This window comes from Emys orbicularis, chromosome 13 (genome assembly GCF_028017835.1).
Source record: "Emys orbicularis isolate rEmyOrb1 chromosome 13, rEmyOrb1.hap1, whole genome shotgun sequence".
NCBI lineage: Eukaryota > Metazoa > Chordata > Testudines > Emydidae > Emys > Emys orbicularis.
In genome coordinates, this window is record NC_088695.1 from 50,087,118 (window position 1) to 50,222,382 (window position 135,265).

The window sequence follows — 135,265 nt, forward strand, 5'->3', positions numbered from 1 at the left end:
CGCGGCGCTTCCTGATGCCGATGCCGGCAGAGCAGGGGGCCGCCCGGGGTCTGGCGGGCTGAAAATAGGGCGACCAGACAGCAAGTGTGAAAAATCGGGACAGGGGGTGGGGGGTAATAGGAGCCTATATAAGAAAAAGACCCAGAAATCGAGACTGTCCCTATAAAATCAGGACATCTGGTCACCCTAGGAGAAAACGGGGGGAGTTTCAGTCCCAGCCCTGACCAGGAGTCGGGGTGGGGGCAGGCTGCTCTATCAGGAGCACTCCTGGAGCGTCACTGATTTTTCTTTTTCCAGAGCATGAGGGAGGGAGTTGATGTTCCCATCCTGCAGGGTGTGTGGCCCCCAGCCCTGTGCCTTCCCCATAGCCCTCCGCACACACCTGTAGTGAAGAACAGCCTCACCCGACACATAGGTGAACAGGACAAGATGGGGAAGAGTCAACATGGCTCTTGTAAAGGGAAATCTGCCTCCCCAAGCTATTACAATTCTTTGAGGGGGGGTCAACAAATGGGGACAAGGATGATCCAGTGGATATAGGGCACTTGGACTTCAGAAAGCCTTTGACAAGGTCCCTCACTGAAGGTGCTTAAGCAAAGTGAGCAGTCATGGGATAAGAGGGAAGAGCCTCTCAGGGATCAGTAACTGGGTACAAGCTAGGAAACAAAGGCTAGGAATAAATGGGCAGTTTTCACAGAGGAGAGAGGTGAATAGCGGGATCTCCCACGGAGCCGTATTGGGACCAGTGTTGTTAATTTATTCATAAATAATCTAGAAAATGGGTAAACAGTGAGGTGGCAAAGTTTGGTGATGATACAAAATTACACAAGATAGTTAAGTCCAAAGCTGACTGTGAAGAGTTACCAAGGGATCTCACATAAGTGGGTGACTGGGTAACAACTTGGCAGATGAAATTCAATGTTGATAAATGTAAAGTAATGAGCATTGGAAATCATAATTCCAACTATGCATACAAAATGATGGGCTCAATATTAGCTGTTACCACTCAAGAAAGCAATCTTGGAGTCATCATAGGTATTCTCTGCAAACATCCGCTCAATGTGCAGTGGCAGTCAAAAAAGCAAACAATGTTGGGAATCATTAGAAAAGGGATAGCTAATACACCTGAAAACATCATAATCCCACTTTATAAATCCCTGGTACACTCACATCTTGAATACTGCATACAGTTCTGATCACCCCATCTCAAAACAGATACATTGGAATTGGAAAAGGTGTGACGAGGGGTATGGAACAGCTTCTATGTGAGGCAAGAGTAACAAGACTGGGACTGTACAGTTTAGAAAAGACGACCAAGGGGGATACAATAGAGTCTGTACAATCATGAGTGGTGAGGAGAAAGTGAGTAAGGACCTGTTATTTATCCCTTCACATAACACAAGAACCAGGTGTCACCCAATACAATTAATAGGCAGCAGGTTTTATACAAACAAAAGGAAGTTCTCCATACAAGGCAGTGTTGCCAGAGGATGCTGTGAAGGCCAAAAGTGTAACTGGGTTAAAAAAATAACTAGTTAAATTCCTGGGGGCTAGGTCAGAGGTGGGCAAACTTTTCGGCATGAGGGCCACATCTGGGAATAGAAATTGTATAGTGGGCCATGAATGCTCCATCTGGGGGTGCGGGCTCTGGGGTGGGCCTGGGGATGAGGAGTTTGGGGTGTAGGAGGGTGCTCTGGGCTGGGCCCGAGGGGTTCGGAGGGTAGATCAGGGTTGAGGCAGGGGTGTGGGGCAGGGATGTCCTTTCTGGACAACTGAAAGCACACCAGCTTCCAGAGCTAAGGGACAACAGGAGCCTACATGTCCCCAGAGGGGTCCCCACCCACCAATACAGGCCTGGTCTGCTGGTCCCTGAGCGACTGCTGTATCCACGCCACTCCCAGCAGAGCAGCGAGCATGGACTGTGACTGTCATGGGGCCGAGCAGCACTGGATGTCCTGCCCACAGAGGCCATGGCTGACGGAGCCTAGCGCGTGCCTTGACTGGCCCAGGCGTGCGATTTAAGGGCTAGAGGAAACACCTGGAGGCTGTCTGTGCAACTAGGCAGATCGCCACGTGCTGCTGCTGCTAACAGACCCTGCTGCACACTCCCGACACCTGGCCTTGCTCCCAGCTCCACGCCTGACGCCCTGCTTCTCTTCCACGAACCCTACTTCAGCGGCTCCTGGCCTCCAAACTGGTGCGGCTCATCGACCTCGACTGCGACCTGATCCTACAGCAAGACCCTGCTGCGGATGCTATTCCTGCCCTTGACCCTAGACTGCACTTGGGCCATGTCGCCTCCAACCCAGGCCCTGACCTCAACCCGACCCTGTAGCCTGGGTCCTTATGGCCCCAAACTGGGCCTGTACCTGAGCATGATGAGACGTGGGAAGCAGAAGGCATCGGACCTGGCATATTGTAGGCCGAGCTGGGCTGAGGGGGGCAGGTGGGTTGACACAGCCTCTGCCACCACCTGCCAGGCAGCTGTGTAGTTGGCAAAGAGGCTGCAGGCCCTGGAGGAAGGGACCCGTCAGTGGTGTCTGAGAGCAGAGCTGCAGGGGTGGTGATGGGCAAGGGGTGGGCGCTGCCTGCTCCCCATTGATGTCCCCGGAGCAGTGCCCTGCCCAGGGGCTGCCCTCGCGCACCTTGCGATGACGTAGCCCAAGGAGGCCGACAACACGATCAGGCCCAACAGCAGCATCCGCTGGAAGAGTCAGTGGAACTGGATGCACGAGAGTCTCGGGGAGGGTCTGCAATCCCTGTACAGAGTGTGCTGGGGGGAGAGAGGGTCACAGGAGCCCTGCACTCCCCGCCTACCCCCACGCCCGGTGCTGGGCCAGCCCCCATCCCCCCCTTCCCAGGCACTGGGGTCTGTCCCTACCGCCCTGACTCCCAGCCCCTGGCCTCTAGGAGGCTAATGGCCACAGGCTCGGCTGTATTTTGGTTCCCTTCCTGGAGCTGGAGCTGGCTGGGACTCAGGAGCAGCAGGGCAGACAGAAGGCTCAGCAGAGATGGGGTCTGTCTTGGGGTTACACTGCAGGATTAGCTCCCCTGCTCACCCCACAGTCTGAGACACACACCGGCTCCAAGCACTCTCTGATCACAAGGGAGACGGGGGTGGGGCCCCGTGGGGTACATGCCAGAACTGCCACCTGGACAGCCCCAGAGGTGTGGACTGGGGGCTGGAGAAGGCCACCGTACCCTCAACCTCATCCAGAGACTTCCAGAGCTGGCAGGTCCCTGCCAGGTTCTGTGCTCCCTCCCAGAACCGCTGCTCTCGCCTCCAGGACCCCAGCAGGACCGGTCTCCCTCCTGGGATGCTCTCAGCTGCCTGCTGGAAGGAGATGGAATTCAGTTCCTGTAGCAAAACCCACGGGGGTTTCACGGGTGCTGCTGGGAGATCTGCCCACGAAGCATTTCTATCCACAGCCATCCCTGCTCTGTCACTACCACGGCCCCATGCCCGCTGTGTCCCAGGCTGGCGAGACCCTTGTCCAGCCGTGGCCGGAGGTGGGGGGCTCTCACATCCTAGGGCCCCTTGCCCAGGGGTGGACAGGATGATGAGACGCGCAGCTTTAGCCCCATTTGACGAGCAGGAGGCTAAACCCTGCTGTCCTGCCCATGTGATGCTGTTGCAGTCAGGCCCTGACCTAAGCAGGCGCTTCTCCTGTATAGAGCAGCAGTCTGTCGTGGCCCCGTCAGGACCCCAGCTTGGGCCTCCCAAGGGCCCCTTTCACCCCCAAATCAGCCAGAACTAGCCTGGCTGTTGCCGCACCTGCCCCTTGGGCTCCTCTCCCCGGTTGTTTTCGGCCGTGGCTGAGGAGGAGCCGCGAGCTCAAGTCCCAGCCCGTCCAGACACGTCACTGCGGCCGCTAGGACGGTCGCTTGCTGCTCTCCTTCTGAGAGAGAAAGTGACTCACTGCTCACCCTGCCCACGCCCCGACACTGATGCCTCTCAGCCAGCTCTGGCTCTGGCTTCTCCAGGGACAAGGGAGGTGCCCGAACCACAAGCCCCGGCCCTGGCCCCTGGCCCAGGTCCTGCACTTACTTGTGCTGTGATAACAGCCCTCAGCTGGGCTGATGAGTTACTGATAGCGCCTCAGGGCCATGTGACAGGAACTATGGCCCCCCACCATTTCCTTTGCCGCCTGCAAGGCAAGATACCAGGGTGATGCATGAAACCAAACTGCAGCCAAGGGCTTGTGGTGCTGAGGGCAGAGCCCGGGCGGCCCTAGGGGCTTGTGCAGTCTGCTGAGGGGGAGGGATGAGTGGCATCAGCTGGAGGGGGCAGGGCCAGGTTTACCTTTAAATCCTTCTCTCCTCTTGAACTGGGGAGAATGGTGATTAGTTTTCCCCAGGGGATTACACCCTTCCCGAGCCCTGTTTTGGGTATGGGCATCCGCAATCTCTGCAGCCTGTAGGACTGACTCAGGGTCCCTATCACACACAGCTGCTCTCACATGGTCAGGCACAATGTCTAAGAACTGTTCCAAAGTTATTAAATCCAGCAGTTTTTCAAAACTCCCATGCACCTTTTCTCCCATAACCCACTTTTTAACAAAACCTCTCATGAGCACATTCTACAAAAGTACAATCATTAGACATCTTAAACTTTCTAAACTTAACTCTGTAAGAATCAGGAGTAACCTTGAACCGCCTTAACACAGAATCTTTAAACCGCCCATAATCCAAGGCTTCTTGTTCCCCCAATTCATTAAATACCTCCCTGGCTTTTCCAGTCAGTCTGGTCAGCAGGACAGGCATCTGCTGATCATCAGGGATCTGGTACAGATTGCAGAGGTGTTCAAAGGTAGACAAAAACTCCTCTATATCCTCAGTATCGTTGTCAATGGGACACATCCTTTCCCAGTTTTTCTCATGGTGGTGGGGAAGTGGAGTACCAGGTGGTGATGACTTTCTCTGCTCTTCCACTACTTGGAGCTGAAGTTTGGCCGTCTCCTGTTCAGCAGCTAGCAGCTCCAGATGCCCCTTACGAGCTTTTTCTTCTAATTCAGCTATTTTTTGCTTTTCCAGCAATCGAAGATCTGCTAGTTTCTGTTCATGCTCCAGTTGCAGTTTATTTGCTGCCTTTTTCATTCGAATGGCTTCTGCAGTTTCTGTAGTATCAGGTAAGGGCTGTGCTCCTGCCTCCTGATCACTGGCCATTAACAGCTCTTTCAGTTCTTGATTTGTAGCTTTCTTTCTAAAGCTTATCCCCTTTTCTGAACACAAATCTTCCAGGGCTTTTTTGCCAAGGCCTCATATGCTCTTTGCTCATCCATTGCAACTGCTCTTTAACCAACCAAACTCTCAATACCAAAATTCAAATTTGGATAGCGTGGGGTTCTGACCCAAAGCTTAATTGACCTGGTTTTGTGGATCCTGCCGACTACGCCACTGTGACGGTGCTGCCCGTTGGACCCAGCTGAGGTCACTCAATCAGGGTGAACTGCAAACAAAACGGGGCAGACAAACCCCAAAAGCTGGTGGTTATTCCCAATACTTAGATTTACCAAGCCAGCACAAAACAGCTTCTATAGTACCTCACTGGTTATTTAGAAGTTCAAACAACGCAGTTCCCTTAAAGTACCCAGCCTCAGGCCTCCATCCAGACACACACGTCAGATATGATGATGATTACTGAAAATCTTACTTCATCATATAAAAGAAAAGGTTCTTCCAATCCCAAAGGATCAGCCACATACCCAGGTTTAATTATAACTTAGGTCTTACCCAAAATACACGCTAATAGCCAATTCTTATTAACTAAGCTAAAATTTATTAAAAAAGAAAAGAGAGAGAGTGTTGGTTAAAAGATCAATATACATACAGACTTGAATTCAATTCTTGAGGTTCAGATACATAGCAGAGGTGATCTTGTAGTTGCCAAAAGTCCTTTTAGAAATAGTCCATAGGTTATAGTCCAATGTCCATATTCAGGGTGACTCCAGTCAGTTACTGGGGATCTCAATCCTTGTGGCTTAAGGTTTCCCCCTCTTGAAACCCAAAGCAGATCTGAGATGCAGCAGGATTGTGTCCCAGGGTTCTTATACATTTCCAGCAGCCTTTCGGCCTGAGAAAACAATAGGCTTAATTCTCCTTCCAAACATCCTGGCAATTAGCATAGGGTAATTTATACATTAAACAGTTTAGATACAGGTTACCACAACCTTCAAAGAGACATACAGACAATAATACTATTTCACTCAAGTATTATTATAAATGTTAATATTCCTTTTTGATCTTTGAATTAAAGTGATAGCAATAGACAAGACTTGTTTGCTTACATCACAAGCCCTGAGCAAACATCTTTTACCTCTAACAATGCAGACTTGCATTTCAAAGCTCTATTCATTTACATATCTTCCTAACCTGTTTCTACAGTTCACCCATGGGTCAGGTCAGTTGGTGAGTTAATTAACTCTTCCTGGCCCTGTCATCTTCCAATGAAATATTATATTACACTCCTAACATCACAGTCCCCAACAGATGAGACCTGCTGGGAACGCTCCCAGTGTGCTGACGTGAGTGACGTGCAGGAAACGGGTTCTCATGATGCCTGGGAAATGCTGTGCTCTGAGCAGGAAGCATGCACATTGCACTGGGGCCGGGCTCTGAGCTCGGGAAGGCGCGTGGGAGAACAGGCTCTGAGCTCACCTCTGCCCGTGGCTGCTGGGGGGAAGAGGTGCTGAGCTCGCCCATACCCATGGCACACCATGGACAGGCACTGCCCTGGCAGAAGGGAGGGAAGGCAGAGGAGAGACATGCTGGCCACACATCTCCCCGCCTGCAGTGGCCAGGCGCAGCTGATCACGGATGCAGCACCGGGGCGGGGTGGGAATGCTCCAGAGCATGGGGGCCTGCTGGGGGAAGCAGCGCTCGCTCCCAGGGCCCATGCTGTGTCTTTGGGGAGAGGGATCCTGGGAAGGGGCTTTCACAGCTGAGCCGACTTTCAGTGAGTGTCCCTCGAGGGGAACCACACAAGGGGCACCAGAGGCCCCAAGGGGAGAGTCCTGCCCCCAGACAGCCAGGGCCGATGGCCAGCCTCCATTTTGAGCCTTCATCCTGACCCCTATTTTGATGGCTACACTACAGCTTGCCTGCCCGAATCTGGGAAATCCCTGGGACCGCTGGGCCCCGGCCCCCACTGAGGCTGGGTGAGGCAGGCCTGGAACACACCCGGGGAACTGCCGAGTCCTTTGCTGCATGCGGAGCTAAGACTAAAATCATATTGTGCCCTCCAGGTGGACGCCACAGGCAAAAGACTACGACTCCCAGCATCCTCTGCGTTCCAGGTGAGGGGAGGAATGTGGGCTGGCTCCTGTCCAGCTGGATGGTTCTCTCTGTGCTTCGCCCCTTGCAGAGCAGCGGGCTCCCCACCCAGGGCTGCCCCTGAGGGACGCTGCGGGCAGGTGAGTGAAGCTGAGAAGGGGGATTTGCAGCTGACATGGGCTCTGCAGAAACAGCTGGTCTGAGGCCAGGCTCCTTGAAATGCCTCCAGCCCGGGGCGGTAGCACCACACTGCCAGCGTGCCCCAGCTCCACCCCGAGCGCGCGGGGCTGGGTGCCACGGGCAGCCAGCGCTCACTCAGCCCTGGGGTGACTCGGGAAGAAGCTATGGGGTGGGGTGGGAGGTGTGCATGGACTTTGGAACAGCAAAGAGAGCTGGGCTGAGCCCTGAGAGTGGAGTAGGGGCTGCCCTCCTCCCTCCCTTATTGATGCACACAGACCCTGGCAGGCTTAGCTGCCCCCAGCCCAGCGTGTGCCCGCCCCACAGGCAGCAGGGGGATATGGGCAGGGAAGGGAGCCAACGGGACACACCCAGGGACTCTGGTAGGGTGACCAGATGTCCCGATTTTATAGGGACAGTCCCGATTTTGGGGTCTTTTTCTTATATAGGCTCCTATTACCCCCCACCCCCTGTCCCGATTTTTCACACTTGCTGTCTGGTCACCCTAGACTTTGGTCAGTAAGACGAGCTGGTGGGAAGGAGACACCTGCAGGGAGAGCTCCAGGGGCTGGAGTCTCCAGCCAGCGCCGCCTGGGACCACCAGACCAGAGCGGAGAGACAAAGCCAGGAGGTTCCTGAGGTTCCCTTTGGTGCAGTGTGCCTCTGTCCCTGCAGGCACTGCTCTTCGGGGGGGTGTCTGTGCTGGCTGTGGGGCCAAAGGCGGGGAGGGCCCCACGGGAGCCACCCATGGGACCCGGGTGCTCCAGAAATCACCCCCAGAGCAGGACTGAGCCCTCCACACAGGGTGCACAGAGCAGGGAGAGCCAGGGTGAGTTTTGTGCCCAGCCGCCTGCACTGGCAGTGGTGGCTCATGAAGCGGGGAGCGCAGGTAGGCGCAGTCTGCGTCTACTGGGACCATCCTGTCTTCTGCTCTCTGAGCAAGCCCCCGTGGGGCCGGTCTGCCTCGGTGTCCAGCTCCCTGGTGCCCCACCACGCCTGTTCCAGGCAGGCACCAGGGCCTGCAGTTACCTGGGGGCCCAGCGCTTTCCTAAGAGGCAGGGCCGTAGCAACAAAGAACGTGGCCCCCTCGGAACGGTGGCCCCCTCCGAACATATGTCCGGGCGGGGCCCCTTACAATGCAGAAACTGGAATGCGGTATTTATTTTGCCACTTTTAGGGGCCCCCTTCCTTGCGGGGCCCCCTCCGGTCGGAGGGTACGGAGGGCGCTCCCTACGCCTCTGCTAAGAGGGAGTGTCTGTCTCTGATAGGGGAAATGGAGCCAAGCCACTGTCTGCTTGGACTTGCTGCAGGGAGTGGTTTGAATATGCAGGGCTGAGTGAAGTGAGACTCCTGCTCCTCCAGGACTGGAAGGAAGGGGCTGACTCCGCTCCAGTTAACTCCTTAGTGCCTGAAGACACTCAGTGCGCGCTGTCCAGCGTTGGGTGCGGGAAGCAAGTGGCAGGGGAGAGAGGGGGCTGAGGAGGAGGGAGCTTGCAGAGGACCAGGCCTGCTCCCCTGAGGGCAGCTCTAAAGCCAGTCCAGTGGGTCCTGCGGAGGGTGGAGCACGTGGCATTTCCCAAGGGCTGTGCTGCCCAGCCCTGGGCTCCAGCCTGCAAAGGTGTCCAGGGAGAACCTCCTTGTGCAACGCAGAACTGTGCTGAGCTGCTTCTTGCACAATTCTTGTGTGCTGCTTGAATCATCTCTGCGTAGGGCGGGGGAGGTGGCCTGGCATGTCGTGGGGATGACAGTTCTCAGTGTGCTGGGTGCAGGGGAGGATTAGGGCTTTGTGGGGCCCTGGGACAGAGAAAGTGAGGGCCCCTCCCCAACCCCTTCCGCCTGCAGTCCCCTTGCTCCCCCTGTGCTCCTGCTGGGGAAATGGGGTGAGGGTGCGGGGGCTTACCCTGCTCTGCCCGCCCGGCGCTCCTTCCGCGGAGCGGGATAAGCCCACGTGCCCTGACCCCACTCCCCGGCAGGAACGCTGGGCGGAGTGGGGCATGGGGGACCCATTTTTGGGGGGCCACCCAATTGGCCAGGGCCCCTGGGCACAGGTCCCGTTGGCCCAGTGGCTAATCCACCACTGGCTGGGTGCTGGAATTATCAATATGGGAAACCACGAAACACAAACTGAACCATAAATTCCTTTATTAAATCCAAGGGCCACTTGGTATTTATACAATTGCTCTGAACATGCCTGAAAAGCCAAACTCAGTAAGCAATGTCCTACATCCCCTACAGAACAAAACATTCCTGAGCATTTGATCAAGACACCCACAAAGGGGCTAAGCCGGGGCACTCAGACTCAGGCTGGTCGGCTCCAGCGTGGCCAGGTCACCCACCACTGATGTCAGCTAGAACCCATTGGAGACAGGTCACCCCGAGTTCCATTCTCAGTCCAGACAAGATTTACACTCTCCTTTCTCCCTGAGGCCTTTCCTCCCCTCCTTGGCGCCCAGCGGTTTTTCCATTGTGCCTGGGCTCACTCAGGCGTTAACACTGGGGAAGGGCCGTGTTGGCTCATTTTAAGATGGATTCTTTTTGTCATATTTTTAACCATCTGCAGTCACCCCTATTGGTCAGAGGCCTTGTTTTTAGAAACTTCCCCTTATCACATTAGTGATTGGTGGAACCCCACTCCATTCCTGCTGGTTTTCAAGGCCTTCCTTCCACCTGCCAGTCAGGGCCTTTCTTTACAACACTGAGATTTCCTTAACCAAGCCTAAGCTAACCCCAATTCTTTCATTTTCTATTTATCCGGTGCTGGGGAGAGCTGCCAAAGACATGCCCAGCTCCACACTCCACCGATCCCGAGAGTCAGACAGCCGTGGGCAAGGAGGACCAGCCCAGCATGACCTGGGGCTCCCTCCCATCCACTGGGAGAACAATCCCACTTTTGACCCTTCTCCATTGTGCTGCCCCTGGGACTCTGGGGCCCTGCAGACACTGGGGCCCCAGGTGTCCAGGGCAGCCCTGGTTCTCAGCAGAGAGGTGCATAGGCCATCAGAGGTGTTCACAGCCAGCCAGGGGGTCTGATTAGTGCAGGAACTTGCCCAGGCCACCGCTCGTTCTGCCAGTGCCATGCACAGACTTTCCAGCTCACTCAGGGTGCAAAATGCATCTTGGTATGTGACCTTCTGGGAGCTGGGCTGGGTGAGACGGGGACGCCCCTCCCCTGGCCTTGGGCTGCACGGGACATTGTGTGGGGAGAGGACAAAGAGTTTGCATTTACATGCTGCCCAGGCAGGGACACACAGGCTGTTTGTTCTGGTGCCCGCTGAGGAATCAGAACTGAGAGTGGGGAGGAGAGAGTGGCTCCTTTCTCCTGCCAGTTCCAGTTGGGGGAGCAGCCCCGACACTCAGGGTAAGGCCCGGCTTTTCCCTCTCTCTGACCCACCTACGGCAGGCTTGTCACTGTGGTGTCTGAGCACTGACCCTAGGTGCTGCAGGGCTCCTGGCCAGTGCCCAGCGTTGACCATCTGGTCTCTCGGCTGGCCGGCCGGAGGGTGGATCACTGCCTGGGAGCTGCTCGCACTGCATGACATATGGTGCCCGGGGCTTTGCACAGAGCGAGTGGTCGGCTGGGAACAGACAGAGCCTCTAGCTGGAAACCTGCAACGATGCCTAGGTAGGACTCGAGGAGGGGGTCCCTACCGGGGCAGAGGGAGCCAGGGGGTTAGTGTCTGTCTGGACACGTCATGGCAGCGCCGAGGAAAGGAGGTTGAGGTTGCCGTAGTGCAGAGGATGTGGGAGAGATCTCTCCTCATCGCTGTTTTCTGTGCAGTTTCTTTTCACAAGTCAGTGCGTTTCCGCTTCCTTGGCTGTAAGCTGCAATGAAAGATCAGGGCCGTTGTGTGAAAAAGGAAGCAAATGCCCTAGGTCAGTGGTTTTCAAACTTTTTTTCTAGGAACCCAGTTGAAGAAAATTGTTGATGCCCGCGACCCAACGGAGCTGGGGATGAGGGGTTTGGGTGTGGGAGGGGCTCAGGGCTGGGGCAGAAGGTTGGAGGGTGGGGGGGTGGGCTGTGGGGTGGGGCTGGGAATGAGGGGTTCAGGGTGTGGAAGGAGGCTCTGGGCTGGGGCAGGGGATTGGGGCACGGGTTTGGGGTGCTTCCCGCCTGTCCTGGCACCGCGGACCGCGCTGCGCCTGAAGCGGACAGCAGCAGGTCTGGCTCCTAGGGAGAGGCGCGCAAGCAGCTCCGCGTGGCTCTCGCCCGAAGGCACCACCCCCTCAGCTCCTGAGCCGGTGCTCGGGGCGGGGGCAGCGTGCAGAGCCCCGTGGCCCCCCTGCCTAGAAGCCAGACCCGCTGCTGGCCACTTCCAGGGCGCAGCGCGGTGTCGGAGCAGGTAGGCACTAGCCTGCCTTAGCCGGGCAGCACCGCCGGTGGGACTTTTAACGGCCCGGTCAGCAGTGCTGACCAGAACGACCCAGTGCCGAACTTTGGAAAACGCTGCCCTAGGTGAGCGGCTGTGCTGAGCCTGAGCTCAGGGCCTGGCCACGGAGCAGCCTTTGCTGGTGGACATGGGGCTGGGGTTAATCCCTGTGGCTAGTGACCCTGGGCCCCCTCGTGACTTTCATCCTCCCCATGGGGGACGCCGGCTCCTCCCGGTGTAACCCTGGAATTGTACTGGGATGTAGCAGCGTTGATGGACGGGGCCGGGGAGTCTGAGCAGCCGCTGCCTTGCTGAGCTGTGAGCCTGGGGCCACCCCAGTGTGCACCTGGCTGCATTAATAATCCAAACCCAGAGCAAAGCCGCCCTTGGCCCAGGCACAGCTTATCCTGTGCCCAGCACTTGGAGCTCCCCAGCAGCTCCCGGGGTCAGAGCCTGCCTCAGCAGTTCCACTTGCACCCAGGCGCTGCTGATGGCCTTGTCCCAGGGCCCTGCTGACTGCCTTACAGGCAGTGCCACTGGGGCTGTGGGGCTTCCCAAGTGAGTAGGACTCTCCGAGAGAAGCATCTTGTGGGCAGAGGGAGCCTCAGCCCCGCTGATCTCTCCGGAGCTTGACTGGCCTCATCCTGTTGAACCCGGCAATCCCTGGGCATCGGCTGGAACCCATTTGCCTGCAGCCCTGAGCCTGTGGGTTGGCTCACCCAGCAAGCGAGTCACAGAGCACGGCAGCCCCAGTCACTGCTCGACCTAACTTTGTGGGTGCCCAGGTACCACAGTGATGGGCACGTTAGAAACACCTGAAAATAACCCCCCTAGGGCAGGATGTGCTGGCTCTGGGCCTGCAGCCCCTGAGCTTGCTGCGTCTGCACTATCTGCACAGCAGGGTTGGTGTGTGACGGAATCGCAGCTTTTGTCCCCTCCTCTCTTCCTTCCTCTTCTCTGTGTTTTGCGCCGTGCTGCCTGGCTCAGCACAGCCCGCGTGGGACTCGCCTGGGAGGTGGCAGAGCCTAGCACACCCTTCTCCAGCAGCGGGACCCGACTGCAGCCAGCCCCTGCTTACTGGGCCGAATGGGATGGGGAATCGCCCGGCCAGAGCCACTGGCTGTACTCTGCCCCGGCGTCCCATGTCTCACGCTCTGGGGTGGGGCCTGGTTTAGAAATGACAAGTGGGAGATGAAGATAAGAGGGCGCTGCTGAGAGAGCGTGTTGTTTGGAGAACTCCAGGCCCCAGTGCTGTCCGGATCTGGGCGACGAGCCGCTGGAGGGCTGAGAACCCGAGATGACCCAGCCATTCTCCATCACCCTTGGTGTTCCGGAGAGCAGGGACGGTGCTAGGTGAGTTGCATGGCCATTTGCCCCCCTGCTGCCTGGGAGGGGAGCACTCCGTCTGTCCAGACCTGCACCTCCAACGTGCCCATCACCGAGGTGTCTAGGGTCCATTTATGTAACTCAGGGCCACAGCAGTAGTCCCTGCTGCCCCACTCTGCTGCCTGCCAGGGGCGTGGCCCTGGACTCTGCCCACTCCACTGGGGAACCTGTCCAGACACAGCCATCGCAGCGTGTCCTTAACACGGCAGCACTCAGGCTTCTCCCAGTCTGGGTGGGAGGGAGCCTCTCAGCCCGAGCCATCCACCCTGGCCCTTGAGACGCTCCCGCTGGCCCTGCCAGGAGAGTGTCCTGGTGGAGCGAGGCTGCTGCAGCAGCAGCCTCTGTTGTGGGGCACTTGTCTGCCCACCCCATGGGACGGGGGCCGTGCCGCCCTGGGGATACCGAGGGGAAACGGGAAGCTTGTTGCAGCACGTCCCTGTGCAGACAGAATTGTCCTGGGGTGGCAGTGAGTGGGACCCCCCTTGGGAGTTGCTCTGGGGCAGTGGCCCCATGGGCTCTGTGACCCTGCGCGGTAGCAGCTCCGCAGGCCTTGGAACCCAGTCACATCCAAGGCCAGGGCCCTTGGGTACTTCTGGGATGCAGCCAGGGGTGCTGTGTCCCAGCGCCGCCCCCGCCGAGTTGACAAGAGGATGCTGCTAGAATCTGGCATCTTTACAAACCTGTGACCTGGCCACTTCCTGTCCTGAGCCCAAGGGCAGCGGGTTACAGTCATGGTGAGTATCTTGGCTTCCGTGTTTCCCACAGCCTGGATCTGAGCCCGTGCGATGAGGGCGCTGTGCACAGTTCCTTCCAGCAGCTCCTCCGGGAGCAGAGCATGGAGGAGCGGGAGCTGGAGCAGGAGCTGGAGCTGCAGGAGCTGACCCTGGGGGGCAGAGGTAAAGCAGGGACCTGCTGCATGGTGCACGGGTGTATCTGGGGGCGCTTGGCAGCCCAAGAAGTTGTGTGTGCTACAGAAGGGGACAGGTTATAGCTCAGATACGAAGCCTAGTTTGTGCTCCCGAGACTCTTTCTGACATTTACTTGTACAACGTTCCATCTTCCAAGCGCTCGCCAAGTAGGGTGACCAGGTGTCCGGTTTTCGACCGGAACACCCAGTCGAAAAGGGACCCTGACGGCTCCGGTCAGCTGACCGGGCCATTAAAAGTCTGGTCTGCGGTGCTGCCCGGCTAAGGCAGGCTAGTCCCTACCTGCCCTCGCTCTGCGCTGTGCCCCGGAAGCAGGTCCGGCTCCTAGACGGAGGGGGGCCACGGGGCTCCATGCGCTGCCCCCGCCCCGAGCACTGGCTCCGCACTCCCATTGGCCATTGGAGACGGTGTCTGCGGGTAAGAGCAGCGTGCAGAGCCTCCTGGCCCCTCCCCCGTCTAGGAGCCGGACCTGCTGGCCGCTTCCAGGGCCCAGCGTGGAGTTAGGACAGGCAGGAATTTGCCACCCCACCCCCCCGTGCCGCTGATCAGGAGCCGCCGGAGGTAACCCCACGCCACAACCCCAGCCCTGAGCCCCCTCCTGTACCCCAAACCCCTCATCCTGTACCCCAAACCCCAGCCCTGAGCCCACACCCCTAGTCAGAGCCCTCACCCCCTCCCGCACCCCAACCCCCTGCCCCAGCCCCGTGAAAGTGAGTGAGGGCTGGGGAGACTGAGCCACCGAGGGAGGGGGAATGTAGTGAGTGGGGGGCAGGGCCGCGGCAGGGGGCGGGGCCGTGGGGAAGGGGTGGGGTAGGGTGTTTGTTTTTGTGCGATTAGAAAGTTGGCAGCCCTGTCGCCAAGCCGTCGGGAGGGGCCCAGGGAGCTCGGGCCAGGTGCTGGAACAGACAGACCCTGTGGGGGCCTCTGGCCAATGCCACTGCAGATGCCCCACAGGGGCCAGCAGCTCATCTCGGGGCCAGGCCTCTGCTCTGAACGGGTGCAGCCTGAGCGCGGCCTACGGGGAGCCCAGGCACGGAGCTGAGGGCTCGTCCCCGGGAGCCTGCGGGGAATTCCCTCTCTGATCCCGACAGGCAGTGCATTTCCTCCCCTTCTCCCAGAGAACCTGGCAGCCGGCCGCACCGAGGCCTGGGAGGAGCCAGAGCCGAGGGGAGAGCACCCGGATTTCTCTTCAGCCACGCTGCTGATCCTTGCCAACATGCCCAGCCGCACCATCGGTGAGCGTGAGCCCCGGGAAGCCAGCCATGCAGCCCCAGCCCCGGCTCCGGGCCTGCTGCCCGCCCCCAGCCTGGCCTGATCCCCGTACAGAGAGTGGGCTGAGGGGGCCATGCTCATGGCTGCATGGCCCAGGCACCGGCTGGTCGTACCTCCCGACCCAGCTGGAGCGGCCCCGGGGAAGATCAGTGGTTCTCCAAGGGCCAAACCTGCCCCCACCTGCTCGCCCCAAGCTCGCCTCAATACCAGTCCACCCCAAACCGTGCCCCTGACCCTGCCCCACCAATACGACCCAGCCCCACCTCAACACCACCCTGCCCTCACCCCAATACCATCCCACCATCACCTGCCTGTCCGCCCCAGGCTGCAGCCCCCCGACCTCCACCAACACCACCCTGCACCCGCCTGCGCCAAGCTATGCCCCCCACCCCAACACTACCAACCCCACCCAGCCCCAACCCCCACTGTAGGAAACGGAGCAGCCCAACCCCCCCAGCTGGGATCCGCATTTCATGAGGCAGATGGAAGCAAAGCTGTGGGGAGGGGGACCCGATGCCTCTGCCTGGGGCTCTGCCCGGGGCAGCCCGTGAGGAGACCTGTCACTGGGGAGCTGGCGGTTCCAGAGGCTGCCCTGAGCTCGGCCAGCTGCCGATCGCCCGGCCCCGCTAGCTCCCTGCGCCAGAGAGCGCGCGTTCGCTCGCACCCAGCGTGCTGGCCGTGTGTTCCAGGGCGCAGCCGAGGAGCCATCATCTCGCAGTTCTACAGCCGCACAGCCAAGCTTCGCCGCCGGAGCAGCCGGCCGCCGCTGCACCAGATGTCCCGCTCTGCACGGCCCAGCCTGCGGCAGTACGACCTGGAGCTGGACTCCGGCCACGCAGAGCAGAAAGGTGAGTCGCTATTGCTGGAGCTGGTGCTGGGAGTGCCATGCACTGCGCAGGCTGCAGGGCCAGGCATCCCAGTGCCCCCCCTTGGGATTGGGGGGGCAATGTGTCCAGCGCCCCCGCTCGGGATGGCAGCCACGCTGAGCTGGGGCGATGGTCTGGAGCGGAATTCCTGCCCCGTCTCATTCCCTGCTCCCCCCCCTTGGCTGAGAACGGGCCGGTCCCTGCAGCCCATGGGCATGGAGGCTCCCTGTCTTCTGCCAAGGGCGCCCCACTTTGCCCAGCGTGATCCTTGCTGCGATTCTCCTCCCCACACAGACACACAGAGCCTGCTGGTGAAGGAGCTGCAGAGCCTCTCGGGCAGCCAGAGGAGCCACATGCTGCAGGCGATGCCCGTGAGCCTGGCAGAGAAACGCAGCATCAGGTCCGTCCCCCGCCAGGGGAAGCAGCAGGTGCCAGCTCTGCCCCTCACCTAAGTGGAGTCTCTTTGGCCTGAGGAGCCTGGGTGGGGTGGGGGCTCAGAGCGTGGGGGTGAATAGAGCAGGCCGGTGTCCTGCGGGCGGCATGGGGCCCCCCGAGAGCAGAACTGTCCCCTCCCGCGTGGTGTCTGAGCCGTGGTGTGACGGGACTGTGTGTTGCAGGCAGGAGTTGGGTGGATACAGAAGCACCCTGAAGAAACCTGACAGGACCAGGAGGCCTTTGTCCTGCTGTGGCCAACTCAAACACGGCTTCCTCATAGTAAGTCTGCCCCCCCTTCCCTCCCCCCCCACAGGTGCCAGCACCGGCCAGGAGGGGCGGAGGAGATTTTTGTCTGGAGAAACCTGTTACCTCTCACGGAGTCAAAGGCCCCATGCTACAGGACAGGAGCCCCCGATCGCCTCTCCCTCCCCGCACTGCCCACGCCCAGGCTGTGGCCCCTGACAGAGTCCTGCGGTTCGCGCCAGGCCCTGCTGCACTCCTGTCTCTCACTGGGAATCGAGACAGTGGCTGATTTCCCCCCAGTTGTTTATGAAGCAGCTCAGATAAATTCAGAGCTGGGTGGAGCCGCCCAGGGAGGGGGGCCCTGGGGACTCTCCAGTGTCCGTGGGAACAGTTGCCTTGCCTGGCCCCCTGTGTGTCCCGGGAAGCTGAAGGCTGGGGATTTCTGCTGGGAAGGGTCTAGCCCAGCGCTCACTGGCCGGGGAGGTTCTGTTAATGCCACTGGGGGTTCTCTCCTTGTGACGCTGAGTCCTCACTGCCTGGAGCTGTCGCTGGCATTGGGCAAGGACCTGCCCGGGCTGAGCCCTGGCGCTGGTGGTGAATGGTGGGGGGCCCCCGGTTCTGGTAGATGCACAGAGGCCCCCAGCTGGTGACAGCCCTTCCCCCGGTGACTCCAGCAGGGCAGCCTGAACAGCTCTAGATGCTCACGGGACACCTGCTCCCAGTCCTGAGACGTGATGCTGAAAGGACACACACCTCTTCCAGTCACAGCCGCCAGGCGTGGTACATCTCTGTCCGTCCCGTCTGCGCCTCTGGGCCTCTCAGCAAAGCCCTGGCTGGAGTAGACGAGCGGAAGGAAGGCGAAGGGGCCGGAGCAGCAGAGGGGAGCACGGCAGAGTTGGGCCTTGCGAGATGGTGGCAGCATGCGCACTGCAGTGATTCCCACAACTGAGAGGGGAGGTTGGAGGGGCTGCAGGGCTGGCTCAGACGGGTGGCCCTGGCCCCTTTTCTGACCTGGGTTCTGTTCCCCTCCAGGGGTTCCGGAGTCTCTGGGATGGGTTCCTCTCCCTCCTCCACTCCCTCCAGCCCTGGCATCATTCCCTGAAGCAGATCAGCGGCCGCTTCGGCTCCAGTGTCTTGTCCTACTTCCTCTTCCTCAAGACGCTTCTCGCGTTCAACGTCTTCTTGTTCCTGACTCTCTTGATCTTCGTGGTAGCCACGCAGGCTGCGTACCCCCCGGCTGCCGAGAACAGCAGGCTCTTCACGGGGCTCGAGCTCCTCACTGGGGCGGTGAGTACTGTGCTGGAGGGCGAGACCTCAGAGACCCTCCTCCCAGCTCCCTCCGTCTGCGTCCCCCAGCCCCATGCCCTGCCTGCTCAGTGTTCAGGCATAGACTGGATCTGCACCCCCTCCTCAGCAGGAGCTGTGCTTCCAGCCCAGAGCGAGGTGCCTCTGGCAATGGCCTGTGCCAGGCGCTTCAGAGAAAGGCGCCCCCCTCCCTGCAATGGGGCATGGGGCCCGCACCCTGCACAGGATTTCTTTAGCCCGGACGGGGGCTGGATCCCAGAGATCGGCGGGGCGGGAGAGGGGAGTGGCACTGCCAGTGCTGAACAGCACGGTGCCTGGAGCCCAGAGATCATAGAAACGTCGGGCTGGAAGGGACCTCGAGAGGCAGGACCAAGAAACCCGAGACCCACCTGGGTTTGTCCAGCCTGTTCCTAAAACCCTCCAGTGACGGGGATCTACACCTCCCTTGGGAGCCCATGCAGGGTCCCCCTGCTCTGCAGCTGCCCATTCCTGTCCTCTCCCTGCAGGGCTACTTCACTCAGACTCTGATGTACTACGGCTACTACAGTAACTTCACCCTGAACGACCCCTGCACCCCCAGCAGCAGGAGCTGCCAGCCTGGCAAAGGCCATCTCCCATACAACATGCCGCTGGCCTATGTGTTCACCATTGGGGTCTCCTTCTTCATTACATGCATCCTGCTGGTGTACAGGTAAGGAGCCCTCCCTGCTCGCTGGCTGTGCCTTGCATTATTCCCCCAGCCGCCCTCATCTGCACACCTTACCCCCACCCCCGCCTGACCTCTGGGCACAAGGCCCACCCTGTCTGGGCTATTGTATGACCTCTGCCCTTTGACTTACCCCAGCCCCACACTCCCCACGGCACCCACTGATGGCTTGGAAATGCCCCCCGTTCCTTCCCTTCTCTCTGCAATCTCCATTCCCTGGCTGCTCCTCCTTCCAGCATGTCCCGATCCTTTGGTGAGAGTTACCGCGTGGGCAGCACGTCGGGGGACTTTGCCATCAAAGTGTTCTGCGCCTGGGACTACAAGGTGATCCAGAGACGCTTCGTCCGGCTGCAGAACGAAAACATCCGGACACAGCTGAAGGCGAGTGCTGCGCAGAGGAGTTCCACCCGGCTCCAGGCTCATTGAGACAGGGCCTGGGTTGGCCACAGGGTTCAGGCAATGGCCTGAGACTTGGCAGATGTGGGTTCGGCTCCTGGCTCTGCCACATTCTCCCTGTGGGACCTTGGCCAAGTCCCTTAATCTTTGTGCCTCGGTGCCCATCTGTTAAAACCAGGGGGCAACACTGCCTGTTCTGGCTTGTCTAGGGAGCGGGGAAGCACTTGGAGTTAGGAACTCTTTTTCCTGGTGTACAGGTAGCACTTAGCCCCAGGGACCCCTGGGCTCAGTGGGACCTGGTGCATTGGGACCTGTGGGCACTACCCCAATTATAACAATATCACTGATCATATTATAGATTCGGTTCCTCTGTTAGGGACCAAACTGTGCCGACTTTACCCTCACAGCTCTGCCGGTGCCCTGCAGCCCAGACTCACAGCCGCCCCTGCCCCTCACTATTGCGCTGCACTCTCTGCCCTGCTGGTTTACTCCTGGGCTGCTCCTGGGCCAGGAATGACCACCGTGATGGCTTGTGACTGGGCAAGCTGGGGATTAAATTGAAGCCACAAAAGTCACTTTCACTTGTGACCCAAGGTGGGATTTGAGCCTGAATCCCCACAGCTGAAAGACGGGTGTGTTACACCAGGGCCTGGCCCATTCCCCAAGGATCGACCCCTGCCCTAGTGTTGGAAAATCCCCTCTTCCGCCCCTTGGGACAACAGCTCCCTCGGTGCATCCAAAGGCCCTGGGTCCTTCCCCTCTGCAGAACCGTTTGGCTGCTTCCCGGATCCATTCCACCACTCCCTCCTTCCCGGGGAGGCGTTCGCCGCTCCGGACCTGCAGCCCGTTCCCAGCGAACGCTGGGCCTCCCTGTCAGAACAGAACCACTGGAGGCTGCCTGGCAACATCGGTACCAGTCAGGATAGTCTGTAACGTCGGTGTTTTGCAGGAGCTGCTAGGAGAGCGGCAGTCTAAGTCCCGCCCAATGAGCCTGTGGAGGAAGCTGGGCAGGATGGTGGTTCTCAGTCTGGCCTGGGCAGTGTCCGTGGGCACCGTCCTAGGCTGTGTCGTCGCAGTGTATTACTTCGCCGAACACATGCTCAAGGTGAGTGCTGGCCCTGTGCTGGGCCCTCTCTCAGAAGGGGCTGTCATCTCTGCCTGGAGGGGCATCCCAGGCTAGCGGGGTGGGGACTGAGTCGCTGGGCTGGGCTCTGCTGAGACATGGGCAGTAGCACTGTTCCCGAGAGGCTAGGGATGTTCTGGTGCAGTCAGAGTCCAGTGTCAGGTGATTCAGGAGCCTGTGTGTGGTCTGCAGGCCAGTAATCCCCTTGGTACCTGCTCTCCAGGTGCACCGGGACAGCCAAGACAGGGGGAGCAGCGAGGCCTGGCAGGAAGCCCTCCTGCTGGTTCTGCCTATGGTGGTGTCTCTGATCAACCTGGTGATGCCGTACCTGTATAACCTGCTGGCAGCCTGGGAGAAGCAGGAGTCTCCAGCGCTGGAGGTGTACGTGGCCATCTGCAGGTAGGGCGGTGGGGGTGGGGCGTACTCCCCTCCCTCCAGGTTTTTCTTTTGCTCTTGGCTGCTGTGCTACAGCTAAAAATCCAGCACTGGGAGCCCGGGACTCCCTGAAGGACCTGGGCTTGAGCACCCCTCTCAGCGAGCCATAGGCCTTCCGTCTTCCTCCTTCTCCTTAGCACCTGTGGGTTCCGGGGCAGGCCTGGGCTGCCCTCAGGGCTGGCCAGGGACTGCCCCAGAGGGACAATGGAGATGAATGCAGCTGGTGCCTTCCACCGCCAGGCACTCTGCACTGGGATCTCGGAGCAACTGAATGGAGCAGGCGAGCTCACATGCTTTTGCCCACTGGAGCTCTCTGTCCATCCCTGCCCTGCTCTTGCTGGCATGGGATCGCTCGCTCTCTGATGTCCCTCTCTCCCTTTCTCTTTCATCTTGAGGAATTTGATTCTGAAGATGGTCGTCCTGGGCCTGCTGTGTTACCACTGGCTGAGTCGGAAGATGGGATACTCCTCGGAGGACAAGGTCAGTCTGAATTGGTTGCAACCTCTGCTTGTTGAGAGCTGGGCCCTTGCAGCTCTGGGCCTCAGCACCCAGCCCACGCTCATGGGCTGTGCAGAAATGAGGGTTAAATGGGTTTTGTGAATGCTGAGGGAACAAGAGCTACTCGGAGCTCCTGAATGGCCCGACTGCACACTTCAGAGAGAGGAGCGCTCATTTCAGCTCTCCAGTGGCCCAGGGATGTTGGGACAATCTCCCACCCCTGCTGTGCTGGGTTCGGATTATCAGAGCAGATCCCAAGCTAAATATGAGTCAGCAGTGTAACACTGTGCCAAAAAAGCAAACATCCTTCTGGGCTGTATTAGCAGGAGTGTTGTAAGCAAGACACGAGCAGTAATTCTTCCGCTCTACTCTGCGCTGATTTGGCCTCAGCTGGAGTATTGTGTCCAGTTCTGGGTGCTACATTTCAGGAGAGATGTGGACAAATTGGAGAAAGTCCAGAGAAGAGCAACAAAAATGATTAAAGGTCTAGAAAATATGAGCTATGAAGGGAAATTGAAAAACCTGGGTTTGTTTAGTCTGGAGAAGAGAAGACTGAGGGGGACATAACTATTTTCAAGTACATAAAAGGTTGTTAAAAGAACGAGGGAGAAAAATTGTTCTCTTTAACCTCTGAGGATAGGACAAGAAGCAATAGGCTTAAATTGCAGCAAGGGAGGTTTAGGTTGGACATTAGGAAAAACTTCCTAACTGTCGGGGTGGTTAAGCACTGGACTAAATTGCCCAGGAAGGTTGTGAAATCTCCATCATTGGAGATTTTTAAGAGCAGGTTGGACAAATGCCTCTCAGGGATGGTTTAGGTCAGTGGTCACCAACCGGTCGATAGTGATCGACTGGTCGATCCTGGGGACTCTCCCAGTTGATTGTGATCTCTGGTGGTGTAGCAGGGCTGCCGCTAAGGCAAGCTCCCTGCATGCCCTGGCCCCACGCCTCTCCCGGAAGCAGCCAGCGTGGCCCCGGGAGGGAGGGGGGCAGGGGTCTCCGTGCACTGCTCCTGCCTGAAAGCACCCCCTCCCCGCAGCTCCCATTGGCCGGGAACAGGGAACTGTGGCCAATGGGAGCTTTGGGGTTGGTGCCTGCAGAGAGGGACAGCATGCAGAGCCATGTGCCTCCCGCTTCCCCCAGGGGCAGCTGGGGCATGTTGGCCCCTTCCAGGAGCAGCCTGGGGCCAGGGCAGGCAGGGAGCCTCACTTGCTGCCGACCGAGGTAAGTGCCGCCCAGTGGGAGGCTGCACCCCAACCCCCCCAGGCCTGAGCCCCCTCCCAGAGCCAGCACCCCATACCCCCTCCTGCACCCCAAACCCCCTCCTGCACCCCAAGCCTCTGCCCCAGCCCTGAGCCCCCTCCCAGAGCCAGCACCCCATACCCACTCCTGCACCCCAACCCCCTGCCCCAGGTTCAGCCCGGAGCCCCCTCCCACACTGCAAACCCCTCGGCCCTAGCCCAGAGCCCGCACACACACACCCCGAACCCCGGGGAAGGGGCGGGGTAGATCCTGGGTTGCCCTTAAATTTAAAAAGTGATCTTGGGCGTAAAAAGGTTGGAGACCCCTGGGCTAGATAATACTTAGTCCTGCCACGAGTGCCGGGGACTGGACTAGAGACCTCTCGAGGTCCCTGCCAGTCCTGCGATTCTGTGACCGTTGCTGCCCTTGCCGTGGGAGGGGATGGCACAATGCAGCGTAGCAAAGGTCCCGAGTTCCCCTTTCGAAGAGGCAGAGTGCCGTGGTCTGAATGCTCAGTGGCTAGGTTTGGCTAGCGAGTGAGAATGTTGCCAGCCCACCAGTTGCCATGGGAAGAGTGCCTTAGCGGGCCGGGCGCCAAGAGGGAGTGCCCCACTGTTGAGGGAGCCACAGGTCGAGCAGATCCCAGGGCAGGTGTTCGCAGACCTTGCTTGGAGGCCACAGGAGAGCTGGTGGGAGGAGGGAGCCATCTCTACCTCCTTCCCTGATGCCATCTGTGCCTGTGTTTTCCCAGTGCTGGGAGACGTCGGTGGGGCAGGAGCTGTACCGCTTTGTGGTGATGGATTTCGTGTTCACGCTCCTGGACACTTTCCTCGGGGAGCTGCTCTGGAGGTAACGGTCATGCGGTGCCCATCCCTGGTGGTGGGGCCATCCCAGCTCCACCGTGCAGAGGCAGCTCTGGCTTGCTGGGACATTGGCACATCTTGCTTGCAAGGTGGATCTCTGCTAGAGTGAAAGTTCAGGGCCTGAGTGTCCTGCGGCTGAGAGTCTCTCTCTGTCTTCTAGGCTCATCTTGGAGAAGAAGCTGATGAGGAAGCAGAGGCCTGAGTTTGACATTGCCCGGAACGTGCTGGAGCTGATCTATGGGCAGACCCTGACTTGGTGAGGCATCTCCTGCTGCCGGTGGTTCAGCAGCTTCCCCCCACCCCCATTACCCCGTGTAGCTAGAGCCTCTTCCCAGAGCCAGGAGAGGCAGATCAGCTTTACAAACCGATTGGCTGCTGCTAAATCACACGGGTGCTTCTGGCTGCATCAGACAGGGGCTCAGACACAGAGCAGCGTGCACCCGCAGCTCCCCCAGGAGCGAGAACGCCCCACGCGGGACGGTGCCCGACTGCAGGGCTGCGGGCGGGACAGGAACCTGTGCAGAACAGAACGTGCGTGGAAGGAGGGCGAGTGCATGAATGGCCACGCGCTGGGGGCCAGGATTACGATTCCCTCGCAATCCGCAGCAGGACTCGTGTCAATGGCGGAACAAGGCATCGTGTAGCAACAAGGCCTTATTTGTGATTCGTTCCGTGCTTGTCACGTCCAGCCCCACTCCAGCCATCCCGGTTTCTCTTCTCTCGCCGTCCTCCTTTCTCTCCGAGTCGCCTCTGTTCCTCCTGCATCTCCTTCCTGCAGCGATTCCCCGTTCCCAGCCTCCGGCTGCACACCCGCCCCCTTCCTGCTCCAGCTGCTCAACCAGCCCATGTGGGCACTGGGTGTCCGAGCCGACGCTCCAGCCAGACTCGTAGTGGAGTTCCCCCGTCTGAGCCACACAGGCACCATGCACCGGTCGCACTCCGCTCACATGTAGCCGATTTTCTCTGTAGACACAAGGGCTAGAAACTCACTGTGTGGAAAAGGAACCTGGAAAGGCCGCGCTGTCTGGGTACGGCGTGGGGGGGTCACGTCTTCGGGCAGGCTGGATCGGGACCCTGGGCCGTGCCATGTGGGTGCAGCGGGGGTCACGTTGTCGGGCAGGCCAGATTGGGACCCTGGGCCATGCCATGTGGGTGCGGCGGGGAGGTCATGTCGTCGGGCAGGCCGGATCGGGCCCCTGGGCCATGCCGTCTGGGTACGGCTTGGGGGGGTCGCGTTGTTGGGCAGGCCGGATCGGGCCCCTGGGCCATGCCATCTGGGTGCGGCGGGGGGGGGGTGCGTCGTCGGGCAGGCCAGATCGGGCCCCTGGGCCATGCCATCTGGGTGCAGCGTGGGGGGGGGGGGGCGCGTTGTCGGGCAGGCCCCTGGGCCGTGCAGTCTGGGTGTGGTGTGGGGGGAGGGGCGGGGGGGCCGCGTTGTCGGGCAGACCGGATCAGGCCCCTGGGCCGTGCCATGTGGGTGCGGCGTGGAGGTCGCGTCGTCGGGCAGGCCGGATCAGCCTGTGGCTTTGTGGGCTTCCACTGCCGTTGGACGAGAGCGCATCTCCTGCCCCACTGAGCTCCCGGAGGTTCCCCTGCAGCTGCCCATTGTCCACTTGGGAAGCCCCGCAGCGGGAGGGAACAAAGCAATGACCATGCTGCCCCATGGCTGGGCCACTGGCTCTGGGGCGGCGGGGGGAAGCCGAGCTCTCACAACTTTACTGTATCTTTCCGTCTTCCTTTCAGGCTGGGGGTTCTCTTTTGCCCCCTCCTCCCAGCCGTCCAGATCCTCAAGCTGCTGCTCCTGTTCTACATCAAGAAGGTAACGGTTGTCCGCGCCCACTGGCCTTTGGCTCCCAGCTGCTGTTCCCAGCAGCAATCACGCTGTCCAGAGCCGGAGATCTAGAGGCTGGAATGCGGGAAGGTCCCCGCCCGGTTCTATATTCAGCTCTGCCCAGAAAGGGGGGAGAGCTCCCTGGGAAGGGAGGGGAGGGGTCAGGCGGGTGTTCTGCACCTGCACCAGTTCTCGCCCTCTCCATTTCTAGTAGCAGCGGTGGCCTGGGACTCCCCGGGCCCAGAGAGCATCTGTCCTGTGTGCCGGCCGATGGGGGGTTGTTACACTCCGGTTAGAAGTACGTAGCTGGTTTAACTCTGTATCCCCAGACCAGCCTGATGAAGAACTGCCAGTCTCCCAGCAAGCTGTGGCGCGCATCTCACATGAGCACAGTCTTCATCACCCTCCTGTGCTTCCCCTCATTCCTGGGCGCCGCCATCTTCCTCTCCTACACCATCTGGGCGTGAGTAGATGGTTTGTGTAATGAGACCCGCCCAAGCCTACCGAGAGAATGGAGCCAGCCAGCCATGGGGTCTGACTGCTCTTCCCTCCTCCTCCCCTCTCCCCCCCCCCAGCTTCCCAGTGCTTTGGTCCCAGTCGGCCTTTGTGTCCCGTCCGCTCTTCGGGGATGGGCCTGTCTCGGAGCTGCCTGTAAGTCCTTGCGTGCTTCAGCACTGAACGAATAAAGGCAGCCTGGGAATATTTCCACAGAGAGGATTCACCTGCCTCCGACTCAGCCCTGCGGTTTCTAAACACCTGTGCACTGCTGGGGGCGGGGCAGGGAGGCGGGGGTGCCTGGGATCAAATCCCTGCTCGAGGACGTCTTTCCTGGGACATGGCTGCCCATCCCAGGTGGCATGGAAATCGGGTCTGTGTTGTTTCTTCAGGTAGCATCTAGAATCCACCCCGAAGGCTCAAAGCCCAGGTCAGGCGGTGATTCTGGTAGCAAGTGAATTGCAGCTGGAAGTAGCCATTTGACTTTCACCTGCTCTTTGTCTGCCCAGAATGAGACCATCCAGAGCATGTGGCCCGTTCCAGACGCAGGAGACCATCTACGAGTCAGGGAAGACTTGGATTCAAGAGCTGGAGAAATCCAGCCCAAACATCACCTGGTTCACCTGGATACACCAGCACCTGGTGGAAAACACCTTCTTCCTGTTCTTTGTGTCTGGAGTCCTGCTGTGAGTATGACTGAATTCAGAATCCAAGCCTGAAAACTACAGGCAAACGCACAAGGCTGGACTCCCCGTAGCTGAGAATAGCCGCTCCGTCACTTCCCCAGGGGTTCAGTCTTGTACTTCGAGCTGCCTGGTCAGCCAGGACAGTGTCACCCAGGAGCATTCCTGCTTCGGCCCAGAGAGCAGCACTGGTCCTGCACTGGGTTTGGCATGGCCCTTTGAACCTAGCCGTTATTTCTCCTTACCACGGTCTCACTGTCCCACGGGTGGAAGCCTGGCAGAAGGTGTGGGTGCTGCTGCTCCGGCAGCTAATGGAGCAGCTCCCCTGAACCAAGCAGTGGAGCTGCCTCTTCTGCATTAGAGGGGTCCTGATCTGAGTCTCAGGGGGGCCAGACATGTCACCCCACTGAAGTAGTGAAGTACAGTCTGACATCACCACCACGCGCATTGCATCGCCACTGGGTGGAGCTGGAGGGCTGCTCGGGGAGTGCGTGTCCCACTCCTGATGCCCTGTGCGCCTGAGGCAGTGAACCAAGTGGCTGAGCACAGAGAAACTCCTTGGAAGGGGAGGTTGGGTGTGTGAGAAAGGAGGTCTCTGACTGGCTGCTGGGGCCAGCCTAGTCCGTGTGTCCCCCCGTCCCCCCCCCCCCCGGGCTTGGAGAGAATAGCAGGTGAACTAGCCCATGCATCTGGCATGCGTCAGACCCTGAGTCCTGCAATTCATGTCCTTCCATTGCAGAGCTGTGATCTACCTCCACATCCAGGTGGTGAAAGGCCATCGGAGAATCATCCGCCTGCTGAAGGAACAGATTGCCCATGTGAGTTCATGGGGCCTCTGCATGCTGCTTGCTTCTTACTGCCTTATGTGCGGGACCTGGGGACCCAGGGACTAGAACAGCTGAACTGGGCCGGCTTCTGTGCCAGTACCTTAAAGAAGGCCCTACCGTGGCACAGAGAAGTGCCTTTTACATGCAAAGGTTTAAGCCGAAGGTGTGAGGAGAGAGGATGTTGGGGAGGCCAAGACTATAACTGTGTTAAAAAAGAACTAGGTAAGTTCATGGAGGATAGGTCCATCAATGGCTATTAGCCAGGATGGGCAGGGATGGTGTCCCTAGCCTCTGTTTGCCAGAAGCTGGGAATGAGCGACAGGGGATGGATCACTTGGTGATTCCCTGTTCTGTTCATTCCCTCTGGGGCACCTGGCACTGGCCACTGTCGGCAGACAGGACACTGGGCTAGATGGACCTTTGGTCTGACCCAGTGTGCCCATCCTTATGAGGAGAGAGGATTTGTGGTACTTATTGGTAATCTGCTGTGGAGCCATAAGGAAAACTGGGGACATAGATTTCACAGGAGCCAATGGCTCGGCACTGGCTCCTTGTACCCCATGCTTACAGCTCAGGGAGGTGATGGGAGGGGCAAGATGTAGTCTAGTGGACAGAGCATGGGTCTGGGATCCAGGAACGCCGGGTTCTAATGGGTGCCTAACGTTAGACACCTACACACACATTTAGGCACCCGAATGAGTGGCCTGTTCTCAGGAGCACTGAGCACCTGCAGCTCCCGCTGGATTTTGGCCATAACAGCTGAGCGTTAGTTGCTCCATCTCTCCTACTGCAGCGTCTTGTTTTGCCCGGGGCCATGGCCCTGTTCTGCCCCCTTTGCTCACTGTGGTGTCTCTTCTGTTCTAGGAAGGGGAGGATAAGGTATTTCTCATTCAGAAGCTGCAGTGCATTTATGGGAAGCAAGAGACCCGCCCCTGAGCGCCAGGTGAGGCTCAGAGCGTGGATGGGGGTGGGCTGGGGAAGGAGTCGGACTGAAGCGCCTGGAAGTTGATGCTCCAAGGAGACGAGGGAAATGCTGGGGGGATTCATCCAATGCCTTGTTCTGTGAGTGACAGGGTGTCCTTTCCGCTGCCCCCGCCCAGCTGAGCTCAGGACAGCTCTGGGCTGTGCCGGTAGCAGCGAGAGCTGCAAAGCAAAGGGCGTGGGGGGGGGGGACGGGGGGGGGGGACGACAGAAACTGCAGGGAATTGCCTGAGCTAGTCAGCATTGCCTGAGCGTCTCCGGATACACTCCACTGCAGAGGAGCAAAATCTCTACCACAGCTGCTGGGCCGCAACAGGGACTTAGATGGGCATCGCACGCCAGCCTCAGCTTCCTATGGCAGAGGCAAATAGGTACAATGTTCCCGGCTGACTTCGTACCAAGGCAGACCGGGCCCCACACCCACCACAGGGAATGGCTGCTCACGCCTCGTTCACTGGGAAACCCTTTTCCCCCCGGGCCATTCAATCCCCGGCCCTGCTGTTCCACGGCGAGGACACCAGAGGGCGCAAGTTGCCCCATCCAATCCCGGGGCAAGGGGGGCGTGCAGGAACCAGAGTCTGCAGAGAGGCTGGATTGTGAGCTCTGGGAGCGAGGGACCATTTCCCTGTGTGTCTGGGCAGCACCCACACCTGGAGCCAGGACCCGAGGAGCCTTTGGCGCTATAGGAGCATAGAGATTTGATGATGATAATGACTGAAGCACTCCCTTTGTGCTGTAGGAGCCCCTTGGAAGAGCTGAATGTGTGACCAGGACTTTCTCTCTGGCCGCAGTCTCCCGGAGAGACCGGAGCTGGGAATGGATCCTGGCCTCTCCGAGCCCCTTCTGAACGGCCAGAGAAGATTTGCCGGACTTTACAGGGCTGCGCTGAGAGATGCAGATGTGTCACTGAAAAAAACAGTCTCCTGTTGGTGCTGGCACCCGGGCCCTGCCCAACAGCTGCACTGGCGCGTTATCCGTGGGCAAAAACCTCTGCTCCTACCATGTACTGGTGCTTGTAACTCTGTCTCTCCGGGGAAGGCTGCCGAGACCTTGCCTTCCATTGGGGCACAGGGTCCAGAAGCCACGCAGGCTGCCAGGCACTGCTGGAGCCAAGCACACCTGGTGCCAACGGGTTCTAAAAGTGAGGGCCCAAACCTGCCTCTCGTCTGACAGTGTGATGTTTAATGCTGCTGGGCCTTCCGCTGGTGTCTGCGGAGCCACCGAACCCCAACCTCGCTGTCCCAGCGGCTGGGTGGTTTTCAGGAAGCCCCTCCCCTGGGGACATGTTAGCTTTGTTACTATTAAAACCACGCTCCCTCTTTCTAAGCTCCCCGTTGAGTTAGGAGTGTGAATGGCACAGCCATTTCTTTTGTTGTTTTCAAGTTCTTCAGGAACTGGCCCAGCTGGTTGCTGGTGAGTGTTTGCTGCCACATGGCTGTGAAAAGCGGGAGCTCATGTGGCAGCTCATTCTAACATTCACTGATATGCAGGCGTGGGGGAGGAGCCCTCTCCTCTGAACTGACCAGGGCTTCTCCTTCCCCTGCAATCCTTTGCCCAGAAAGTCTGCCCTAAGGAGCTGGATGTTCCAAAATCTGCTTTCACAGTTACGAGCTGTGAGGCAGCAGCCCGTCCCAACAGCTTGGTGGTCACCCATGGCACCGCTCGTGGGCATCTGGCAATTACTAACTACCTCCGGCCTTTGTTTCTCGCTGGATGAGCACGGCTCCTTGGAGAGGCAGGCAAGGCAGAAAAGGATGGACTCAGCAAACTCCACAGCTATTACTGCATGCTAGGGCTGAGCAGTCAAGTAAGGTTTTGTTTCCTGGGGCCTGGCAAGAGCATGAGTGCCAGCTTCAGGGCAGACTGTTAGGAACCAGGGCTTAACCCCACATTGTCTGGGAGTTCTAGACTTAGATTTCACCAGCCAAGTATCAAGTGTGAACTCCTCAGGCACTAAAATAGCCTTAACATGGAGTCACAGATAGTCCCCTTGGGCACGCCAATCTATCTTGTCGCCTAGGCAAGCTTGCCTTAGTGATAGATGGTCCCTTACACCAAAAATCATCATAGTCAGGTTACTCCCAGTCCCAAAGGACCAGTCACTTATCCCAGATCAATTGCACTTTAGATCTTACACCAAAGACAACACTTATAGCCAATCCTATAATAAACTATCTACAGATTTATTAACTAGGAAAAGGAAATAGTTATTTACCAGGTTAAAGCAGGAACACACACACACACACACACACACACACACACGTTACAGTTTTAAGTTTCAAAAAGTCATAGCAGCTTCTATACTAAGTAAGTTCTGTATGTTCTTTATGGCTAACCCAGCCAAGCACTGGGGATCTTTTGCTTATGCTTAGTAATCCTTGCGCCTCAAAGTCCAAGCAACATAAAGATCCAGCTTCTCCTTCTTAGGGCTTGGAGTTCCAAGTTCAGCGGTTGGGAGGAATTCAGTGGCACATCTCCTCTTCATTGCGTGTGGTGCGGGGAGCAATCAACGAAGTCTTTTGTCCTCTGATGTCCCACAATGGTTCATCTGGTGTTGATGGACCTTCTTTCCTTGGGGAGGAGAGAACACCTCCTGGGCAATGGGTATTTCATGTTTGTTAATGCTTCTCTCCTGCCTGGTGATTTACAGTTACAGAGCAAACCCGTAAGTATTCACTTATAACATGGGATAAGTGAGATTAATGCAGGCAGCAAGTTACAAGCGTTTAATAAAGTCTGAACCCTAAGCACATTTATAACTCTAATACCTGCATTGACAATCCTAACACACAGGGCAGCCAGCCTGGTTCCAGCTCTGCATTTGTCAGTGTTCACTTGGGACCCAGGGGCCTTGGCATTAGCTGGCACCTGGTCTGCCAGTGTCACAAGGCCAATGCCCTAGCCAGTGGGAGAGGAACCATGTCACCCTCTCTGTAGGCTTCAAGTACCTTTTAAAATGCATCATCTCCCCAGGGAAGGCTCCAGGCCTCCACTGCCTCTGATTTCAAATGTGTTCAAAGCAGAGAAAGGACGAGGGTCACATTGTGCCTGAGGATTGGTAGGACGCATTCTGGGAACTCCTCACCTCGCTGGCCTTACACAACCACTTTCCATGGTAGCTTACCTGGCTGCATGATGTCCTCCTCCCCCAGCAAACACATTGCCTGGTGGGCCCTACGCACAGGCCACAGCCCACACCGACATCAAGCCTCACTCATGGGAAGAGTGCCAGGATGTTACACAAGAAGAAGGGGGTGAGTCAGGGCCACGCACAGGCAGCTGGGAGGAGTTTTACCCCACCCGTGGGAATTTCCTGGCTTTGTCTGTTGCTGTTTACTGTACTTGCCCCCTCCCCCATCCTTGTGAAATGGCAGAGAGGCATGTGAGTAAACCCTGTGTGACTTGGCTCCTGCCCAGCCAGCTCTTTCCCCACAGACAGGTAGTGTCTTGTCTTCTTGGAAGTTGTGTCAGGTCCGTGTGCAAGCCATGGGGCCGTGTGCACAGAGCATGGGCTATGCCTGTCAACACAACTGCAAGCTTCCCTGTTTTGCAAACTTCACACAAACATAACAGGAGTACTTGTGGCACCTTAGAGACTAACAAATTTATTAGAGCATAAGCTTTCGTGGGCTACAACCCACTTCTTCGGCTCTATATGCATCCGAAGAAGTGGGTTGTAGCCCACGAAAGCTTATGCTCTAATAAATTTGTTAGTCTCTAAGGTGCCACAAGTACTCCTGTTATTTTTGCGGATACAGACTAACACGGCTGCTACTCTGAAACCTGTCTCTTCACACAAACAGCCGCCATTGTGCTGACGCTGCACATTGTCTTGGGGCGACAGGGGCAAGGGACCGTTCGAATCAGCTGAGTAAAACGCAGCGTCCTGTTAGTGCATTAACTCACTGGTGTGGAGAACATGAAGAGGGATGTGGAATTTACCCCTTCACAAAACACACGAACCAGGGGTCACCCAATGCAATTCATAGAGAGCGGCGCAGCAGGTTTCAAACAAACAAAGGAAGCACTACTTCACAAAATACAGTCAGCCTGTGGAACTCTGCCAGAGGATGCTGTGAAGGCCAAAACTATAACTGGGTTCAAAAAAAATAACACAAGTTCCTGGAGGATAGATCCATAAATTGCAATTAGCAAAGATGGTCAGGGACACAGCCCCATGCGGTGGGTATCCCATAGCCTCCATCAGAAGCTGGGACTGGATGACAGGGGATGGCTCACTTGATAATTGCCCTGTTCTGTTCATTCCCTCTGGGGCACCTGGCCCTGGCCACTGGTGGAAGTCAGAGTATTAGTCTAGATGGACATTGGTCTGACCCAGTGTGGCCAGTCTTTTGTTCTTAGCTTATGCCAAGACTTTTCTGACTCAGGGTATGGGAGAGACAGACCCTGGCAGGACTCAGCACTAGCTGCGAGAAGTTAAATGGATTCACCTTCTGTGCAACACCCAGAGTTCCCAGAACAGCTGTGGCCCAAATCGAGCGACCCAGTAAAAGGCCAGGGCTGTGGGGCAGGTCAGGGTCCTAGCGAGATGCTGCCAGAAAGAACATGAATGCTGAGGCTAGTGCCTGCTCCGGCCAGGGACGTGTGCTTCTGGCAAGTCAGGGCTGGTCTACACTACCAAGTTTTGTTGACAAAACTTATGTCAACACCCAAGAGTCGACAAAACAAAAATCGCCAAAGGGCATTCACGCTTGCTCCCTCTGTCGACAGATCATGTCCACTTTGGGGACACCCTCATGGACAGGGTGAGCAATGCACTGTGGGGTCTGTATCCCACAGTGCAGTGTTGTGGGAAGGAAGAGCTGAGCGCTGCCCATCTTGGGATTCTCTCCGAGTTCTCCCACAGCCTCCTCCGCTGCCGGGAGCAGCATCATGAGCAGCTCTGTGAGCTCTCGGAATGGCAAAGCAGCCCAGCAGTCTGCCAGCCACTGTGTTCCTAGGGCCGGGCAGAACAGGAGCAGGCCAATGATTTGCTCTTTGTCTGTTCCCAAAGGGAGCAGCACACAGATACTTCCCGGAGCTCTGAAAGGGGAGGGCGCCTGCTTGCAGGGCAGCAGAGATCAAAACAGTGAGCAGAGCGATCAGGGCAGTCATTGTGGGATACTGGTGGAAGCAGCAGCAGGGCTGCCCAGGGGGGGGGGCAAGTGAGGCAATTTGCCCTAGGCCCCGGCCCCCGCAGGGTCCCCACGAGCCCTGGCCCAGCGGCAGTCCGGGTCTTCGATGGCATTTCAGTGGCGGGGGGGCCCTTCAGTTGCGCCGGATCTTTGGCGGCATTTTGGCGGTGGGTCCTTCAGTGCTGCCGAAGACACGGAGCAACTGCCCCGCCGCCAAAATGCCGCCGAAGACCCGGGTGAGTACAAGCGCCACAGCTACCCCGCTTTGCCCCAGGCCCCCTGAATCCTCTGGGCGGCCCTGAGCAGCAGTGTCTACACTGGCTCCTTGTCGACAATAAAGGGAGGGGAAAAGACAAAAGTCTCTCGTGGGGGTGGAAGTTTTTTGTTGCCAAAACTGGGTGTTTTTCGCAACAAAAGTCCCAGTGCAGTGTGCACGCTCTTGCTGTTTTGTCCCCCAAAGGCCATTTCTGGCGACAAAACTTGCCAGTGTAGACAAGCTCTCATCCCGGGCTGGGTCACCCACCCATATGCTCAGGCTCTGCGTCACTCTGCAGGTAGAGGGGCAGGTCCCTGGATACAGATGGGGGGAAGGGGGCAGACTCCCCTGGCGGGGGGGGGGCAGGTTTGTCACAGGTGACCCTGGCTGGAGGGGGGCTGGCAGTGGGAGAGGAGCGGGGGGGGGAAGGGGGCAGACTCCCCTGGTGGGGGGGAGAAGGGTTGGCACAGGTGACCCTGGTGGGGGGGGCTGGCAGTGGGAGAGGAGCGGGGGGGGAAGGGTTGGCACAGGTGACCCTGGCGGGGGGGGTTGGCAGTGGGAGAGGAGCGGGGGGCGGAAGGGGGCAGACTCCCCTGGCGGGGGGGGGAGAAGGGTTGGCACAGGTGACCCTGGCGGGGGGGGAGAAGGGTTGGCACAGGACAGGTGACCCTGGTGGGGGGGGTTGGCAGTGGGAGAGGAGCGGGGGGGGGGAGAAGGGTTGTCACAGGTGACCCTGGCTGGAGAGGAGCAGAGGGAGAAGGGGGCAGACTCCCCTGGCGGGGGGGGAGAGGGGCACAGGTGAGGTGACCCTGGCGGGGGGGTTGGCAGTGGGAGAGGAGCGGGCGGAGAAGGGGCAGATTCCCCTGGCGGGGGGGGGGGGAGGGTTGGCACAGGTGACCCTGGCTGGGGGTGGGGGGGTGGCGCTGCTGCTCTGGAAGCCCCCCCGGGGGGTTCCTGATCCGGGGGGGCGAGACGCCCAGGGAAGGGGGCGGGGCTCCACCCGGAAGGGGCCGGACCCGGGCCGGGCGCGGTCCCTCCTGTCTGGGCGCCCCGCCCGCCTCCGCACAGACCGTCACCTGCGCCTGAGTCGCGGGCCGCTACCGAGCGCTCGGAATCGGTGAGTTCCCGGCTCCCCGGGGGGCTGGATGCGGGGCGGCTGGGAGGGGTCCCCGGGGGGGTGGATGCGGGGCGGGAGGGGTTGCGGGGGGGCTGGATGCGGGGCGGGGCGGCTGGGAGGGGTCCCCGGGGGGCTGGATGCGGGGCGGGAGGGGTTGCGGGGGGGCTGGATGCGGGGCGGGGAGGGGTCCCCGGGGGGGGTGGATGCGGGGCGGGAGGGGTGGCGGGAGGGGGGGCTGGAATGGGTCGCGGGGGGCTGGATGCGGGGCTGGGAGGGGTCCCCGGGGGGCTGGATGCGGGGCGGGGAGGCTGGGAGAGGTCCCCGGGGGGCTGGAGGCGGGGCGGGAGGGGTTGCGGGGGGGCTGGGAGGGGTCCCCGGGGGGGTGGATGCGGGGCGGGAGGGGTTGCGGGGGGCTGGATGCGGGGCTGGGAGGGGTCCCCGAGGGGTGGTGGATGCGGGGTGGGGGGGCTGGACGGGGTCCAGGGGAGTTTGCGGGGGGGGGGGGGCTGGAAGGAGAACCCCTAACAGCTCAGGAGTGCGTTCCGGAGCAGGTCACCCCTGGTGTGGCGTGGCCGGGGCAGGCGGGGAGCCCGGGGAATGGGTTGTGGGGGGAGCCCGGTGCGGGCCCCCAACGGGGTAGGGGAGCTCGATGGGCCTCATGGGGCTCTGCCCCACTGCCGCTCCCCGGGGCTGGCCCGAACAGGCGCCATCACGTGTCTCCTCCCTCCCTCGCCAGGTGCACCGGGCTTCGCTTCGCTCTGCTCCAGCCAGGCGGGGCCGACAACCCAGCCATGGACCGGGCCGGCTGCGCCCTTGAGGCTGTTCCGCCGTAACGAAATCTGCTCAAAACTGAGCTTCAGCTGGTTTGAGCTTTGGCTAAATCAGTTCAGCGCGTGCCAGTGACAGACAAGCTGAGCCAGGGTTAAATTGGTGCAAACCCCTAATAAAGCTGCATTTAACCAGTTGAACTAGATTCACTAGATCAACTGAAGGTGCAGCTCTTCCGGGCTAGCCCAGGCCGCAGTGTCACAGGTTTTGTTGCTTTAAAAAACCCACGAAGTTGTATTTGAAGCGTTCTGAACCTTGCCATGGCAGCTGTGTGTGTGCGGAGATTTCCTGAGACTGGACTCAAAAGGTAAAGTACAGACAAGTGCCCCTCACCTAATGATGCTGATTTATGTGAGACCCTTTAAAAGAGCTACAGGAAAGCTTTAGAATAAAACAGGTTCTTCCATCACAGTCTAAGGACGGACAGACGGGTGGAGAGGTTAGGCGAAGGGGAAAAACAAATAGGGATTTAAAAAAAACATACAAGTCAACTAGATTCCCTGTAGGCAGCACAGCAGAAGTTCCTGTATAAGAGGAAACAAAATGTCGCCAGGGTAGGGGGCTAGATCTCTCCTTAGACAATTCTACACAGACAGGATAACGTTTTCAAAAACACTTCAGTGACTTAGGAGACTAAATCCCAGAGACGAGGCTCTGAAGTGCCCACATCATTTTTGAAAATGGGACTTAGGCTCCTAAGTCACTTCAGCATTTTTGAAAATTTTCCCCCTGCGCTTTTTGTGCTAAAGAAGGTTTCCCAAAGAGCCAATGACAGCAATCCCTAAGAGCCTGACTTCCAGACCTCAGTCACTTCCTCTGCTAGGGAGGGGCATGCTGGGGCCACGACAGGCAGGAGGGAAAAGAAATGGGTCACCGTGGTCATTTGATAGTACCACAGGGCAGCTTCTGTTGTGAAGTGGCAGCTCTGGGCTGCTGATTGTCCACGAACAGGCAATATGCACGGAGGGCACTGGTATGTGAGGGAGGCTTCTTTCTGCTGTCACCGTTGCTTCACACAGCACCTGTATGAGCTCGGTACCCAGATAAGTAGTGTTCTGCCTGTTTTGCAAATCGAGAAACTTAGGCAGAAAGTTGACATGAATTGCAGAGTTGGGAGTAGATTTAGGGCTTCCTCACTGAACTCTGTGCATTCGTCCCTCAGAAAGCCCTGAGGACTCTGTGCCTTACTCTGTTGTGTTCAGAACGCCTTGAGCCTCTGTTCTTCTGGCCTGAGCCAATGCCCGTTGGAGCTGACAGGAGTCTGCTGGGGTGGGTGGATCAAAACAGGTTCTGGGTTCCAAAGACCAATTTGAACTCCCACCTTCAAATATATCCCTGAGCTCTCCCCCATTCATAGAGGTCTCTCAAAATGTCACTGGGGCAAGATGGGAAGGAACTATCTGGTGACCTGACTCTCCATCCTGGGTTCTTGCCCTGCTTTGAGTGAAATTCATCATTTGAGCTTTAATGTTTCTGGATTTAGAATATTTATACAGATCCTTCTTTTGTTAAGGAAAGTGGAATCTGAGCACAACTTCGGGGAGTCTAGTGCTGAAAAGAAACTCATGAGGAGTTTACAGGACAATCGTGAGTATCTTTTCCAACCTCCTAGCTGACTCTGCAGGGTTGTAGGAGCTGGGGGTTGGGCTTGTCCCATGTCAGTGCTTTCGGAAAGTTTTACCCACTGCCAGCAGCGCACTCCGAAGTGACTTGAAAACAGGATGTAGCTTCTCCAAGTCACTCAGGTGATTTTGAAAATGTTCCACTCATCCCAGGCAACGTCCCTTTTTGTTCTGTTTTGGTTTTTTTCCCCTCCTAAGCAAAATATTTTTTCACTCTCTTCCATCTGGAAGGCTCTCCTAGTCCAATGGGCCTTTATTGTCCTCTCCAAACCAGTTACCGCTTTCAAATGTTGGCTGGTGTTATGCGACCACGCACACGGTTGTTTTCATGTGTATAAGCAGAGCAAATTTTGCAATTACTTTCAAACGTTTCTAGATCTACATTTATTTTCATATGCTTATAAATACAAATAACACTGATCCACGCATGGTTGTGAATGTGCAGGGCCAGGAATCTGGGAGGGGGCCAGGGTCGACTCATTTAAATCACCAGTTTTATTTGGCAGGCTGGAAACCTTGATTTAAATCACCAATTTTAACTGTGTTTTGCATTTGAGCTTAACTTTTCTTTAGAAAAATAACTAATTCTTACTGGTTGGTAACCATTAAAACATGTTACTTTACAACTAAACATAACCTTTCCACTCAGTTTTTCTTTTTAGTAGCGCGGAGGTTATGTCATATCCATACACATTTATTTAAGCAACTATATTGTTTAATTTACATTTTTTCAGATTCTTAATTTTTGTATTTTTTATTATGTTATAAAATGGTAACTGCATTTCATATTTACTAGTTGATGATTATTAAGTTTTTACTTATGATCTCTTTCAATCTCTATTTGGATGAAAATTCAATTTTGCACAAAAATAGCATTTTAAAGTGTGTTTTATTAAACAAAATTATCATAAATGTGCTGGATACGCCAGAAGGAAGTTTATCAAAACATACTTTGCATTTAAAACTAACTGGTATATTAAACAAAGGAAATATCGTCTGTAACTAGTGAATTGAACGGATTGTTTCTGGTCCCCATGCCCTTCACGATTTTAGAACTAGTAGATCTCATCTCTCAAACCTAGTTTTTATTTATAGTCTGGAAGAGGAGAACAAGCCTTCCTGCTTTTTCAACTCCCAGATGGTTTCTTTACTATGAAAAAGCTAGTCACTGAAGTGAATTAGATGAATAAAGTGAAATGAAGAAAATATTCTCCCTACACCTGCAAAAGAGGCTACTGCTGTTAAAAGCTGGTTTAACAGTTTAGCAAACTCAGGTTCCAGGTGCTTAGCCAGTGGCTTCCACCAGCTTAGTGGGTTGACTTTCATTGAAACTTGTCAGCAAATGTTATATTTTGTATTTAATTTAAATTATTTTAATAATGATCATATGTTTAGGTCTTAATATAGGTTGTCAATTTCAATTTTAAATAGGTTTATTTAAAATAAAAGCCTGTGTGACGGGTTGGATCACAGAAACCCCCTTGGGAACTGCTAACTGATGTGCCAAGACTACTTCTGCTCCTGCTTTCCTGCCCTGGCAGCTTAGGACTCCAGCACCCTGTCTTGGAGCAGACTGGCATGTCTGGCTCAACAACACAGACCCAGGGTCTGAACCACATGCCCTGAAGCTGCAGAGTTAACTGAAAGCAGGTTACAGAAATGTTCCTGTCTATAACACTCAGATGCCCAACTCCCAATGGGGTCTAAACCCCAAATAAATCCATTTTACCCTGTATAAAGCTTATACAGGGTAAACGCATAAATTGTTCGCTCTCTATAACACTGATAGAGAGGTATGCACTGCTGTTTGCCCCCCCAGGTATTAATACATACTCTGAGTTAATTAACAAGTAAAAAGTGATTTTATTAAATACAGAAAGTAGGATTAAAGTGGTTCCAAGTAGTAGCAGACAGAACAATGTGAATTACCAAGTGAAATAAAATAAAACAAAACACACAAATCTAAGCCTAATACAGTAATACAACTGAGTACAGATAAAATCTCACCCTGAGAGATGTTTCAATAAGTTTCTTTCACAGACTGGATGCCTTTCTAGTCTGGGCACAATCCTTTCCTCTGGTACAGCCTTTGTTCCAGCTCAGCTGGTAGGTAGGGGATTTCTCATGATGGCTCCCCACTTTGTTCTGTTCCACCCATTTATATATCTTTTGCATAAGGCGGGAACCCTTTGTCCCTCTCTGGGTTCCTACCCCCTCCTCAATGGAAAAGCACCAGGTTAAAGATGGATTCCAGTTCAGGTGACATGATCACATGTCACTGTAAGACTTGCCGGCACACAGGGAGACTTACAAGTAAAACAGCCATCTGCAGACTATTGTCCTGATTAATGGGAGTCATCACCATTCATGGCCCACACTTTGCATAATTACAATAGGCCCTCAAAGTAATACTTCATATTTCTAGTTTCAGATACAAGAGTGGTACATTTATACAAATAGGATGACCACACTCAGTAGATTACAAGCTTTGTAATGATACCTTACAAGAGACCTTTTGCATGAAGGATATTCCAGTTACATTATATTTAAACTCATTAGCATATTTTCATAAAATCATATAGAGTGCAACGTCACAGCCTGTATTTAATTTAAATTAAAAAATCTGATTTAGCTGATGAATTTTTTAAAGAGAATCCCTGATTTGTATCGACTCCTGGAGGAGGCTGTGACCGGGGAGGGACATGCATGGGGGCAGGTGGCTGGGGGGCATGGAGCTGTGCTGCCCTGCATTGGAAGGGTGGGGGTAGTTAGGGGAGGCTGGAGGAGGAGGGGAGTGGGCAGGAGAATGACACGGGTGAGAAGCAGGGTACTGTGGGAGAGCTATAAGGCCATTGAGGGAGGCTGGGAAAGACTATTCATCTCCCTTTCCCCTCGACCATCCGCTCCCCTATATCCGCCCAGGTATAAGAACACACCAACACATGCACACGTTTCCTGTGGACTTGCAAAAGTCTGCTGGACGAGAGCCCTGCATTCGGTGAGCTCTATACGTCTCAGCAAGGCTCCCCTTCCCTTATCTTCCAGCCCGATTGTCACTTTGGTGCTCATTCAAAACACTAGTAAACTGCAACAAAAAGACGTGTTTAAAAAGGAATGAAGGTGGGAGGTGTTCCACTGGAGTCAAGCTCCCCCAAAACAAGATTACATTTTCGTTAGGAAGCCCAAATGTAAGGATGTCTGTGGTAGTAGATCCATAATTATTCATTTCCAGAGTTCTCCCTCATCCTTATTCCCTTGCCACGCTTATACCACCCACTCGGACTTAGCGCTTTCTCCTCGCATTGTCGGAAATACACACAAGCCAATATAACAAATTTGTAGCAGATTACAAATTCCATGTCGTATTCAAGGGATCCACATCATGAAGATGAGGCTGAGTGGGGAGTGGTGGGGGGGATGGGCACTTCTGGGTACTAATTTCTTATTCTCTTATAGCTCAATGCCTGGACCCGGTCTCGGGGTATGTGAAAGAAAACAAGGGCAAAATCATTCCATTTGAGAAGCAGCAAGACTTTCAGCTGCGCATTTGTGACCTGGGCGAGACGTTCTATGCAGGGCAGTTGGACGTGCTGGAAGACTGGGAAGTGCTTTGCCTGTGAAGATGGAGGTTCTTGGCATCGTGGATGACGTGCCATGTCTGGCCACTGGACAACAGCTGGTTATCCTTGTTGCAGACAACGGCAGCATTTATGCATACGAAGAGGAGTTGTTGCACAGAGTTGGCCAGACCTTACAGGAGTTTTTAAGAGAAGGGCTATGGCTCTTCGGACAGAAAGTCTATGCATGTGCAAAGGACCTGGAGCCTGAAGTAAGTCATCAGCACAGCTGTCTCTGGGAGATGCTGGCAGGTCCACGTGCCTTTGAGGGAGAGATGTGGTCGGAGCACAGGAGTGGGAGCCAGAAACGTTTCACGCTGGCTCCTGCTCTGGCCTTGCACGACTCACCCAACCTTTCTGCTTCAGGTGCTTACCTGTTGACTGGGGATAGCAAGCCCTGCTCACCTGCTTCCTGAGGGGTTGTGACCATTACTTAGTTAATGTTTGTAACCAGAAAGGGCTAAGAACACTTCTACAGGGGATTCTGGAGGACTGGGAGGGGATGCCCCCAGCGGAGGAATCCCTAAGAGAAGAGATGTTGAAATCCTCTCCTTTCAGCTCTCTAACAGCCATTCTTGTTCTTCTTGCAGAGTGAAGAGGAGTGGGTGAAGGACCCAGAGATCAAGCAAATCAGGCAGAGCACCAGAGACTTCATCAAGAGTAAAGAAGAGGCGTTTGGGAAGCACCTGGATTTCCTTAGCAGTCTGTGATATTTCTAGTCTTGTAGACCATTCTTGGGGCGAGGTGTGGAGCCCACCTGAGATACGGCCCAGCAGCAGCAGAGAGAGGAGAGAACCTGAGGGAACCGTTTTTTGCAGGGAGAATATCTTGGGTCTCCTGCTCATGGCAAATTTATGTCTTATTACAGAAACAATGTTGCTGGTTTTCCTGGGCCTGCCATGGTTTGGCTGGCTGTGATTTGCAGAACTTAGCTTTTCCATCATCAGCCCTGAGCCTCCACTTCTTGTCTGTCTCCCTCCAGTCCCCTTGTTTCAGAGTCATCATTGGCTTAGAAAACTTCCTTTTCTGAGCACCATTGCCATTCGAGATTTACTAGCGTGCCACAGTGGAAAGTGGCCGAGCTCAGTTGGTGTGCGATGTTTGTGTACTGCAAACGAATAAATGTGTGGAGTATTGTATACTCATGGACTCTAGAGCTGTGCACATTATTGCGATGGGGATAGGCATACCACCCTGTGCCAACAGACCCCCTAACACGATCTGGACTTGTATTGACACCGTGGGGGACCTCTGTATTGCTATCAACCTTTTGTTCTGATTATTGTTGTGAACCCCAGGGCCTGATTGACTGCCAGATCTACCCCTTGGCCTAAGCTGGGAGAGCTCATCTCCCTACTCACTCTCTCTATGCGGGGATGGGGAAGAAGGGGTCTGTAAACTCCACAGTCAGTACAGGTCACTTGAGCTGAATTCTCTCGACTTGCATTCTGAGATGCTGCTCCCGCTTGACAAGTGGTAAATATTCTGAACCAGCAGAGGTTGAAGGTTCCAAAGATGGTCCTAGAAGGTAGAGATAAAAATCCCCACTGCTGCAGGTGTTCCCCATGTTCTCTGTGATGCCCATGTCGCAGACACGTAAATTATCATCATTCTTTGTATTTGTTTCCGATAGCACCCTTAAACTGTGAGGTGCCTTTCAGCAGTACGAGAAGGGCCTTTTCTGTCCCAAGCCCACAGTCGAAGGACTAACAGGCAAGTTACGGGGGGGTGGGGGTGGAAATGGACAAAAAAAGAATTCTCTATACAAATCAACAAGATCTGCTATAGGCAGCACAGCAGAAGTGGACTCTGAAGAGAAACTTATAAATGGAGGGCGAGGGGTCTCAGAGCTTGTTTCTGACACAGGCACTAAGGGTGTGACATGCCCCAGTTCTGCTGAGAAACGCAGTGCAGGCAAATGGAACAAAAGTAGCTTGTTTAGCTAGTGAGACTCTTCTGCTGAGATCTGCTCTGTCACTGTAACTCTCAATTTTGCTTTGAGAAGTAGAGTCAATGGCTGGGAACCAGAGTCCTGAGAAGGATCAGACGCTGAAGAACCTGCAGGAAGATGCCTGGGGATGGACTTGAGCAAATGGTATGGCGTGTCTGTTTCTCTTACCCCCGCATGGGGTAGCTGAGTAGCTGTATTTCCCCAGCCCTAACACCTGGCGGGACTTGCCACACAAACTGCTAGAAGCATATTCTCGAGTCACAGAGAACTCTGAAATCTCTTCGGCCGTTTGGCTTCTGTTCTCATCACTCGGTATGTGGTGGCCAGACTTTTTGCTAGGCCTTTATTGCCAGCGGTACAGGGCTGCCTCTTCCAGCAGCTGAGAGAGGACTTTGTGGTGTTGTTTCCCACTGAGCGTCTTTTCCTGCCTCAGGGCTGTCGGGTTCCATCCCTATCTGCCGGGGGGGTGGGAGGTGGGGTGGGAATGGTCAGGGTTTCATGATGCTTTGCCTGGCTTAATACTTGGAGCTGCTTATTTATATCACGTGCTTTTTTCACTGGATTTCCACATTTACTGAAACCTTGTTTTCCCAGCTGACATGGGGACATTAAGTCAATGCAAGTAACTGGGGTTGGATAAGCAGGCGACTGTCCTGTGTGTTTAGTACGAATCGGGACAAGTCCTTGTTTCAGAGGTGGAAGCTCTCAGGTAATAGAGGTTCCCCTGGTTTCCATCAGTACATGTGTTGTGCCCCTGATTCCACCCATTAGTAACATTCACTACATCTCTCCCCCACTTGCGTGCACACGCTGTAGGTACAGGTCTGCCACTGAGGTGCCTGTCATTGTGTGGCGCTGGCAAACCCATGTCCCTCCCCAGCTACCAGGTGATGCGTTCGCTGTATGTGGGATCTCTGGCCGTTAGGCTTCCTGCGGCAGGTGGGCCCAGCTCTGAAATGGGGGATGATGCAGCAGGTGCAGTGAATAAAGACGCTGTGAGAACTTGATAAACTAATGCCTAGTTTCCGTGTCACGCTGCGTGGAGGGAAGGATGAGCAGTGCTAGTGTGAATAATGCCGCTGTAAATAAAATGTATTCAAGTTTTTCATATGTTTTATTTTTTAATTGTTTTAAACAGTTTTAAATCTGCCCCAGTTTTCATACAAAACTGTCATTCAAGCCCCGGTAGTTCCTATGAGAAACGTGCAGGGTGAACTAGTGGGAAGGTTCCCTTTAGTGGCAGCAGGACAGGGCTGCTTTGGCTTTTGTTAGGTGGTTTTACACACAAGTGTACGTAACAAATTATAAAAGAAACAATACAAAATAAAACAGCATCTTTTTGCGCTAGTGACAGCCACTGCCTTCTGCAACTTAAAATCTGTGTGCTGTGTTAGACAACTCCTGTGTCAATCTCCTGTCTTTTACCCTCATTCCCCATAAGCCTGCTGTATTGGAAATGCAGGTGGTGGGCATGAAGGTGGCTTTACATTAGACTGTAAACGCTTCTGCTGAGGGACCTGTTCTTCCTAGCCGTTGGTACAGCCCCCAGCACAGGGGGGGCCCTTAGGTGCTAATGCAATGCAAACAGTACAAGTTTGGTCTATTGGATATGGGTTTGGAGTCCTGGGCAGATTGACTGTTTTTGCTGTATGTAAATAAACTCACCTGGTTTTACTTGAAGTTTTGGGGCAGGGACCTGTGCATCTGTGAAGCCCCTCACACGCCTTCTGGGGCATTATAATAACAGTTTTGTATATGGCTAAGAAGCCTAAAGTGGCCTGCCCTCAGAAGACATGGCATTAAATCAGAGGGAGAAGGGAACTACGCTCTGCTCTTTAATAAACTGATAGCAATGTTTAATCACTAACAAACCCCTCCACAGAGCTCCTGCCTGCAGATGGGCTCCAGTGGGCAGGCCCATTACCTCCTAGCCTAGGAGCAGCAGAGGGCCAGCAATCAAAGCAGGAAAGGGTGGGGTGGGGCACTCCATCAGCAAGGCTGCCAAGGACAGGGGAGTCATGGGGCAAAGGTACCCTAGTAAACACGAGGCTGTGGTCTCTGCACATCCCAGCCCCCCAGCAGTAAGTTCCTCCTGCCCCAGGGGCAAGCAGGCTGACTGACAGTCTGGAACGAATGGGAGAAAGTCCTGAGTTCACAGTTTACTTTGCAATTCAAGGTACCAAAAGTCTGAGGCAGCTCCACTGCTACCACCAACCTGCTGGGGGGGCACACTCAGTCTTGTTGCTGCCCCCCCCCCGCTCTCATTCCCAGGTGGAGGGCTGATGAGACTGCTGCTCAGCTACCTCTACTGCTCCTGGATCCTAGTCTTGGTGACAGAGTAGGTGTGAGCTGCCTGGAGTCAGTCAGCCCCCGTCAGCTGGCAGGAAACACCAAAGCTGGACACAGCAAATTCAACTGGGATCCTTGAGGGTGGAGCGAAGCCATTGCAGCACATCGGGCAGCCCCGTGCCATCACGGGCGCTGGTCTCCACCACAGTGATGGGCTGGTTAGCACAGGAAATGATATCTTGAATCCGGAACAGCGATTTCATCTCCACCAGGGACATGTAGCAGGGCAGGTCGCTGGAGCCACATTTGGGGATAGGAAGAAAGGGAGAGAGAGAGATTGTGCTAAACCATCAGTGACCCAACTTAGAGCAACTGGAATTTGCCATTTCTGTTGAGTGATCCCTGCGAGGGGCTGCACAGGGTGACTGGCCTTTTAGAAAGAATTAGGGCCAATTTACCCACAACTAAGGCTGGTCAGCCAGCCTTGGGGTTAACTGATTGCCCATGTGGTTGATTAGTCCTCAATTAGGGATGCACCTGACTGTAATAAAATAGCCAGAACTCAGTAAGGAAGGGAACCCAGCAAGGTGATCGGGGGGCCTCCTGGACAGAGGAGACCCCAGGCAAGAAACAAGGGGAGCATTCCCGATACAATCATGGGAAAATGGATGAGAGCTGAATCCCAGCTCTGGGGAGTAGAACTGGGTGAGATCTTTGCTATGTTAGCCAAGGGACTGGTGAGAGTACTGCCCAGCTCTGGGAAGGCCGTGAGGTGGTATTTTATGTTAAGGGCAGAAGGACTGGTGAGAACAGTATTCCAGATCTGGGGAGGAGAGCTGGGGGGAGGGGTGTTGTGAACAAGGAAGATACAGAGACCATGTAAGAGGAATCTCCAACTCTGGAGCTAGGAGTGGGACCCAGGACCCGAGTGGAAGCTCTTTCCTTGTTTGGGATTTGTCCTGTTAATTAAAGGAATATTCTTCAATGCAAGCTTGTTTGGACTTGGTTACAAAGACAGGTTGGGGAAACTGAAGCAGCACCTCTAGTGCTGCAGCTGGTTGCTATGGGATGACGGAGGGCCCTCAGTGGGACCAGATGAAATGGATAATCTGAAACGGGTAGAGTATTCCCCCCAGCCTACCTGCCTCTCAGGGACTTATCTGGCTGCAGATGATGATATAGGCAAAAAGTGACTGCACCAGGAGTCCCAGATTTCCTCCCTTTGCCCTCCCCCATGGAGACTGATCACTTTCAGCCTGGAGGAATCCTTGCCTTACATCTTATTGAACAGGATCAGGACGGATGCCGAGGCAAGCTGCTCTGCGGAGAGGAGTGACAGGAGCTGGACGCAGGATGAAGAGATCTGGGTGGGGTTAGCCGCATCAATCATGAACTGGGAAGAAGCAGAGTGAAAGATCCAGGTGGGGAATTAATTAAAATGTAAGGCAGTCGCTTGGGAGATGCGGGTTACCCCACAGACCAGCTCCAGAACGGGGAGTGGGAGGAGATTAAAACACGACGGAAATGAAGTGAGAGGCCCTGGTGTAGAGTTCTGGGGGCCCTTCCCTGGATTTGGAGCCTCACTCCACAGGCCACTTGATGATGTGCCCCCCCAGCCATGCCTATAAACACACAGGGTCCCAGTTGCTCAGGAGTAGCACAGATCGAGATGATGGAGTCATCCTGCTGTAAAATGGGTGAGTGAGATTAGAATCAAGCCCACAAGGTGATCCAGAGGGATCTCATGAGCCCTAAGTGATAAGTTGCAGGGAGAAGCTGAGGCATGAAAAATGGAAGGCCAGCGAAGAGTCTGGCCCTGAGGTAAGGCGTTCCCTCACTCCATGGCCAGTTCCACTCATTCGAGGGCTTTGGGCAGGGACAGTAGGACCTGTGCTACTGTGGAAGGGTTAGAGTTTTCAATAAGTGTCAGTAAATGTTGATTTCACTGTACACACAAATGGGTGAAAAATTATTTCCATTGACAAGTCAAATTTACAGATAGGCAAAGTAAGAAAAATGTTGCTTGAGAATGTGAGACTCAGAGAATTGTCTGAGCGCCCCTCCCCCCCCCCCCATTTTCTGCAACTGTGAAAATTTAAATCAATAATTTGAAAAAATGCTTAAAAATAAACAGTGACATTATTTGCTGAAATGATTTAAATCTATTTCTGCCAGGCCTAATTCTGTCTAAACACCCGTGATTTCCCCTTGAGTGAGCATTACAATGCAAACAACTTTACACAGTGACAAGAGGCAGCGTGGTCTGAGCATGGCCAGGACTCCTGGGTTCTATTTCATTCTGCCATTGACTTGCTGCGGGGTCTTGGGAAATTCACTTCCTCTCTCTCTCTCTGTGCCTCTGCCTGCCCAGCTGTACAATGGGATGTATCTCCCTCTCCCAGAGGGAGCTGTTACCATTACTCAGATGTGGTGGGTCAATCGGCCCTCCACATGCAGTGCAAGGCAGTTCCAATGTAGCCTGAGCCAATGGACTGTTGGGTTAGATGTTGGTGATGGGCCAGGAAAAGGTCACATTCAGAATCTAGACCCAAGGGATGTGCACTCACCAGGACAGAGCTGCAGTCTCCATAGTAACTAGGCCAGATAGGGCCCATGCAGCCCCCCAGCTCCCGAATCGTGATCTTCTTCTGGATCAGAAGGTCAGTTAGATTTGTGCCCACCTGCAAGGTTAGAAGACAACACCAGCCAGAGTCAGTCTCTGTAGAGACGTTTGTGTTCCTCACAACCGAGTCCATCTCCTGTTAGTACATCACGGAGCTGCTGGTTAAAAAAGTGACCCTTTGGGGCCTGTCTACGCTGTGAAAGAGCACCACTGCGTGGGGGTAGCTGTGCTGCAAATGACACTGTTCTAGTCATAAGGGAGAACCCGCAAAAGCAAGAGGATTGGATTGGATTACTAAGGCTGCAGTAAATGAAAGAGGGGCAGCTATGGGAAGAAACTTCCCAGCAGCAGTTCAGTCAGCAGTCACCTGCAGGGGCCCCACCCACCATTCAGGGTTTAAGCAGGTGTCACATAGGGATGGGATTCCCTGGGATTGACCAAGTGGAGCAACATTGGCTGAACTGGTATCAGAAGGTTTCTGCTGATGTCTTCTGACACGTGCAGGTTCCTCAGGGGCGGCCTTTTGTTCTGTGTAGCCGCTAGCCAGGCTGAGTCTCCCTGGCTCTGTTAACACCTTACTAACACAAATGCAACAGAATCCTGGCCCCACTGCCTCACACTGACCCACCCACCCAGAGCGCAGCAGCCTGGCCCCTCGCAAGGTTGATGTACAACTAGCTGAGTGATGGTGGACAGAAGTCTTGGTCTCGACTGAGCACTCAGACATGGCCGCATCGGGCCAGCAAATGGCACCGAACACGCTGACGCTGTGAAATGCAGACAGGCCCAGCGAGCCAGAGCGCCGCCCCGGCCATACCGTGGGCAGTGTGGGGGGAGGCTCCCCAAGCTCCCGGGACCCATCCTTGGAGCACAGCTGTGCAGGAAGCTGTCAAGGAGCATGGGGGGAAGGAAGATCATCACCAGACACGGCTTCACCCAGGGGCTGGAGCTTGGAGCGCTGCCCCCCCCCCCCGGCTTGTGGGGGTTTCCACGTATACGGGATTACAGTCTGGTTCAATGGCTCTCAGCCCCCCATTGCTCCAGCACCTACCCGGGGGACCCCACAGCGCCGGCCAGAGACTAGAGCCGGGCATCACCGCCCCGTCCAGGGAACGGGCACCCCCCGGGAACAGGCTGCCTCTGCCCCCTCCGGGCACCCCATTCCCCCTCCCCGGGCACCCCCCGCCCAGCCCCCTCCCGCGCTCCGGGCACATCCTCCCTCACTCCGCCCCCCCCCGGGAACACGCTGCCTCCGCCCCCCCGGGCACCCCATTCCCCCTCCCCGGGCACCCCCCGCCCAGCCCCCTCCCGCGCTCCGGGCACATACTCCCTCACTCCGCCCCCCCCCCGGGAACAGGCTGCCTCCGCCCCCCCGGGCACCCCATTCCCCCTCCCCGGGCACCCCCCGCCCAGCCCCCTCCCGCGCTCCGGGCACATCCTCCCTCACTCCGCCCCCCCCCCGGGAACACGCTGCCTCCGCCTCCCCGGGCACCCCCCGCTCCGCCCCCCCCCCCCGGGAACACGCTGCCTCCGCCCCCCCGGGCACCCCATTCCCCCTCCCCGGGCACCCCCCGCCCAGCCCCCTCCCCCACTCCGCCCCCACCCCCGGGCACACGCCGCCCCCCCGGGGCAGCCCCCCCCGCGCCCCAGACTCCTGTGGCCGAGGCGCGGCCTCGCCGGGCGGGGCCAGGATATTCTGCAGCCGCTTCACCAGCAGGGTCTTGCCCACGCCCGAGGCCCCGAGCAGCAGGTACATGGGGCAGCGGGGCCCAGGCCCTCAGCGCCAGCCCATTGCCATGGAGACGCGCTGCCCCGCTTCCATTGGCGGATGCCGCAGAGGAGCTGAGCGCTCACTGGTTGGTTGTCCTGTCTCTCTGATCTCCCGGTATCCAACCACGACCCGTTCAGAGGAAGCCCCGCCCTAGCGGAAGGCGGAAGCGGAAGCGCGGCCTGTGGCGAGCTGAAGCCGAGCGGAGCCGGGTCGGCGGGTTTCGGGGGCACCATGGGCAGAGGCGGCGGCACCTTCGAGCGGCTCCTAGGTACCGGGGGGTCCCGGGGTGCGCGCGAGTCGGGCGCTGGGCACTTCACCTTTGACCCTCGACCCCGGGGGATTCGCCCCCCCCGTCGCCAGCCCCCCCGGCCCCGGCAGGGTCTGTGCGGCCCGGGGGGCTGGGTCCGGAGCCTGGGGCCCAGGGCCAGCGAGTCCGCCTGGGCGGGGCCGCGATGGAGTCGGGCCTGGGTCACTCAGAGCCTCCGGCGGGCGGGGCTTAGCTGGGGGTGACTGACAATAGCCCGGCCTGAGGAACCCCTCCCCCATCTCCCTGGGAGAGGGGCCCAGGACCTACCCCGAGGGCCCTGCTCTCTAGCCTGAGCCTGACCAAGGTGGGGTTCGCTCTGTACCAGCTTCTTCTCCCCACCCCATCGTCCTCCAGCACTCGGGAGAGCCCTCTGCACAGGGATCGTTAGACCAAAGCAGACTGTGAAGAACTTCAAAAAGATCTCACAGAACTCAGTGACTGGGCAACAAAATGGCAAATGAAATTTAATGTGGATAAATGTAAAGTAATGCACATTGGGAAAAAATAACCCCAACTATACATACAATATGATGGGGGCTAATTTAGCTACAACGAATCCAGATCTTGGAGTCATCGTGGATAGTTCTCTGAAGACGTCCAGGCAGTGTGCAGAGGCAGTCAAAAAAGCAAACAGGATGTTAGGAATCATTAAAAAGGGGATAGAGAATAAGACAGAGAATATCTTATTGCCCTTATATAAATCCATGGGATGCCCACATCTTGAATACTGCGTACAGATGTGGTCTCCTCATCTCAAAAAAGATATACTGGCATTAGAAAAGGTTCAGAGAAGGGCAACTAAAAATGATTAAGGGTTTGGAACGGGTCCCATATGAGGAGAGATTAAAGAGGCTAGGACTTTTCAGCTTGGAAAAGAGGAGACTAAGGGGGGATATGATAGAGGTATATAAAATCATGAGTGATGTGGAGAAAGTGAATAAGGAAAAGTTATTTACTTGTTCCCATAATATAAGAACTAGGGGTCACCAAATGAAATTAATGGGCAGCAGGTTTAAAACAAATAAAAGGAAATTCTTCTTCACACAGTGCACAGACAACCTGTGGAACTCCTTGCCTGAGGAGGTTGTGAAGGCTAGGACTATAACAGGGTTTAAAAGAGAACCTCCATGAATTTATCCAGTTAAATTCATAAATGGCTATTAGCCAGGATGGGTAAGGAAGGGTGTCCCTAGCCTCTGTTTGTCAGAGGGTGGAGATGGATGGCAGGAGAGAGATCACTCGATCATTACCTGTTAGGTTCACTCCCTCTGGGGCACCTGGCATTGGCCACTGTCGGTAGACAGGACACTGGGCTGGATGGACCTTTGGTCTGACCCAGTACGGCCGTTCTTATGGAATCACTTTTTCACTTGAAGCCCCGTGACAGTGATTTAAAGATCAACATCAATTATTTCACTGCTCTTCATAACAGATGTCTCCAGCCAATGCATCAGTGTGGGCCACCTTTGTGAATCTCACCATTCTGCCCCACAACCAAGCCTGACACCTGACTCTCACACTGCCTGTGAGCAGGTATATGGTTATTCCAGTACTGTGCTGGGAGGTGGCTCCTGATGCTCATGGCAGAATGGGACCTCTGGTTTCTGCCCCCTTTGTTCTCCCTTTTAGCCCGGGTGCTTTTCCCTTATCATGGAAAACCCACCTTGCTAAAGATCAGGTTCTGCTACGTGACTAACAGCCTGGTAGCAGAGTGGGCCGGGAGGTTCAGAACTGTGTCAGGGAGTGTGACACACTCAGGAAGCATAAAATATTGTTAACTAGAAAAATGGGTGTAGCTTTTGTGGGATGAACAGAGTCTTGGTGTGGTGTCTAAATCATTCCTTTGACAAACCTGAAAATAATAACTATGACTGAAAGATTGAGAGTGTGGGGAGGCCCAAGTTTGTTAGTGGGTTATGGACATCAGCTTGGACAGCTGCAGTGACAGGATGGTAAGACTGCCGCATAGAAACCTAGATAGGTACAGAAAATATAAATCCTGAGTTATGCTAGCAGTACCTAGGAACCTCTTTCTGCAGCTTCATAGGCCGAGCTGGGAGGGTCATAACTTGTTCCTAAAAACTTGCTGCAGACTGAAGTGTAACAAGTTTGGGAATTGAGTCCTTACATTTTCAGAGGAGCAGGTTAATTTTGGTGAGGGAGCACCATAAAAACCCTGTACTCACCCACAGTGCATTCACACTGAGTGGATGTTTAAGAACAACCTTTGTTTTGCTGTATGGGTTTTGAAACCTGAGGCACCTTGAAACCTCAAGGGACTTGGGAGGAGCCAAGCAGTCCTGATTAGCAGCACAAAAATACCAGGGATTGCGAAGAATCTGTGCAGTTACTGAGCGTCTCGGGGTCTGAATGGATGACGGGGAGTCACTTCTCATCCGAGTGGGATCTCCAATGTGAATATAACTGAGAGGGGGAAACAGAGGCAGGCCAGTTCCAAACTAGCTAATGGATATTTCAATTCCTTGCAGATAAAGCTACCAGTCAGCTTCTGCTGGAGACAGACTGGGAATCCATCCTGCAGATCTGTGATATGATTCGTCAGGGAGACACTCAGTAAGTGCCATATCACTTCCTGACATGCTCTAAGCATTGACATCCTTTTCTGCCCTGCTCACTGCATGAAGGCTAAGAACACAGGACTAGGCACCCTGGGTCAGCCCACGGGTCCACCCAGGCTGTTACTTTATGTGGTACAGGAGACAATGCAATTCAGCATCTTGAGATAACGTTTCTGACTGGGGAAGCTGCAGCTCATGTTCTACCTGGGATCCTGAGAGAAAATGGGCCTTGAACATCACTGGTCTTCCTCTTTTTCTGCTTGGCCTCTGGAGTTGCCCATGCCATAAATTGTGTTCTTTCCCATTGCAAGGATGGGGTTGGTGGACTATTAAGTGGCAGCTGGACTCTTCCTGCAGGTTCTCATCTGCCTGAAAAATGTGTGTGCTCTCTCTCTTTTTCCAGAGCTAAATATGCAGTCGGTGCTATCAAGAAGAAAGTCAATGACAAGAACCCCCATGTGGCTCTCTACGCACTAGAGGTAACCTGAAGCCAACCCAGCAAAGTGAAGTCTCTCCAGGCCTCTAGTAACATGTAGCCCAGGTGGACACTTGCTCTTCCACAGACTTTTCTCTGAGGAATGAAGTCTATGCAAACTGTCCCCCCAGGAGTGCAGCTGACAGTTGTGCAGAGCTCACCCTCCTCTGATGCTGTAGCTTGGAGGGCCTCAACCCATGGCCTGTGATCTGCTGACCCTGTTTCTTTATTTCCAGCTGCCATACTGAATTAAACCTCTAAAAAAAGACATGAAATCCTGTCATGCTGTTGCTCTACCAAGCAGGTGGTTGCTTTAATTGCAATTGGAACATTATGGGATCCTAAATGGCAGGGAGGCAAAGGCCACCAGAAAGTTTAGGGGGCGTTTCTTGTTATATCTCTACATTAAAATGTGACCCTACTATTACCAAAAAGTCAAGACCCCCAGTTCAAGATGCTGCCGGGCTTTTGGAAGTAGCAGATGTTTCTCTGACTGAAGTTGGCACGAAGTGCTCTGGGTTAGGTGGTGCCCCCTGGCTTGTGTGCAGGTTACAGTGCCCTGCAGCCAGGCGCAGTCCACGCTGCGACTCTGCTCTCATGCTGCTGGTCCTGGGCTCTGTAGGGGGCTGTGGGTATTAATCTAATCTAGTTCTTTTTCCTTGCAGGTCATGGAGTCTGTGGTCAAGAATTGTGGCCAGACAGTCCATGATGAGGTGGCCAATAAACAGACTATGGAGGAGCTGAAGGAACTATTCAAGGTAGAAGCACCTTGCTCACTTGTTTCCCTCTGGGTGGGGTTGGGGGAGAAAGGTGGAGGTGCTGAAACTGTAAATGCAGCATCTTTCTAGGTCACTGTTAACACAGAGGCCCTTGGGGATTTGGAAATGGGGCAGCAGGAGGACATGGGAGAAGCAGAGTGGGGAGCCCCTGTGTAGAAATTCCTGTCAGAAGGAGCGAGCTGGACGGCTCAGGTGAACCACAGGGTCTGTGTTACTTGGAATTTCTCATGAAGCATCATGGGCAGCTCCAGGAACCAGCTGCTGGGGAGGGAGTATCATGAGAGCAAAGCTGCTGTCAGGCTGTGGAAGGAATGATGGCTAACACTGCAGCACATTGGGGGCCATTTGATGGCAAGTCCTCACCTTGGTATTGGGCTTGGTTTAGTCAGAGCCAGCGAAGGTGAGTGAAAATACCCATCTGTGGGGGTAGACACACAAGGTGGGGAGGCTGGTAGGAAGAGGTGCTGGAGGGGGATGTGGGCTCTCTTCCCATAACCCAAGATGAGATGGAAAGTTTAAAATGGATAAAGAAATCCCTTTACTCTGAGTGCGTAACTAATCTATGGGACGAGCTGCTGTAGGATGTCGATGTCAAGCCAATAGCCGAGCAAGATTCAGAACTAAGCTTAGATGCTGGTATGAATGAGAACAACATGTTCAGTGACACTGGTGGGATGATGCTTACGTGGGCTCTTGATTCTCGCGTTCCGGGGCACAAGCGCCTCTCCAGCTGGGGTAGAGACAGGAAGACGTTCTCCTGCCCCATCTCCAAGGCACACAGTGGGACAGGAGTACACAGCTGAGTTCAGTAAAGGGATTTTACTCCTTCCTCTGTAGCCTCTACCACTGGCTGCTGTCCGAGGCAGGTGCCTGGCCATGTCTAGCAGCTCCTGTGTGAGTGTTGCTCATTCTGTCAAGGGGTCTCTTCTCCTACTGTCCTCTTCCGGGGAAGACTCTGGCCTAGTTCAGCTAGCTCTGGCCTGACCTAGTACCTGCTGCCTTGAGCCTGGCTTCTCTTGATTTACAATGGCAGCCACTAAGTCAGGTGGCGGAGGCTGGTTTTCGGGCAGCCCTGGTATCCTAGAGTTCAGTGCGGCTTGAGCGTACTGTCTATGCTGGGGGGGGAGGGCGTGTGCTTATACGCTTGGGGTTCCCCAGACCTGTGCAAATGAGGGGCTCTGAGTCGGTCCATTTGAGCCCTGGGGCAGTCTCTCCTCAAGGGTGCTTTCTGTCTGGCCAGGCACTCATTGTGTACCCTGGGCTCCGTGGGTTGCTAATGTAAAGCATCTGTTATGTCACAGTCACTGCCTCTCTAGTGACTGACACCACACTGAATGCAGGCTCATGGACTGCTCAGAGGGGCTTTGTGGTAGGTATTGAGCTTCCCAAATATAGGATCAGATCAACAGTCTCTGATTCTGCTCAGGTTCTTATGTGAGCTGTGGTCAGAGCTCCCTAAATGCCCGAGGTGCATTCTTGCTCATTTCTTTAGGGACTTTCACTCTTCTGAATCCCTGACTGCTGCTGAAGTAACTTGGGTGGCCCCTTGGCTGTGGGGGTTCTGTCGTCACTCTCTTTGTGGTGCAGGCTCCTCTCAGGTCTGTCTGAGTTCGGAGCTGCAGATGTCTCTACAAACCTGTACTGAGCTCGCCCACAATTGAATGTGAAGCTTGAGAGTGCTTGGAATCTGCGTCTCTGCTTGCTGAGGGAATTTCCAGAGCAGCCAGTCATGTGATTTGGTGATGACATGATCAGCTGATGGCAGGGCCCCTCTTGGAGGCTGGTTCAGACTGAAGCAGGCTGTGCGGAGCTGCTTGCAGCTTCCGGAGCTGCAGCTCAGGCCCTCCTGCCTGTTGAAGGTCAGGAATTCCTCCTGTTGCCTGGGGTATGTTTAGAGTGTTCCTGACGGGGTGGGGTTGTGAACTGGAGTTAGTGTCTGTGAGCTGAGGGATGCTGGGACCCAGAGCTGAGGCAGGTTGTGACTAATGAGACGTGATTAGTCATTCTCATGAATTGTTGTGACTGCATGGTGACGGTTCCTGCTGGTGGGAGTGAATCGAGGACGCTTGGATACCCCGAGAAATTAGCCTGGCCTGCATAGAAGGGGAGCAACTAGGAAAGGCCCCTGGGGGCAAGTGGGGTGCAATCAAGGTGCTTTGGAGAAGGATCCCATTCTCCAGGCTGCCCTGGGGAACACCTTGGTCCGAAGGATTTTAGTCCCATGTTCTTTTCTTGAGTGGCGTTCAGTCATCCTGTTAGGGGAGGGGGCTAAGTGGGCCACTGCATTTGCCTTTAATAAAGTGCTCTTCCATTGGTCGGTGCCTTATGTGAGTGGGGCGAGTCCTCCCCGGTCTCCTGCTCTCACTGTGAGCAGCACCTTGCTGGCCTGTTTCGTGTTGGCCCCTCACTCCACGGTATGCGTGTCTCACCAGGACACAGCGGAGGGTGAGTATCACAAAGAGCCCCCACAACAGCCCGTGCTGGGCTCAGATGCTTTCCCCTCTGTGCAGAGACAAGTGGAAGTGAACGTTCGCAATAAGATCCTGTACCTGATCCAGGCCTGGGCTCACGCCTTCCGCAACGAGCCCAAGTACAAGGTGGTGCAGGACACCTACCAGATCATGAAGGTGGAAGGTAAGGACTCAGTGGGGAAAAAGGGGCAGGTGAGTCTCCCATTGCGCTGACAGCCAAGCACAGAGGATGAGCCATGGGAGGGCAGGGAGCAGGCAGCAGTGCCAGCCAGGTGTGGGAGAAGGGCTGGTACAGACGGGTTTACACACAGTGGCCTCCCTGCTACCTGATGGACCTGTTGGGGTGACTTGAATCCAGTTCCTGTTGCAGAGCGGCCTCCACCAGATGGCTGCTTCACCCTGGCCCTGCAGCCCACTAGGAATGATGTGGTTTGGCAGAAGTCCCTGGAAGCCAGAGCTGGAATGTTCTCCTAGGAAACCTGCTGTAGATGAGCACATCCTCCTGGGAATGGCTCCATTCCTGGGGTGGGCAGCTGAGAACTTGGATGTGTGTCTGGATTTCCCCAAAGTGCTGGGTGCATTGGAAGGCAGTGCCTGTGATTTTGGGCATTAACGCCACTGATTCTGCCTGGGATGAGTGGCTGCGAATCTGCGGGAGTCCCATCCTGGCAGGAAATGCCGCATTTCTCACCCTGATCTCAGGCTTCCAACATATGTTTTACCAAAGGGCCCCAGTTGCCTAGTCTGAGTGTATGTGGCCGGGGTTGTGCTCTGCATTCGGAGTAGACTTGAGCCAGACCTGGGAGCAGAGGGATGCCCTAGGATCTGATCACCGATGTACGGACACTTGCTCTCCCAGCTCCCCTGTGAGGCAGGTGACATGGCTCAGGTTAAGTGATTGCTTAGAACTCCTGCACAGATGGCAAAGCAGGGACTAGAACCCAGGAGCCCTGCCTCTGTCCCCAGCTCTGAGCACTAGGCACCACTGCCTCCAGTCTGGTGGGTTCCCACTTTACAATGAGATGTTGTTCCACTCTTCCTGCAGGTCATGTGTTCCCAGAATTCAAGGAGAGCGATGCCATGTTTGCTGCAGAAAGGGTGAGCTCCCCAGTGCAGAGCGGTGGAGAGGAGCTCTGGCATTACAGAGGGGGCTGCTGCTGTCATTTCTATCCGACCCTTCAACTGGTGGTCAAATAACATTAAATCCCAGAATCCCAAAGCGCCTTCCGTGTGTTGTACAACTGCCTGGATTCTATACACCTCACCGGGGTGCAGCCAGCCCTGGGGCGGGAGAGACAGTTCAGGAAAGGAAGTGCAGAATCCCCTGGACCTGCCCTGGCAGGGAGCCAACACCGAGCACGTAGGGATCAGTAATCCCATATGAGGGCAGCCTCCCAGTCCTGTGGCTTGCCAAGGACTCCTCCAGCAGCACAGCCTGCCCAGCACGCTAGGGCGTCCCTGGCTCAGCACTGGGGCATCCGACCGTGACTCACTTCTGTGGCCAGTGGCTGCCGGAGCAGACTTGCAGGGGAGAGGGCCTCCTGCTGCAGGGGTCTCCCCACTCCAGGGAATGGCCTGGCTTGGGCTAGCCAGTGGGAGCTCCAGGGTGGCAGCCCGAGAGGCCCTCTGGAGCCAGCGTCAGGGCTCTGGGTGCTAGGCCCTGGTCCTTTCCTTACGCAGGTTTCTGTGCTCTGTGGCAGGCTCCTGACTGGGTGGATGCTGAAGAGTGTCACCGATGTCGAGTGCAGTTTGGGGTCGTGACCCGCAAGGTGGGTGCTGCTGCTTATTCCTCTTTAGTTCCCTTCCCTGCATGACACTGCTGGGGACTTGGTCTCCTCCTCCTTTGCCCCGCAGTGTGGGCTTGGCTGGGAAGCTGAGCTTTAGGGGAAGGGGGTCAGCAAGCACCCTGTGCAATGGGCATGGAGGGGCACAGCCCTGGTATTGGGAGGGTGCCCCCTAGTGCCAGCTGCCAAGGCTGACCTCGTCCCTCTCTTTGCAGCATCACTGCCGGGCCTGTGGGCAGATCTTCTGTGGAAAGTGCTCCTCCAAGTACTCCACCATCCCCAAGTTTGGCATTGAGAAGGAGGTGCGGGTGTGTGAGCCCTGCTACGAGCACCTCAACAAGTCAGTATCTCCAGGGGGTTCTGCACACCGCACGTGGGTTGGAGCGGCGGGGGCTGGCGGTGGGCATGGGGCTGGCCTTCTGGAGCAAGGAAGGGTCACCTCAGCCCCGTGTACTGGAGCCTCTCTGAGTCGGGTCCCCAGGGGCTGGGCAGCCTGGCAGGAGAGCTGCCCCTTTGGAGACCGGAGGGATTCAGGAGATGCCACTCAACGATGGGAGTGTACAGCTGATGCCAAGGCCTGGCTCTGCTGCCTCCATTGCCCCCATCCACTGACTGCTAGCTGGGAGCTGTGCTCCTCGTTGGGGCTGGGGTGGAGTAGGGCCATGGCCCTTGCTGGGGCTGGGGCAGCATGGGGCCAGGCAGGGCTCAGGAATGCTGCCTGTAGGCCCTGGTCTCTACTGTCACCTCTGTCTGATTGTAGGAAAGCTGAGGGCAAAACTGCTGCCACCACTGAGCTGCCACCCGAGTACCTGACCAGCCCCCTTTCTCAGCAGTCCCAGGTAAGTGGCTGGCTGTCCCGCCTGCCAGGGGCGAGCTGGGCTGCAGGCAGGGGTAGCCCCAGTGGTTCCCTTCTCCTCCTGCTCACCGTCCCACTGAGCAGCCCCCTCTCCATCTGCAGCTGCCCCCGAAGCGTGACGAGACGGCCCTCCAGGAGGAGGAGGAGCTCCAGCTGGCCATCGCCCTCTCGCAGTCGGAGGCCGAGGAGAAGGAGAGGATGGTTTGTACCCAGCTCTAGGGCTGCGTGAGGGAGCACTGCCTGGATGCTCCCCAAGCCTCTGGCAGGTTTACTGCTGTGGGCTTTGCACCAGCACCAGCAGGTCCCCAGCCCTGGGCTGGACGGAGCCCTTCCCTGGTGCATAGTGGGTCGAGGGGGGTGCTGCGCTGCGCTGCAGGTCTAACCCCTCCCATGGATCTGGGGTGAGGGTCTCTTTCACCAGGATAGTGAGGGCTGGTGCTGATCCTGCCTGTGGGGCAGGGCCTGGCAGTTGTTAGCTGTGCAGGCCCCATGTAGACACTAGCAGCTTCTGCCTCCCAAAGGCTAGTGAATGTGCAGTGGCTGGGCCTGGCCCATGCAAGGTGCCTCACCCTCCAAGCCAGGCTCGTCTCGTGCTGTTGAGCTGGACAGTTCTCAGGGCTGATCTTGTACCTCCCTCTGCAGAGACAGAAAACGACCTACTCCGTGTACCCGAAGGCTGAGCCCACGCCTGTCACCTCGTCCGCACCCCCAGTCAGCACCCTCTACTCCTCCCCTGTGGTAAGTGCTCCGCTGCCCTGTTGGATCAGCGCCCCCAGCCCCAGATCTCTTTGCCAGGTCACTGGCAAATCCTTGTTCGGAGGGAACTAAAGCCGTGAGAACATGGCGCTGTTCAGTCCCTTCCTGAAAACACTGCTGTGCTGGGGGCACCCAGGAGACCCTGCTCTAAACACTGGGCGCGCTATTCCTCTGCTGCATGGACAGGAAGCGAACCACCACCTGGCCGAAGGAAGAAAGAAGTGCCCGCTGTCCCTCCCAGTTCTGCACTCCTGCTGTTGCCTGGCTCTGGGTGGCAGGATATGCACAGGTCTGGGCAGGGTACCTGTCATAGCAGTGAGTTGTGAAGTGGGCTGCGGAGTCCCCGTGTGTCTCTAAGATCTGACGTCCCCCCTCCTCTCTTTCTCCCCAGAACTCCTCTGCTCCACTGGCTGAGGACATCGACCCCGAGGTAAGGACACAGGCCCTTCTGGCACAAGCGTAGGCTGGTTCCCAGTCAGGCTTTGGCGCCGATCTTCTACCTCTGCTTTTCCCGGCAGCTGGCTCGGTACCTGAACCGTAACTACTGGGAGAAGAAGCAGGAGGAGGTTCGCAAGAGCCCCACCCCGTCTGCTCCACTGTCGCTCTCAGAGCCAGCCGCCCAGCCTGGGGAAGCTCATCCCATCCCGCTCGGTGTCGTGGAGGTAAGATAGGGGCCCGGTCTCGCACCCATCTCTCTGAGGTCTGGCGGGGTCGGTTTGAATCAGTGCTCCCTGGGAATTGCCTGGCACCAGCCTCGCCCCGGTGATAAAGCACAAGTCCGGCTCCGGTCTAGGTGTGGGTTGTGGATCCCCACTCCCGAGAGGCTGGGGCTCAGGGGCTAACTGTGCTGCCCTGTGTCTCCAGCAGCAGTACCAGAATGGGGAGTCCGAGGAGAATCACGAGCAGTTCCTGAAGGCTCTGCAGAATGCCGTCACCACCTTCGTCAACCGTATGAAGAGCAACCACATGCGGGGCCGCAGCATCACCAACGACTCAGCCGTGCTCTCCCTCTTCCAGTCCATCAACAACATGCATCCCCAGCTGCTGGAGTTGCTCAACCAGCTGGACGAGCGCAGGCGTAGGTGGCTTCTGCTCCATTCCCCGGGGCAGGACACGACTGCTCCCTGCCAGTGGCTTGTGAGCAGCTCTCTGGGACTGTGTGGAGACTGCCTGGGGGGGTCTCTGTGGAGGAGCATACCCCATCTCAGGTCTGGCTGGGGGCCACCTGCTCTATCTGGAGGCAGCAGTGCTCAGGGCTGGGTGAGCTCAGCAGATAGCAGGCCTGGATGCTGCCTTGCCCTGCAGGAGCCTGATGCTGCATTTCTCTCCCCAGTGTACTATGAGGGCCTGCAGGACAAGCTGGCACAGATCCGGGATGCTCGCGGGGCCCTGAATGCTCTGCGGGACGAGCACCGCGAGAAGCTGCGCCGGGCGGCCGAGGAGGCAGAGCGCCAGCGCCAAATCCAGCTGGCACAGAAGTTGGAGATCATGAGACAGAAGAAGCAGGTGAGACAGGGAAGCCTTTTCCAGGTGCCTCATAGAGGGCAGGTGTCGTGCCAGGGCCATTCCCAGGGGTTGCTGGTGGCCCTGGCAGCTGTTCCAGCTTGTGCCCTGGGCTGGGCTGCTGTTGGGTGGCTGGAGGCAGCACTATTCTGTGGAGCGGGTGGAGTCTCTGGGGCTGGCCTTGGTGTATGAGCTGCATGGCCAGGCTCCTAATGTGTGTGGTGGTGCCGCTCCCTGCAGGAGTACCTGGAGATGCAGCGGCAGTTGGCCATCCAGCGGCTGCAGGAGCAGGAAAAGGAGAGGCAGATGCGCCTGGAGCAGCAAAAGCAGACCATCCAGATGAGAGCCCAGATGCCAGCTTTCTCTCTGCCCTATGCCCAGGTACAGCAGCCATGCCAGGGAGCCCTCCCATGAGCACTCACCCCAGAACTCTCCCCTTCCTTCACGCTCTCTCCTTTTTGCAGCTCCAGGCCATGCCAGCAGCAGGAGGGGTGATCTACCAGCCATCCGGTCCCACCAGCTTCCCAGGCACCTTCAGCCCCGCAGGCTCGGTGGAGGGCTCTCCCATGCACAGTGTGTACATGAACCAGCCAGCTCCAGGCAGCACTGGCCCCTACGCACCGATGCCTGTTGCAGGGGCAGGTGAGAGCCTGGGCCAAGCAGAGGTAGGCAGGGCTGGAATGCAGCAGCAGTCCCCTCACTGTGCCCTCTCTGCTCCAGATCCCAACATGGTGAATGCCTACGTGTACCAGGCAGGAGCAGGAGGCGGGCAGGCAGCGCCGCAAGGGCAGGTGGTTCCCACCACCAACCCAGCCTACTCCTCATATCAGCCGACTCCGACGCAGGGCTACCAGGCAAGTGAGCAGAGCGCTGGGTCCCCCTTGCCCGTAGTGCGTCGGACTTGCGGTAAATCTGGAACACGGGACTCTGCAGTGGGTGGCACAGGATGTCCCCTCCCAGGCCCTTGGGATCCCCTGCTGCACAGTGGGGGTGGGGATCGGTCCCAGATTGCCTGGGTCTCCCCTAGTGTCCCCTGTGGGATGGGTGGAGCCAGCTGCTCCCTGGACCCTGAGGGTGTTGGGGGAGAGCTGTGTGGCTGCTTGGGGTGCCCCAGGCTCACCCTGTGCTCTTCCCCATAGAACGCTGCCTCCCAGTCACAGAGCATCCCTGCCATCTCGCAGGCCCCCCAGTCTGGCACCATGGGCTACATGGGGAGCCAGTCTGTCTCCATGGGGTACCAGCCCTACAACATGCAGGTGAGCACCCACCAAGGGTGAACGGCTCGGTGCCCTCTTGCAACCTGGCTTGGGGATGGGTGTTGGTTGCTGTGGAGGCTGCTCACCAGCCAGGGAGTGAGGGTAAATGGGGCCCCTGCTGGGGGAAGGGCGATAGGGCTGGATTTTCTGTATCCCCTTTACCCATGTAGGAGACCTACCCTGGCCCTTCACTGTTGCTGTTCTGGGCCCCAGGTCCCTGGCAGCGTGAGCCCACTGGGCCTGGCTGGGAGCTCGGGGGTCTTTGCCCCCTCGGTAAGGGGCAGAGGTCTGGCGTCCGGTCTGATTGCTCTCCCCTGCCCCCGCTCTAGGGCCTCATGTCGACCCTTCCTGGGCAGGAGCCGGCTCTGAGCAGCCTGCCACCCCAGCAGACTTACCTCTCGGGACAGCAGCCCATGTATCAGCAGGTGAGTCTGCCAGCCCTGCACGAACCCAGCGTCTCCTCGTCACCCTCACTTCAGCTCCCTCCCCAGGCGGTCGGTCACAAACTGCCCTGATACCCCCCCCCCACCAGCACCCTTCTCGCCAGGAGCCTTGGCTGTGGCCCTGCCTCCCCCATGTAGGGCGCTGAGACCTCCAGATCCATGTGGATCTTAGAAAGATGGGGGCGGGGGGAGGGATAGCTCAGTGGTTTGAGCATTGGCCTGCTAAACCCAGGGTTGTGAGTTCAATCCTTGAGGGGGCCACTTAGGGATCTGGGGCAAAATCAGTACTTGGTCCTGCTGGTGAAGGCAGGGGGCTGGACTCAATGACCTTTCAAGGTCCCTTCCAGTTCTAGGAGGTAGGATATCTCCATTAAGGGGGGAGGGATAGCTCAGTGGTTTGAGCATTGGCCTGCTAAACCCAGGATTATGAGTTTAATCCTTCAGGGGGCCATTTAGGGATCTGGGGCAAAATCAGTACTTGGTCCTGCTAGTGAAGGCAGGGGGCTGGACTCGATGACCTTTCAAGGTCCCTTCCAGTTCTAGGAGATGGGATATCTCCATTAAAAAAAAAAAAAAAAAAAAAGGTGTATTCACCTAGGGGTTGGGCATGGGTGGGAGTGACCAGCTGTGGCCCTGTGCCACCTCCAGCAGCCCTCTGGGTAAGGTTTGGGGGAGGGGGGTACCAAGCAAGAACTGCCTCTTAACAAACAGTTTGTCTGTTCCAGATGCCCCCCCCTGCAGGGCCCCCCCAGCAGCAGCAGCAGCAGCCTCAGCAGGCCCCGTCGCAGGTACAGCAGGCCCAGGGCAGTGGCGAGGCCCAGCTCATCTCATTCGACTGATCTCGGCGAGGGGGGCTGCCCAGTGTAACACTATTGTCTGCAGGAGTCACTTATGTACTTAACTAGCCATTTCTGTCTCTTCCCCACCCCCTTCCCTGTGGAACGGCCCTGCTCAAGGGGGGGTGGGACCCTGGGGCCCCACCAGCTGGCATGCACCCTCCTGGCCTGGCAGGGACCTCCCTGCTGCTCTGGCTCCCTGAGGCTTTTTCCCTGCCCTGTCCCCCCCGGCTGAAACGTGTCATGATTGCTGGAAGTTGTGAACCCCCCCACCCCCCCGACAGGTGGAGAACGAATGGGCACTTGGCCCTTCAGGAAGAGACTTCCGCAAGGCAGAGGCTGCAGCCTGGCTGCTGGGCTTCCCCCCCGGGCTGTGTGCGCAGGATGGTGACTGTGAGTCAGCCCTGAGAAGAGCTCCAGGAATGTGAGCACTAATGCCACAGGCCAGGGACTCCCTTCCCTGCTCTGCAGCAGGCGAGAGCCTTAAACATGCCCTAAGCTTGCTGCTGCCCTGACCCTAGAACAAATGGGGCAAGGAGATCTGATGCAGAGCTGCCCCTGTGCACAGAGCACAGCCTCTGCTACTATCCCTCTCTGCAGTGTGCACCATGGCTGGCTCCTCTGCCCCTCACCACAACCTGCACCCCCCACCCTGATCCCCTGCCCCTCCATGGGAGCCTGGCCCTGTGCTTGCATTCTATGCTCCTGGGATCTCAGGCCCTGCCGCATGCCCTATGCCCATATCCTCCACCCCTCCTTGGGAGCCTGGGCCCTCCCTGCTTTCTGAACACTCATCTCTCATACGTAGTGGTGGAGTAGCCAGGATGGAAACAGTGACAATAAAATGTATTTAAAGAGCTGTTGCTCTGGGCCTGGTGCTGGCTCTGCCCTAGGGCCTAGGCGGGCCCTGGTGCTGCTGTTCCTGCGAGAGCAGGGCCACTGCAGAGGGGTTTGGTGGAAGGCTGCTTGGCAGGCAGTGAAGCAGGGCTGTAACGTGCTCCACTGTTGATGCCCTCGGTGCCAAGCAAAGAGCAGACAGGGTCAGCCCGAAGGGAAGGAGGATCCCAGCCTGGGCTGCCTGGGACTCTCGCTCTGCAGGGACTTGGATGCACTGCTCACCACTCCTAGGCTGCTGGCCTCAGTGCAGGCCCCAGGGAGCAGCTACTCTCAGCCCACGGCAGAGACGGATTAATTTAAAAGCATTTATTCTTGGATGTGCGTATCCCATTGGCTTCAGGCAGCCATGCTCAAACATCCTGCAGCCCAGCTGGGCCTACGCCATCTCCAGCTCCCTCCTCCGAAAAATCAGGCATTTGGTGTATTCTGGCATTTCCAGCTGGCAATGAGGAAAACAAGCATTAAGGTGCAGAACAACCAGGCTTCTAAAGGGCTTTAGAGCAGCGACCAAGGCCTCCAGGCGTGAGCTGCAGGGCTGGAGTAGAGCTGTGTGTTTGGAGGGGGGCTAAAGCGCAGTGGGCTGGGTGTGGGGCCTGGGGGCAGCTGCAGCGCTGTGGCTGGAGAAAGTTTGCCACTGCCTGCTCATGCTGCCAGCCCCTCGTTTTCATAGGAACTAATATTCAGTAGCTTCTAGGCTCCCTGCAGCTTAGCCCCAAGCCTTGAAACCTGCCTGTTTCCCACACCACACTGAACCTTACCATGCGCTCGAGGCGCAGTGCGTTGAGGGTGGCCAGCTGCCGCAGCTCCTCCACATCCCGCAGCCCCCAGGCTGGATTCCTGCCAGTCAAAAAACCAACAGAAGGCTGGAGAGGCACAGAGCAGCGTGCCGGGCTCTGGGGTGGATATGGCTGCCCTGGACTTTCCAAGGGGTGGGGCTGAGCTCTGCTCATCCCCGGCTGTTGCCAGGTGATGAGCTCCCGGGATGCTGCCTGGGGAAGAGCCTCCCGCCGAGCACAGCCTGTGCCTGTAAGTGGGAGCTCGTCCTGGGGAAGCTGCCACAGGTGACTTGTGCTCTCCCAGGTGGGGGAGACAGTTGCACCTGGGAACAGGACGTGATGTGTCCAGTCTAGAGCCCATCGCCTGTGGGCTGGATGCAGATTTGGCCCCTTCAGGGCTTCCACAGGGCAGGCCAGCACCTAACTACCACACTGCAGAATTGCTGGAGCCCCTGGGAAGAATTCAGCCCCTGGGGCACACCTCACCTCTCCTGGAGCTTCTCCTCCAGCTCCACGTTGCACTCAGGGCTGATGATCCCATTGATGGCAAAGGGCTGTGGGCACAAAGTGCAGTCAGAGTCACTCCTTGCCCTTCCCAGTCCCACTTCCGTGCCCTGAGGAGGTGGTGGCAGCAGCTGATGGGTGTTTAACCCCTAGGCTTTATTTGATTTCAAGCCTCTCCCATGGGGTCTGGACATGGCATTGCTAGATCCAGCAGGCAGGGCCACAGGAGGGGTAAAATGTAATACGGTGTGGGCTAGGACAGTACCAGCCGGTGCCTGCCCCCTCGCTGGAGGAGCTGGGCAGAGCTCTGGGGACCCGCATCCCCATATGTTGCTCAGCAGATTGCACAGCCTGTCCTGTGTGGGGAGGGAAAACACAGGCTCCTGGAGACCGTGCAGGGATCCCAAGACCGCTCTGGTGGTTCACAAAGGGGTCTTGGGTTTCAGATTCCTGGGAAGACCTAATGCCCTCCTGCTGCTTGGGTGGGGAGGTGGGAGGGGGCAGAGGTTGTTGGTTGAGATTCTATTCTTCATACTTACCCCATAGATCAGGCAAACTCCCCCGGGGTTCAGCAGCTGGCCCACACCCTGGAATAGTCCCTGCAATGCAAAGGCAGGATGTCATCCAGGTGGGCACTGGGGGGGGGGGGGGGGGAGGTGAGCCCAGGCCAGGGCCTGCCCCATATCCCAGTAGGAGCAGGACAAGGTGCCAGCCCTGCTCCTCCCGAGCAATAATCCCTTGGGGCGGTGCGGGGTGCAGGCCTGAAAGGGCCACAGGTTCCTTCCGCCAGTGGGAGGAAGGATGTCTTTCTCACAAGGGTTGCTTGCTGTGGCGCCCCCATGTTCCCTGCAGGGCTCAGTTTGTCCACACATGCACACCTCCAGGCCTTGGGCAAGGAAGTGCAGCAGGTTGATGATGACGATGACATTGCAGCGGCCCTGGCTCAAGCCTGCCCACTGGTCCCAGGGCTGAGAAACGTCAATGGCCAGTGGCTTCTTCACGTTCTGCACCTTGGTGGCTCTGATGTAGGCAGAGATGCTGGAGGGAGAGAGACAGGTAAACCGGGAGAGGCTGCTGGTGGTGCTGCACTGCACCCAGACAGGGGCTGCTGCCTGCTCTCATAATGGGGGATGCTGCAGGAGCTGCCCTGAGGTGCCAGGCTGGGATCCATTTAGCTACTGCCAGGGCCACAGTACTGCCAGCATCACCCTGCAGCACAGGCAGTGGCTGTCTTGCCGATTCCAGGGGGGGAAGAGGTGCATTCAGCTAGACCAGGGGTAGGCAACCTATGGCACGCAAGCTGATTTTCAGTGGCACTCACACTGCCTGGTCCTGGCCACCAGTCCGGGCGGCTCTGCATTTTAATTTAATTTTAAATGAAGCTTCTTAAACATTTTAAAAAGCTTATTTACTTCACATACAACAATAGTTTGGTTATATATTATAGACTTATAGAAAAAGACCTTCTAAAAACATTAAAATGTATTACTGGCACGTGAAACCTTAAATCAGAGTGAATAAATGAAGACTCGGCACACCACTTCTGAAAGGTTGCTGACCCCGAGCTAGACCCTTCCCCCTCCATTAAAAGCCAGAACGGGGCAGGAAGTGAGGCCTTGTAGGGGATGCATCTGGCTGCTCTCACCCAGATCATGGGCAAACACCATCCCTCTCCCTGTTGTGCTGTAAGCACTGATGCCTGGACCAAGAAGTACCCAGCATGGCAGCTGCCTCCAATGGAGTGCAAGAGGAGGGATAGGGCTGCAGGAGAATTGCAAGTGAGGTGGGCCATGCAGCCTAAGCCCCCCAGCTCTACAGATGTGGCTCCTTGCCCTTGGAATTTGTCCTGTGCTGGGGCCACTATAAGTGTCACCCTAATGAAAGCTGTTACAAGCCCATGGGGGTGGGAGTCACTGCAAGATGGCATGTTCCCCTCCCCCTCCCCGATGCAGGTGTTATATGTTCTGATTAGCCTAAGCCTGAACAGCCTAGAAGGACTTGGCAGGGTTTGCGCAATTTCCAAAGGCAAAGTGAGCACAATCCCCTGCTGAACACTGACAGACTCCTGTTGTCACTGACTGAAGTGGCAGTGTTTGAGAGCTGGGGCCTACCCCTCCTGTGGGCTGGGGAAGGGACCTGGCAATGCTGTGGGAACAGCAGGTCAGGGCACTTTCTGCTCCTCATTACAGACTCCCCACTGTGTCCGTGATTGGAGCTGTAAGCAGCCCCACCACCATGAGAGTGAAATCCTCAACTCCCCAAATCCTTCCCCGTGGGAAGCAGTCAGCAGCCTGTCAGCAGCCAGGCTGGGGACACGAGCAGCTTTCATGCTGTGGGGTGCTGTCCCTGCCTCTGCCCAGGGCTCCTGGAAGGACCAGACACAAGACGTACCTCTCATGGGCAGACGGGCTGATTTCTGAAGGCTGCCAGGTGACATTAGGCAGGGCTTGGGCAAAATGCACCACATGTTGCCCAGTCCCAGAGGCCAGCTCCAGCCCAAAGGCTTGGCTTGTATTATCCATGTAGTCAGCCAGTACCTCCAGGATCAGCTCCTTATTCCTCTCTGCCATGGGAGACACCAGCATCTTCTGCCACTGACCACAGGTCTTGAGGCTGCCACTAGAATGGTGCTGCCTGGATTTCTGCTCCTGCCTGACAGGGCTGGCTCTCCTCACAGATGGCCCAGCCTACATTTATTAAGGCAAAGAAGATTACTGAGTGACGCTTGTCCCCGGGAGAGACGCTTAGGTGGGAAAGGCCCGTGTGGTTCCTCCAGCCACGGGAGGCCAGCAGGGTGTCGAGGCCCCAGCCCTACAGCCACGGTTCAGGGCCTCAGCGTGTCTCTTCGACCCCGGCCAGGCGGCTGGGAATGCTGCCCAAGGCAGCGTGTCCCCTGGCACAGCCCCGAGCCCGAGGGCAGGGCCCTCAACCCCACGCCTGCCTGGGCCTCATTCCCCACAGAGCCCCAGGTCACACAGCAGGGCATGGAACCCAGGCGTCCTGGCCCCGCCCCTCGCACAGGCCCCGCCCCTGTCTGCGCCTCCGCGGCCACTGCCGATAAAGTTGCCCTTGTTGCGGAAGCGGTGCATGCTGGGCTCGGAGGATTTAGCGCCCGCTGGAGGGTGACCTGCCTGAGCCATAGAGACGTGGGAGGCGGAGGCTAGACTGTCACCCTTTGCCAGTAACATGGCCTGGGCAGGGCTAGAGCGCCCCTGCGACCATAGAGACTGGGGGGCAGAGCGCCGCTGCCGCGTCCTTCGCCTGCTGCAGCCCGCCTCCGAGGCCGGGCGTCTCCTTCCTGCTGCCGGGACCCAGCGTGCTCGGTGCCGGCGCCGCCATGCTGCCCGCCGCCCGCCCCGTGGCGGGGCCCTGCCTGAGGGGGCTCCGGGCCGCCGCCCGCCTGCTGCTCCGGTACCGGGGCCGCCCCGTCCCCGCGGGAGCCCCGAGCGGCCGGTCCCTGCGCGCGGCCCTGGGGCAATCCCGGGCCGGCGGCGGGCGGGCGGGCGCCCCCTGCTGGCGTGCAGCCCTGCTCGGGCCTGCGGGTCCCGCCGCCCAGCTCTCGAGGCTCGGGCTGCGAGCCCGGCACGGCCCGTTCCCGGGGGAGGGGGTCTGCGCGGGGCTCCCCAGATCGGTCTCTGCAGCCGCGAGCTGAGCGGGGCTGTGCCCGGGGCACCTCCCGGGCCTGGCTAGAGCCCGCCGGGCCTGACCGAGCCTCTCTTTCCATCGACAGGCAGCCGCTGCCGGGAGTCTGTGCTGTGAGGATGCTGAGGACCGGCTGCCCGCGAAGGGCAGAAGCCCTGGCCAGCGCCCCCTTAGATAATGCCCCTAAGGAATATCCCCCCAAGATCCAGCAGCTGGTGCAGGACATCGCTAGCTTGACACTGCTGGAGATCTCGGACCTCAATGAGTTGCTGAAGGTGGGCAGGACTTGGGCAGGCTGCCTGGTCAGACTCTGCCTCTCCCTATCAGGGGCTCGCGACTGGTACCTGCTTGGGGGGGGGCACAAATTAAAAATTTGCCCCCCCAACAGCTTGAGTCCCATCTCTCTCCCCTGCCCCCTGCAAGTCTCTCCTCTTCCCCTCACCAGCTCCTCCATGGAGCTCCCAGTTGTTTGCTGCTGCCTCTCCCTGTGGCTGCAGCTGGCCAGCTCCAGGAGCTGCGGCACAGGAAGGAGGCCCAGCTAGCAAACCCTGGCAGAAATTGGGGGGAGGGCATGTGATCCCTCCCCCCCACATGTAACCTCTGGAAAGTGCCCCACTTTGTATAGTTGGGCAGGGTAGATGGACTGGGCTGTACTAAGTTGGGGCATGCGTGCTCCCAAGGCGTGGGGGGAAGGCAGGATACTGGGGTGGTCGATTGTCAGGGCACAGAATGGAGCTGTTCCTCTGCCCTTTGTCTATGGCTGGAGTGTTCTATGGTTGTCCCTCTCCTTGCTGGGAACACAGGGTAGGCTTGAAGTACTGTTGTTTACACTTTGTTGTCTTCTGCAGAAGACACTGAAGATCCAGGACATGGGGCTGATGCCGATGGGTGGAATGATGCCACCACCTGCAATGCAGTCAGCCAGTCAGGTAACTCCCAGGTGCTCTGCTAGGGTCCTCCTCCTTGCCCCTGGACAAATGCCAGGGGAAGGGAAGCGCAGTCTAGGAAGATGGGCATTGGTTTAACCTTGTACTTTGGCAAATTTAGTTCTAGTGAGTCCAAAAATGCCCCACCTGTGATTCTGAAGGTTGGTTCTGAGCTAAACAGACCTACTCCAGGTTTCAGAGTAGCAGCCGTGTTAGTCTGTATCCACAAAAAGACCTACTCCAGGTTCTCCTAGGGGTCTTTATACCTGTGGTGATTCTAGACAAGGAACTGGAGTGTTGGTAGAAGTTTATATAGCTGCCTATCAATCTCGGAGCATCTTTCTCTGTGCGAGTGCTGTGCCCCTCTGCAGGTTTGCAGTGAGGTGAGTTCCCCAGTTGGCCAGAAGGGGCTGTTTGTCACATCCTGTGTGTGGCAGGGCGGAAGGGTCCTGAATGCTGCTATACTTGGCCTCACTAGGCTTGTGTTGGTTCCAGGTAGCAGAAGAAGAAGAGGCCCCCAAGAAGCAGGAAAAAACTCATTTCACTGTCAAGCTGACTGAGGTGAATGCTGTGGAAAAAGTAAAACTGATCAAGGAAGTGAAGAACTGCATACAGGGGCTGAACCTTGTCCAGGTGAGCACTTACCTCTGCCTGTATGATCTTGGTCACTGCTTGAGCAGCATCTCCCTGGGGCTGTGCTGAAAGCTCTGAGCCTCTGCCCAAACTATTTTCAAAGGTGCTTTTTAAAACGGAGACATTGGCTGTACTTCAGAATAGCAGCTTGGATTCCTCCGTGTCCTTGGGCTCCCTTTCCAGTGCACAGCGGTGTCCCAAGTGCATGGGGACTGAGCATGAGGCCTCCCAACAGGAAGGCTGTGTCCACACTACCATGATAAGTCGACCCCGGCTACGTACCTTAGGTCGAGTTACCGTGGGAGGTCAATGGGAGAAACTTTCCAGTCGACTTACCTTACTCTTCTCGTTGAGGGTAGAGTACAGGGATCGACTGGAAAGTGATCTGCTGTTGATTTGATGGGTCTTCACTAGACCTGCCAGTGGATCGATCTCCGCATGAATCTGGGCTATAGTGTAGATGTAGCCAAAGTGTCTGCACCCGCTTGTCTCCATTGATTCCTTCAAAACAAGTGTCCCTTCTTCCCAGGACTTCTGGGTGGTTGGTTTCTAGAGGCAATAATGCACATTCTCACCAGATGGGGGCAGCAAAAACCTAACCCTAACCATGTGAGAGCGGCTGAGTCCCACATGGAATCTGCAAGAGAGGAGGGGCCATGGGAGGAAGACTTTTTTTTTTTTTTTTTTTTTTTTCCCCTTTAACAGCAGAAGAGTTTATTTAACCTATTAAGTACAGGAAATCCCAATCAAACAGCTTAACTTACAGGCACAGGTTAAACAAGCCATGTAAAGCATTTTTTACTGAACATGTGAAAAGTCAGGGCCTCAGAGTCCAAAGACAGAGTTGTCAGAACAGTTCATATTCGAGTCGGAGCTTATTTATCTTAAACTCTTCTGATGTTGCTTGTGTATACTGGAGGTGGAAATAGTTCTGCAGACCTGTTTAAATTGGCCAAACCAGCGGCATTTAACAAGCACTGAAGCAATGAAAGATTTAGAGACTGCATTTACTGATGTGCGATTAGATTGTCTTCCTTCAGCTCCCTCTTCAGCATCTCAGGCAGGCTTGCAGAGAGCCACAGCAGAAAAGCAAACTTCTCCTCTCTCACGTTCTGTGAACTGTATGCAGATCTTGGCAGAACCCTTCAATAGCAAATCATCTGAACTTTCTCCATGATTTACAGGGAATTGCACGCGTCCATCCACTTCATACAGGTGTCCATCCACATTGACAAACAGAGTAAAATAGAAGTTCACTTCCTCTTCCTCTACTTGACACTGGCTTTCTGGTGCAACAGCAGTATGGACTTCCTGAATAACCTTGTTGTTTTCAAGGTGTTTTCAGTCACCAATGCCTGTGGATGCAGTAAATTGGCATCACCACACATTGTACCCAGGTGCACTCTCCCCAGCAGGCATTGCCACAATTTATTCCTAAGATCCCCTGCAGGGCTCTCTGGACTAGCTAGGGCTTCTCATTGCAGCTGGATTCAGTCCAGCAATGGCTTCTCTCCAAGGAGTTTTCTTAATTCAGAGTTACTCAGGGATGTATCCCTCTCATTCACCAGCCTCTTTGTAAGCTGAAATTCCAGTCCTGGCCTGCTTCCCTGCATACACGTGTCTGTGGCAGGGCACTCTGTCCTCTCAGAGGAGACTGTTGTCTCATTCTGGGTTTCTCACACCCTTAGGAGCAGGGATGGTTTCTGTTCTGCAGGCCATCTTTAGTATCTGTGGTCTAGGCTCAATATGAGGCAAGGGTGGTAACAACTATCAGGACATAGAAAAGGTAGAAATATATAACAAATATTTCTGTTCTGACTGGGAAAGAAGCAGTAGGAGCAAAACATTAGAAAAAAGTGTTTTTAAAACAGCAGCTAGCCTACACATATGTGTATCTTACCTAAAATCCTGCCATCCCATAGTGGTGACGTATCTGGCTATGTCTACACTAGCACTTCTGTCAGTCAGGGTGTGGGGAAAAAAAACTATCCCTGACTGACATACTTTTCATCAACGAAAGTGCCAGTGTGGACAGCGCTATGTTGGCAGGAGACGCTCTCTCCCCAACACAGCTACCGCCACTTGTTGGGGGTGCAACAGAGGGTCCTGTGGCACCTTTAAGACTAACAGAAGTATTGGAGCATAAGCTTTCGTGGGTAAGAACCTCACTTCTTCAGATGTCCCAATACTTCTGTTAGTCTTAAAGGTGCCACAGGACCCTCTGTTGCTTTTTACAGATTCAGACTAACACAGCTACCCCTCTGATACTTGTTGGGGGTGGTTTGATTGTGCCGGCGGGAGAGCTGCTTCCACTAGCCTAGAGCAGCTACATGGGAGACCTTCCAGCAGCGCAGCGGTAGTGGTACAGCTGTGCCACTGGAAGGTCTGAATGTAGCCATGGCTTCTTCTGACCTCTCTCCTTTTCTCTCCCCCCTCCTGCTAGTTCCTGTATCCAGCTTCCCCGGCTCCCCCGGGGCAGTGCTCTTAGTAACCCTCTGGGAGGTCTTCGTCTTCGTCTTGTTGATGGACTTTGGCCCTTCTGGCCACCCCTGTTCTGTAGGCTCAGCAGGGGATCAAGCAAGATTCATTTGAACCAATTGTTTTGGCATTGTCCATTAACAATTCCTACCTGACTGTCCTGGGCCATGTCCTCTTCCTGCCTGTAGAAATACTTAAACCAAGCCACTCTGCCTCCTTCCCAGACCTAAAGAAGAGCTCTGTGTAGCTCAACACTTGTACTTTCCACCAACAGAAGTTGGTCCAATAAAAGATAGTGCCTTACCTACCTTGTCTCTAACCCAATATATTCATACAGGAAAATACCACCCCAATAACCAGCTCAACATACAATATTAATACATTATTAAAATTCAGCTTCATAGTCATCACATGCATTTTTACATCGCCTAATCCAGGGTCATACATCTAGGATCAAAGTGCACGTTATGATTATAAGATGGGAGACCATGTCATGGAAAGCGGTAACTTTGAAAAGAGCTTAAGAATCATGGTAGAAAATCAGTTGGACGTGAGCTCCCAATTCATTACTGTAGAGGATGAACTCTTGGATGTATTAAGTGGAGAATATCAATCAGGAGCAAGGAGGTGGCATTACCTCTGTAAACAGCTTTAGTGATCCCATTACTGTCCATTTCTGGGTGTCCACACTTCAAAAAGATTGTTGGCAAATTGGAAAGGGTTTGGAAAAGAGATACAAGTATGATCTGAGGTCTGAAAAACTTGCCTTAAAGTGAAAGACTAAAGAGGCCCAGTGTATTTGGTTTCACCAAGAGAAGGTGTAGCAATGACTCGATCGCAGTCAAGTACCCATAAGTGGCAGAGATGTCTGGTTGCAGACAGCTCTCCTGTCTAGCAGAAAAAGGCAGAACAACATCCAATGGCTGGAAAACGAAGGTAGGCAAATTCAGACTAAAAACAAGGTGGGGATAACGTCCCTAGGTAAGCTGTTCCAATGGTTAATGGATTCTCTATTGCTTGAAATGCTTAAACCAAGACTGAAAGACTTTCTGAAAGAGATGCTGTGGTTCAAACAGAAGTGATGGGCTTGATGCAGAGATTATTCGGGGTGGTTCTCTGGCCTAGGTTATATAGGACATAGGTGATGCTAATGGTCCCCTATGGCTTTAAAATCTATTAATCTAGTTAGTGAAAACAGCTAGTTCCTGTCTGTGTCTCTCTCTCTCTCTCTCTCTCTCTCTCTCAGGCAAAGAAACTGGTAGAGTCACTTCCACAGGAAATCAAGGCCAATGTATCCAAAGAGGAAGCAGAGAAGATCAAAGCAGCACTGGAGGGAGCAGGAGGGACCGTGGTTCTGGAGTAGATGGCCCACTCTCATGGCTGAGGGACTAATGTACCTCCTGCCCGTGTGGGGCACCTCTCCACTGACTGTCGCAGGGTTCCTGTGCATTTCCAGAGGGCTGAGATCTGCCCTGCTTTTCTGCAGTGGGCTTTGCTCTGTTAGGATGGCACTCCGCCAGTGGGGTGTGTTCGGGGGAGGGGCTGACATTTGTACCAGCACCATAATGAACTCTGAATCTATTAAAAAGGTGTGTGTGGGGGAAAGTCTGTGAACCAGTGATGTGTAAAAGACCAGTCCTCCCTGAAACCACTCACCAGACTGTGCACGCCAGCCAGCAGAGCTGCCTAGGGGTGGAGTGCACCCGTGCGCCAGCCCATGTGGCTTTGTGCCACCCAACAGGCCTGTTGCTGGCCTGTGGTCATTGATATTTTCACCCATGTATCTACTCTTTTTCCTGTCCCCCTCCTTCCAATGGTATCTTCCCAGGTGCCTTCGGTATGGGGGGGGGAGGAGTGTCCTGTGCTAATGCACTGGTTTGACCTTTCACTGCAACTCAGACAATCTCAAACTAAGCCGTGGCTAATTATATACAGGTGAATGGATGTGGCCCAGAGGAGCTGAGGGAAGGGGTATTTTTCTTGCAGGGTGATGTTCGGGTTGGGGTGGATTCTCCTCCCTCATGGGCGTCTGAACAGCATGGAAGCTTGGACTCCGTTCTGCTCAGCTGACGGCTGCTGTGAGGGGTGGGCACCTGTCTGTCGCAGGTGACTGCTGTGTACTTGGAGGGAGGATTTGCCAGCCCAAACTAAGGCCATGACTATACTTACAAGCTTACCGAGGCACAGCTCTGCTGCTGTAAGAGCGCTTGTGTAGCTACGTTATGCTGATGGGAGAGAGCTCTGCTGTCAACACAATAAGACCAGCTCAATGAGCAGTAGGAGAGCATCTCCTGCTGACATAGCGCTGTGCACACCCATGCTTATGCCAGCAAAACTTATGTTGCTCGGGGGCGTGTTTTTTTCCACAGGCCTGAGCAACAAAAGTTTTGCTGACATAAGCGCTAGTGTAGCTGTGGCCTAAGCCAATGGCCTTGATACCAGTGGCACATGCCCATGTACCTCTGGGTGCTTGTGCAATAGTGCAGCTAGTAACAAAGTCTGCAGGAGCTGTGGGGGTGGTTGGCTCGGTGCATATAAATGTGGGGGTTGGCTCGGGACGCAGGGAGCTAGAGCCTGTGGGAAAGTCCCCCTGAACCCAGGCCAGCACCTTGTTTCCATGACCCTCCCTCTCCAGTGTCATTGACTAATCCCAGCCACTTCTGGCCACCTTCATTCACAGCCCCTCCCTTTGCCTTACCTTTCTGAGCTGTTAATAATACATGGGGGGGCTGCAAGCCCCACCCATTACTGCCCTGTTTGCTGAGCTGCCACTCTGCCAGGCAGAGGGGCAGCCTGGCCAGAGGGCAGCTCTGCGTTCAGGTTACGGGTAGGACAAGATCTGAAAGGGGTGCTGGGGAGTGGGGTTTGGAGCTGCGTTTACTCTCCAGCAGTTGGCCAGCCCATAGAAGGCTGCACATGTTACAGAGAGGGAATGAGCAGTGGTTTTCAAACTTTCTGTGCTGGTGACTCCTTTCACAGAACAAGTCTGTGAGTGTGACCCCCCCCTTATTGAAAACAGGGTGGGGTAATTTAAGGGGGCCTTTGGGCTGTCAGCCCCACAGAGCTGACAGGTGGTGACCCCCATGTAACCACCTTGCATCCCCTTGAGGGGTCATGAGAACCCCCTGGATTCGAGCCTCTGACCCTGCCTGAGCCCACACCCTGGCCTGGCGTATGCTTTCTCCTTGCTGCTGCCTGTCGTGTGTGTTGGGGGGTGACTAGTCTCCTGAGCCACTGCCCTAAAAGCCCAGGGACCGAGGCTCAGGCCATGTCTGTTTTGGAAGGTTACCAGCTGGTGCAAGCTTGGGCTCTTTGTCCAGCATCCGTATCCCTGAATCCTGCACCGGCCCTCGCGGGGTCCTGGCCAGATCAGTCACACAGCCCCGAACCAGGCCCAGGAGCACCCCGCTCAGGCCGTGTGCACACTCCTCTACCAGCTCATCCACACGCGGCTTTGTCTGTGACACTGCCTGCGGCACAGGTAGGGTGACCAGACAGCAAATGTGAAAAATCAGGATGGGGGGGAGGGGGGGGTAATAGGTGCCTGTATAAGAAAAAGTCCCAAATATCGTGAGGGTCCCTATAAAATTGGGACATCTGGTCACCATAGGTGCGGGTGCCCTGCCTTGCCCTGGGGTGCAAAGGGGGCGACCAGCTTGCACTGCGCCATTGCCCTGTGGCTGGCCTGGCCTGGCAAGGTGGGGGCTGAACCCCCCGAGCTGGGTCCCCTGGCGGCTGGGGCTGGGGCCTGCTCTGGGCCCCGCTGCCGTCGCCCTTTTAAGCCTCCCTGCGCTGGCGTTGCCCGTTTAAGGCTGGGGCGGGCGGGGCTGGGCTGGGCTGGGCCGCGCCGCGCCGCCCGGGGAAGCGGATCCCGCCGCGCGGACCGGCCCGATGGCGGAGAAGCTCGTGTCCCGCTGGTACTTCGGGGGCCTGGCCTCATGCGGCGCCGCCTGCTGCACCCACCCGCTGGACCTGCTCAAGGTGCGGCCCCCGGACCCCCCCTCCCGGACCCCCCAGTGCCCCAACCCTCCGCCCCCCCAGATCCCCCTCGGGCCCCCCAGTGCCCCAATCCTCCGGACCCCCCTGCCGGAGCCCCCAGAGCCCCAACCCTCCGGACCCCCCTGCCGGACCCCCCTGCCGGAGCCCCCAGAGCCCCAACCCTCCGCCACTCCCGGACCCCCCTGCCGGACCCCGCAGAGCCCCAACCCTCCGCCCCCCCCGGACCTCCCTGCCAGAGCCCCAACCCTCCGCCCTCCCGGGCCCCCTCCCGGACCCCCCTCGCCCCAACCCTCTGCCCCTGGGCCCCTCCAGGACCTCCTCCGCCCCCCGGTTCTCCCACTGCTCCTAACCCTTTGGGCCCCCTCCCAGACCTACTGGGCCCCCCAGTGCCCCAACCCTCCGCCCCCCCGATCCTCTCCCGGACCCCCCAGTGCCTCAATCTTCCGCCGCCCCCCGGGCCCCCTCCCGGACCCCCCTCGCCCCAACCCTCCGCCCCCCCAGGCCCCCTCCCGGACCCCCCAGTGCCCCAACCCTCGGGCCCCCCAGTGCCCCACCCTCCGCCCTCCTGGATCCCTCTCCTGGACCCCCCAGTGCCCCAATCCTCTGCCCCCCCCGATCCCCCTCCCGGACCCCCCAGTGACCCAGCCCTCCGCCCCCCCGATCTCCTCCGCCCCCGGGCTCCCACTGCCCTGGCACACTAGCACCCAGCAGGCAGCAGCCTTGGCTCTGACCACCCCAACCAGCTGTTTGGAGGCTCCATTGCTCTCTCTGCCCCCCCCCCCCCCGCTCCCCCCCCCCGTTCCCTCAGCACTGTGGGGTCTGCACAGGGACTGGCTGCCCAGTACGCGCCTGCCTGGGCTCTGGCTGGAATCCCGAGGGCACAGGCCTGCATTGGGAAGAGGGAGAACGTGTTTCCTTTGCCCCCGTGCCACCTTCCCCACCACAGGCCCCATATTCCTTGGCCACTCCTGCTGCCTTCCAAGGCCCGTGAAGCCTGGTCCCCAGCCAGGGGCCCAATGCTCTTGTTAATCTTCTCTCCTGAGGACTTCGGACCCACGCTTGGCCCAGCACGGCCTGCTCAGCAGCACAGGCTGTAGGCGCTGGTGTAGGCTGGGGCTCTACGGAGGGCGTGGGCGGCTCGGCTAGGTTGGGGGAGCCGAGATGTAGGGGAGTCCCTGGCTCACAGAGCCCCCATCTTGCCGGGCACTCTCTGCTACTAACGTGGAAGATGTACAGTTACCCCGGGCTGGGGTTGGGGCTGGGGCCTGGTCAGGACTCCTGGGTCCGTCTCCTGGCTCTGCTTTTCCCCCAGGCTGGGCACGCAGAGAGAGAGAGAAGGTATTTCTCGCTGGGAACGCTAGGGAGGTCCCTGCTGCCGGGTGCTGCGGCCACTGGAAGATAGAGGCTCAGTGGACTGTGCTGCAGCAGCTGGGAGTGAGATGAAAGGCCCCTGCTGCCGTTGCCCTTTATCGCATCGGAGCCAGACGCTCGCCCTTCACCATCTCTGGGGCTCCCCCCTTGCATGGCCCTCCCCCCTCATTGGCCATGGCCTGGCGGGTTCTCTTACATACGCCACTGAGAGGCCATGCTGAGAGGGGGGTGCACTACTTATAGGTGCCCCCTAACTTGGTTTGTTCCCCCCCCCCACCTGCCATGGTCCCTGCTCCAGGTGACGGGGTGTGGGGCTGATTCCCAAGCTCCGGTTGCGTTGGGGGGCCCACGGGGCTGTGGTCACTTGCTGGGGTGCTCCAGCACATGTGCTAAGGATTAACCCCAAGAAGGGTCAGGACCATTGTCCCCGACGTGCGGGGAAAGGGTCAGAAGCAGCTGTCCCAGTCTTGGCTCCGCAGTGCGTGGAGAGATCAGCCCTACCGTGCGCTCCGGGCTGGGGGTGTTGGGCCTGACCCCCTGCATGCTCTCGCCCTGACCCAGGTGCATCTGCAGACGCAGCAGGAGGTGAAGATGCGCATGACAGGCATGGCGCTCCGTGTGATCCGCACTGATGGCTTTCTGGCACTCTACAACGGGCTCAGCGCCTCGCTCTGCCGCCAGGTGAGTGCCCGGGGCCGCGTCCGCCCCACTTCCGCCATGAGGGGGCGCCCCCCATACTGGGCCCTGCACCTCCTGCTGCAGAGCGCATACCCCAGCCTCCTGCCATGGGGGTCACCCCCGCTTCCCCCCTCCACCCAGTCCCTCAGCTTCCTACCGTGGGGGTCGCTCCCCTCCCATTACCCAGGCCCTGGGCCTCTCCCCATTCCGCAGGCCCCACACATTCCCCCCAGATCCAGGTGCTGGCCTTGGTAGTGCTCCTTTCCGGGGAGCAGCCCCCTCTGGCTGAGCTGGGGAGCAGCAGCCCAGCCCCGGAGCCAGGGGCTCGGTGCCATGTGCTGGGCAGCGCCTTTGGTGGCTGTCTGGGGAGGGCAGGGAGTCCCCTGGGGTGCAGCACTTGGGCCCTGCTCTGACTCTCTGTCTCCTCAGATGACGTACTCCCTGACCCGCTTCGCCATCTATGAGACCGTGCGGGACCGCGTGAGCCAAGGCACCCAGGGACCTCTGCCCTTCTACCAGAAGGTGCTGCTGGGTGCTGTGGGAGGTGAGCAGGGGCAGGGGAGCCCAGGCCATGGGCTGTGGCCAGGCTTGGGGAGTCCCGTGACCCTGAATCTTCTCTGGTTGCAGGTTTCACTGGTGGGTTTGTGGGGACCCCGGCAGACATGGTGAACGTCAGGTCAGTTCCATGGGTCTCGGACGCTCTACTCGCTGGGGATGTGGCTGGAGTGCAGGGCGGGAGAGTTGTGGGCCATCCCATCTCAGCTTGTCATGGACTCCATGGGCTGTGACCTGATCCAATGTGGCAGATCCTGCGTCCTGCACCTGGAGGGACCAGAATTGCCCCATCTGTGCCTGGGGCTGCCCCAGGCCGGGGGTTCCAGATCTCTGGGGTTGGCCCCTCCTGATGTCACAGGAGCTGGCCGTGGAGAATCCCTGCTAGGTCCCCGTCCCCGCGGGTGCAGGGCTACGCTCTCTGCGTGGCCCCATCTCCCCAGGGAGCACCGGTCATAGTCGCATGCTGGGTGAGCTCAGGCCTGCTCAGAACAAGGGGGCCAGAGCCCCACCCCAAGGGCTGATCACAGGGGCAGGTTGCTCAGTCTGTCCTGGTCTGTCTCCCCTCACCTCCCCCACTGCTCTGTCTCTGTAGGATGCAGAATGACATGAAGCAGCCGGTGCATTTGAGGCGGAAGTGAGTGACGGTGCAGTAAGTGGGGGGACCCCAGGGACTTGAGACCAGCTGGCTTGGGTCCCTCCCGCCCCCTGCATGTGGTGGGGGTGGCAAGGATCCCTAATGGGATGCTAAGGGGCTGCTCACATGGTGGCACTGGGGGGATCCACTCCCCCTGTGCCCTCCCTGTGGATGGGAGCTGCAGTGAGGTGGCGTGGCCACAAGGGGGAAGCATTGCTCCAAGCGCCACAGTTGCTGGCTGGAGGGAGCCAGGCGGGGGGGGCTGGGGGGCAGTGTATTGGGTGACCCCAGCTCTGCTCCTCAAGCAGGAATTTCCAGCAACCCTGGACATATTGAGTGGGGCGTCGGAGACGATGAGGGCTGGTTGGAAGGGCTCACGGCTTTACCTCTTTCCCTTCTTGTCCCTCCAGTTACTCCCACGCCCTGGATGGCATGTACCGAGTGCTCCGTAAGGGTAGGACTCTGCCAAAGGCCTGGGGGCACAGGGGCTTGGCATCTCCTCTCGCCTGAGCGGGGGCACCCCCGCTGGTGTGGTGAAGCCCCAGGGCAGGAATTGGTTCTGGGGGACACCAGGGCAGCTAAATGGCTCGGTTTGGTCAGGGGCCAAGTGGCAGCTGGGTTGGGGGACTGGATCCAGCTGATTGAAGTCTGCAGGGACCAGGGGCAGCCTGGCTGGCAGCCCTGTCGTGGGTGTGGCTGGAGGCTGGGGTCGAAATGGCCAAGCAGAGCAGGTGCCGGAGAAGAGCAGGGCCCAAGGGGCAGGCTGGGTCGGGGGGGTGGTTGGGATTGTTCATCCAGATGCTGCCTCTGAAGTGGAGCAGCCTTAGGAGCCCTCTGAGCAGTTTGGGTTTGTCCCGGGGGATGACACAGCAAGGGCCAGACCAGACGCTGCAGTGAGAGGCACCAGTCCCGAGCCCTCCAGTGGTGGGAATGAAACACTCCCCTCACCCCCCAGCTGGGAAGGGAGAGCCTGAAAGGGGAGTTATGTTTTCAAAGAAAGGAAGAAGAGGCAGACAGACAGACAGACAGACAAGCAGTGGAGAGAGAGAGTGCCAGAACAGGCTGAAAGGACCAGTGCTAGGGTGAGTGACTTCTCTTCCCTCGGAGCCAGAGGCAGGGGCGGGGGCTTTCAGAGGAGCCCCTGGGGAGTTCCCCCGCTGGGTGGTGGAGGGTCCAGGGGCTGGAGTCACAGCCAGGGCCTGCCACCCTGCACAAGCCCCAGGCCGTGGGTGGGTGGCTGGGCACAGGGCTAATGGGAATGGCGGCTCCCCGCTGGCCTGGGGCTGAATTCACACCCCCGCACTGTGCACTGATTCCCCTCCCCCTCCCCAGAGGGCTTGAAGAAGCTGTTCTCAGGTGCTACGATGGCGTCGAGCCGAGGGGCCCTGGTCACCGTTGGACAGGTAGGAACCCTCCCGCGGGCACTGGGGGGCAGCTGGGACTGGCTCTGCCCCGGGCCTCGCGGGCCACCTCTGGGGGGTGGGGGAGCCAGTCCCCTGGGGTCTGGGGAGACACGGAGGCAGGGCGGGATGAGCCGCTAACTCGCCCCCCTTCCTGCAGCTCTCCTGCTATGACCAGGCCAAGCAGCTGGTTCTCACGACCGGGCTTCTCTCCGACAACATCTTCACTCACTTCCTGGCCAGCTTCATTGCTGTGAGTAGGGGCAGGGCGGGGGGGGGCTGCCCGATGGTGCTAGTCATGGGAATTGCAGACAGGCGCTAGGTGCGCACCCCCCAGGGCTGCTGGCTTCCCACAGCCTCGGGCTGCTGCTGCGGAGCTCCTGGCCCAGAGAAATGAGACAGTGGGATGAGGAGACCCCCCAGGCCTGCAGGTCTCTTCTGTTCACAGCATGTAGGTTCTTGCCCTGTTCCCCTCTGCTAGCAGGGTGGGTTACGTAGGCAGCTCCTGTGTCCGTTCACCTGCCCTCTGCCCAGGGACTGGAAGGGCCAGTGGCACCACTAGTCCCAGGGACTCCCTGTCTGACCCATCTCTGTCCCTTCCCCCCAGGGTGGATGTGCCACGTTCCTCTGCCAGCCCATGGATGTACTCAAGACCCGCCTGATGAATTCGCAGGGAGAGTACCGGGTGAGTGACCCTGTGACCCTGCCCGGGCTCGCTGCAATCTGTCCTGCCCCTCCCCACCCCCCCTTCCCTGCCACAATCTCACCAGCTGCCCATGTACCCTCCCCACTGCCCCATGGCCGGATCCCTGGCTCCTCACGCCCCACAGCTGCCCCTGCCCCAGATCTCAGCCCAGACACTCCTGTCTCCAGGGCAGCTGCGAGCCAGATCAGTCCGAGGCAGTTTACAGAGCGGGTCTCCTGGCTTATTTCCCTCTCTTTCGTTTCAGGGTGTTGTCCACTGCGCAGTGGAGACCGCCAGGCTCGGACCGCTGGCCTTCTACAAGGTAGCAGGCCGCGGCTGGGGGGTTGGAGCGCATTGGGGGCCGGTAGGGGGTGGAAGGAGTGTGGGAGTGGGAGGGTGCTCATGTGGGAGCTGGGGAGCAGAGTGTGGGGTGAAAGGAGCACAGGGGGCGGGCGATGCGAGCAGGGGCGGCTCCAGGCACCAGCGCAGCAAGCGCGTGCCTGGGGCGGCAAGCCGCGGGGGGCGGCGTGCTGGTCGCCATGAGGGCGGCAGTCAGACGGCTTTCGGCGGTAATTCGGCGGTGGGTAACCGAAGCCACGGGACCGACAGATCACCCACAGAAACGCCACCAAATCCGTCTGACCAAGGACCGCCCACAGGCATGCCACCGGCGGTCACCTGACTGCCATGCTTGGGGCGGCAAAAAACATAGAGCCCTGGATGCGGGGGCCTGCTCAATGGCTCCTGGGGCAGAGTTGCCTGGAGGCAGCCCCAGGACCTGCCTGCCAGGTGGGTGGGTGAGAAGCTGTGGGGGTGGAGCCCATGAAAAGGCGCGTAGGGGCTGGGGCCCTGGCACTGGCTCCCGCTGGGCCTGGGCGGTGCTGACAGTGGCGCTGACTTGCCTGGGGACAGATTCATCAACCGTGCAAACCCCACGCACCCTGGCTGTCTGCGGCACCTCTCCCACCCCCTCCTGCTGACCCTCCCCTTGGCCGCTTGGACCCGGCTGCTGCTTCCCTGCCTGGCCTCTTCTGCTCCCCGCAGCCTCCTCCTGTCCTTCTCTTCCACCACCACCCCCAACTGCCCCACCCACGCCCCCCAGAGGGCCGGAGCATCCTGGCTGGGAAGGCCCGAGCAGGACAGAGACTGACTCTCCCCTTTCTCCTTTCTTGCCCGTCCCCTTCCAGGGCTTCGTTCCTGCTGCCATCCGCCTGGTGCCTCACACCGTCCTCACCTTCGTCTTCCTGGAGCAGCTGCGCAAGTACTTTGGGATCAAAGTGCTGGCCTGAGGGGGGAAGGGCCCTGCGCCTTCCAGACCCGGCTCCTCCCGGGGGATGAGACCCAGCGAGACACCACTGAAGTCCCAGAAGGCCCCTCCCCATCCTCCCTGCCCCCCACTAACCCAGCTGGGCCAAAGGGCCCCCCTTCCCGCCCCTGGACTGGCCCCACAGTTGCCATAGCAATAGGGATGGGTCCTCTCCTCCCTGCACCTTACAGGCCCCGGCGGGGGTATGCCCTGGGAGGCCAAGGCTCTTCGGAGCCGGTCCATCCCCTGCTCTGTGACAGGCCTCAAGTCCCAGGGCGCCCGTGTTTACAGCAGAACCTGGCAGGTTCTTCAGCGACGGGGGCTCAGGCGGGGCCGGCTGAGGGCAGCGGGTCTAGTGGCAGTATTACCGGTGGGGGCTGGGGAGGGGATTGCGGGCTTCCCCAGAGGATCCCAGGGGCGGAGAAAGGAGACCCAGGCTCAGGGTGCTGAACCAGTTCTGTTTGGCCCCCGCCTCCATCCCCGTGTGATCTCTGCCCGTGTCGGATTGATGGCATCCCCCTCCCCTCCTTCCTGCAGGTCCTTGGCTTGCTGTCCACGGGTGCCCCCTCTTCTGGGATGGGTCTAGCGCTGCCCCCGGTAATACTCTCCCCAGTAGTCTGGCTCCCTCAGCCCCTCTCCTGCCTCTCCCCACCTGCTGCCTCATGCTTTAAAGATCAGTTTGCTCAGCCAAAATCTCCCAGACACCCAAAGGTTGTTGGGCTCTTCAGGGATCTGTGCTTTGTACCAATGATGGAGAAAGGACCCTCCCCTGCTCAGCTGCCCCAGGCAGAGGGTGGAGCGCCGGCTAGGGGCAGGGAGAGGAAAGTCCTTCTCCTGCGCACACAGCCCAGCTCCCGTCCTGGGCTGGGCAGTGTCTGACCCGCTGTGTCTGCGGCTCTGCCTCAAACCCGCCCGGGGCACACGATGCCTCAGGCCACGATGGGGACTTGGCAGGAGTCACCTTGGAAAGTGTCTTACGTAGATGAAAAGTAGCTGTGGGAACCCGTCCAAACCGCACATGCTGTCTAGTCTGCACCCGGTGGTCCGGACCGACAGACTGATGGGTGTGAGCTCTGCATAGCACACGGGTGCCCCGGCCTTGTACCCCGGGAGTTGGAGCAGTTCAGGAGAGATCTGAGCTGTTGTCTAACCCTGTGGTGGTGCAGCAAAGTGGGACCCTGACATCCAGCACATTCCAGCGAAGCTGCCTTCTCCAGCAGACCGGGCCTCCTGCCGGCAGCTTTGCTGGGGCTGCTCTGTGCTGGCCCTGCTGTAGTGTCTGTCTAAGGATCAGAGTGAGTCGCGGGGGCTGGATCCTGCTTGTGACGGGAGCGTTTCTATCTCATGCCTGCTCCTTGCTGCTGCTGCTGCCCCCACGAGCCACCACTTCTGAAATGCTGCTGCTGCCCGCAAGTGGTCGGGCCAGGCAATGAGCCAGGTGCCCCGTGGGATCAAAGAACTGGAGCATTTGTAACTGTGATAATAAACCAATGGAACCGCTGCAGGTCTGTGATTGTTCCTGCTTTCATGGGGGATGGGGAGGGACGGAGCTGACACCCCCAACTCCCCAGAGCCTTGCACAGGGGCAAAAATCTTAGCTGTCAAACAGGCCCCAGAGCCACCTCATCCCCGGTGCCCTGTCCACCCACAGGCTGTGCGGGGAGGGGAGAGCCACACTGGGGGGTCTCAGCCAGGCGCTCCCCTCTCCCCCCAGTTCCTGTGCCTCGGCGCAGCTCCCTCCGAGCAGCAGTGTCTAGAAAGTAGAGCGCTGCCCGGACTGTACAGAGTGGGAGCGCCGGCCTCTGCATGTCTAGCCCATACCTGCTAGCTCACAGTTCCACCCCCTGGTTTGCACTCAAGGTTCTTGCAGGTGCCCCAGCTCGTCCCAGCTCAGCTGGGGGTGCTGCAGGGGGCGGGTGAAGCTGCTAGCAGTGGGGTGCTCCCACATCACTGCCCCAAGGGGCCCCCGCTGGAGCTGTGAGAGAAACTGCTGGGCAGAGGCCGTGCCATGGGCACCCGCCGGCTTCACACATTTCATGTCCCGCCGCAGCTGCAGCCTGGATGTGACACTTATTGGACTCCAGCAGCTGGAACACAGCCAACCTGGGATGGGGAGGCAAGGAAAACTCGTCACCTTAACGAAGCCTAACGATGCCATCTGGCCTCCCACTTTGTTCCTGTCCCTGCTCCACAGGAGAGGGCTCAGGCATGGGGAGGAGGGAGCCGCAGCTGCGACCCCTCACGATTGCTGCATCTTCGGGGTGTAGGGGAGGTTGGGGCATGTGGGGTGCCCGCTGCTGCCCTGGGGAGCAGGTTGTGCACTGGGACTGGCCTCTGCTGCCTCCTGCAGGCTCCGTGGCAGAAGCCTGAGCCAGAGCCCCCAGAGCCTCTCACCTCCCCAGTGCCACCTGCAGCTTGGCAGGACTTCCCTGGGCTTCACCCCCGGACCGACGGAGCCCTAGCTGTGTGTCTGTCTGTGCCGTCTGGGTCTCCAAGGGCCTGATTAATGCGCAAGCAGCAGGGCTCCTGATTCTGACACTTCTGAGCCTGACACGCTGGCTGTGGGGGGCAGCAAGAGGAAGGCCAGGGCTTCTGCTGAGATGCCGGCTGTGATGCCATACGCAAGGTGAGAGCAGGGCACTGCTGTGAGGTTGTTTGCCGCACAGGGGCCCAGCACGGGGCGGGCAGGAGGCCAGGCCATTGGGCACTGGTTCCATGCCAAGGGGGCGGACGTTCAGAGTCCCTGGGATTCTGCTGAACCTGCGGTGGAGCCATGAGGGTCAAGCACAAGGTAAACATGTTTGTGCCCAGCTGCCTGGGGGGATGGGAGGTGGAGCTGTCAGTTATGTGCCAGCCCCAGCCGTGGGCTGGCCCTTCTACCCACGCCGTCCCAGCACCCCAGCTCAGGCAGTGCCTGCTGCAGCACCACTCAGCAGGGCTGGGATGAGGTTTGTGGGCTGCTGCAGGCGGTGTTTACCTGAACGCACTCTCCGTCGGCCCAGCACAGGATAAACATGGGCCTGCTACCAGCTGGCAGAGACTGGAACCAGAGGGTCAGTGCAGCTCCTTGCTGCACGTGGGCTGGGGCCACGCAGGTGCCTGGCCCTGCATTGCACACACGGACGTGAGAGACCTGAGCACTTAGCAGATGGGCTAGAGAGGGGGTTTGGTGCATAAAACAGCAAATGCAGGTCTAGACTCCCAGCAGGGGGTGCTGGTGGGAGCAGGGCAGATGCTCGGCTGTGGCGGGAGCTCCCGGCTAGTCCAGCCCCAGCCTCTCCCAGCAGAGTAGCCAGGACATGCGAGATGCTGGAGGCAGGAATGTGAAATCAGAGCCAGCAGTCAGCATGGACAGTCACCCAGGCCAAAGCCGGCAAAGGGACGTTGGCCAGTGCAGGGCCCTGTGTGCCTCAGGCTCCTGCATCCATGGGCAGCACAACACGCCAATGCCAACCCTGCCCTGCCTCAGCACCGGCCAAGCAGGGAGCCGACCTCCCTCTCCGCAGACAAGGGGAGTGTGCAGCAGGGCTCGTCTGGGATAGACGAATCACACACGCTGTGTATCGGCAGCTATGCTGTGTGTACACACGTGTATTCCCAAGGGCCGGCTGGGTCCCCCTGTACCTTTCCCAGAAGGCCCCAGCACGCTCTCACTCTAATGCCAGTTTTACACCAACTCCCTCACTCCCAGAGCAGCTGCTCTCTGGCCACGGGCGCCCTGGCTGGCTGGTTCGCTGGCGCCTGGACCATGGTGCAGCGCCAGGAGAAGGCAGCCTGGGCAGTGAGTGAGACAGTCCAGGTCATGCTCCGATGGGACGATACCCTGTACCCTGCCTTCCTCAGCCCCACACCCAGTGCCCCCCCCCCAGCACTGGGCAGGGGAGAGGAGAGGCATGCTCTCTGCCCCATGGGTGGGTGTTTGTGCCCCCAAGTCTTGTGCCCTTCCCCTGTCTCCTCTGGGCTGATCCGTCCCTATGGCCACTGGGGAGGTGACATCCCTCCCAGCCAAGGCTGAGGCCTCTGCCCTCCCCCAGCAGGACACTAGTGCTGCATGCAGCTCTCCGCAGCCATGCTTCGCCTGCACCTTGGGGCGCAGGCGGGAGGGGGCCCTCACTCTCTTGCAGCTGCATGTGTGGCGAAGCTGACTGGCGGGACCCTGCTCTCAGCCACGCCAGCAGCATGCGTGGGCTCCAGTGCAGGACTCTACTGACACGGGGGTTGCTGAGAGCTGTGTCTGGCCCCAGCTGTGTCGCTCCTAGCCCTACTTGTCCCACAATGGCTCAGGAATCCTGAGCTGAGGCTGGGGCTTGTGCAAAACATTCAGCTGCAAGCCAGCAACCAGAATGGCTCTGTGCTTTGCAATCACCCTGGAGGAAACAGAGTCGTTCCCAATGCCCTCCCAGACCCAGTCCCTCTCCCCTCTCTGCTTGCTGCCAGCAGGTCCCTTATCTAGGAATTGATCAGCTGAGCTGACACCACAACAAACGCATGTTCTATCCTGCGCGGCAGGGAAAGGGCAGCAGCTTCCCGCTGCTCAGCCAGAGATGCTTTGTAAAGAGGAATTAGCGTCTGCCGCTTGGCCAGGGGCACAGGCCTGGGCCCCAAGTTTCCTCGCTGCCTGAGCCGAGGGATTCAGGGTTGTATTTCTGCTGCCAGTACGAGCAGCGCTCCGTATTGACAGAATCCGTGGCAATCAGCAGTTTAAAGGGTGACAGATTCCGAGTGCGCCAGCCATTAGCAGGGGGCCAGGCATGAGGAGAGCTTGTGGCAAGGGAATTGTTATTCTCTTCTTAAAAGCAAACTGTTGAAAAGTGACATCCCGTCCCCCTCAGGAGCCCGGGCTCCTGCGTTCCCTGCCCAGCGGTTCCTGGCAAGGAGCTCATGGAACTGCCAGCCAGGCCGTTTGCTTTCATTAGCTAGGCTTGTTCTGGAGACCCCCCTGGGCCGGGGTCGGGCCGGAGGGTTTATTTAGACTTGGGCTACACTTAAAAGTTAGGTCAACACAGCTACATCGCTCAAGGGTGTGAAACGAGCCCAGCCCTGAGTAACAGGCCAGGCCAGGCTAACCCCAGGGCAGATATGGGGTGTGAAACGAGCCCAGCCCTGAGTAACAGGCCAGGCCAGGCTAACCCCAGTGTAGACACGGGGTGTGAAACGAGCCCAGCCCTGAGTAACAGGCCAGGCCAGGCTAACCCCAGTGTAGACACAGGGTGTGAAACGAGCCCAGCCCTGAGTAACAGGCCAGGCCAGGCTAACCCCAGTGTAGACACGGGGTGTGAAACGAGCCCAGCCCTGAGTAACAGGCCAGGCCAGGCTAACCCCAGGGTAGACACGGGGTGTGAAACGAGCCCAGCCCTGAGTAACAGGCCAGGCCAGGCTAACCCCAGGGCAGACACAGCTGTCTGGACAAGGTAACTACCTTGATGCGGGGAGCTGGGGTTCCTAGCCCAACCCTGCCATTGGTGCAGGCTGCACAGCTCTGCAGTGAGCCTCTGTGGGGTCGGCGTGTTCAGTGAATGGAGGGTCCATCAGGGCCACTGGACACCAGTGGAGATCCCAGGTCCTGGAACTAATCCCAGCCCTTCGCCTCCACAGACCTGCTCTTCGTTCCCTTCCGCCTCCTCCCACCCCAGCCTTGCCTCCTGCTTGGCTTAGACTTGACCTCTCGGCCCAGGCGTTCACTGTCTGGATGGGCTGGCGGGGGCTGGGCTTCGAGGCCAGGCCTCTTGCTTGTACAAGCAGGTTCCCCGGCTGAAATCCCCCAACTCATTCCCCTACCACAGCCCCACTTCTAGGAGATCCCCTGCTTTCTGCAGAGGCTCTTCGGATCCCCCAGTCCCTCTCCATCCTCAGCCCCCCCGCAGGAGGCTCCTCCTGACCAGGAGGATGGTTTGGTCGGCCAAGGAAGATGGCCCCGGAACAGACAGGGTTAGGACATGGCCACCCAGTGCGGTGTCGCTGCTCAGTGGCGTATGTTCTCCTGTCCCAGAGGGAAGGCCAAGATGCTGCAGAGCTGTGGGAGGGGCAGGAGAGGAAGCCAGGCTGCCAAGTACTTGGCTGAGCACAGGGGGCTGGAGACAGACAGGGTCAGAGGCCAGGCCAGGCTGGACGCTGGCAGACTGGAAAGGTCACAGTGGAGACACTTGTGCTGAGTCTCCGAGTGGCTGTTGCTGGTGGCTGTCTGCGGGTTCCTATCTGACAGTTCTGCCGGCTCCCTCGAGTGTCTCCAGGAACTGTTGCATGCTCGGCAGGAGGCCAGTTGCAGCCCCCTGCCAGTTCTGTGTGGCCAGGGGGCCGGCAAACTGGGGGCGAGCACTGGTCAGTTATGGGCAGCGTTTTCTCTCGCGCGCTGCCCGGCCCAGGCTGTTCTGGAGCCGTCTCCTGCAGATTTCACAGGAAAGTTTTCAGACTTGCTGCACCGGCTGTCCCGCCTTGTCCCCTGCTGACCCTGGAGCTAGTGCTGCATGGATTTCCTCCACGCGAGCCTTCACGGCTCAGCACCTCCGTCCTCGAGAGGGCCAGCACCTGGCGCTCATTATAGGCAAGCCCCAGCCATGTCCTGCTGTCTCACACTGGCGCATCCTGGAGGGACTTCTCTTTGCAGGTGTCATTGGTAGGGCCCTACCAAATTCACGGCCATGAAAAATGCATCACGGACCGTCCGTGAAATCTGGTCTCCCCCTGTGAAATCTGGTCTTTTGCGTGCTTTTACCCTATGCGATACCGATTTCACAGGGGAGACCAGCGTTTCTTAAATTGGGGGTCCTGACCCAAAAGAGAGTTGTGGGGGGGGCACAAGGTTACTTTAGGGGGCTCACTGTATTTCCACCCTTACTTCTGTGCTGCTTTCAGAGCTGGGCAGCTGGAGAGCGGCGGCTGCTGGCCGGGCAGCACCGCCAGCAGCAGCGCAGAAGTAAGGGTAGCAGTACCATGACCTCCCTACAATAATCTTGCAACCCCCCCCCCCCCAACTCCTTTCTGGGTCAGGACCCCTACAACTACCACACTGTGACATTTCAGATTGAAATAGCCAAAATCATGAAATTGACGATTTTTAAAATCCTATGACCGTGGAATGGACCCAAACGGCCCATGAATTTGGCAGGGCCCCAGTCATTGGTCACTGTCTGTGCTGCCCCAGGCCTCTGGCAGTCCTGGCACATCCGGCACTGGCCTGTTTGCCGGAGTGTTAACGACACGTTACTGGCACTCACGTCACGGCTCATGATTCCGGCCCTGGGCCGCTGTGGCTGGGCTGACGCTAGGACAGGGCCCCTGGCTATTAATGGGGGTAGCACTGAATTCTCCCATTCCCCAGAGATGGCCCCACCCCCAGCTCTAGGGCTGGCACCGGCTCCTCCACATCTGGGGCTGGGAGTGAAGGGGACAAAGAGCGGGGCCAGGGGTAGAGTTAAAACCCCACAGCCTTGGGGCCTTTGGGTGGGGAGTGGGGTTGGCACTACCCCCCCTGCCCTGCACGTGGGGGGGAGGAGACATGGGCTCCCCTGGTGCTCTGCCTGGCCTGGGGGCTTTGCTGCTCTGCCGGGATCTCTCCCTGCACCTGCGGGCCCGGGGGCCGCTCCTGCCTGGGAGGGGAGCAGAGGCTGCGGAGAACGAGAGCGAGAGCGGCTCCCTGGCCCGCCGGTCCCTCCCCCGCCCGTCGGTCCCTCCCCCAGAGCCGCAGCTCCTGCAAAAGTTTTCCGCGGAGCTGCAGAGCCAGCGAGGCGGATCGCGGCTGGGCTCCAGCCCGGGCACCCGGAGCCGCTCCTGGAAGATGCGCCTTGGAGCCGCGCCCCACGAGGTACCGCCCCGGTCCTGAGGGCTGGATCTGCTCCGGGGAGAGAGGGCTGGACACGAGGGGACGGGTTGGGGGCAGAGCAGGCGGGAGACCCTGGGCTGCGTTTTTCCCAGGGGCGCACGGGGGGGGGGGGGGTCGCTGCGCTGCGTTGCGTTTTTCCCAGGGGCGCACGGGGGGGATCGCTGCGTTTTTCCCAGGGGCGCACGGGGGGGATCGCTGCGTTTTTCCCAGGGGCGCACGGGCGGGGCGGTCACTGGGTTGTTCCCAGGGGTGTTTTGCTCCGTGCCTGTTCCCCGTATTAGTCCCGGTCTGGGCTCCGGGCGCGTCGCTCTCCCTGTCCCTGGACCCTGGGTGATTTGTTTCTCTCACCCGGTCCCAGGGTTGGGGCAGGTGAAGAGGATGGGACAGCCCAGGGTTCCGCCGCTAGGACCGGGGCATCTTTTGGCTGTGGCCGGGGAGATGCCGGGACTCTCTACCCTGGCTCTAGCGCCCGTCACCGCGGTATCCAGGCCGCGCTGCCCCAGCTTTCCTTTCAAAACGTGTCGCCGTCCGGCGGGGAGGGGGGTGAGGCCGAGCCAGACAAGAGGCGTCACCCCGAATTGCTCAGGGGAGACCCAGACCAGTAGCAGTCCAGGGGAGCACAGGCCGCTGGGGGGGGGGAGGGAGCACAGGGAGAGGTTAATGGCCAAGGAGCAGCACAGGAGTGGCAGGAAAGCCCCCAGCTCTGGCTGTATGGGTCAGAGAGGCAGGATTCCTTTCCCCCCTTTTTCCATGGGCCATGTATGTCCTAGGCTGGCAACAGCACTAGCCCCTGAGACAGGTGCCATTCAGCTCAAAGACGTTAACTCTGAACCCTAATGATGGGGATTAAAAGATAACTTTGTTAACTGTTTCACTGCTGATCATTGTGACAAACGCCCAGATGCCCTGGGCTAGCACACCAATGGGTATGTAGTACCCCATCCTGCCAGTCCTGGCTCATGGCTGCACCATCCCCTTGGCCCCAGGACCTTGCTGTGCTCCAGCGGCTGTATCTCGGTGCCTTCCCATCCCTTAATGCTGAGTGGCTGCATTGCCATCACCTGCAGACAGCCCTGACCCGTGACCCCACATACTTGTACCACATCCCCACCCGACACCCCCTGCCTCACTCTGGAATCACTTCCAAGCAGCAAGTCACCCAACAGCAGTAACGCTTGAGTCTAATTAATGCTAATGGCAGGCCGCTGGCTGTGCTCAGGAAACAGCTCAGCAGGGCCAGGGAGCCACTGGGAGAGGAGAGGCAGCATCCAAAATGTTTGTGCGCAGAGCTTTGGCTCCCCTCCCCTAGGCTCCTCCAGGGCACCAAGGGCAGCTACTCCCCCAACCTCTCACTCTCCCTGTAATTCTTGGGCTAAGTGGATCAGAGCAGTGGCCAGAACGTCCCTCCTTGGCGAGACGCAGAGGGTCAGCGGTGCTGCGCCACTTAGCTGGTGTTAATAATCAGGACAAAGGTGCCGGAGACCTAGCACCTCCAGAAGAGGTGGGGCAAGGCCTGGAGCAGAAAATGGCTCTTGTCTCTGCTGCCTGCCCCCCCCCCCCCCGCAAGATCTGGCGGGTCTCAGATCCATGGGGGCGGCCAGAATGGAACAAAAGATGGTTCCTCTGGCCCGTGGCCTGTCCCCGTTAGTGGGGAGGGAGGGAGGAAGTGGCCCTTGTGAAACCAGACTGTGCAGCATGCCAGAGAAATGCTGCAGGTCACATGCAGCGTTGACCCCTGTGATGGCTGGGAGGGACTCCAGCACCTTCCTGATGTCTGTGAGTTGAGAGGGAAAGTGTTTAACAATGCACCTCATGGGGCAAACTGGACGGGGGGTGGGGGAGAGGTTTCCTCCTGATCCCAACTGGTTGGCAGCTTAGACTCTGGGCCATGTCGATCCAGAGCTGTTTATCCTGGCTGGTGTTACTGCAAATATTTAGTCATCCTACTGTCTAATCTGATTTGAAACTCACTGAGCTTTTTCACTTACCGGTACCCTGCAGCAGTGAGTGACACGGGTTAATGATACATTGTGTAAAAAAACAAAACCCATCCTGGGGTTTGATGCTGTGTCTTTAAAGGTTAAGAAGCACGGTCCAGTGCCTCTGCTGGTGCGGGCGGCTTTGTGGTGGGCAGGAGCTGGCCGCATCCTTGCCCTGTGTCACAGGTCATGCAGGAGACAGCTGAAACGGCAGGGACTGGCAAGCTCTCCCTGGCCTTTGGCTCGGTGGTGCTTGTTTTCTTTCTGCATTTCTCCCAGATGGAGAAAGGGAACCGGTGCCCTGCTTGGCGACCGCTCCCAGAGCCAGTTCTCTGCTCTCGGGCCCTACTGAATGGCGCAACGGGTCGGGGCAAATAAGGAGTTTTTCCTTGTTGAATGGAGCTATTTTGATTGGTCTGGGGCGCCATAAAAGGTTGGTTGTGATGGGACGGCTCTCTGTGAAGCGCCACCTTGCTTTAGTATTACGGGATGGTGCAAATAGCAGCATCTCCCTCCAGAACCCTCTTAGCTTCCTCTCCTTTCCATGTGAACTAGCCCCTGTCTCCAGTACCCCCCGCCCCCCATGTTGTGTGGCCTTTCTCTGCACTCCCTAGTTATCTGCCCTTTTGGAGATGCACCCACCAGAGCGGATCATGGTATCGCTGGTATCACAAGCTCCCCCTGGGCCGGGAGAAAGGCCACGGCACTGACCATCCATCTTATTCTCTAGCCCCTTCTCTTGGTCCCCATTTCGACCCAGCTGCATGTTGATCAGCCGGCTTCCTGCAGTGACGTCAGACCTTTGGTTTTACATCTGTGGCCTGAGCAGCCGAAACTGTCCCTCACCATGGGTTTGACCATGGCTTTCCCCTGCTGGGCGCCCTCTGCCATCTTATTGCCCAGGCACCTCCTTTTCTTGACTGGCCACAATGATTGTGTGTCATTGGCGTGTCCCCGGGCAGAGGCTGGTGCCCACGCTTCTCTCTGCAATCCTGTGACTGCTGCCCGGGCCCCAGGCGCCTCTGGGAAGGGACTTTTCCAATTACTTTGCTTTTGATGTGCGATGTAATGGGAACAGTTTGTGCAGGGTCCCACCCACATGAGGGGAATGGCCAGTCAGAGCCTGCCCTGAGCTTGCATAGAACTCTGGGGAAACGCTAGTGGAGATGGGCCAAACCCGGGAGAACTTGGTGTCAATCCGACGTTCTCAAACAGGGCTGGAAACAGCCAGTGGTTACCCCGCTTTTCACACCAGCGTGGGGGGAACCGGGCTGACTTTAGAACCTGGGTGAAAGCTCTTGGATTATTCCTTCAGGTGAATCTGACCTGGTGGGGTCACCCCTGAGCCTGGAGTGGAGGCCCAAGCCCCGTTCTTGTGGGCCGCATAGCAGCACCCCTGCGAGTGCCCTTTGCGACTCTGTTCTGAACTAGGCTGTGTCAACAGAGTGTTTTTAAAGCTTTTGTTTAACCAGGTCCTTTGAGTCCATGACCTTGTTGGCCGGCAGCTGCATGTGCATCTGTGAAGCCCGTGCAGAGAGTTCACCTTTGCTCTCTGGTCCTGACACGTCACTTCCTGAGCGAGGGGCTTCTTCAGAGCTGAGCCCAAGCTCTGGGGGAGGAGGGGGACACAGGCAGGGCTTCGGCTTACAGATCATTGCCCTCACGTAGTTTCCTTTCTGCCCTGCTGTTCTGTAGCCAGTGCTGGGGGTTGGGGGTTTGCTTGTGCCCAGCCTGGGGCCTGTCCTGCCCTGTGCATGTGCTCTGCTGCTCTCACCCAGGTTCAGCACAGCCCCTGCAATTCCTTCTGCTTCATCTGTGTGTATGCAGGAAAATGTGAGCGCCTGCAGTCTCCCCGTGGCCGTGTTGGTGCTGCCCCAGCTGTGAGCCCTCCCCACAATCTCCTCCCCGAAACTGGCACTGCCCTGCTAAATTCAGTATTCTGGGTTCCGTTGCCTCGAGAGAGAAAAATAGACTGAGCAGGGAAGAGACAAAACGTGGATTAAAAATACATAACAAGAAACCTGTAACCTGCAAACTTCAGCCAGCAGCATGAGGGTGAGAGCACGCAGCCCTCGAGTCCTGTCCCCCAGACGGGTTGTGACCTGAGCCTTGGGGGAGATCAGGCCCAGTCCAGCACAGGTGTTGCTACATACCGGGTCCCACAAGCCACGTACCAGCTTCTCCCCTCCTCCCCTCCCAGCTGCTCCTGTGCCCCATTCTGCCCCGATGCTCTGTGCACTCAGCCTCTCAGCTCCCCTGTCATGGCTGCGAAGGCCTGCACGCTCTGGGCTCCATCTCACTACAAGGCCCAGCGTTCGGAGAGCCAGGTTGTAACTGATGGCTGTGTGCAATAGCCAGCATCCACCCAGCTGTGTCTGCTTCTGACATCCACATGGGTGACGCAGGAAGGAACCATCGTATCTGGGGAAGCGTCTCCCCTCGCGATTCCTGCGCCGCCAGGGCTGCTGTGGGCCCTGTGAGCAGCATCTGGCTCTGGTGGTCTCATTCCTTCGCTCCCTGGGACATGGGCATTTGTGCTTCAGGATGATCGCCTACACTGTGACTGACCAGCCGAGTCCTCAGCACAATGGGGTTCTCAGCTCGTTCTCCTGGTGACACCCCAGGAAGTGTCGTCCAGCTCTGTGAGACCCAAAGCGTTCATTAGTGAAATGGGCAAGATGGGATTGAGGGTCTGCTAGCCCATCCTCACAGCAGGGAGCTGTTCCTAAGCCCTCCCAGGTACTGAGCGCGGGGACAGGCGGGACATGCCAACCACAACTGTGCCACTTGCCTGCTCTGAGCTCTGGCGTATCTCCCCTAGTTCCCTGCGCTGCGTGGTTCTTCATTTCCTGACTCAGAAACTTGGTGAGCAAGAGAGTCTGTCTCCAATGCATCCAGTGAATCGTTACCGGGCCCTAGGGCTGCCAACCCTCCCGGATTGGCCTGGAGTCTCCAGGAATTAAAGATTAATCTTTAATTAAAGATTATGTCACGTGATTAAATCTCCAGGAATACGTCCAACCAAAATTGGCAACCCTACAGAGCTTGGAGTGTGATGGGGAGCCCAGGGCTGTGGGTCAGGGCAGCGCAGAGCTGTGGGGGGAAGCCCAGGGCTGTGGGTCAGGGCAGCGCAGAGCTGTGGGGGGAAGCCCAGGGCTGTGGGTCAGGGCAGCGCAGAGCTGTGGGGGGAAGCCCAGGACTGTGGGTCAGGGCAGCGCAGAGCTGGGGGGGGAAGCCCAGGGCTGTGGGTCAGGGCAGCACAGAGCTGTGAGGGGAAGCCCAGGGCTGTGGGTCAGGGCAGCGCAGAGCGGGGGGGGGGGAACCCAGGGCTGTGGGTCAGGGCAGCGCAGAGCTGTGGGGGGAAGCCCAGGGCTGTGGGTCAGGGGAGCGCAGAGCTGGGGGGGAAGTCCAGGGCTGTGGGTCAGGGCAGCGCAGAGCTGGCGGGGGAAGCCCAGGGCTGTGGGTCAGGGCAGCGCAGAGATGGGGGGGGGAAGCCCAGGGCTGTGGGTCAGGGCAGCGCAGAGCTGGGGGGGAAGCCCAGGGCTGTGGGTCAGGGCAGCGCAGAGCTGTGGGGGGAAGCCCAGGACTGTGGGTCAGGGCAGCGCAGAGCTGTGGGGGGAAGCCCAGGGCTGTGGGTCAGGGCAGCGCAGAGCTGGGGGGGGAGGGGAAGCCCCCGGGCTGATCCCTTTGCATCGGAGGGGACAGCACAGTCGGTGCTCGGTGCTGCGCTTGGGGGAGACGCTGCCTGGATGCTCATTTACTCAGAGATGGGCCCAGGGGGGACGGGGTGTCCCCGGTGGCTCAGGGTGACACTTTGGGCAATGGGGTGGTGCCTCTTTGGAGCAGCAAGGGGCCATGCTGGGGCTGAACTTTCTTGCCCTAGTGTGGCAGGGGTGTTGCCACACTGGGATGCCGGAGGGAGGTTTCCCCATGGAGATCCACGCAGTGCTGCCCTGCCATGATCCCTTACACGCTGCTCGTGCCATTTGGGTGTGAGATCTGGGCTGAGTCACAGCCCTGAGACAGCGTGGGAGGGGGGCCCTCGGCATTGACTGGGTAGGAAAATCCCAAGGGGCGGCCTGGGGAAGTGGATGGGCAAAGCCCGTCTCCCTCTGCAGCCAGGGCGCTGAGTGGAGCTGGCGCTGTTGCGATTGGCTGCCAGCTCTTAGCTTTGAGAAGTGGAATGAATGTCCCACCCTGTGTCTCCATTGCTCCCCCAGGCTGTAGGACTGACCCAGAGCCCCCCAAAGCCACGGCAGGCTCCCCAGCCAGTGTCCTCAGCCAGGGCAGACACACCTCCCAGTGAGCGGGAGATGGGCAGCAGATCTGAGCACTCCAATTCCCTCCCAAATGCTACCAGCCTGATGGTATAGGCGAGACAGAGTGCTAATCCCCACCTCCACCCCAGTCCCTCCCAGGCCACTCATGGGGCGCTGCTCAGGTCCCCCCACCCCACGCCCGCTGCTGCCTGGATTGCTGATGTCTGTGCGTACGGGGCATTGTAACTGTTCGCCTGCCCTTTGATGGTTGTTTGTCCTTTCCGATTGTGGGCTCCCGGGGCCTCTGAGCGCTACCAGAGCGAGAGGAAGTCCAGCAAAGTGCTCCTTTTCCCCCCGGCTCTCTGCAGAGCTCCCCCCAAGCTGGCGCTTTCTCTTCCCGCACCGCCGATGCCTCTTGGCTGGCTGTCGCTGTCCGTCAAGGTATGGAGCCTGCTCTGGGTCCCTGGGCCTGTATCCCCCACGACTGGGGGGGTGTGGGCCTGTTGTTGCCCAGAGACGCTGCCGGCTCTGGTGCCCCTTCAGTGCTTCATGTCGGAGGCTCTGGAGTTTGGGGGAGCCGTAGACAGAGGGAGGAATTGTAGGCTGGAGCGTGGGGACAAGCAGAGGGGTCAGATTGCTTCATCCCTCCTCCCTGGGGCTTTTCTTTCTTTGAGCAGCCTCAGCCCCAGGAGCCTGATGATCTCGGACTGGCCATTAGGGCCCGAGCCCCTCCCCAGCCCTGCTGCCGCAGGGCAGCTTTCGCTGTCTGACTGGCTCGCCCACGCTAGGAGCCTGACTTGCTGCCGCCCCAGTGTCACCCCTGCCTGCTGCACTTCCAGGAGTCGTGGCGCCAGCTTCTCTTACTCTGGTTCAAAGCCCTTCAACCCAACTCAGCAGTGGAGGCCAAGGCGGCAGGAGATCTCTGGCCCCTGGGCAGCGCTCCCTGGCAGAGCACAGTGCCTGGGCAGTGCCGGAGGTGCCCCTGGGCCAAGGTGTCTCAGCAGGATGGACACCCAGCCGCTGTCCCGGCCCCTCCTTGGCCCTTGCAGAGGCAAGGGGGTGTGAGGGATTGCACCACACCAGAGCAGGGCGCTGCATGGCACAGGGCAGACGCCATGCCCAGCCCAGCCCCTGAGCTAGTAGGGAGCCTGTGGGAGGCTCCTGACCCATCCAGCAGGGGCAGTGGAGGCCCCGTACCCGGCCAGGCTGGAGGGGAAAAGGCTTTACATGAGTCTGTTCCCCAAGGACTGACAGAGGGATCCCCCACAGCCTTGGAGCAGGAGGCTGGGGACACCTGGGCCTGCCCATCCTGTGACTGCCCGGTGCTGGGTTTGCTGGGCTGGTGGCCCCAGTATCCCTCGTGTTGGAAGAGGGGGGCGAGGAGAGCTGGCTGGGGGGCTCCTCCTTGCTGGAGTCCCATGTGCTGCTGGGGGGGCAGAGTGAGGTGTCCGCTGGCGGGGTGGGGAGGCAGAGGCAGCCAGGGTCTCGGCGGAGGCCGGTGCATCTGTGTACACAGCTTTCTACTTCTCCTCCCCGAGAGAGCGGCAGCCGCTCCGTGTCCTGGCCACGCAGTCGGCACATGGCCAGGCTCACCGGGGAGCATGGCCGCACGTCTGCAGCAGGGAGAGGCCAGAGGCTGCCAGTGTACAGGGCACAGGAGTGGGCAGCCCAGCCCCTCTCCATGCTGCAGTCCCAGCAACCCGGAGAGAGCATGGCCCCTGGGCCACGGGAGCTCGGGGCCGTGCACGCCCCACCCCCACCGTGCTGCACCCAGGCTCTGAGCTTGAGCCCCCTCCCCAAAGCCTCCCCCCCACTGGCCAACCCACCGGGGGTCTCCCGAGCATCATAGGCACCTCTCCCCCAGTCTGAGGACTGTGAGTGCCACATGCCTGGCAGCCTGACAGAGCCGGTGCTGCTGGGGCAGGGAGCTCCTCTGGGCCTCACTGGCAAGTGAACCCGCCGGTGGGACTCGGCAGGGACCCTGGCAGAGTCCTGGTGGAAATCTCCTTCTCATAGACTCAAAGGTCAGAAGGGACCATTATGATCGTCTAGTCTGATGTCCTGCACAACGCAGGCTACAAAATCTCACCCACCCACTCCTGTAACAAACCCCTAACCTATGTCTGAGCTATTGAAGTCCTCAAATCATGGTTTAAAGGCTTCAAGGTGCAGAGAATCCTCCAGCAAGTGACCCATGCCCCACGCTGCAGAGGAAGGCGAAAAACCTCCAGGGCCTCTGCCAATCTGCCCTGGAGGAAAATTCCTTCCCAACCCCAAATATGGCGATCAGCTAAACCCCGAGCATGTGGGCAAGACTCACCAGCCAGACACCCAGGAAAGAATTCTCTGTAGTAACTCAGATCCCACCCCATCTAACATCCCATCACAGGCCATTGGGCCTATTTACCGCTAATAGTCAAAGATCAATTAACTGCCAAAATTAAGCTATCCCATCATACCATCCCCTCCATAAATTTATCAAGCTTAGTCTTGAAGCCAGATATGTCCTTTGCCCCCACTGCTCCCCTTGGAAGGCTGTTCCAGAACTTCACTCCTCTGATGGTTAGAAACCTTCGTCTAATTTCAAGTCTAAACTTCCTGATGGCCAGTTTATATCCATTTGTTCTTGTGTCCACATTGGTAGTTAGCTTAAATAATTCCTCACTCTCCCTGGTATTTATCCCTCTGATATATTTATAGAGAGCGATCAGATCTCCCCTCAGCCTTCTTTGGTTAGGCTAAACAAGCCGAGCTCTTTGAGTCTCCTTTCATCAGACAGGCTTTCCATTCCTCGGATCATCCCAGTAGCCCTTCTCTGTACCGGTTCCACCTTCTCACGGACTCACGCAGCGCCAGAGCCCTCCTCAGCAAGGGGATAGACAATGCGACTTGCCAAAGCAGGGGGTGTGCTCTGAGCCCTGGCGGGGTGGGCGGCAGGGCCAGGACTGGCTGAGCACGGGGCTGGCTCCAGGAGACAGAGGAGTTTTCACTCTCCCTTCTGGGGGCTGGCTGGGAGTGAGCTGGATCCCTGGGCCCAGCCCTGCTCATGGCCAATGGAGAAACTTGTTATCTGCAGGCTCGTGCAGCCTTCTGCTGCCTGTAGAGCAGCCGTGCTCTCCCGTTGGGCTCCCTGCTCCAATGGAAAGGAGGCCACGTGCTAAACCCGGTGGACCAGGGAGGCTCCCCCATGACCCTGGTCTCAGTTCCGCTGGGGCTCTGGGGGGTGAGGGCACCGCTCACCCCACCAGGCGTTAGAAGTTGTGTTCACACTGGGCTGCCCCATAGCTGCCTGGATGGGACTGAGAAGCTGAGGGGCTGTTCCGGCCGGCGAATGTGCTGAGGGGCAGCCCCAGGGTTAGGGCACAGGCCGCAGGGCTGAGCCATGCCACGTACAGGACTAGTTTCAGGAGGGTTTGCGCTCGTCACAGCTCTGGCGTTTCCCCTGGCACTGAGGGCGTGCGCGGACAGGGAATCGCAGCCCCAGCTCGTAGTGTGGCCGTCGCCAGAGAGATGGGCCCAACGGAGGGTGTGGGAGCCTTGGGGTACAGGGGGCTGGGCGCCTGCTCTGCCTTTCTGCAGCCAGGAGGCTGAAAACCCTTTGTGCGAGTCCAAGGAGCCAGAATAAGGAGGGTCCCTGGGGATGGGGCCGGGCAGCAACTGGTGCCTTGCGGAGGTGCCACAATGCAAGAGAACAGGGGACCAAACAAGGCGGCTGGGAGCCGGTGGAAGGGACGGGCAGCGCAGCGCAGGCAGGGGCGAGCATGGGGCCTGCGAGGCGGCTGGGCAGTGAAATCTGGCCAGCTTGGTTAGGAGAGGGCTCGGGGGCTGTGGCACAGCCTGCCAGTGTGTGAGGGGGGCTCATGTCGGGCAGAGGTGCCTGCGCTGCTCCTGTGCCGCCCTTGTGGGCGACGGCAGCTCCTCAGGCAGGTGCCTCAGGGTAGGACCAGCCTCACAGGCCAGGGACATGCCGGCCTAGCGGGAGACACCGCATGATGGCGGCTGGGCGACGGAGAATGGGGAACGGGGGGGAAGTGGGGCCAGGTGACCTCCCTGTGGAGCTGCAGTCCACACAAGGAGCTTGAGCCTCACTGGTGGAGGGCCCATGGGGCAACAGCCAGGATCCATGGGGAAAACGTCCTAGGGGTTGGCAGTGAGCTGGCCCATGTGTGGGGCAGCCTCCCCAGGGATGGGATGGGGGCCCACTACTTGGGACTTAAACCGGGGCAAGGCAAAGGCCTGGGGATCTCCCTGCAAGGCCTGGATGGCTAAGGCAGGGAGGGCAGCAAACTGGATGCCCAGGGGTGGCTGCCATCTCGAGTCCCTTGCAGCAGGTGAGCCAGGGGCCTGTGCTGTGGGAAACACGGACGGTTCCCCTGTCCTGGAGCTCTCTAAATATGGAGCGAGCCTGTGTGTCCAGCCCAGCCCCAGTCAGCGTCTGGTGCTCCCAGCCCTGATTGATGTACTTCTCAGGCTCTCAAACAGCAGCTGCTTCCGCCCCAGCTCCCAGGGTCTGGGGAGAGGACAGGCGATTTTCCCAGGGATAAAAATAGGTAGTGGCAGAGGGGAGAGTCCTGGGAGAGTCCCTGTGCCTGGAGCTCCCTCCTCACGCGGGCGGGGAATGTCTGCATGAGAAGGGAGGCTGGCGGGCAGAGGGCTCTGAGAATGGGGCTCTGTCCCTGGCTGGAGTAGCCAGGCCAGCCGTCCTCACTGCAGGGAGGCGCCCCAGCTCGCAGACACCGGCAGGCAGCGTGGCCCCAGGCGCTGGGGGCGGGCAGGACTGCAGGGCGCCGGGTGTTTCTGTGATGGGCAGGAGGCAGGGCATGGCTCCTTCTGCCCCGGGGCTGCTCCAAAGCGTGTGTCCAGCGCTCTGAAGCCAAAGGAGGCAGAACCCACCCCCAGCCTGGAAGGAGCAGCCCAGCGCCAGCTACTGGGCACACAGCAGCCTCTGACGGGCAGAGAGCCCTTGTCTGCTCTGGCCCAGGGCAGCCACCAGGCCCTCACGCTTGGGGTTGTGTGAAGGGCTCTCCAGAGCATGAGCGGGTGGGCGAGCTGCTGGCTATGGAGAGCTCCTGCCCCATTGCTGGGGCCATCTGGATTGCCCAGAGCCCTAGCGATGCCAGGCTGTGCCCTGCTGTGCTAAGGGATGTGCGGGGCCTGGGCCATGCTACGGGGGTGCGGCGAGAATGGCCCATTTGTCAGCAGAGCAGAAATCCCGCTCAGGAGCCCTTTAACCAGCTTAGGGCAGGATAGAGGGAATTAACGCCTCATGAATTGGGCTTTGTGTCTGAGTCCCTCTGAGCCAGAGGCAGGGATAGGGTGGGCTTGGCCGGGCGGCAGCCTGTGCCCTGCAGCACGGGAGAGCATGGCAAAGCGCTGGGTGTAGGAGCTGGGCGCGGGAGGGTGCAGGGAGGAGTCACTGTCTGCCTGGTTTCAGAGTAGCAGCCGTGTTAGTCTGTATCCGCAAAAAGAACAGGAGTACTTGTGGCACCTTAGAGACTAACAAATTTATTAGAGCATAAGCTTTCGTGGGCTACAACAACATCCGAAGAAGTGGGCTGTAGCCCACGAAAGCTTATGCTCTAATAAATCTGTTAGTCTCTAAGGTGCCACAAGTACTCCTGTTCTTTTTACTGTCTGCCTGGTTCACCCTGAGCCGGGGATCGCGGCTGTTAATCATTAACGGCCCCGGGGAGGTAGCAGCTCCCTGTTCCGCTGGAATCTGTAAACAAGGGGGAGCAATGCTGCGGGTGCTCCTTGCTCACTTCTTGCCCTGGTAAACCTCTGCCCAGAAGGGGACAGGATGAGAGGGGCGACTCCCCGCCAGAGAAAGTGGAGAGCTGCAGGCCGAGCTCCCGGAGCCTGGACAGGCCCTGCCGGTGCAATGGAACGCGTGGCTCAGACCTGGCGCCTGGGCACCCGGACGAGGCTTCGAGCACAGAGGTCGCTGGCTGCGCAGTCACCTGCTGGGCCCCGCACCTGCAGAGCATGACCCCGCTGCCCAGTGTCTGGGCCATGCTCACCCCTGCCGGCCGGGGGCTGGCGCTGGTGGGGCTCTGCAGGGCTCAGCGCTAGACCCAACGCTGCCCAGTGTCTGGGCCATGCTCATCCCCCTGCCGGCCGGGGGCTGGCGCTGGTGGGGCTCTGCAGGGCTCAGCGCTAGACCCAACGCTGTCCAGTTTTGGCACCGGTGAGCCGGAGGTAAATGCCAACTGGCTGCTGACATGCAGGTTGGTGGGCTGGTAAAATAGCCATGAGGCCAGGGCAGTTACACAGAGCTATCTGGATCACTTCGTAGGCTGGGCCTAGTCAGACAAAATACACCCACAGGCAAGGGCAGACATCTGGGAACGAGGCTTCACGTCCCTGCCTACGGACGGTGGGGCTGGACTCTGGAAAGCGTTCTGGGATCGCCGTGAACTGCAATTGAGTCTGAGCTCCCTGTGCGACCCTGGGGTGCATAAACGGGAGTAGGAGCAGGGAAGGGGTGCAGCCTCGGTAAAACCCATCTAAGATACTGCATCCAGATCTGGGGTCTGCTTTTTAAAAAGGACATTGAAAGCTTGGAGGGGGTGCAGAAAAGAGCCCCAGAAATGCCCTGTCAGGGTTGGTCTAGGTTTGCTTGATCCTGCCTCAGCACAGGGGTCTGGCCTTGATGGTCTCTCGAGGTCCCTTCCAGCCTGACATGTCTATGACTTAAGATGCTTTAGCCAAACACAAGTTATCGGGCTCAGTACAGGGGGAGCTGGGTGAGATGTAATGGCCTGTGAAATACGGGAGGTCAGACTAGATGATCCAATTGTCCCTTCTGGCCTGAAACTCTGGATCTGAACAAGCCCCCAGCAGCAGTTGGGAGCTAGGCAGGCACAGATGGTGCTGTGAGGTCACCTAGCCCCATGCAGAGCATGGCGCAGAGCCCAGCCTGCAGGCGAGGGAGGCCCGGATCCTGGGTGAGGAGGGTTGTGATCTGGGGCTCCAGGAGTAGCCATGTTCCCTTGCCGAGAGGAGCAGTCACGTCGCCCATCAACATGGACATGCCAGGAGGGGGAAGCAGGCTCTGCCTGAACAAGGAGATGTAGTGCAGAGCCTCACCGGGACGTCCCGCTCCCCCAGCCATCGTGAACAGGACAAGTGTTGGAGCTGATCCCTGAGGGAGGGAAGCCACCCAGGCCAGCCCTACATGCCCCGAGAAGTGACCAGGTGCACAGTGGGCCCAGCCACTGGGTGGCTGGCTTTCCCAGCATCCCTAGCAGAGGGAGCAGCCAAGCCCAAGCCAGCCAGGGCTGTTGGGAGTGCGTGCTCTGGAGTGGGGCTGGGGATGAGGGTTTGGGGTGTAGGAGGGCACTCCCGGCTGGGACTGAGGGGTTCAGAGGGTGGGAGGGGGATCAGGGCTGGGGCAGAGGGTTGTGGTGCAGGGGGTGCAGGCTCTGGGGTGGGGCTGAGGATGAGTGGTGTGGACTTCAGGAGTAGGCTCTGGGCTGGGGCAGGGGGTTGGGGTGCGAGGGGTGAGGGCTCTGGCTGGGGGTGTGGGGCGGAAGGGGGACCAGGGCTGGGGTAGGGAGTTGGGGCACGGGAGGAGGTCAGGGGTGCAGGCTATGGGCGGCGCTTACCTCAGGCAGCTCCCGGAAACAGCGGCATGTCCCACCTCCGGTTCTTATGCGGAAGTGCGGCCAGGCTGTCCTGTCCACAGGCACCGCCCCCACAGCTCCCATTGGCCATGGTTCCCAGCCAATGGGAGCTGTGGAGCCGGTGCTTGCAGTGGGGGCAGCATGCAGAGCTCCCTGGCTGTCCCTATGCCTAGGAGCCAGAGGGGGGACATACCGACGCTTCCAGGAGCCACACGGAGCCACAGCAGGCAGGGAGCCTGCCTTAGCCCCAGTGCGCTGCCGACTGGACGTTTAATGACCCGGTCAGCAGTGCTGACCAGAGCCGCCTGGGACACCTGGCAATGCTACCAATGGCTACTAGCTCTCCCCACGGGCTCCCACTACAGGGCCGGGTGTCTGCACCTCTAGAGCGACTGGCTCGGGTCCCTGCCAGGGCCGAGCACCTTTGCTCCCCTGGGCCCAGCGACCAGGGTGGGATTTCAGAGAGCTCAGCTAGGGTCTCAGCAGCAGCGGTGCCTCCTGCGTCGGTCCTGCCAGCACTTGGCTGGGCTCAGTGTGCAGCCCCCGGGGCCCTAGACTCAGCCAGTGGCCATCCACCAAGACAGCACTGCACGTCGCCTTGCCTGCACCATAGCATGCAGCTGGGCCCCTGGCAGTGCAGCCCCTTCCCCATCTGCAGAACGCCCCCAGCACTCGTTGCCTTTGTCTCGTGCAGGGTTTCCTGTGAGCCGGGCCAGGAGCAGGGGGAGCAGCCGGGCCTAGGCCGTTCTGTAGGCAGCAGGTTGCTTCAGGCCATTCCCGATGCGGTTTTGCAGCCCTACAGAGGGATGTCCCAGCCACGCCTGCTCAGCCTGCTGCTGGCGCTGGTCTTCTACTGCCAGGTAAGGGCTAGGCCAGCCCGGCCTCTCCCGCGGGGGCTGAGCCCCACCCGCTGCTGGACCTGCCATGCCTGGGATGGCTCTGTCGTGCCCAGCATCTTGCTGGGAGGGGGTGGAGCAGCAGGGGAATCCCAGGTCTCTGGGGCCCTGCCCACTCTTCTCTGGCCCTGTGGGGGTGCTGCTGGCTGGTCGCTGACGGGCCCTCCGCTGTAACCCCTCCAGGGACATTCAGCCCAGATCATGGATTTCCTCTTTGAGAGCTGGAAGGCCTACAGCGAGGAGTGTCACCAGAACATGAGCCTGCAGCCCCCACCCACAGGTGAGAGCCTTGTGCCCAGCCCCAGGGGAGCGTGAGCCCCACATGCCTCCCCTCCCCCACACAAGGGGCAGCTGACACAGCCAGGCTCCTGCTGGTGATCCTGGGAGCGCAGGGACAGGGGACAGATCCTCCACCCCTGGGGTCTGCTGGGGTCAGGAACAGCTGCCTGGGCAGGGGAGAGGGTGGCAGAAGAGAATGGGACCCTGGGCTTCCTGCCCCTTCAAAGGGGTTGCTGTGGTGTCAGGCCCTGGCGCTGCACAGACCTCAGGAGCTCACATGGCCTGGAGACAAGCTGCATGCGCAAGGAGGGGCCGTGGGGGCAATGCCAGGGGCACACGGGGGGGTGAGGGGGCAGTTCCGGGGGCACACGGGCGGGTGAGGGGGCAGTTCCGGGGGCACACGGGGGGGTGAGGGGGCAGTTCCAGGGGCACACGGGGGAGCGAGGGGGCAGTTCTGGGGTGTCACGGAGTTCCCGGGCGATGCTTTGGAACTGCTCCCCACAAAGCCAGTTAGGACTTTGGGGAGCCTCCTCTCCCTTGGAGCAGACTGTCTTCAGGGCAAGAAGCTCACACGGCTTCACCTCTTGGGTCTTTTCTGGGAGCATTTAGCATATGCCCCTCCATGCGCTTCCCACAGCGAGTCCGCCCAGGCGGGGTCCTGGGGAAGCCAAAGGGTTCTGCACCCCCCACTTCGCAGTCAGACGTGACTCTCAGCCAGCCAGTAAAACAGAGGTTTATTAGACGACAGGAACACGGTCTAAAACAGAGCTTGTAGGTCCAGTGGCGAACGGGACCCCTCGGCTGGGTCCATTATGGGGTTCAGAGAGCCAGACACCCACGTCTGCCCTCACTCCTAGTCCCCAGCTAGCTCCAAACTCCCATCCAGCCCCTCCTTCTCTGGGCTTTGTCTCTTTCCCAGGCCAGGAGGTCACCTGATCCCTTTGTCTCCAACACCTTCAGTTGACACCTTTGCAGAGGAGGGGCCCAGGCCATCAGTTGCTAGGAGACAGAGTGTCGGGCATTTATGTACCCTGGCCCTTTGCTCTGCAGCAACCATACACCCTTATCCCACCACCTAGATACTTAAGAACTGCATAGGGGAAACTGAGGAAAACATTAAGAACAGTCCCACTTCGTCACATGGGGGCACACGGGGGAGCGAGGGGGCAGGTCAGGGGGCAGTTCCAGGGGCGCATGGGGGAGGTGAGGGGGCAGTTCTGGGGGCACACATGGGCACACGGGGTGGCATTCAGGGTTAGTTTTGTAACTATAGAAAAATATTGATTCTACCTGCTCTCCCCCAACTCCCCCAATGGCCCCTCAGCTGCCCCCTCCATTGCCCCCCAGTGGTCTTTCAGCCAGGGGGGCACTCATTATGGGGGGGCTGGATGGCAGGGGGCTGGCAGAGGCGCTGTGACCCCCCGTCTCTGCTCGGGGCCTCTCTTCTCCCTGCAGAGCTGGTCTGTAACCGAACCTTCGACAAGTTCTCCTGCTGGCCCGACACGCTGCCCAACACCACAGTCAACGTCTCCTGCCCCTGGTTCCTGCCCTGGCACAGGAAAGGTAACTGCCTGGGGCTGTCCTGTCCTGCTGGGCGCACATGGGCAGCGGCTGCCATCTGCTCTGCCTGGGCTCCGGGGAGCTCTGACCAGCTGTAGGTCAGCAGGGGTGGGGAATGGAGGCCTTCTGGTGCCCCTGCGGCTTGTAGGGCCAGGAGCTGTGGGAGGGGGTGCTGAGGAGAGCCCTGTGCTGGCCGGGGAGGCAGGGGATGGAGTGTGGGGTGGGGAGCCGGGATACTCACTGCCTGACCCTCGGCTGCCCTGGCTGGCTAATGGGGCAGGGCAGGGTTCATTGGCTCTGGGCGCTGTCGGCCATTCCGGACCCCATCACTGGCAGCAAGGATGGACTTGGCAGGGATGGGACCAAGAAGTGTGGGGCGTGGGGGACTAGCCAGCAGGGCACAGTGAGGAGCGCAGGGGCTCCGGCAGGTCTGGGGAGGGAGGGGCATGCATGGGGGGCCGGCATGGGCAGATTGGGGGGACTGGCAGGGAGAGCGCGGGGGCCCGGTGGGGGGAGCACGGAGGTCTCTAACCAGCCGGTTCTCCATGTCCCGTCTCCTCCCCGCAGTGAAGCACAGATACGTCTTCAAGAAGTGTGGGCCGGACGGGGAGTGGGTGAAGCGCCCCAGTGGGCAGCCCTGGCGGGACAGCACGGAGTGTGAGATGGACGCCGAAGACCTCGAAGCCCAGGTCAGTGGGGGCAGGACTGGGGCTGGGCTGAGCCTTGCAGCCCCCATGGAGCACCGTGAGCGAGTCTCAGCTGAGCCCCACAGCAGCTGAGGGTTTGGGATGGCCCAGCAGTTTTGCCTCCCACAGGCATACGGGCCGTTTCCGTGCCTGGGCTCTGTCGCTCCAGCCCACGGACAGACGGACCTGCCCAGCCCTGCTCAGCAGCTCTCTCCCTCTCGTTCTAGGATCAATTTGCCAAAACCTACGGCAGCTTTAAGATCATGTACACGGTGGGCTACTCCGTGTCCCTGGGCACCCTGCTCCTCGCCCTGGCCATCCTGCTGGGCTTCAGGTAGGGGCTGGGGGGAGAACTGCAGTCGAGAGACAGGGAGGGAGGGGATGAGAGGCAGCCAGAAGAGGGAGCCGGGGGGGGGTTGGGGAGACTTGGGAGATGGGGCCACGGCTGGGGTAGCTGGGGCTGTAGGAGCCAGGGTGGGCAGTGGCGGGCACAGGCTGGGCACGGTCCTTGCTGGACACTGACTGGGGGCTCCTGCTTTCGGCAGCAAACTGCACTGCATGCGGAATTACATCCACATGAACCTCTTCGCCTCCTTCGTCCTGAAGGGGGTCTCGGTGCTGGTGATCGACGCCCTGCTCAAGACCCGCTACAACGAGAAGATTGACGACTACAACGTGGGCATCTGGCTCAGTGATGAGGTGAGCCCCCCAGCCCCTTTGCCATGCTAGGAGCTCTGTGGGGCCAGTGCCCTACTGAGCACCCCCACTGACTCCCACCCCTCCCCCCAGGCCGCTGCCGGCTGTCGAGCAGCCACCGTCTTTATGCAGTATGGCATCGTGGCCAACTACTGCTGGCTGCTGGTGGAGGGAATCTACCTCCACAACCTGCTGGTGCTCGCTGTCTTCTCCGAGCGGAGCTACTTCACCCTCTACCTGTGCATCGGCTGGGGTGAGCGCCTGGGCACGGGGGACGGGCACCAGCCCCTGCACCCAGGATGGGCACGGGGGGACAGGCACCAGCCACAGCACAGCGTCTGGGCACGGGGGGACGGGCACCAGCCACGGCACAGCATCTGGACACGGGGGGACAGGCACCAGCCACGGCACACAGGATGGGCACGGGGGACGGACACCAGCCACAGCACAGCACCTGCCCAGAGGTGCAAAGACCATGCTAGGGTGAGGGTGGCATGTTGGGCGCAGTGGCTGCTTTCCACCCCAGGACATGCACCTGGTGCCCCTGTCTCAGCCTATGGCCCCTGGGGGAGCTGCCCCTCTATGTGTCTCACCTGCTTCTGTCTCTTCTTTGTCCCCAGGGGCCCCCATCCTGTTCCTCATCCCCTGGGTGGTTGTGAAATTTTTATATGAAAACATTCAGTAAGTAGAGGACCGCAAACTGCGTGTGCAAAGTATGGGAATGTGAGCTATGTGAGTGAGGTGTGGGCATGCAAAGTGTATGGGTGTGCTAGGTGTGGGCACATGCAGTGTGTATGTGAGGTCTGTGTGTGAGGTGTGGGTGTGCTAGGTACATGTGCAAGGTGTGGGCACACAACGTGAGAGTACAAAATGTGGGCATGCACAGGCTGCATGTGTGAGGTGTGGACATGCAAAGTGTATATGCAAGATGTGGGCACATGAAATGTGAGTGCAAGGTGTGGATGTGTAAGGTGTGTGTCTGAGGTGTGGGCATGTGCCAGCTGCATGTGCGAGGTGTGGGCATGAGCCAGCTGTGTGTGGGAGACATGGGCGGGCTGCGCATGCAAGGTGTGGGCGTGGGCGGGCCACACGTGCAAGGTGTGGGTTTGCGCCAGCTGTGCGTGTGAGGTATGGGTGGGCCATGCTTGCGAGGTGTGAGGGTGTGCAGGCTGCAAGTGCGAGGTGTGGGTGTGTGCAGGCTGTGCGTGCAAGGTGTGGGTGTGCACAGGCTGAATGTGCAAGGTGTGGGTGTGCACAGGCTGCGCGTGCGAGGTGTGAGGGTGCGCAGGCTGCACGTGTGAGATGTCGGTGTGCTCAGGCTGCGCGTGCAAGGTGTGGATGTGTGCAGGCTGCGCGTGTGAGGTGTCGGTGTGCACAGGCTGCGTGTGCGAGGTGTGAGGGTGCGCAGGCTGCAAGTGTGAGGTGTGGGTGGGTGCAGGCTGCGCGTGCAAGATGTGGGTGTGCACAGGCTGCACATGCAAGGTGTGGGTGTGCGCAGGCTGCACGTGCGAGGCATGGGAGTGTGTTTGTGAGGTGGGGGGGAGCAGTGGCAGGTGGCTGAGGTGCTGCTGAGACCAGGAGCTGCGTAAGCGTCACTCCGTGGGTCACACGACTATCCCGAGAGGCCGAGCGGATGACAGCATGGGCTGTGGCAGGGCTCCCGCCGGTCTCTGGCTAGAGACTGCGCTGAGCCTGAATGTGGGGGCAGATTAGCCCCCAGCCTCTCCTGCGGGGTTCGAACACCTCCCTCTGAATCAGCTGCTGCCAGCCTCTGCTGGAGACGGGCACAGGGTGGATGGGCCTAGGTCTGACCCGTCTGTCTAGTGCTGTGCACGGGGGTTCATTGGGGCACGTGCATCTGTAGTTGTCTGTGTGCCCGGCAGAGGCTGCGTACAGTCTGTGCGCTCACGGGGGTGGTGCCTGTGCCCGTGTGGGCAAGGGGCACGCGTCCGGGCAGGAGCAGGTCTGTGCCTGTGGGGGAGCCCTGCCCTGGTTCACACGTCCTTGGCCCTTGTGTTACCCGGAAATCCCTCCCAGGAGCCTTGTACCACCTTGTGCTAGGGCTGGGCCGATCTTCCTGCCGGGGCACGTGGCACATGGCACATAGATACAAAAGTGCCACTTCCCCCGTCACCCCCCTCGCTCTCACCTCCCAGGTGCTGGAGCACCAACAACAACATGGGCTTCTGGTGGATCCCCCGCTTCCCTGTGTTCCTGGCCATCCTGGTAAGTCCCAGCCCGCCCTGCCCCCCCCTCCCCACCCCGGGCCCCCTCTCCTCTCTGCACCACGGGCCCCCTTTGCCCCTTCTCTGCACTACGGGCCCCCCTTGCCCCTTCTCTGCACCATGGGCCCCTTCCCCTCTCTGCACCACAGGCCCCCCTTGCCCCTTCTCTGCACCACGGGCCCCTTCCCCTCTCTGCACCACGGGCCCCCTTTGCCCCTTCTCTGCACCACGGGCCCCCTTTGCCCCTGCTCTGCACCACGGGCCCCTCCCCTTTCTGCAGCATGGGCCCCCTCCTGCAAGGTGCTCCCCCCCCTCTCCCCTCCATCCAGCCCAGGCACCCCATCCTCCTGCCCGGCACACACCCATGCCCTCTCTTGCACGCCCCAGCTGCTCACAGATCACAACTTCATATTCAGCTTCTTTTGCCTCCGGCTCATGGAGCTGTTGGGCTGCAGTCAGGGTGCGTTTTCCCACTTTGCACCAAAGCCACGGTGTCTGGATGCGTCCTGTCTTTTCAATGAGAGCGAGTCTCCCAGAATCACATGACCCCAGGAGCTGGGGCTTTCAGAAAAACACCAAATATTGTGAGAGTTGGTGCCACTGGGTTCCCCTGCATGGGTGCCCTACCCTGCCCAGGGAGAGCCCCGACCGCGGACAGGGTCCCTTTCGTCCTGCACTGGCTGCCTGGGGCTGACTAGACTCCCCAGGGTGCATCTGGGACAGGGCTGGGCACAGTCATCTCCTCCCAGTGATACTTCATGGGGCTAGGGCCACCAGCCCCACAAGGACTCCCTTGCTGGGGTGGGGACCCTCCAGTCCCTGGCCCCCTTCCCCATCTGCCTCTCACCCTATTTCTCCCTTTCAGATCAACTTCTTCATTTTCATCCGCATCATCCAGATCCTGGTCTCCAAGCTCCGTGCCCACCAGATGCGCTACACAGATTACAAATTCCGGTACGTACCAGGGGCTGGCCAGCTCCCCTGGGCCTCATCCTGCCCTAGGCCCAGCTCTCCCGCTCACACCTTGGGGAGGCCCCTGCACCGCAGGCCCGATGCTCTGTGTGTGTGTGTGCCCACTGCCCTGTTGTGCCAGCGGGGGCTCTGTGTGCCCATGGGACCCGGCTCTGTGCCTGTGGTGCCCGTCTAACCATGGGGCCCCATGTCTGTAGTGTCTGAAGGGGGAGGTGAAATGGGTGGGGAGTGGCTGGCTCTGATTGGTCAGTCTCCCTGGCAGGCTGGCGAAGTCCACGCTGACGCTGATCCCGCTGCTGGGCATCCACGAGGTGGTGTTTGCCTTCGTCACAGACGAGCATGCCCAGGGTACCCTGCGCTATGTCAAGCTCTTCTTCGACCTCTTCCTGAGCTCCTTCCAGGTGAGCTGGGCCTGGCGCCTGAGCGGGGCGCCCTCAAGCACCCTCTCGCCCAGCCTCTGTGCTCTGTGGCCTCCCCTCCCATGACCCTGGGGGGGGGATCAAGGGGCCTGGGCCGTGCCCCTCTCATGCCCTCTCTTCTTGCTGCCTAGGGGATGCTGGTGGCCATTCTCTACTGCTTTGTCAACAAGGAGGTGAGTGCGAGCACCCTGGGCCCGGCACGGGGAGCCCGTTCCATGACTGCGTCCGCCCGGGACCCCGGACCTGCATTCTGCAGCGCAGGCCCGGTGGGGAGCACTCTGCTGCCCGGTGCCATCTGGGCCCCAGTAGGGGCTCTGGGCTTGGCCTGGCCAGTCTTGCTCTGTGGGAGGCGGAACGCTGGCTGGCGCAGGCCCCGGGCCAGGCTCACCCCGTCTGGGGCTGTTTGCAGGTGCAGTCGGAGCTGCTGAAGAAGTGGCAGCGCTGGAAGCTGGGCAAGGACCTGGAGGAGGAGTACAAGCACACGTACAGCCAGACCCCCAATGCCCGCAACGGGGGCAGCAGTACTTGTGAGAAGCACAGGCTGGTGGGCAGCTGCATGACTGGGCTGGGGCGGAGTCAGCCCACGGCGCACACCAGCACCCACTACCTCGAGAAGACGGGCTGCAGCACCAACGAGAGGCACCAGTGCTACGAGTTCCCCGAAACGGCCGCCAGCAACTTCTGAGCCCCCCGCACCCTCCGGAACGCAGCCAGGGCGCCGGGCCCACGCCCGTCCGCGGGCAGGCTCTGCTGGGCAGGGAGAGGGAGCCAAGGGCTCAGGCAGCGGGCTTGCAGGGACATAAAGCGAGAGCCTGTGCCTTTCAGCCCTTCCTGGGCTGTCCGGGGATCGGGGTGTATACCAGGCTGCCAGGGCCTGACGACAGGCATGCTAAGAATGGAGCATGCCCTGCTGCCCCTGTCCATCCTTCGGAGGCACGTGCCAGGTGGGCACGTGATGGTGTCTGTGCACAAGGCCTGCACCCCAGCACAAGTCCACATGGAGGGCAGAGCACCCTGTGCCAGCCTGGCGGGGTGTAGGGAGCCTGGGGACAGTGCCCGCTGGAGCGTGGGGGCAGGGTGTCTGCCTGCTGGGTCGTGTGTACAGCTGCTTCCTGTGCTTGCTCCTGCTGCCCGCCAGCTCCTGTGCCCGAGGTTAATTTATCTCTGCAGTAGCTATGTAAATAGGCATGGGGTCCACGGGGCAGGCTCTGTCTGCGTCTGTCTGTGTGTGGCACGGCGCATCACTCCGGAGGACGTGGGCACCAATAAACCCTGGGGTGTGTCTCATGGCAACGAGGGTCTGAAGCTTCCTGACTGGGAGCTGAAGGGGCCGGCACAGCCAGGCAGCATGAATGCTGGCCCAGGGAGGTGAATGTCCAGGAGGAGGGGGCACTTGCTCAAAGGAGGGGAGCAAGGCGGGGAGCTTGCACAAAGACAGGGAAGAGGAGGTGCATGCACAAAGGTGGGCCGAAGGGTCTCCACTGGGCAGGTGGGTTGCCCGGAGCAGCAACTCCTGCCACAGCCAGCGAGCTGGGCCAGGCTGCAGTGCCCGCCCCATCCTAGGCCCGGCATGTCAGGCTGCCAAGCTGGGGTCAGCGCCGCTCCCTTCTGTGGCGCCCAGGCCCAGCTGCAGGCTCAGTCTCACTCCCACACATCCGCCTCCTCCCTGCACTTGCCTGGCAGCCCCATCCAGCCTGCCCTGAGCCTCTCCTCCTTCCCCTGGCACAGGGCAGAGAAAGCAAATGCCACCCCTGCCCCGGGAGCCCTGGGAGGGCTGCGTCTCCCCAAACGGGCACATTTGGCACATGATGGCTGGCTTGCCTGGCCACGAGCAGTTACTCTGGGCGCTGTGTGGCTGTGCGCACCGCGTGGGGCTTTCCCTGTGCACTGGGCCAGGGAGCTGAGCACAGGGGCCAGCAGTGTGGCTGGGCAGCCATCAGGCTGTGAGCGCATAAAGCACAGGAGAGGGGCTAGTGCAGCAGCTGCAGCTCTACTGTCCCCAGAGGAAAGCATGAGCTAGAGAGCATCTGCTCAAGGCTGCAGGGGGCCCTGGCTGGCACTGGCCGGATGGCGGTCCAAGAGGAGACCCTCCTGCCGGCTTGGCCCCCCCAGTCAGCTTTGGCCAGGGGCAAAAACACCAGCCACTGGCACTTGGCTTGGAGTCATGCAGGGCCAGCAGCAGCGTAGCGGGCATGCTGCCCCACAGGTGTAGGCCCCTGCATACAGCCACAGGCGTTCACACACATGCTGGGTGCCTCCCAGCACCCCACAGCCCCCCCAATCACTCATAAGGTGCTTTCGCACCCCATGTGAGCACTAAGCCATCGAAAGTGGCGGCTTTGGGAAAGGAACAAGCTCCTTGTATGGGGGATTAGCCCAGCGCGCCTGCCTGCCTGCGTACAAGCTCTGCCCCACGTGCACAGCCTGGCAGCACTCCCATGCACACACCTGCCTGGGCAGGTGACAGGGTCAGGACTCCTGGGTTCTGGTCCCAGCTCGCGCTGCTGCAAGGACCATACTAGTGCATCTGGCAGCAAGGTGGTGTCCACAGGGTTACAGGCCAGGCTTGGAGGCAGTGGGGCTCGGGGGGCAGATTGGGGCCCACAGTGAGCGGGTCTGCACAGGGTTACTGCTTAAAGACCAGACCTGGAGGAGCTCTGGGTGCTCGGGCTGTGCTCACCCTCACAGCTGTGGCTTGGGGAAATCTTGATGCGTTTAAGGAGCATTTCCTGCCGCAAAGTGGCCCTAATTTCCTCTGCAGGGAAGGAGCCAAAACTGCATCTGGGCTTATTGATTTAAAGTACCGTAATGATCATAGATCTCCAATCAGCACCACCTGCCCCATTAGCCTGGCACCAGCGAGCTAGGGACGGTGCTCTTGGCACGTCAGCTGTCCCAGCCCAGCACTGCTGTGTGCCCTCCCTGGCCCTAGTGCCACAGCAGCCTCGGTCCCTGCGGCTGGCAAGCCCAACACCTCTGGCTGAGCACTTGGGAACCAGCCGCCCCGAGCGACCATAAACAGCCCCACACTATAAACATTGCTCAGCGCAGAGGGCGCCAGGCCAGACTAGCTGTTTACATCTCCACCAAATCACGCTCCTCGGGGCTCGCACTCCATGTCCCAGCCCCGCTGTCCCCAGGAACTGCTGCCCCAAGGTCAGCAGCAGCTGCCCCAGCACCTTGGCGCCAGCCTCAGCCACGCCTTTCAGTGAGACCCATCACGTCCCCGGCCTTGAGCCTCGCCCCAGGCCCCCCCACCCCAGCATCCCTCAGCCCCCCCTGACCCCATGTCCTGCATGACACCATGCCCTGCCTCTCATGGGGCTGGGGTTGACCCTGCTTCAGCCCAAGCAGGGCTTCTGGGAACCTGCACATTCCCCAGCATCCAGGGTCCCTGCTCTAGTCCCCCCGGCCCCCAGGCAGCACCGTGCTTGCCACTCAGGCAGCCTGGGCCGTGACTGCACTGATGCTGTTTGCCAACGCCAGGTCCAGCTCCAGGCCCAGCCTGTGCTGATCATTTGTGACTCCAGCAGCAGCCCTAGGCCCGGCGACTGGGAGGGAATTGGGGGGGGGGGGCATTGGAAGAAGCTGGGCTGGGGGGGTGGGGTGGGTAATGTATTTGCGCCCAGGGGCGGTCGCTGTGCAAGTGGGGAACAAAAGGGGATGCGTTCGCACTGTGGGGCAGGGTGAAGGGGTATTTGTTCACACACACCCGTAGCACACGTGTCCCATTGCTCCTCCGTGAGCTCAAAGCATTTAATAAACGTGAATTAATCGTGTCTGTCACCCAGGGAGGTTAGGGCAGAAGCTCCAGGGTGCAGGCACCATCTTCCAGCACTGAAACGCAGGCAGAGCCCTGCCAGGGTGTGGCATTTAACAGGACACAGCAGCACTACATGCCAAGGCAGTCAGTGATGCAGCCTGGGTACGCTACAGGGGCAGGGGAGGGGGGTAATCACCAGCATTGAGTTTGGGGTTAGCAGCCCACCTCGCCCTTAGGCGGCATGCCCAGCTCTCAGTCCTGCCTGGGGCAGCACTGAGTCACCTGCAGCCCCCTGCCTTTCACCTGGGGGGGGGGGTGTCTCCCCCCCAGCACTGAGCCAGCCCAGACCCGATTAGCGTGTCAGCTCTGCAAAGCCCCGGGCCCAAGCTTTCCCCAGCCCAGATGTGCTGCTCTCGGCTCATTTGGATAATGGCTGTGCTGAGCACACAGTAATTTTCCGCTGTTTACTTGCCCACTCCCAGGCTGCCCCAGCCAAGCCCGGCTACCGCAGCCACAGAGCAGTGCTTGGGCCGACCTGCAGCGGCCTGCTTCAAGGCTGGGCTGTTCCAGGGCTGAGCGGATACTGACCTGGGCTCAGCCTCCCTTGTAAGCCAGGAGCCCTCAGGAGGAGAAAGGAGCCCAGCCGTCCGCTTACTGTCTGTGGGTCAGGGGTGGGGGGCATCATGGGGCAGTTAGATGCTCTGTGGCATGGGGTAGTCAATTATTTTTTGTCAAGGTCCCAATTTCTCGGTCAAGGTCTAGTCAAGGTCCAGACACCAGAGAAAATATTTTAAAAACCCAACAATAATGCTAATAAATAAATAAAAAGATTTCGGGGTCCATTCAAAAGTGTCTGGCGGTCCAGCTTTGGCCCGCGGCCCGCTATTGACTACCTGTACTCGGTGGCATTGCCCACACCAGCAGCAGGCGCAGGCCACTGCCACCTGCACAGCTTAACACGCCAGGCAGCGGGTGTCATATCACGGCAGCTCCCCAGAGAACGGCTCTCAGCCCCGCCTGCAAGCCTGGGGGTCCTAATGGGAGCAGACGAGAGCACGAGCCGGCCCATGGCCAGCCGGCAGGAGCAGGCAGCCGGACAGCGACGCTGCCGCGCCATTTCCCTGCCTGGTGCCTGGGCGGCAGCGTGGCAGCTCACTGGGCTCCTGCCGCCACGTTCCACCCAGAACCCAGGCAGGCAGCGAGGGACGGAGCCAGAGCCTGGCAGGGCACAGCCCTGGCTCGACACCACTCTCTGGCCCTGCGCTAGTGCTGTGTGTGGGGACAGCAGGGGGCTGGAGCTGCCCGCCATGGCCATCTGCTGACATCACTGGGGGCCTCTTGACCTGCTAACGAGGCTAATTGAAGCAAATTGCTGGCGCAGGAGACGCTTTCTGAGAAGGTAAATACAGTCCCTGTGAGGCACCAGGCCCAGCGAGCGTGTGGCTCCCTGTGTTGCCAAGGAGACCACACACACCCCTGCCCTCACCCTGGCACGCGTTGTGCCTGGAGTCCCAGCCCCGCTCACTGGGCCAGGGCAAGTCTGGGTGGCAAGGAGGGGACTGATGAGGTGGCCTCTGGCCTCACAGGCTCAGGTGCAGTGATCAAAAGGAGGAAGCTGGGGGGGAGGGGGGGCGCGGAGGAACTGTCCCACCCCCTTTCCCTGGGACTCCAGCAGGGGAGGAAGGGGCAGAGACTGGGGTCCAGGCGAGAGGGACCAGAGGGCTGCCCTGCCCTGGCAGAGCATAGGAAGGCAAAGCTGGTGGCAGGGCCCTGGCCCAGCTGAGTGGCAGCAGGCAGGCAGTGCCGGACTGGGGACTGGGCGTCGCTGTAATGCCACAACATGTGCCACCTCCTGGCGTTACAGAGAGCGGCACCGGCCCCTGCCTCCTCCTCCCCAGGCCTTGGCAAGCCAGGACCAAACAGTGGGCCCTGCACTCGGGGAGGGGTGGGCGGGAGAGGGGATTCACACCCTATAAGGGGAAGTTGTCCCCAGCAAGGAGGTGGCCTGACTGGAACAGAGCCAGCCCTCCCCACAGCCAACTCGTCTGCATAGCTGCTCAATCAGCCAGAGGCGCAGGGATGCAGTGAAGCTCACAGCCCCCACTGCAAGCCGGAGCCCTCGCAGGCGGGTGCCAGGGCCTCGGGGCCGGCTCCATGGACGTGAGCAGCCGCTGCGTTGGGAGCAGTGTCTCAGCTGCTCTGGAGCACTGAGTGGAGCTGGCAGCATCAGTCACAGCCCAGCAAGCACGGCACCCTGGGCGCCCCGGCTCATCGGGGGGCTCTGCTATTTACACAGCAGCTTAGGGACAGTTCAAAGAGCAGCCGTGAGCCTTACGTAACAGCCCTAGCGCAGCCTGTCTTGGTGCAGCTCGCCAGCATAGGCCAAGCAGGCACATTCCTCAGCCCCCAGGGCTGGGCTGCAGCCGCCCACCTTGCCAGCCGGGGCAGGGGGAGATTTAGACTGGGGCTCCAACAGCAAAGTGTCGGGCCCTTGCCACATTCCCAACTGCCCTGATGACGCTAGTGCGAGGGTGGGGCACAGCATTCCCATGCTGCCTTCAGCTAGAGCCTCTCTCAGGAAAGGGGGGTGCCCCAGGCACATAGGGTCCCATTCCTCTGTGTAAGCGTGGGTGAGTCCCTTCCCCACTCTGTGCCTCAGATTCTCCCCAGTCATCCCCATGTGCAACTGCTTTGAGCTCCCCTGCTGGGAGGTGCTGCCTGCACCAGGGGCCGGGGGGCTGTGAGGTCAGCCAGGCTGCAGCTGAGCATTTGGGGGCTGTTTCCAAAGCACAGGGTGCCCAGCCTGGAGCCTGCAGGTCGGAGCACTGATCACGGAGGGGCAGCACCACGCTCAACAGCATCCACGTCCCCTCGTTTACAAGGACCAGGGTTTCCCATGCTGTGGGGGAGGGGAGTCAGCGAGCTGTCATGTTGTGGGGGGCAGGCAGTGCTGGGGGCGCTGCCCAGCTGCGTCTGGTAGCTGCCAGGCTCTGCCTGGCCCATGCCCGCAGATCTGCACAGGCCACTCAGAACAAAGGCGCAGTGATTAACCCTCCTCCGCCCATGGGTTCCCATGGCAACAGCCATCACACGGGGTCACTTAACACCAGGCTGCAAAGCCCCACAGACCAGCCTGAGGCTTTGCCAGCTCCACGGAAAGGGCCCTGTGCTGGCTGGAGCCAGGGTGGGGCTGAGGACCCTGTTGGCACCCCCAGGGGGTGGGTGGGGGAGTGGGCAGCTCCAGCACCTGAACCCAGCACAATGTGTCCCAGCTCAGCCAGCTCTCAGCAACTGCCAGGGCCCCGTGGGGTCCCCAGTCTCCCACACAGACCAGGCTCCTGTGGGCAGGGGTGGGATGCCAGGCCCAAAGTGCCAGGGCTGGGTCAGCCCTTGGCCACATCAGGATACCAGGGCGAGTGCTGAGTCCATCCTTACAGACGTGATACGGGTCAGAGGACCGGGTGGGGGCGGCTCAGGCTGCTCTAGCGATGGCGTGTGCACAGCAGGTCATGCTGCCACCCCAGGACCAGCCTGACACCTGAAAGGCCTGTTAGCAACTGGTTCACCACTGACTGAGAAATGGCAACAGTGCAATGGCGGAGCGAGCGTGGCCTGGCCCCCGGGGTTCTCGGCCTGGCTCAGCACTGACTGCCTGAGTGTGAGTCCTGAACCTTTGGGCCGCTGCTGCCCCATCTAAAATGGAGCTTGTGCCCCTGCCCCACTTCGAGGCATGGGGTGCGGAGGGAGATGGGCTCTGCCTCAGTGGGGCCACAGCTGGCACCTCAGTGCTCAGAAACAGAACAAACAATCCCTCTCCTTCGCCAGAGGCTGACGGGCAACGGCCCACTAGGTCACAGGGGCTGTGGGGGTGAGGGGACTCCGTGCTGGGGGCCACGTCACAGAGCCAGGCCTCCCTCTGGTGTGTGTGCCGGGAGGCCGTGCTCCCATCTGTTCTGAAGAGCTTCGCCTCACAGGCCCTGCTTGAGACCACAGGGTTAGTCTAGGTCCTAGGCTGGGCTGCCAGCTGCAGTGTCCCCTGCTGAAACAGAGACGCTGAACCCTGTGGGGCAGATTCTCATACCGGGGGTCAGGAGGTGGGGGAGGGGGGAGGGAACTGCTTTCCTTGTGCCATGGACAGGCCTGGCTGCAGAGCGGATTAGCTGGTGTTCCCAGGGAGGCTGGTCCACTGGAGGGCAGTGCCAGCCAGGGGCTGGGGCAGTGAATGGCTGAGCATGGCGCTGCCTGGCCAGCCGTGGAGATGGTAAAGGGACGCCCCCAGGAGCCCATACCCAGCCAGAGCAGAGCACGAGGGGCCGTGCTGCCAGCCCCCCACTGAGCACCAGCAGGCACGATGGACCAGGGCCAACTCTTGCTCAGCACAGGCAGGGCTCTGGCTCCCCGCACGTAGCTAACCAGGCCCAGCACCTCTGGGGGTGCGAGAAAGGGAAAGGACATCCCCTACCTGCCTGCCCTGGGCCCGCCCCCCAGCTCCGTGCTGTCTGTGGGGGCGCACACCTGTCAGCAGGGTATGCACTGCCCCCATGCCAACCCAGACTGGGCTGGGCAGAAGACAGGCTGTAGCAACCTCCTCTAACTCCCGTGTTCTTCCGCTCCTGACACAGCCCCACTGTGCACATGGCCACCCGCGCTTACGAGCTCTGCCCAGGCGAGCTCCTGCGGGCAAGGGCCATGTCTCTGTGGGTGTCCGTGCTGCGCCCAGCATAACAGGCCCTGGGCACCACCGCGCCAGCCATGCTGAATAACAGCTCCTCAGGGGCCAGCTCATGTGCAGCACACACAGGGGCACACGCCGGGCAGGGCCTGACACTTATCTCTGTATCAACAGTGCCACCTTCTGGCCAGGATTGGGAATGGCCCCTCCCAGCATTTGGGGTACAAGAAGGGCTCTGGTGGGTGGGCAAGAGGCATGCCAGACAGGTACCTGAGGACCTCTCTGGAGCCCCAGCCCTGACCACCAGGCCACGCTGCCGCTCAGAAATCCAAGGCGAGACAAGTGCCAACCCCCAACAGGTGGTGGCAATGCAGCCACAGACTCACCCCAGACATCACAATGAGCCATGTACCCACCCCAGGGCAATGAGGGTGCCACCCAGGTTACCAGGGACCTCCCCATAGGACTCTCAGTGCCGGATGCCCTAAGGAGCCAGGTCACCCCCACCTGCTGGGTGAGAGAGGCAGCCTTCCCTCTGGGATCCATCAACTGCTCCTGGGAGCTCAGAAGCTGCACCCCACCTCCCCCTCGATTCCCTGTTGCCACATGGATCTAGTCCAACACAGCCCAACCACTCGCTGGGCCAGGAATGACCTGCCAGACGCTCTCACCCTCCCGGCGCACACTCACCGGTGCAGCCTTTCCTAAAGATGCTTGGGAGACGGCTGTGAAGAGCCCCAGGGTTTCTATGGCAGGGCCCCAGGAACGAGGTGTGGCCAGCCAGCACAATGCCATTAGGGAATGTGCTTGTGACACTGCTAAGGGGACATTCAGCAAAGCCCCAGCTCTCGGGTGTGAAAGAGAAAATGTTGCCATAACTGTTGCCTCTTCTTTTCCTGTTGGACTAGGTGAGGTGACTCACTGGCCTCCATGGGGTTTGCAGAGGTGTGAGGGAGAAGGAGGCAGAGGAGGAAGTTGCAGCGTGTAGCCCTGTGGCACGGGCACAGGACAGTGTATGGCTGGATTTAGGCAAACCCATGAAGCACGATGGTCACAAACCAGTGGGAGTGGGGCAGGCTCCAAGGCCACCGCTGTTTGCAAGAGGCTGTTGGTGATGGCAGCTCAATGGGTTCAGGGTCTAAGTATGAAGAGACGCACTTGGGGAGCAATTCTGCCATGCTGAGTATAGTTAAATGGCATTAAAGCAGGGGAGGAAAAGGGATCTGAGTGTATTAACAGTCACATTGAAATCTTTGCTCCAGCAGCAGCATCACAGATGCTGGTTCACAGGAGAGGGCTACAGAAGCCCAAGGGCACTGTGCTCCTAGCCCCCTCAGCCTGGGGAGCACAGGGCTGGCGTGCAGGGTCCCCTCTTAGTGCCCACAGTTAAAGTGGAGGGAGTGTTGGCCAGCTGGGGGCTCAGGCTGGGGCAGAGTGAGGGCAGGGGCAGGAGGAGGGTCTCTTTGGAAAGAGGCTGGAGAGGGGACGTGCTGATGCACCAAGGGGCGCTCATGTTGAGGGGGAGGCTCTGTTTGGGGATGAGATTTAACTGGAAGGCCAGTGGTGTGGAGTGAACAGCAAGGCCACAGCTTTACCTCCATTGCTCAGCCAGAGCCTTGCACCCCCAGCCCATGCTGTATGTCGGACCCCTCCATTGGGGCCAAAGCCTCTGTGCTGAGCCTTGTTGAATGCAAACAGCGCGGGCAGCATTCAAGTGCCACATGCGGCTGAGCCCCACACAGCCCTGGAGCTGCCAACGCCCACGGAGACAGAGCTAGAATCTCCAGGGGCCAAATGGCAACGTTAGGAGAGCCAAGCATGTCCCCTGCCACTGACTGAGTGGTGTCGGATCCAGCCTGGTGCCACAGGCACTGCCAGTCACATGCCCTCTCCACTCTGAGCTCCTCTGCACAACCCAGGAAGGATACCAGGAGTGTGTTCACACCGTGCATGCAGACAAGCAGCGATTCCAGTGCCCAAACCAGGCAGCTCACGTCCATAGAGAAAGGGACCAGGACAGAGGAGGTTAACATGCAATGAGCAAACTGCTGTGATAATGCTGCTGGGCTCAGCAAGCCCCCGAAAAGGCTTCAGCCAAGCGAGAGCCCAGCAGCCAGGGAGCCGGAGAGGGCACCGACGGAGGGGACAGCTCCGAATTTTCACATCAAAGTGCTGAGGGTGGCAATGCACCTAACAGCACGTCCCAGCAAGTCCTGTGCCCGGTTAGCGTGGGGAACTGTAAGGAAGAGCCCATCCATCCTCACCAGGAAGGAGGGTGTCTGCAACTCAGCTGGTCAGCAGCCCTATGGGGGTTGGCTGCACCCCAAGAATGGAGCAGGCCAGCATTCCACAAAGCCAGCCCAGCTCCGAACACAGGAAAGTGGAATTGCTCCCAGGGCCGCTCTGGGATGTGCAGCAGCTTGGTTCCTTGGGATGCTCTGGGGTGGCAGCCACTGGCACTGGGGCAGAGGAGACCTTTGCCCTGAGAGCGCTGCCGTGAAAGCACAGTCACGGCACCAAAGTACCTCCAATCACTGCTACACTGCATAAGAACACTGCTTTCCCCCATCCCCCAATGCCAAAGCAAAGCAGGTCTCCTCCTCCAGGCTGCTTCTGGGGGTGGCTCTGCAGGGGCAGCTCCATGAGCCGAGCCTGGGCAGCGACAGATAAAGGCCGGGTGCCAGGCAGAGCAGTTCCAGCAGGACCCAGTCTCAGTGTGAAGCACCCGCCCCCCTCCCCGCACTTAGCACACCTAGAGACACACCCCTTGTGCTGCCTACCGGCAGGGCAGGGAAAGAAGGAAATGGCCTTGCCTTTCCTGGAGTCAAGAGCTCCAACACTGACTGAACACCGAGACAGAGCAGTTACTCTGGCAGCCTGGCCAGCCCTGGGTTGGTAGTGTCTCGCTGTGACCAGCACTAACCACAAGGGGCTATTTAGCACTATGACACCCGCTGACCCAAGCCATGGGGACCCCGGGAACATTCTCCCATCTGGGGCAGTTGTGTCAGGCCAGGACACGGGGAGACGCACTATTCCAGGGGCCTGTGTCCTGTCCAGTCCTTGTGGGGATTTCAGGCTGAAGAGCCCGTGAGAGCTCAGAGATGAAAATTCCCAGGGGAACCAGCCAGCCTGTGCACAGCCACCAGGATGACGTTAAAACACAATGGCCATTTGAGGGAAGGGCCCCAGGAGCCTCTGATGTAATAATTGGGCCTATTGAGATCAACTCTAAAAAGTGTTTGAAAGTTCCTAAGACAGGGGTGGGCAAACTACGGCCCGGGGGCCACATCCGGCCCACCAGATGTTTTAATCTGGCCCCCGAGCTCCCGCCAGGAAGCAGGGTCTGGGGCTTGTCCCGCTCCGGCGCTCCAGCCGGGGAGCAGGATCGGGGTCTTGCCCCACTCTGCACGGCTCCCAGAAGCAGCGGCATGTCCCCCCTCCGGCTCCTACACATAGGGGCAGCCAGGGGGCTCCGCACACTGCCCCTGCCCCAAGCACTGCCCTTGCAGCTCCCATTGGCTGGGAACTGCAGCCAATGGGAGCTGCGGGGGTGGTGCCTGCGGACAAGGCAGCACGCAGAGCCTCCTGACCGCACCTCCGCAAAGGAGCTGGAGGGGGGACATGCCGTTGTTTCTGGGAACTGCTTGAGGTAAGCGCTGCCCAGAGCCTGCCCCGCTGACCCTCTCCTGTGCCCCAGCCCTCCTCCTCCTCCCACCCTCTGAACCCCTCGGTTCCAGCCCAGAGCACCCTCCTGCACTCCCAACCCCTCATCCCCAGCCCCACCCCGGAACCCGCATCCCCAGGCAGAGCCCTCCCGCACCCCAACCCCCAATTTCGTGAACATTCATGGCCTGTCATACAATTTCCATACCCAGATGTGGCTCTCGGGCCAAAATGTTTGCCCACCCCGTCCTAAGACGTCACAATAACCTAGAACACCCAATGCTGACGGGAAAAGATGACAAAGCAAGACAGACAGACAGATCTAGTCCAAACCAAAGGCCTCCTCCTGCTATAACTCAAGGCCTGTGTTAAGATCATACCTGGTGAACAAGAGAAGGGTGAGAGCGGAAATTGGTGTGTCGGCCTAATTGTGGACAAAATAATGAGGGGCTGAGCTGTTCCAGCCAGCCCTCCCCTCTGGGGCCCTCAGGAGGAGCCTATGGGAGGAGGAGGAGGCTGCCATAATGCTGGCTGACTGAAAGGAGGGCATGCGAGAGATGGGGAAGAGGAGCGAGCTTCACCATCATGGCTGCCACGCCACCCCCCCAGTCTCCTGGGACCTTCTTCACCCTAATCCTGAGAGATGCCTGATCAGCTTGGGCCAAGAATGGGACCTGCTGAGATCACTACCTGCATGAGCTCTGGCTAAATCCCAATCACCACCTGGGATTGGAGACTTTGTGCCCCCGCCCCCGCTGCATCCTTTTCCTTCTCCCCCACTTATTTCTCCTCTCCTTTTGCCTTCTGTTTAATAAGAAGCTGGCTTAGCCGGCCAAGATGGCACATTTACAACACTGCTATGAGCCTGTGATCAGAAAGGCAGCTAAATGCAAAGCCCTGAACAGCCCGATGCCGGTACAAGTTTGCCAGGCCTCAGAGTGGCTGATAAGAGCATGTGCCATGCCTGTGTTTTTCCAGCAGCGAGGTTACAAGTGAGAGTCACACCAGAGACAGATGCTGCATTTTCCATCTTTGCTGCTCTTTGCTTTCCTCTTGTGGGTGTTTGTCTGGCTTTGGGTTTCTAGGAAATGGGATCAAACGTTAACAGACGTTAACAGCAGCAACACCAACTCCAGCCCATCTCAACTGCTCTTTTCCCTCAAACAGACAGTTCTGATCTTTAATACCATCTGAAAGACTGTCAGATGGGGTGGGGGAGCGCTCCCCTCCGTATGTAAATGCCCTCCAGCTAAAGGCAAAGGGCACAAAAGATGTTGTTAAAGTGAAAGCCTGACTTAATACTTTACATTTCAAATACTTTAACTGTTTTTCCTCCCCCACCCCCGTATCTTTCATAAGAGGCTTTTGAAAGGTGTTTGCACCATGGTACTAGGCAGGCTGAGGTCTCTGTACACTAAACCCCAAACAGCATCATAGAAACATTGGTCTGGAAGACACTTTGAGAGGTCATCAAGTCCAGCCCCCTGCACTGAGGCAGGACCAAGCAAACCTAGACCATCCCTGACAGGGACTTGTCTAACCTGCTCTTAAAAACCTCCAATGACGGGGATTCCACAACCCACCTTGGGAGCCTGTTCCAGGCCTTAACTATCCTGAGAGTTAGAAAGTGTTTCCTGATAGCTAACCTGAATCTCTCTTGCTGCATCTTGTCTACCTTCAGTGGCCATGGAGAACAACTGATCAGTCCTCTTTATATCAGTTCTTAATGTATTTGAAGGCTATCATCAGGTTCCCCCTCGGTCGCCTTTTCTCAAGACTAAACAAGCCCAGTTTTGTAAACCTTCCCTCAAAGTCAGGTTTTCTAAACCTTTGATAATTGTGGTTGCTCCCCTCTGGGTTCTCTCCAATTTGTCCACATCTTTCCCAAAGTGTGGCGCTCAGAATTGGTCACAGCACTCCAGCTGAGGCCTCCCCAGTGCCCAGTTCAGTGGGACAGTGACCTCCCAGGGCTTACCTGGGACAATCCTGTTCATGCAGCCCAGAATAGTAGTCTTTTATGCAACTGCATCACATTGTTAGCTCCTATGAAATTTGTGATCCACTACAACCCCCAGATCCTTTTCAGCAGTCTTACCACCTAGCCAGTTATTCCCCATTGTGTAGTTGCGCATTTGATTTTCCTTCCTGAATGTAATACTTTGTACTTGTCTATATTTAATTTCATCTTGTTGAGTTCAGACCAATTCACTAATTTGTCAAGGTCATTTTGAATTCTAATCCTGTCCTCCAACATGCTTGCATGCATCTGCTACCAGCTTGGTGACATTTGCAGATTTTATAAGCACACTCTCCATTATCCAAGTCATAAATGAAAATATTAACTAATGCCAGACCGAGGACTGACCCCTGCGGACCCCACTAGATACGCCCTCCCTGACAGCAAACCACTGATAAAGAGTACAGTCTTTCAACCAGTAGTGCACTCACGTTGTAATAATTTCATTTAGACCACATTTCCCTAGTTTGCTTATGAGAATGTCATGTGGGACTGTGTCTAAAGCCTTGCTAAAATCAAGATATATCACATCTGGTGCTTCCCCACTATGCCCTAGGCATGTAACCTGGTCAAAGAACAAAATTAGGTTGATTTTTGCATGATTTGTTCTTGATAGAACCATGCTGGCTATTCCTTATGACTGTTATCCTGTAGGTGCTTACAAATTGATTTTTCAGCTTGGAAAAGAGACAACTAAAGGGGGAGGGGGATATGATAGAGGTCTATAAAATCGTGATTGGTGTGGAGAAAGTAAATAAGGAAGTGTTATTTACCCCTTCTCATAACACAAGAAGTAGGGGACACCAAAAGAAATTAATAGCAGGTTTAAAACAAACAAAAGGAAGTATTTCTTCACACAACGCACAGGAAACCTGAGGAATTCCTTGCCAGAGGATGTTGTGAAGGCCAAGAATATAAAAGGGTTCAAAAAATAACTAGATAAGTTCACGGAGGATAGGTCTATCCATGGCTATTAGTCAGGATGGGCAGGAATGGTGTCCCTAGCCTCTGTTTGCCAGAAGCTGGGAATGGGCGACAGGGAATGGATCACTTGATGATTCCCTGTTCTGTTCATTCCCTCTGGGGCACCTGGCATTGGCCACTGTTGGGAGACTGGATACTGGGCTAGATGGATCTTTGGTCTGACCCAGTGTGGTTGTTCTTATGTAAGAGGGAGGAATTGGTGGTCAAGCTGAAGGTAGAAGGCAATTTGGGTGAAAGAGATAATAAAAAATCTTGTCACCTATCACCTTTGAACCTAGTTTAAATCCCTCCTCACTAGGTTAGCGAGCTGGTGGATGAAGATGCTCTTCCCCTTCTTGGTCAGGTGGCCCCCAACTCTTCCCAGCAGGCCTTCTTCCTGGAACAGCATCCTAGAGTGGAGGAAGCCGAAGCCCTCCCACAGACACCATCTCTGTGACCATGCATTCATCTTCAGGACGTGCGTCCCCCTGCCTGGGCCCTTGTCTTCAACCAGGAGGATGGAAGAGAACACAACCTTGTTTAACACTGTTTAATTTTGAACATCTTCAGGGTCATGTTAACAGTTTTGACTCTGGGCCCATTGATTCCATCTAAACTAACACACCACCTCCCAACTCAGAGATGCTCTACGCAGTTGGTGCATAGCCGCAGCCTGGAGTGTGGGAGTGCGGGAAAGAGGGGCTGCATTTGCTACACACTGCATGATTGGGGGAGCTGCAGCTGTGGTTTCAGGCTGATAGCAACATTAAAGCTGTCCACGGCCTCCCTTTGCATCAGCTTTCACCCCTGCCTCTGGGCTGGCTAAGCTGCCAAAAGCCCTGCAGTGGCTGGGGCTGCACCACTTCCACCCCAGAGACCTGGGCCCTGACTCTCCTTTCAAACTGCAGCCTCAAACAGGTAATGAAGAGACTTTAAACATCAAAACTGGGAAAACTAGGAAGTAATTGGAAAAACGTCTGAGTGCACAAGAGCTGTGGGTGTGCATGGCTACGCCTCTGCCTGAGCTGTGCACAGCTACGACCAGGGCCGGCTCTAGGATTTTTGCTGCCCCAAGCAGAAACAATTTTGGCCGCCCCCCCGCCCCCCCGTTTTTTTCTTACCCCACCCCCGGCCCCGCCTCAGCTCCGCCCCTTCCCCAAATCCCCAGCCCTGCCTCCTCCCCCCAGGCTCTCAAGCCTAGGAGAGAGGGTGAGCAGCGGCGCGCGAATCAGCTGTTTTGCACGCCGCGGCCGCTCGGGATCTCCCCCTCGCTCCCAGGTTTGAGAGCTTGGGAGGGAGGGCGAGCAGCGGCGCGCGAATCAGCTGTTTCGCGCCCATGGTGCGCAAGCGGCAGCAGCGGAGGTGAGCTAGGGCGGCCGGGGCACATTTTTAGGGGCGGCATTCTGGCGCCGGCCATGCCGCCCCTAAAAATGTGCCGCTCCAAGCACCAGCTTGTTTTGCTGGTGCCTAGAGCCGGCCCTGCCTACGACTGACTGGGGCCTGGACACAGCTTGAGGGTTGAGAGCAAAGGGATGTGGAATCTGCAGAGGGACGAAGGATTGTGCATGCGGGGCTGCAGCACTGTTGTGCGGCATCTCCTTGCTCCTTAGCTGGGCCTCCAAGGGGGAGTTCAGCATGTCTCCAGAGTCCCCACCAGTAATGCAAGGCCCATCCCGTCATTCCCCTGGGGCATGGTGTCCTCTCAGCCATTCCCCAGCTCTGCATGCCCTGGACAGCAGACCAGTGGCTGAACGGAAGTGGGAGCATGGGTGGTAAATCAGCCCCATATCCAGCAGAGCCAGCCATGGAGCCATGGACAGATGTGCACAGAGACAAGCTCAAAAGGACTAACCAGTTTATTTACAACACTCCTCAAGTGACAGACAGAGCGAAAGAACAACGTAGGTCATTGACTTAACAACAAAGGGAAGGTAACAGTGACCACAAATCCTGCCTGCACCGCTCTTAGCCCTGCAGTGCCTGGCTGCCAGTGCCTGCCACCATCTGAGCTGGGCAGAGCACTTGGCAGCTCCCCTCCCTGCGAGCACCCAGGCAGGGGGCTGCTCCTGCAGCACTGCAGGGACAGGATGCTCCTGCAGTGCTGGTGACAGCCGCTCGACTGGTGGGGTTGTGCTGCACAGGGCAATCGTGATGGCAGAACCACTCAGAGTGGGGCCATGCTGAGACCTCCCAGCCTTGTCAGGTACTAGGGTCCCAAGAGGGCCATCTTCCGAAGTGCTTTCTGAGCCCGGGAGTGGGGAGAGGGCATTCAGCCTGGCACTGCAGCAGCAGCCTGCTGTAAACTGCCCGAGCTTAGGAAGTGAGCTGGGCTCCACTAGGGGCTGTGTAACTACCTCCCCCCTCCAGGCCCACCGCACAGAACAGGCCTGGCCAGGAAGGGGGTTACTGCATGGAGGGCCCAGACAGCTGGAGGGAGGGGGGCAGGAGGGCTGGGGAATCCCTCTAGTACTAACGTTGGGAGATGTCGCCCAGGCAAGGACGCAGATAGAAACAACTTCCCACAGTCAAGCCTCCCTCAGCAAATGCTGCCCCACCCCACCCTTCCTGCCTGGAAGGAGCTGCCCGGGCACCTGGCAGGGAGCGGAGAATAGTCCACGACTCCAGCTGTAAATGCACCTTGGTCTCTGGGGCTCACGGCCAAGGGGGCACCCCTCCTAGCTCCAGCGGGGTAAGGCCTGGCAGGAAGCAGCTCTGCCCCCCGAGCCATGGGACCTGCCCCAGCCCTGTTATGGGGAAGAGAGCCAGTCAGCGCTTTAATATGGACAATATCTTGGAGTCCCACAAGCCCAGAAGCTGTTAGCAACCAAGTGCTAGGGGCTCAGCTGCAAACTAATCCCACCAACTTGACAAGCAAGGGGAGGGGGAAGGCTCACCTGCCCAGCAGCACGGCTGTGGGGAAGGCCTGCAAGCCCGCTGGCACTGAGTCGCCATGGGCATGGGGCACAAAGCAGGGACCAACAATGCATGCTCCTCCTCCAGCCTCTGAACGTGCCCCACTGTCTCCTCGCAGCCTGTCCGCAGCAAGAGCTGCTCCTCGATACCTGGGGGAAGGGTTGAACTAGGCATGGCCTCCACTGGCCCAAACGCAGCCATTCAGCTCTGTCCTCCCTAGCAACAGAGTCCCAGGGACCACACCAACCACTCGGCAGCCAATAGAGCAGCCCAAGGCCGACTGAGGACAGAGCTGGGAGGAAGAGTAAGCTGACTTTGTGGGCCCAACACACAGTAGAGAAAGGCAGCCCAAGGGCGAGGCTACAGGGAAGGGGCAGGAATCCAGTACAACACGCTCTAGGCATCCGCAATGGAGTTCAAACTTGGGCAGCTTCAGAGCCAGCCCCAAAGCCGCCCAGCTCTTCCACGGGCAGAACACACACCAGAGGAGGAAATCAACACAAAATCTTCAAATTAAATTTGCTTGAGGACCTCAGGACACCAGCCAATCAGCAGGCAGAACCTGCCTTAGGATTTCTTAGCATCCTGTGTGTTTCTCCTCTTCAGATCGCTCAAGTCAACAGGTTTAAATGCTGTGAGGAGGAAGAGAGGAGAACTCAGTACAGGGGCTGGGCTCAGCACTGCCAGCATCACCCTACCCGCCCCAGGACTCAGTTCAGGGGCTCTGCTCAGCACTGCATCACCCCTCCACGTTGTCAGCACCCACCACGCCCAACACACACTCTGTAGGAGTCCAGGCTCAAAAGCCACAGGTGGTCTCTGCCCCTCATCATGAAATGCCGTTTGTCTCACAGGATTGAAGGCTCCCAACCTGGTCACCCCCATTCACCCTCCTGTAGCTGGATGGAGTGGTCAGAGCTGTACATTCAGTTAGGACAGGTCACTGGTGTCCTGAGGGGGTTCCTCCCTCTCAGCAGCCAGTGCTCTGCTCCACTTACTTGAGCACTGTTGGCACTTGTTCCCCTGGATGGGCCAAAAACCCCACCGGCAAACTCACCCTTTAGGCTGGGGTTTGGTATCTTCTCCACATACTCTTCCACCAGGCCCCTCTCACTGCCCGACATCTGGTTGCGAAGGTCTCGCTCCACACACTGCCAGGCTGGGGAAGGAGCACAGCGAGAGAGGGAGGGGAGGGTGCTGTGCCTGCTACGGGACACGCCTAGGGCTCCCTCCAGCTGCTCCCACGCTCTCATCACAGCCCTCAAGAACCCCGTTCCCCTGCACACACCAGGGAACTTCACAGTTTCATAGAGTTTAAGGCCAGAAGAGACCATTAGATCATCTAGTCTGAGCTCCTGTATGTCTGTGACAAAGTGGGACTGTTCTTAATGTTTCCTCTGAATACTGTAGGGGTGCCTCAGTTTCCCCTAAGAAATGCATCTTAATATTAGTGGTTCAGCAAGATCCTCAGCAGTTCCTTTAAGACCTTTGTGTGTAAGTTATCTGGGTGTGCTGATATGAAAATGTTTAATTTTAGCAGATGCTGCCTCATACTCTCCTATCTTGTTACAGATAGTAAACTTTCTATTCCATCCACATCATACAAGTTGGACACATAAGAACGACCATATTGGGTCAGACCAATGGTCCAGCTAGCCCAGCATCCTGTCTTCCAGCAGTGGTTGGTGCCAGATGCTTCAGAGGGAATGAACAGAACAGGGAAATTTATCGAGTGATCTATCCCTGTCATCCAGTCCCAGCTTCTGGCAGTCAGAGGTTTAAGGACACTCAGAGCATGGGGTTGCATCCTTGACCATCTTGGCTAATAGCCATTGATGGATCTATCCTCCATGAACTTATCTAATTCTTTTTTGAACCCAGTTATATTTTGGCCTTCACAACATCCCCTGGCAATGAGTTCCCCAGGTTGACTGCGGTATAGAAATCATAGAACTAGAAGGGACCTCGAGAGGTCATCTAGTCCAGTCCCCTGCACTCAAGGCACTATGCACAATGTGAAGAAGTACTTCCTTATGTTTGTTTTAAACCTGCTGCCTATTAATTTAATTGGGTGATCCCTGGTTCTTGTGTTATGTGGATGGGTAAATCACACTTCCTTAATCACTTTCTCCACACCATTCATGATTTTAGAGATCTCTATCATATCCCCCTTTAGTCATCACTTTTCTAAGATGAACTGCCAGCCTTTTTAATCTTTCCTCATATGGAAGCTCTTCCATACCCCTAATCATTTTTGTTGACTTTTTCTTTTTCCAATTCTAATATATTATTTTGAGCTGCGAACAATCAGAACCCCACACAGTACTCAGGTGGGTGGGTGCCATGGATTTATATAGTGGCATTAGGATATTTTTTGCTGTATTCGCTATCCCTTTGCTAATGGTTCCTAACACTGTTCGCTTTTTTGACTGTTGCTGCACATTGAGCAGATGTTTTCAGAAGTATCCACGATGACAGCTAATTCAGACCCCATCATTTTGAATGTACAGTTGGGATGATGTTTTCCAATGTGCATTACTTTGCATTTATCAACACTGAAGTTCATCTGCCATTTTGTTGCCCAGTCACCCAGTTTTGTGAGATCTGTTTGTAACTCTTTGCAGTCAGTTTTGGATTTAACTAGTTTGAGTAATTTTGTATTGTCTGTAAACTTTGCCACCTCAATGTTCACCCCTTTTTCCAGATCATTTATGAATATGTTGAACAGCACTGGTCCCAGTACAGACCCCTGGGGGCACTGCTATTTACCTCTCTCCATTCTGAAAACTGACCATTTATTCCTACCCTTTGTTTCCTATCTTTTAACCAGTTACTAATCCATGAGAGGACCTTCACTCTTATTCTATAACTTCTTAGTTTGCTTAAGAGCCCTTTGATGAGGGATTTTCTCACAGGCTTTCTGAAAGTCCAAGTATATCCACTGGATCACCCTTGTCCACATGTTTGTTGACACCCTCAAAGACTTCTAATAGACTGGTGAGGCATGATGTCCCTTTACAAAAGCTGCATCGATTCTTTCACAACAAACTGTGTTCATCTCTGTGTCTGATAATTCTGTTCTTTATTATAGTTTCAACCAATTTGTCTGGTACTGAAATTAATTGCCAGGATTGCCTCTGGAGACTTTTTTAAAAAAATGGCATTATATTAGCTATCCTCCAGTCATCTGGTACAGAAGCTGATTTAAATGATAGGTTACCTACCACAGTTAGTAGTTCTGCAATTTCACATTTGAGTTCCTTCAGAACTCTTGGGTGATACCATCTGGTCTTGGTGATTTATTACTGTTTAGTTTATCAATTTGTTCCAAAACTTCCTCTAATGACACCTCAATCTGGGACAGTTCCTCAGATCTGTCACCTAAAAAGAACAGTTCGGGCATGGCAATCTCCCTCACATCCTCCGTAGTGAAGACCGATGCAAAGAATTAATTTAACTTTTCCGTAATGGCCTTTTCTTCCACATGTATTCCTTTAGCACCTCAATCATCCAGTGGCCCCACTGATTGTTTGGCAGGCTTCCTGCTTCTGATGTATTTTAAAAAAATGTTGCTTTTGCTAATTGCTCTTCAAATTTTTTGTGCCCAATTATACTTTTACACTTGATCTGCCAGAGTTTATCTCCCTTTCTATATTCCTCACTAGGATAGGACTTCCAATTTTTAAAAGGATGCCTTTTTGTCTCTAACCACCACTTATACTTTGTTGTTTAGCCATGGTGGATTTTTTTGGTCCTCTTATTGGTTTATTTTTTTAAATTTGGGGGTAT

The 135,265-nt window shown here is 58.1% G+C and overlaps 8 protein-coding genes across 11 annotated transcripts in view; 5 read left to right on the forward strand and 3 right to left on the reverse strand.

The window, feature by feature from the left end:
- The first annotated feature begins 12,944 nt into the window (after nucleotides 1-12,944).
- Nucleotides 12,945-31,081, forward strand: TMC6 (transmembrane channel like 6). Of its 2 annotated transcripts, none has more exons than XM_065415466.1 (20): nucleotides 12,945-13,169; nucleotides 13,968-14,098; nucleotides 15,247-15,363; nucleotides 16,090-16,248; nucleotides 16,561-16,666; nucleotides 16,884-16,980; nucleotides 17,977-18,231; nucleotides 18,756-18,940; nucleotides 19,192-19,336; nucleotides 20,301-20,456; nucleotides 20,698-20,873; nucleotides 21,305-21,389; nucleotides 23,401-23,498; nucleotides 23,673-23,768; nucleotides 25,256-25,331; nucleotides 25,673-25,806; nucleotides 26,348-26,524; nucleotides 27,261-27,339; nucleotides 28,213-28,291; nucleotides 30,757-31,081. In XM_065415466.1, exons 1-19 carry the CDS (start codon nucleotides 13,114-13,116, stop codon nucleotides 28,282-28,284), a joined length of 2,400 nt encoding a protein of 799 aa, XP_065271538.1. In that variant the 5' UTR covers nucleotides 12,945-13,113; the 3' UTR covers nucleotides 28,285-28,291; nucleotides 30,757-31,081. The 2 variants fall into 2 exon arrangements, with proteins under 2 accessions (XP_065271538.1, XP_065271537.1); XM_065415465.1 differs by lacking the exon at nucleotides 30,757-31,081 and adding an exon at nucleotides 29,069-29,692.
- Nucleotides 31,082-45,266: 14,185 nt separating this feature from the next.
- Nucleotides 45,267-49,523, reverse strand: ARL16 (ADP ribosylation factor like GTPase 16). Its single transcript, XM_065416196.1, has 5 exons — nucleotides 49,463-49,523; nucleotides 48,585-48,643; nucleotides 47,712-47,825; nucleotides 46,422-46,537; nucleotides 45,267-45,438 (listed from the first exon to the last, which is right to left on the reverse strand). The coding sequence occupies exons 1-5, from the start codon at nucleotides 49,521-49,523 to the stop codon at nucleotides 45,267-45,269; spliced, it is 522 nt and encodes a 173-aa protein (XP_065272268.1).
- A 202-nt stretch (nucleotides 49,524-49,725) lies between these two features.
- HGS (hepatocyte growth factor-regulated tyrosine kinase substrate) lies at nucleotides 49,726-63,754 on the forward strand. Of its 3 annotated transcripts, none has more exons than XM_065415349.1 (21): nucleotides 49,726-49,806; nucleotides 52,335-52,419; nucleotides 52,828-52,903; nucleotides 53,565-53,657; nucleotides 56,189-56,312; nucleotides 57,195-57,247; nucleotides 57,850-57,918; nucleotides 58,149-58,273; nucleotides 58,694-58,772; nucleotides 58,892-58,990; nucleotides 59,432-59,527; nucleotides 59,937-59,975; nucleotides 60,064-60,207; nucleotides 60,410-60,623; nucleotides 60,879-61,051; nucleotides 61,289-61,429; nucleotides 61,513-61,690; nucleotides 61,769-61,902; nucleotides 62,188-62,304; nucleotides 62,634-62,729; nucleotides 63,473-63,754. In XM_065415349.1, the coding sequence occupies exons 1-21, from the start codon at nucleotides 49,770-49,772 to the stop codon at nucleotides 63,584-63,586; spliced, it is 2,286 nt and encodes a 761-aa protein (XP_065271421.1). In that variant the 5' UTR covers nucleotides 49,726-49,769; the 3' UTR covers nucleotides 63,587-63,754. The 3 variants fall into 3 exon arrangements, with proteins under 3 accessions (XP_065271421.1, XP_065271422.1, XP_065271423.1); XM_065415350.1 differs by having other exon boundaries at nucleotides 60,413-60,623; XM_065415351.1 differs by lacking the exon at nucleotides 58,892-58,990.
- A 1,102-nt stretch (nucleotides 63,755-64,856) lies between these two features.
- On the reverse strand, nucleotides 64,857-68,434 carry LOC135888483 (methyltransferase-like 26 B). Its single transcript, XM_065416288.1, has 6 exons — nucleotides 68,152-68,434; nucleotides 66,639-66,798; nucleotides 66,300-66,359; nucleotides 65,743-65,810; nucleotides 65,239-65,317; nucleotides 64,857-64,919 (listed from the first exon to the last, which is right to left on the reverse strand). The coding sequence occupies exons 1-6, from the start codon at nucleotides 68,343-68,345 to the stop codon at nucleotides 64,857-64,859; spliced, it is 624 nt and encodes a 207-aa protein (XP_065272360.1). The 5' UTR covers nucleotides 68,346-68,434.
- A 663-nt stretch (nucleotides 68,435-69,097) lies between these two features.
- MRPL12 (mitochondrial ribosomal protein L12) lies at nucleotides 69,098-75,040 on the forward strand. The gene is made up of 5 exons (XM_065415353.1): nucleotides 69,098-69,171; nucleotides 69,491-69,677; nucleotides 70,251-70,331; nucleotides 70,824-70,961; nucleotides 74,686-75,040. The coding sequence occupies exons 1-5, from the start codon at nucleotides 69,098-69,100 to the stop codon at nucleotides 74,800-74,802; spliced, it is 597 nt and encodes a 198-aa protein (XP_065271425.1). The 3' UTR covers nucleotides 74,803-75,040.
- Nucleotides 75,041-77,330: 2,290 nt separating this feature from the next.
- SLC25A10 (solute carrier family 25 member 10) lies at nucleotides 77,331-84,091 on the forward strand. Its single transcript, XM_065415352.1, has 11 exons — nucleotides 77,331-77,420; nucleotides 79,371-79,490; nucleotides 79,917-80,031; nucleotides 80,115-80,163; nucleotides 80,635-80,676; nucleotides 81,087-81,130; nucleotides 82,009-82,079; nucleotides 82,237-82,329; nucleotides 82,684-82,761; nucleotides 83,027-83,083; nucleotides 83,949-84,091. The coding sequence occupies exons 1-11, from the start codon at nucleotides 77,331-77,333 to the stop codon at nucleotides 84,048-84,050; spliced, it is 861 nt and encodes a 286-aa protein (XP_065271424.1). The 3' UTR covers nucleotides 84,051-84,091.
- Nucleotides 84,092-106,555: 22,464 nt separating this feature from the next.
- Nucleotides 106,556-114,167, forward strand: GCGR (glucagon receptor). The gene is made up of 13 exons (XM_065416071.1): nucleotides 106,556-106,609; nucleotides 106,829-106,925; nucleotides 108,380-108,487; nucleotides 109,052-109,173; nucleotides 109,398-109,504; nucleotides 109,716-109,869; nucleotides 109,960-110,119; nucleotides 110,487-110,547; nucleotides 112,023-112,092; nucleotides 112,957-113,045; nucleotides 113,326-113,464; nucleotides 113,614-113,655; nucleotides 113,892-114,167. The coding sequence occupies exons 1-13, from the start codon at nucleotides 106,556-106,558 to the stop codon at nucleotides 114,165-114,167; spliced, it is 1,479 nt and encodes a 492-aa protein (XP_065272143.1).
- Nucleotides 114,168-131,681: 17,514 nt separating this feature from the next.
- Nucleotides 131,682-135,265, reverse strand: part of MCRIP1 (MAPK regulated corepressor interacting protein 1) — an 11,372-nt gene continuing 7,788 nt past the window's right edge. Inside the window, exons 5-6 of the mRNA XM_065415835.1 lie at nucleotides 132,534-132,635; nucleotides 131,682-132,108 (exon numbers count right to left, since the gene is read on the reverse strand). Of these exons, the coding sequence (XP_065271907.1) occupies nucleotides 132,044-132,108; nucleotides 132,534-132,635 (167 nt within the window). The 3' untranslated portion in view covers nucleotides 131,682-132,043. The remainder of the gene's footprint in view (nucleotides 132,109-132,533; nucleotides 132,636-135,265) is intronic.

Excerpts from the sequence above, each read along its gene's own strand:
- LOC135888483 (XM_065416288.1), bottom strand. The coding sequence starts at position 68,345 with ATGCTGGTGTCTCCCATGGCAGAGAGGAATAAGGAGCTGATCCTGGAG. Across the intron at positions 66,799-68,151 it reads AGCCCGTCTGCCCATGAGAG|CATCTCTGCCTACATCAGAG; the intron begins GTACGTCTTGTG and ends CTCTCCCTCCAG. Across the intron at positions 65,811-66,299 it reads GAGTTTGCCTGATCTATGGG|CCCTTTGCCATCAATGGGAT; the intron begins GTAAGTATGAAG and ends TTGTGCCCACAG.
- TMC6 (XM_065415466.1), top strand. The coding sequence starts at position 13,114 with ATGACCCAGCCATTCTCCATCACCCTTGGTGTTCCGGAGAGCAGGGAC. Across the intron at positions 15,364-16,089 it reads CATGCCCAGCCGCACCATCG|GGCGCAGCCGAGGAGCCATC; the intron begins GTGAGCGTGAGC and ends CGTGTGTTCCAG. Across the intron at positions 25,807-26,347 it reads CTCTCCTACACCATCTGGGC|AATGAGACCATCCAGAGCAT; the intron begins GTGAGTAGATGG and ends TTGTCTGCCCAG.
- HGS (XM_065415349.1), top strand. The coding sequence starts at position 49,770 with ATGGGCAGAGGCGGCGGCACCTTCGAGCGGCTCCTAG. Across the intron at positions 57,248-57,849 it reads CCATGTTTGCTGCAGAAAGG|GCTCCTGACTGGGTGGATGC; the intron begins GTGAGCTCCCCA and ends GCTCTGTGGCAG. Across the intron at positions 58,274-58,693 it reads TGCTACGAGCACCTCAACAA|GAAAGCTGAGGGCAAAACTG; the intron begins GTCAGTATCTCC and ends GTCTGATTGTAG.
- GCGR (XM_065416071.1), top strand. The coding sequence starts at position 106,556 with ATGTCCCAGCCACGCCTGCTCAGCCTGCTGCTGGCGCTGGTCTTCTAC. Across the intron at positions 109,174-109,397 it reads CCGAAGACCTCGAAGCCCAG|GATCAATTTGCCAAAACCTA; the intron begins GTCAGTGGGGGC and ends CTCTCGTTCTAG. Across the intron at positions 113,656-113,891 it reads ACTGCTTTGTCAACAAGGAG|GTGCAGTCGGAGCTGCTGAA; the intron begins GTGAGTGCGAGC and ends GGCTGTTTGCAG.
- MRPL12 (XM_065415353.1), top strand. The coding sequence starts at position 69,098 with ATGCTGCCCGCCGCCCGCCCCGTGGCGGGGCCCTGCCTGAGGGGGCTC. Across the intron at positions 69,172-69,490 it reads GCCGCCCGCCTGCTGCTCCG|GCAGCCGCTGCCGGGAGTCT; the intron begins GTACCGGGGCCG and ends TTCCATCGACAG. Across the intron at positions 69,678-70,250 it reads ACCTCAATGAGTTGCTGAAG|AAGACACTGAAGATCCAGGA; the intron begins GTGGGCAGGACT and ends TGTCTTCTGCAG.
- ARL16 (XM_065416196.1), bottom strand. The coding sequence starts at position 49,523 with ATGTACCTGCTGCTCGGGGCCTCGGGCGTGGGCAAGACCCTGCTGGTG. Across the intron at positions 48,644-49,462 it reads GCTGGTGAAGCGGCTGCAGA|AGCTGTGCTCCAAGGATGGG; the intron begins ATATCCTGGCCC and ends AGCTTCCTGCAC. Across the intron at positions 45,439-46,421 it reads CTGATCCTGTTCAATAAGAT|CGACCTGCCCTGCTACATGT; the intron begins GTAAGGCAAGGA and ends ATGTGGCTCCAG.
- SLC25A10 (XM_065415352.1), top strand. The coding sequence starts at position 77,331 with ATGGCGGAGAAGCTCGTGTCCCGCTGGTACTTCGGGGGCCTGGCCTCA. Across the intron at positions 79,491-79,916 it reads GCGCCTCGCTCTGCCGCCAG|ATGACGTACTCCCTGACCCG; the intron begins GTGAGTGCCCGG and ends CTGTCTCCTCAG. Across the intron at positions 81,131-82,008 it reads GTACCGAGTGCTCCGTAAGG|AGGGCTTGAAGAAGCTGTTC; the intron begins GTAGGACTCTGC and ends CCCCCTCCCCAG.